Source organism: Camelus bactrianus, chromosome 8 (assembly GCF_048773025.1).
Source record: "Camelus bactrianus isolate YW-2024 breed Bactrian camel chromosome 8, ASM4877302v1, whole genome shotgun sequence".
In the NCBI taxonomy this organism is placed as follows: domain Eukaryota; kingdom Metazoa; phylum Chordata; class Mammalia; order Artiodactyla; family Camelidae; genus Camelus; species Camelus bactrianus.
Window position 1 is genome coordinate 6,596,471 of NC_133546.1, and position 126,614 is coordinate 6,723,084.

A 126,614-nucleotide genomic window follows, 5' to 3' on the forward strand; every position below is an offset into this window, starting at 1 on the left:
GTCCAGAAAGGAACCCCTAGGTTTACGGTCAACTGATTTCAACAAGGATGCCAAGACAATTCAGTGGAGAGCGAACAGTCTTTTTAACAAATGGATGCTGGGGCTGATAAATATCTACGTGCAAAAGGATGAACTTGGCCCCTTATCTGATATGATATACAAACATTAAAAATACATGACAGAGCTAAAACTACAAGACTTGGAGAGAACACAGGTGTAGATCTTCATGACCTTGAGGCAGGTCACGGTTTCTTAGATACGGTATCAACAGCGCATAAACCAGACTTCAAAATTAAACCTTCCACACTTCAAAAGAAACCATTAAGAATGTGCAAAGATAAGCCAAAAAATGGGAGGAAAAACATTTGCGAATCATATATCCAGTGAAGGACCTGTATCCAGAATGTATAAAAACCTCTCACGACTCAGTAAGAAGACAAACAACCCAATTTAAAAATAGGCAAAAGATTCAAACAGGCCATCTCACCAGAAAATGTATGTGAATGGCCAACAAGCACAAGAAATACTTGCCATCCTCAGCAAGATACCCCTTCACATACACTAGAATGGCTTTTACGAAAACAAAAGACAGTATCGTATCAAGTGTCGGCGAGGGCACGGAGAAGCTAAAACCCTCATGTGTTGCTGGCTGGGAACGGAAGACAGTGCAGCCACTTTGGAAACAGTTTGAGAATTTCTTAAAAAACTGAACGTGGATTTACCACGTGAGCCAGCAGTTCCACATCCAAGAGAAAGGAAAATGTACAGGTCCCTACAAAGACTTGTATGTAAACGTTCAGAGCAGGGGCATTCATGATAACCAAAGTGGAACTAGTAGATGAATCAGTGAAACACGCGGCCTAGCCTTACGATGGAGCAGTATTCAGCAATAAGAAAATGAAGCAGGAACACACGCTACAACATGCACAAACCTCAGAATTATCATGCTAAGCAAGGAAGCAGACACAAAAGGCCACATATTGTAAAATTCTGTTTATATTAAAAGTCCACAATAGGCAAATCTATAGAGACTGTAAGTGACGTAGTGACTGCCTGAGGCTGGGGGTAAGGAGGGGGGTGACTGCAAATGGACGGGAGGTTTCTTCTGGGGGTAAGAGAATTGTCTAAGACGGATTATGATGATGGCTGTACAACCATACAACTACACTAAAAATCACTGAACTGTGTGCTTTAAATACTATGTAAATTATACCTCAAAAAGTTGTTTAAAAAGTTGAATTTAAAAAATTTCTAAGTACCTGTACAAATCCTTCTGTGATGCCCTCTTTCTCTGGACATTATTTCCATGCTGAGGGGACCCGCTCCCCTGGAGAGAAGGAGAAAGCAGAGCCTGTCTGGGCAATTACCTGCTCAGGGTCACCTGCTGCGTGTAAGGAGTGAGTCACGTATGCCCTAAAAAGATTTCAGGAAGCTGTAAGGTCGATCTTTTAAAAAATTTAATAGCAAAATAATAATAATAATAAAAGGACACCAGCAATGACATAATTTGGGCTATTTTAGAAAACTCACTGCTGAAACATTGACATTCTGAAAAAGATGCTTTCCTGTCCAGAGATTATTCAGCAGTATTTACACTGACCAGGCACCTACACATCTCGGTTTAAAAATAAATGGAGCCCCAACATGTGCTAACAAGGCTTAACCTTCCACCTGTTATAAGCTTGTGGTTAATACGCACAACTTTCAAGGGGCCTTAGTGTTGTTTCATTTCTGACTTCCACTTTTCAGTGAGGAGATTCTCGACCCTGAAGGCACTCCTAGCCCAGTGCCCATCTTCAGACACGGGACTCACCCCTTCTGCTGAGGACACAGGAGTATCAGATAATGTGCTGGCTCTGAAGCTGATAACCATTAAAAGACAATATAACTGAGCTTTCCTAAAATAAACCATTTATTGAAAAAAGAACCTTTTTCTTAAATTTCATTAATCAGCCTTTTGCATAACAAACCCGCGGCTTGCCAACAACAACAAAAGGTCAGGTTTCACAGTCAGTGCACTCAACAAACAGGGGATTAACAAGGCCCAGGACGCCTGATAACACTACAACTGCTTCTGAACCTAGAAAGGTCAAAAATACTACTCTGATGTCACGATTCTCAGTCCCCCGAGACACGGAGGTGACAGAGGCGACGGTCCGTGTACAGTAGTAATGGCACTTAACACGCAGCTTCTCTACCTCGTGGACACCATCGCTCAGGAGGGTCCGTGCCACAACGAACAAACAGGAGCAGCAGGAGGAGTGACGCTCGTCACCTGTGCAGTCTTCAGTCTTGGAAGGTTAAAAAGGCTTACACCTCTTCCCAGCACAGTCTTCATGTAAATATTACATACAGTAGTGATTAGAGAATTTTCCGAGTACACACACCACTAGGCCACAGACTGATGAGCTTCATTCTTCATCTGTGCAAACCTGCGAGGAAGCAGGAGAGAGCTGAGCTGAGCCCCATTCACGCGGCCTCACAGGTAAGTCACCACCCATGCACCCTGATGCCCCCGCACCGTGCCAGCCAGCGGGGAGGCCGAGTCCAGTGAACGCCAGTGCTGAGCGACTGCTCCAGGGACTGCCTACTGAAAGCGTTCTTAAGAATGTATCTGTACCGTATCAAGTCACTATAAATTGGGCCCTTTACACGTCTTCTTTAGGGCTCCATTCTCATTCCATTTCTCCTCTAAATACTCTCCCCAGCAATGCTTGTGTCTCCCAAGTCTGTATCCCACCCCAATTCTTTCGAGTGCCAGCCCCAAATATTCAAATGCCTGTCTGAAATCCCCAGGCAGATGTTCCAAATACACCTCAAACTTAATCTGCCTAAGAGGAAACCATCATCTCCCTGACCCAACCCTCAACCAGCTGCCTTCGACCTGTCTTGGTGAATGAAATCTGAGAAGCTGGTGATGCCCGGGAGCCGCCCGGACTCCTCCCTGGCGCTCACCTCTCACATCCAGTTACTCACTCATGGCCATCTTAACTCCTACGTTATCCCTGATAACTCATCCCTGACCTCCCACTCCCAACCCATTAGCTGTATCAGCAGCTTCCAACTAGTCTCTTGCCTCCAGGGTGACTGTCCTAAAACACAGTTTAATCATGCGATGCTTACAGTGAAGCTGAAATCCCTTCACGTGGTTCCTGCTTCCTTTCCCAGCCTTACCTGTCGCCATTTGCCACAACCTGTGCTCCGTCAGTACTGACCTGGACACACTTCCTTGACCGCTGTCCCCTCTCAGTGGTGCACCTGTCCATGTCTCTTCCACTCTGACTGCCACATTCCTCTGTGTTTCCTGACATGGCTAAACCCTCCCAAACAGCTCAAGTACCTCATTCTAAAGAAAGGAACAGCTGGGACTACCTGGCTGGATTAAATTCCTCTTCTCAGTGACCCTGTGACACAGGATCATACCATGACCACAGCTCTGCCGCATGCTCGGTCATGACTGACCTGCGGCCGCTCTCGGTAGAGATGAGTCATTACTGACCCTGTCCTCAGGTAGACTGCACACTCTCAAGAGGAAAAACCACATCCTTCATCCAGTCCCATTTAAAATCCCATTTAACAGTCCCCAGTGCACCTCAGACCACTGAAATGGAGCAAGGAGGAGAACCTCAGGAGCATTTTCCAGAAGGAAAAACAGATACAAATTTCCTGGCATAAGACATTTAGTTCCTTCCCATTTCAGATACAGATGTTCTAAGTTTCCAGATTTCCTTAAGTGCCAGATGCAAAATACTCAAACACGGAGAGGACTGTACAGCAGCCTGCCAGACCTTGACGAAGGAGTGGTCCAGGAGCTGGCTGGCCGTCCACCGCCTCCGCGGCTCGCTTTCCAGGCAGTGAGACAGGAAGTCCTTTCCTTCCGGGCTTAATCTCTCAGGGATTGGAGGCTTATGCCCCATCCCCACTTTGTACATGATCTGAAAGTTGTGTTCATATTCATGCCAAGGTCTCTAAAACAGAAAGAAAACCAGGTTTTAATGTTACATGGCCACAGAAAAAGGCAACTGCCCAATGTCTTTGGGCATCTCAATATTAACACACATCGGGGCTGGCAAACTTTTACTTAAAGGGCCAAACGGTCAGTATTTTAGGTTTGCAGGCTGTCCGGTCTCTGTCACGATTCAGTTCCCCCACTGCAGCGTGAAAGCAGCACAGGCCAGACCATGTGCCAATAAAACTTCATTTACAAAACTAGGCGAGGGGCAGAGTCTGCCTGCCCCATTTGAATGTCCTACTAGTCCAGCATTATCTAGATGCCATCATTATGCAAATGAACAAATGAAATACATAAAATAATATTAAAATGTCAATAAAACAAAATTCAACAGTTATCTTTACAGGAAGGTTTAATATGCTGCCTTGTTCAATGATCAGCATCAAATTCCTTTAGTGCAAAGCTGATCACGGGGGCAAGAGCTGGGTCTGTGTGGCGTTCTCCTTTGTGCACCAGCGCTCAGTCATTCGGTACGTCCTCCTCAGTGTGAGAACTGGCTCTGTTCCTGATGTATGGGTTAACTGAGATAGCAAGCACCGCGGGCTCCTTTTCTGTATTCACACTAGCAGAAATAACACCAGCTAACATTCATTCAGCACTTACTCTTTTCAGCAGCTGTAAGGTGTAGCTGGATGGAAATTTAATTTCCTACCAATAATACTTAGGAAGTTTCTAACACCCCTGCTTTTTAAGTAGTGCCATGCTCGCACACGCACTGTGCCTTTATACGTTTGTATAATTGTTCAATAGCAGTGTCTTCATCAGAAGATCCATTTTCAGAATTCTCAGATACTGTGTCACGCACAACAGTTTCACTGCCCTAAAAATCCTTGTGTTCTACCTGTCTGTCCTTCCTCCCACTCCCAGAGCCCCTGGCAACCACTTATCCTTTTCTGCCTTTATTGTTTCGCCTCTTCTGGAATGTCGTGTCCTTGGGAGTCATACGGCACGTGGTGTTTTTAGATTGCCTTCTTTCACTAAGCAGTATGCTCTTAAGGTTCCTCCGTGTGGTTTCATGGCCCAATTTCTTTTTGTTGCTGCATAACATTCCATCATGTGGATTACCACAGTTTATCCATTTACCTCTTGAAAGATATCCTGGTTGCTTCCAACTTGTGGCAATTATGAGTAAAGCTGACATAGGCAGGCACGGCCACTCTGTATGGACGTAAGTTCTCAACTTCATGTTTCTTTCTGTAGCTGCTTCCTTCTCTGTGTTTTAATTAGAGCTTTATGCTTTTATTTTGCCGTTCCCCTGAAGAGTTCTCTAAGTCATACATCTGACAAATATTTGGTTCCTAGTCTGTCGCTTGCCCTAACTTATTGTACCTTTGGCAGGTCATGTTCTCTAATCAGCAGGGAATGTGCCCAGTGTTCATAATGACAGTAACAGCACAACCACCGCCCTGCCGACGTGAAGTCCCTGCTCGGCCTGTCCCCCAGGTGCGGGCCCGGCTTACCTTGCCAGTCACCATCTCTATGATGACACACCCCAGGCTCCAGATGTCGGCTGCGCGCCCGTGGCCTTCTCCTTTGGCACGAGTGATCACTTCTGGGGCCATGTATGCTTTAAAAGTCACCAGCACAGTGGTTAAGAAGGGGTTGTGAGTACAGCGCCGTGCATTAACAGAGCCAAACACCACATTAACACGTCTAATATTCCACAGGGAAGAAACTACTGATGATCTGTCTGGGGGAACCTTCTCTGAATTGCATAATAAAAAATATCAAAACTTGAAAATAAATACTTCAAATCGATTTCTTGAATGGACATTTTAGGAGCCAAATTATTTTCTAAAAGACTATCTGTGCAAAACTTCAGACAAATTGTATGCACAATGAAAATATGAAATTTAACCCATAAAAGAAGATATAAAATTTTATGTCATGTTCCTAAACAGTAAAAACAAATCATCACAATTTAAATATAGTATTGTTTCAACTAGAATAGTTATCAATAAGCCCAATGTGAATAACAGGTTTTTCTGGGAAGAAAAAGAGGCCTTTCCCCCTCATCTAACTTCAGGGAGAAATTTGATCCCGCCACCTGACGGGCACTTTCAGGCACGGGCCCTCCTTCACACGGCTGGAAGCCCTGGCCTGCTCTCCACGTCGGCAGAGCAGAGAGAAGGGAAAGTCTGGGTACCGAGCACACTGGATGAGCCCGGCGCAAAAACAAGTCCAGCCAGACCCACCTGCTGTCCCCAGAGTGCTGTTCACTTCACCAGGCATGGTCTGTGCGTTGTTTTTAAGCTTTACTGAGCATCCGAAATCTCCCAGTTTGATCAGTCCAGATGAGGTAAGGAAGATGTTGGCACCTAACAAGGAACAAGCAGCCTTAGCCTCTGAAACACGATGCAGGCACTTTAAAGTTGCCATGGTAACCTAAACTTTATAAAGGCTTATAAAACTTTCCTTGCAGAGTGTAATCATAGAAAGATTTTAAGCCTTATTCACAAATGTTAATATAAAGCAAAGAAATTTTACTATCAGTGCATACAGCTTTGACAAATAAATTCTGAACTGAAACATGCATAAATTCTAACATTAAAAGCCCAGGGAGATACCTAAAAAGAAACTACAAAAAAATACAGATGCCCATGCCGGCAGCCCCTGAAAACCAGAGCTCTGCATGGTCAGCAGAGCCTGTTCCAGGCAGCAGCAGGCACACGGGAGCGGGGCACGCACTGTGCGCTGCAGAGTCGTGTCTGAGGCCGTCACTAGGTCTACTTCAGACTGTGACCGCGAAGACCGTTCCATGACTGTCTCACACTCAACAAGCAGTGTACATGCCTAATGTGTCCTCCAGCTGGACTCTGGGTTACTGCTCATCCCTCAGGGCGGCTCTGCCTTCTCCCGAAGGCTACAGGACGTTATCCCTCCAACTGAGCCACACAGCTCAGCACTATGTGTCCGACAGTAGCTCCGTCCAAAAGCAGTACAGAGCCAGCCACGTTAGACCACCAGCCATGCGTGAGCTGGAGTCTGCTCACTCTCAGAGCCCGAGTGCCCCCAGTGCAGGTGGTCCCCATGGGGGATGACGTGGTGCTAACTCCGCGGTTCTGGAGCTAGCGCACACACGTACACCCCTAGCCATGCTGAGCTACGCAGACTATCCGAAGCCCGCACGTGGACGGCCTGGACTCAGGGGCTCTCAAGGATTCTCTTTACAGCCACAGCCAATGACGTGAAGGTCCCATTTCAGGAGTCAGAACAACCAGAAATGGGGAATGCCCTGGCCTGACCAAGAGCCAATTTAGCAAATGCCCAGAATAATCCCAGATGCGAACAATGTGGTGGAGTGGCAGGCGGGCAACAAGGCTGGTGTGCGCTGGGATCCAGGGTGAGCTGCGGAGAGAGCAGTTACTCCAACAGCCAGCAAGGCAGGTTCTGGTGCAACCCAGCCCCTGTGAGTGATGCCTGGTCAGGAGTGAGGCTGATTCTGGAGTGAACCTGTTTAGTGTGGCCTCAGATGACGGGACAGGATGGAACCCTTCAGTCTAGGGCCAGCTAGAGACAAAATGAATCTGCTGCTCTAATTATCCCCAACACACCCAAATACAAGGGTCAGGGCATGTGCAGTTAAGGCAAATGTAAGAGGGACAGTTCTGAGGCAGAAGCAGGGCTCTTCCCCTCACAAGAAAGGAAAAGCACTTGTAATCAATCCATGTGACCAGATCTTTAGCAGAACTCTCCACTGAGGGTGGCGTAAATAACCCCTCTCCTTGCCTCCCCAGGCTCAGCTGCGAGTCATGATTTCCGACTCACTGTCACTTATATGCTCACAACGGTCATACGTAAATACACGAAGCTCCTAACACAGAAGAAAGGCCGCTCTGCTCGCAAATGTCTGGTAAATACACAGGGCAGGCCAGACTGGCCTATAAGACAGCAAATACCATTTTGGGGAAACAGACTTGGCTAAACGCCGTGCTGAACAGGAAGAGCCAACTCAGACACTCAGAGACGGAGACGTGCGTTCTGTACAGTTTCTTAATGCTGGGCTCTTCATGGAAGGATACTGGAAGTGGAGAAAGGATGTGTGGGGTGGGAACAAGCATCCTGGGAGCAGGTGCTGCGTGCTGGGCGCCAGACGCCTCTCTGGCAGGGCGGTGAGTGCAGAGTACCTTTAATGTCCCGGTGAACGATGCCGTGCTCATGGAGGACATTGATGGCGATGGCGATCTGCTTAGAGTACAACCTGATGACGTGCTCCTGCAGCCCCAGCCGCGACACCTCTTCCAGGGTCCCCTCGTCACAGTACTCCATGAAGATGTACATTTCTTCCTGCGAGGAACCAGATGCAGCCCTGTGTTACCTGCACCCTAAGTGAAGACGCTGGACCGCTTCACTGGCCACGCCCCAAAAGGACCTTCTCTCTAATGCTATGCTACACTTGTCGTCCTGAATACGGTCCTAAATTTGTCTTAAAACAGTCATTTCTGACTCCTCCATAGCGGTGTCTCTGCCTGCCTCCTCTGTCTGGAATTATACAGCTAGCTGGGATAAGAACAGCTCCAAATCGCAGGTGATAAACGCCTGTAATTCTCTGAAATTAAGTCTGCTATATAATCTCAGACAGGGACCGACAGGGCTGTCCCTATAAATATATTATTAAGTACTGAAACACATCCTTTTCAAATCTGAATTTGTGAAAACATTAAAAATCACCGATGTCCAACTTCCCCTGGAAGCTCGTATTCCACCAAGATGCTCCAACTTACTCTCTTTCCCGCAAAGTGTTTATTTCTAAACACAAGGGGGAAAAGAATTTGAGGTTTTAATTTTCTCTCATTTCACAACAGTTCCTTAAGTACATGTAAAATCAAAAACAGCATTACTTCAGTGTGCTCAACAAAAAATGGAAGAAAAAAGCAACGAGAGGCTGTGGAAGGGGCGTTAGAGAAATCCTCTGCTTGGCAGGATGGGTTTCAGTGCTTTATAATGTCGGGTTAACGACTACAGTCTACAACTTACATTTTAGGAAGAACTCCTCTAGTTTCAGAGAGAAGGCAGAAATGGTGTAACTCATGGAGATTTCCTGATAATTAGGCAAAGTTACTGTGCTCTGAAATGAGAAGACCTGTGATGTAGAACAGGACTCCATCTGTGCCCTTACTGATTCCTCACACCAAACAGTGTGACCAAAGGTGGCTTACTCTATGCAGCTCCACACCAAAATACCGAACCAAATTGGGGTGTTTGATGCCTTCAAATATTTTCAGTTCGTCTGCAGTTTCCTTGATAGTTTTATGGTCATTGGGCTGAAATCGAATCTGTAAAAGGAAAACTGTTGGTTACTGTTGGCACCGCCACAAACTAGAAACACACCGACGCTGAACGCCAGAGCAGGGACGCTGACAATTTCACTGTCCAGACCCACAGGACCGTGGTCAGAGGGTCTGTGACTTTACTTCCAGACTTTCTTTCCCTTGCTGCTCCCAGTGAATTAAACACGCCTGCTCTAGAACATGTGATGTAAGATAACAGCTAATGGGATCATCTTCACAACTACAGACTGAATTAACCGGAAGCTCAAACAGGAAGTCATGACAGGTGTTCAGGCTCCCGGCAAGAGGAAAAGATGAGACACGATCCTGTCCTTACAAAGTTTACAGCCACGCTGGAACGTGGCGATCACAGCAGCGCGGCTGAGTCCACACGGGGAGGGTAAAGAAGCGCAGCAGGGCTTCAGGAGAGGGACGTGGGCCGGGCCTGCAGGGGCCTGCTGCCTGCGCAGCCACCGGGGGGACCGACCAGCCCCCCTAGCCCCGTGGCCCTCGGCTCTGAGCCATGAGGGGTCTCCCGGCACAGCCTTCCCCAGGTTGTCCCTGCCCTTGCCATTCTCCCACCTCCAGCAGTTAAACGCTGCTCGTTTCAGAAGTTCATCACCAGCGTTATCTCCCCATGACAACCAAGTCCCTCCACAAGATGCCCCTGCAGACACCGCCCTGCCAGCTTCCACCAAACTGACTTCTGCTTCCCTCCGTGCAGCGCTGAGCCCCCAGTGTGGTGCCGGAGGGACCTGTGCTCTGGGGGCCTTGACTCTCACACCATCTCAGCGTGCTGGCCAACTGGTCCCTGCAGTGTAGCTGCTACAAGGCAGCCCCAGGCCTGGCCGAGTCAGCACGGAAGCACTGGGGCCAGCTCTACACACTAGGAACCTCATAAACACAGGCTTCAATTCCAAGTGTCTATCACTCAGAGGCTTCAAAAAGGCCCCGGAGGGCAGAGCACTCACCTCCTTCATGGCCATCAGCTCCCCGGTGTCAACGCTGATGCAGGTGTAGACCTTCCCGTACTGCCCTTCCCCTGGGACAGGAAAAGACACGCTGCTCTCAGTCACCGGAGTGAGGCTGTTTTAATGCATTCAAATGTGTAACCATCTCTCCCAGTTCCAGATCTATATTTACACATCTATAATCGTGTTCTCTGTGGTCTGCTATTGCAAGATCTAAACTATTTCTGAACGTTTCTGAGTACCCAGAGCCTTAGGCAATCTTTTCACTAGGTCTTACCTGTAAATTCCAGTGTACAGAGAAGAATGCACTTTGGCAAACCCCAGAAGAGGCGTGAAGGTGAGCACTATGCACCCCAGTGCGCACTTCTGAGCCCCTGTGGCCCTGCGGAGGTCTAAGCCGGGAGGTGGGGGGTGGGCGTGGGCAGAGGGGTGGCTCAGAGAGCCTGGCTATTGTGCAAATGCACTCACTGCTGTACGCCCAGGGCTGTGGGAGTGGACATTCCACCAACCCACCTTTTGGGGCGTTAAACTACGGGGATACATGGCTGAGCAAGACTGATAACAAGAATTACTACAATTTATAAAGTGCTTGATTCCTTTCAGTGTTTTCTGCTCTGACAGCTCCACGAACACTTGTGTGTCCTGAGGCTCACAGAGTCCTGGGTCACAGCTGTGGCTGCTTCTTCAGACCCAAATGCTCAGCAGACAGATGCATTTAAATGGGGAAGACCTGAAATACAGCCGGGCTCCTTTTCTCACAATCTAGTAAAACCTAGTTATTTTACAAGAAGCTATTTCACCTGAAAATTAATTAACTGAGCAGTGTTTCAGAAAAGGCTGCTCTATCATTACTTGTATCCAGTCTCTCTTCAGTAACGGTCTTAAGGGAATAAGATAAAAAGAATACAGACTAGAACAAATGGGTAAAATCTATATAGTTAGTTCTCCACTGGCAGTTTCTTAAGTTATCAAGCAAAACTACTCAATTTAATGAACGACTGGAAACCCCCTTTCAAAAAATCTCACTTCTGTTGCTCTTAGAACACATTTTACAAATGAAACCAAAACCCAGAACCCTCTACAAAAGATAAAAAGGGTGTGCTTTTGTCATGTCTGAAGAGAAAAGGGCCAATCCTGTAAGATTTAACCTAAAGAAGTGTAATTGTTGCTATTTCTAACAGAGCCATCTTTTAATCAAGTTCTGTATTTCCCTTACCAATTTTATTTCCTCTTTGCCACTTAAAGGTCACCTTCCTCAAGCCAACGTGCATGACATTATCGTAGGATTTAGGGGTGTCGCAAACTTGACCAATGATATTCTTTCTCCTCATCTCTCGGTATCTCTTCTCTTCGAACAATCGGACCGACTTCTGGATGGCTTCTATGGGTCCTTGCTTAGAAGCAGTATCTGCAGGGAGAATTGCCAACTCAGTAGTCCCCACAGCTATAATCAGGTCAATTTCGGGCAAATAAAAATAAAAACAGAGCAATAAACATTTGCACTCCATCACAGTGTTACTGACTCAGATATACCACAGGGGAATTAAAGTCCATCAAACTCTAACACCTGCAGAGGACACCACCCAGCATATAGATACACACACACAACACAGAAGCTGGTCAGACAAAACCGATCACTTCCTCCCCCAAGACTCTTGGTTAGACTCTGCAGTAACCACCCTCTGCGTCTAGGTTTCTCCTCTCTCTCCAATCCGCTCTCACTGACCAGAATCACCTTACTAAAATACAAAATCTGACAGTGCTATTCTCCCACATAATTTATGTCATGGTCCATCACAACCCGTTTATCAAAACTCCAAGGCCATTATGCAGGGTCTACGCGGGTTCATTTCTGTAAGCCACACCCCCTTTCTCCACCCACAGGCTCTGGACCAGCCCTACTGAAAAGGCGCTACGGAAAACAGCAACCGAGCCGCACTCCTCGCCCCTGTCCCCACTTTCCCGTCTTCTCACTGCCAGGGCTCTGCAGAAATACTGCTCCTCTTCCAGGAAGCCATCTCTAGGGGAGGCAATTAAGTTTTCCTGTCTCGAGAGCAAAGGCTCTGGAATCAGAATGCCTGGAACAAAGCCCGGGCTTCACCATCTTCTAGGTGTTTGACAATCGGCTAGCTAATTAACTTCCTTTATACACCAAACTCCTAATCTGCAAAATGAAGGTAATAATACCTCGTTTACAGAGATATTGTGAGGACTGAGAGAAATCACACACATAACACTTTTAGCCCAGTGCCCGAACACAGGAATACTTGGTAAGTTTTAGCTATCTTATAATTTTTATTACTCCTTATTTTCCCATCAAGCTATCTCTATTTCTCCAACTTATTTTATCATGATTTACAGTAAGAAATATCTTTCACATATACAGACATCTAAAACAGCAGTTACGAACTTTCTAAGAGCCTGTCTTTTCCGACAAAGAGATCATTTAGGATGGGGTGAGTGAAAGGCTACTTTGAGAAAGAAATTCCCAGAGATGTACAATGGTCCAATTACAGTGTCCAACTACAGTTACTTCTTAAAAACATAGATCCTCGTTTCCTTTACCTCAATACATGCACATCAAGTCTGCTGGGCACTGAGCAAGAGTTCACAGCGGTGAGGCCATGGACTCCACTGTCAAAAAAAAAAAAGGCCTTTCCCAGAAACATTTAACAGTAAAAATTTCTCAAGCTTTCCCAGTCTTTAATATGTCAATGTAAACTGTAACGCTCCCAAGAGTTCCCAAGTTTATTTGACCACAAAGTATTTGTTTTGAAAATTATTACGAAGACCTGGTATCCGTGGGAAGCACTGGTGACGCGAGAGCCGATGGAGAAACCCTGCTCCCCTCACCCAGCCCCGAACCGATGAAATTCCCCACCCCCTCTACCCACACCCAACCTGCCCCTGGACAGCCCAACGCTGCGTCTCAGTTTCTGCCTCCGCTCCTTTGCCAGAGCCCACCTGAGCCCAACATCTCATCGTCTGACAACGCATTACTACAGCAGTGTCCCAGCCCGTCCCCGTGTCCTCCCATTCAGGCAGCAGTTAACCCACCTCAGCCCATTCCCTCTCTCCGCCCTCCGTGAGCACAGGTGGCTTCAAGCTCAAGAGGCGTCGGGGGCTGCCCGCCACCTTCGGGTAAGGCCTTAACCATTCAGCCCATCGCTGACGACAGACCATGGTCAGATCTCCCCTCGCCCTTTCCATTTCGCCTCCACTGACATCCACACTATCTGGTCTGACCCAGCTGCTCTATTCTTTAGTCACTGGGCCTCCAGATGTGTTTCTCATTCTGTACTTTTCCTCCTGGCTTGATGCAGACCTGTCCTTCCTGCAAGGGCCAGTTCAAGCCCCAGCGCCAGCCACCCTCCCCACCCCTCAATCCCTCCTGAAGGCTCTGGGCCCTGGTGGACCACCCCCCTCCTGCTCAGCCACACATATTGGCCAGGGGCGCTGTGTGGAAAAAGCCCCGGACCTGGAGGCAGAAGCAGTGCATTCTGGCCCCAGCTCTCTATTTACTGCCTTGACCAAATTATCTGGCCTGTCAGAAACTGGTATCATTTATAAAAAGAGAACAGAATCTATTCTGCCTGTGGCTCAAAATCGTTGTGACGAAGAATATGTGAAAACATTTTGTGGCTCATCAAGTGCTAGACCAGGGGTTTTTCCTATTTATTCTTTTGATTTGTACTGACTCATCACCTGCTTTGTAAGATAAATGCTTTCTCTCAACTTCTTAACATAAGAAATAAAGGGTTACTCATTTCACAAATATTTACGATATTCCTACCATGTACAAAGAATTATGCTAAGGGCCCACCTAGATGATACATAAAGTTAACACAGCTTAAAGAATACAAAACTGAGCAGGCCATGTTCCTGACCCAAAGGAGTTTGTAATCGTAAGAAACAGGGAAATGTACACAATCACAGCACATAAGAAAGTGATGTCAGACGTATAAAAGAGATCACAAAACGTTCATGCAGAAGGTCTAATAATTCAGAAGCTAAAGCGTATTTTAGCTGAAACCACTCACTTTCTGCTTAAACATTTTAAGTTCAACATTCTTTCTCTTACCCTTAGTCTGGCTGATAAGTGTCCGAAGTTCCCAACTTCTTCGAGTTGACCCACTTGAATCACCTTTTGGATATGCTGGTTCTGCAGAAATATTTTCCATGCAAATTAAGACAACAGAACAAATAGGCTCATTTAATTCAGAGCAAGACTGGAATGGTGAGTAGTGATGATTAGTTACCATCAACCTGTCATTTCTGGTGATTAATTTCCATTTCATGTGAGTGTGAAAAGCTGTCTCTACAATCATTATAGTCAGTTGCACCAAAGAAGGTGTTAATGGAGTTACAGAACTTTAACTGCATAAACTTCCCACAAGGAATAGACAACTGAGGGGAAGCTTGACTCTTTGGAGGCCCCCCTCAAGAGGTCCTGCCCGGGAGCCCAGCAGGGCTACAGCAGGAGCAACTGCTAGACTCCTAGTTCTGCAGTGCAATAAAACTTCAGCATATCATCAACAAACACAGCACCACTTCTGTGTATTTTTAAAGTGAATAAGAGTGCTCTGCAATTAAAATATTAGGGATAATAATTTTTAAAAAGTATTAAGCAAAAAAAGTAGAAAATGCAAATACAGCTAAAAAGGCTTCTATGTTAAAAAGCCAATGTGCTCAGCGTTAAATCTTCTTGCAAAGCTCTGTTGTTTCTCATTCTTCATTTCTGTTAACAGCAGAACTGGCAACAGTAGAAACTGGTGGACCGAGGCAAAAGGTCAGGTCAGCTGGGGATGCAGCTGACAGCCCTACACACTCACCATCTCGCTCCTCAGTGGGGCTTGAGTGACGACTCAGGGACCTGAACTGCAACTCAGCTGCTATGGAAGCCAAGCGATCGTTTTCAGGGACACTGGAACCCCTGTTTCAATATTGTTAAAAATTAAGCTATCAATTCAATGGAACTCAGAATGACAGACCTGTGAGACTCTCCTAGGCAGTGACTCTCAACCGGGGGTGATGCTGCCCGCCAGGAACATCTGGCATCTAGGGGGTAAAGGACAATGCGAAGGACAGCCCCAAACCAAGAATTATTCACCCAGAACAACAGTGCTGCTGCTGAGAAACCTGGCTCTGGAGTTCGGAAGGACAGCAACATTGCTATCCCTCCACAGCCAACACACGAGAACCTGACTGCGTAAGACATTATTTTATGTTAAAAACAGCAACAAAAATTAAAAAAAAAAAAAAAAAAAAAACACAGTATTTACTGAAGTGTCACTAATGTGTAATGAAAGCGCCATAATTTAAGCCCAGGATGGATAAAAACTATGAGCCAACCCTGGTTAATTTTTATTTAAAATGATCATCACACCTATATTTCTGTACTTAATTCTGTTAAAAGTGCTAAAATCATTACATGTTTCAAAAGAGCTCAAATCTCTCAATAAGCAATTGGAAAGGAATACCTAACGATTTCTCAAGCAGTAGCCAAGCAAAGGTGCAAAAGCAGGAGGCGCAACACAGAAGGGACAGAGCGAGTCTGCTGCTTTTGTAGAACAGAGCGAAGTGCTCAGCAATCCAGAAAGAAGCCATCCAGAGTAAATAAAGCCCAGAATTAAATAAGGGGGAGTGTTAAAACTGTAATTCAAATCATCCAAAATAAGTAAGGTGTTAGTTTACTAATAAGTTTACTGCCTATTCTTTAAACAATATAATGAAGTATGGTAGCATTTATGCTCTTTTTTTTATTATACACTGAGTGGGTTTAGGGCAACAAGGTCTACTGGACAGACGTTCACAAATTATGACGTATGCAATGCTTTTCCATTTCCCTAAACTCTCAAATCCAGTATAGTACTTGTCAAGTCTGAAGAGGGGGGCATCTTCTCCTGCCATGTAGTTCATTACGAAGTCTTCGTAGTACCATTTCATGGAAAAAGCACTGATGCTCAAGTGAAGACACACATCCCACTCCTGAGCTGTGCCGAGACCGGGACCATGGAGAAGCCGCTCCACGCCTCTGTTTTCCTGATTTCCCAGAAATGAAATTAGCCAAAAATCCTCAGATTTTTGCCAGGGTTAATAGGCAAGGGAACACACTTACATGAAGTGGTTCGGGTGAATGTTTAACAACTAGCTGCAGGGGGAACGGGGAGGTTGGAGACTTCAACAATTTCTCTGGTGTAACGACTGGTTTGCAAAATTCCTAAAAAATTATCAATCAGCTCTTGCCAACCAATAAGAGCCAGATCCAGCAAGCACAACACGGCAAACATTTTTTCCAAACAAGGTAAGATAACTGAAGCCCAGCCTATTTCCTAAGTCAAACCATATCAAATCAAAATATTTATTGGATTTGTGGGGCAAAAAATTTCACTGGCTGATGTATCTCTAAGACATTCTGGGGCTGTACACACACCCACCAATGCCAGGAAGCGCAGGTACCATTCTGCTTCCTCACAGCACGTTCACAGCCTGGCACGGCGCTGAGACCCCAGCTTTCGGGCACAAGGCGGTGTATCTCAAGGTCCACCCCACAGGTTCCCCGGGAAGGGCCACGGCACGAAATTACAGCGAGCATGTGCCAGGCTGCAGGGCAGCAGCGGGGCTGCTGACCCTCGGTTTTGCACCTCTTCACTGGCTCTGCTGGTCTCCACTGCCACACACCCCTCCATAAAGAAAACTTTATTCTTCTGTAGAAAAAGGCATTCGAGGTGGCACGTTACGATGGTAGTAAAATTTCTAAACCTCAAGGATCATCCTAAAGCATCTATGAAGGACACTTATGAAATTCCACTCACAAAGCGCTGAAAAACTACTTATGCGAAGCCTAGGACAAAATGCGTGTGTGTCACTGCTACACCAGCGCACACTTAGGGTACACACCACTGACTTATAAAAGCCTTAAACCGCAGTTCATGAGATCTCTAGTTCTGGAGAAATCTTGTGAGCGGGGAAGCAGCAGATGTGGGACCAGGCACCACGGTTCTGGTGAAGAGTTCTCCTCAACTACGACTGCATTTTAGGGCACGTGGCTTCCCGTACTGTATTTATCAAAAAGACAGTTTCAACCCCCCAACAGGGACATAAAGCCTATGCGGCAATGTTTGCCGTGAAATGTTCTATACATAAAAAAGAGAGTAAATGGGAATTTGTTCAATGTTAATTGTTAATTTTTTTAGTTGACTGCTTAAGCTGTGAAAGACTGATTTTTTTTAGGTTACAGACATTTGTCATTAAAAATTAGGAATATTAATTATTTAAATGAATGAGAAAAGTGGAAATATCTGTAGAAATTTGAGACTGTTATAACGGAAGGCTAAAAACACTCTAGTCTATTTTAAATTCTAAAGCTATGTGTCATCTTTCTGCCAACATTATTCTAAGATTTTTTCTTAGGAGCAGGATACAGAGCACTGAGTTCCTTCACAATTTCATCTTTTTTGGTCAGTTTTGTTTGACTCTATCACCATCCTTACTGGAAGATGAGAACAGTGACAGAGTCCATCCCACCAGGCACCAGGATGGAATTAAGAGTGACCAATGTCCCTTCTCCATTAAGTATGGGACCTTGACGGCCAAAACAAACAAACAAACAAGTGAAAAAAACCCAACAACTAGAAAGGGCAAACTGCAGCATCCTCATTACTTATAAAGACAGAAGACTTCATGCAAGAGACTTCAATTTTTCTGAAGCTTGCTGAACGCCTGAGCGCTTTCTCCAATAACGGTCTGTTCTTCACATGAGACACAAACCCCATGAACTCCTTTTTCCAGTTATAAACTACTTCTCATCAACAACTGTATAAATTAGGAAGCTTGGTTAGAAAAATGAACCTCTTAAAAAAAACAAATCACCACCTAATGGTATTAACTAGAAGTCATCTTTGAGTAGCTCCTCAGAAGCTCCTCAGCAAAGGCGCTATTTGCCAAAACCCACGTATCCGCGGGCCCACTCCTCTTCGCTGATACTCTGTGTAGTTGTTATTAGCAGAGACGCTGGGCATTTGGGCCCATATTCACTCCAGGGCAATACAAAACTCAGGCAGATTATCTAGCTGCGCTGGTCAGTGCTGGAGCCCCAGGGCCATGACACCCCGCTGGGGGCCTGAGCATCACCCCTGCCACCGGAAGGCTGTCCCGCCATGTCTCGGGACGCGCCCCCAGAGCTGAGGTCACTGCAGAGGGGCACACGGGCGGTGGGAGGGGACATGACACAGATGGAGTGAGACTACCTGGCATCATGGGCACTGCTGATGGGTTTGGGTGGCGCAGAGTCGCTGCCTGAGGGGCCGGGACGCCCAGCGGCGGGGCTGCCGTGGCTCCGCGTGTCCGAAGGCACGCTCCGGGTGCTGGGAGGAGAAGAGAAGCTTCAGGAACACAGGTGAGAAAAGGGGGTGGAGTCTCAGTGGTTTTCAATTAAAAATAAAATAGGGGGAGGAAGTGAAAAAAAAAGTTTAAATATTTTTAAAATATTTTAAAATATAAAATGCAAACTGTCCTTTGAGACTCAGGTCTAGATATGAAAATGAAAAATAACTAATTTCACACTATTTAAAAACTGCTGTCCTTTCCTTGGAAATACTGTTGAATAAATTAACTTTGAAAAACTGAGTATACAGGGGAGAAAGGATGCTTGATACCTCAAGATGCAGAAATGCCACCACATTCAAGGCAAGTATTCTGAATGTACTAGAGTTTCAGAACTCACTTTAGTATTTAAGTTGCTCCGTAGTTATATACACACAAAAAAGTCAAAACTGAAAGGGTCACTCCGGTTTTCCCTCCACTTTTAAACTGGCATTTAGTTTCAAATGTTTCAAATGTTTACTATGCTTTGTGCATAGTATGAATTTGTTTCCCTAAAGTTATTTTTCAAAGAAAGAGAAAGAATTATTCCAAAGCTGGAAAGCATTTAGTAGCTTGAGGTTATAAATAAGCTGAGAGGCTAAGTTATCTTGAAAGGTTCAAGTCTATTTTAAATTTGCGTGTCTTCTTCTTTTGCAACTAAGGCAATGTGGTATATCCTCAAGATAACGAAAAAAAGAGTTTTAAAAAACGTATAAACAAGAACACAGAAAAAAATGCTTAGTTATCAGAGCAAGCATCAGCAGCTCTCAGAGTATTAGCATGCTCATCAGAGAAGAATGCATAAAGCACATGACTAGATAAGCGCCCAATACCTGAATCCCTCTGGCGTGGGGATAATTAGATGGGGGTTAGGAGGGTCGCTGTGGCATCGAGGCACCTTCACAGGACGGGGGCTGTTCCGATGAATGGCTGCCAGGGGAAAGAGCGACAAGTGCAACTTGTTAAAGGGCCAGCAGAAAACTGTCAAACCAGGCAATTCAGTGGAAATGGGAGGTGGCTGACTTTTGCTGGTGATCAAAATAAAACCATTTATCTAAGTAAGAAAATTATATTACATACATAAATATGAGGAAAATATCACTTTCTGAAAGTTAATAAAGTTCTATTACACGTTCAAACTTTTTTCCATTAAAAACATTTTTAAAATCCTGGCGTGAAACATACATAATGTGTATGGAACCGATGATGTGACCTATTTTAGAGACGGATGAAATGTAGCTTACGTGGCATCTCTCTACTACAAAGGAGTTCCTTACGTTGCCTGCACTTTTAAAGAGTCTGGTGACACTTCAACAGGTCCTGAGTTGGGGAGGGGTCACTGTCATTTTCCCGAGTACCTAGAGTTTTATTTGATTCCTTTAAACCAAATGAGGAGGGTGGGCACAGTTTAAATTGGTTTTTTTCAGAACATGTTCTCTTCTCTTTTTAAATATTCTGGTAGAAGGTAAATGTGGATAAAATTTAAAACAAAATTTAAAAACTAGATAAAACCGTTTCTTTTAGCAAAATTTAAGGCACCTTTCCTAGTAATTGCAAAAACGCTGACAATTCTACTTTCCCAATCCCTAGATGTAACCAGTCAGGAACATGGTATTACACTTCGTCTAATTTTCCCTAATACATTTTCCTCTTATTTTTAATTTTGTTTGAAACTCTTCTTAGTTTTTTAAAATGTCTTACTTTCTCTTCATATATTAATAATTTTAGTCTACATATGTTTTATTCCAAATATGTTTTATCCTAAATGGAAATAGTTCTTTCTTCCTCATTTTTGTTTGTTTACCTTTAATAACATTACATAGGAAGACAGAAGTACCAAAAATGAAGAGATCTGAAGGGAAAACTTGCAAAAAAAAAAAAATCAAGTAATTATTAAGAAGAAATTCAGGTAATTTGTGTCTCTGGCTCATTATCTCAACTATTACAATGCTAAACGGAAGAAATCCAACAGCAACAAAGGCAAGAAGAAAAAAATAACAAGTGTTTTGCTGAGAATGGTGATATCTTTAATTCAGCAAACATTCTGAGAACTACTGAATCAAACATTACCACAAACTTTTCCCATGAAGGTATAAAATAAAGACATTCTGTTAAAACACATGCATACAACTTTAACATCCTTCATGCATGAAAAAGAGTGTTTCTTTAAAGAGTACATATATCTAATTGTTGTAAAACTGTGCTACTTCATTAAAAAGAAAATCCAAATGGCCAATAAACATAAAATAGATGCTCAAATTTCACTAGTGGTAAACATTTATTATAGAGATTTTTTTTGTGGCAAAACTAACAAACGTCCATAAGGACATGGTGGAAAGAATTGTACGTCCCTATGGACACAACACAAATGCTGAAGAGAATGAATTGGATGGAACCCTGTTGACATGGAGGGATTTCTATACTTGTCAGATAGGAAAAGCAAGAGGTTAATATCCAGCGTGATCCAGTTTTTATGCAGTAAATGCCAGGAAAACAAACAATGCTATGCTTGTGTGATTTCATGGGCATAAAGAAAGGTATGGTAGAATGCATCTGTGTAACTACACGAGCAAACGGAAAATACAGAAGCTTATATACTAGACTGTTATCATTAGTTACAAGCATAGAGCAGAGGGAGAGAAACAAGCAAGCAGAAGAGTAACACCAATGTTCTCTCACCTTCATTAATTTCCCTCTAAGGAAAGAGCACAAAACTAAATGACGACTCCCGCCACGTGCAGAACACTTCAGGTAATAACAAAGTGTCATCACCTCCTGAAGCCTCATTAGCGTCTGGTGTTAAGCACTAGAAGGGGAGGCTCAGAGATGTTAAATGAGCGGCCCCAAGTCCACCTGGCTCCCAGTCCAGGGCTGTCTCCACCACCCCCGTGGCTGAGAGGACGAAGGGCAGCTCACGCCTGCAGGGAGCGCTGTTGACCGCCTGTGCCCCGCAGGGTGGGGGAGGCAGAGCACAGCGAGTGCCTCGCCGGGTAGCAGGGATCACCCCTGGGCTGCGCAAGTGGGAAGAGGTTTTTCCTTTTGTAATATTTTCCCATGTGTACGTTGTCTACATTTTTTTACATATGTTTCTACACTGTAGTTTTTTCTACAATGAATATGATTTCTTACGTAATAAAATATTTTAAAGTAATTTTTACTGAATTATTGATCATGTACTTTTAGAGAAATATTTTGAGAAGTCAGAAAATCGAAGTACTTATGACAGTATGCTTAATCAAAAGTTTGAAAGAATACAGTATGTTTTACATAGAATGTTCGAGCAGTTTTACAAATGGTAACTTTCATTTCATAGCTGCCTTGTGAGAAAGAGGAATAAACTGAGTGAACTTTAAAGACAAAGAACGAAGCACTAAAACCTGGTCTCCTAAACGCTGAGCAGCTAGCAAGTACCCTTTAAGATACAGCTGCTGCTCACTTTACATTTACCATTTATGAATTATTTTATTTTGTGTAATTGTAATTGTTTAAAATTTCTAAGTTTTCATTTTTGGGTATTTATTACATAAAAATGCAGTTTTGTTTTTGTTTACTATCTCAAGAATGGGGTCAGACAGCCTTTTTCTAATACACATTTTAAATTTCAACATACACTGTAAAACTATGTATTAACTGTAACTTAAAACTGCAATTTAAGTATATTATGGAAGAACTTAACTTTTTTTCATAGTAAAACCAAATAGGAATGGAGGGAAAACCAATCAGAAATATTCTATGTTAGAGAGGAATGGGCACCTGGGAAGCTGCGAGGAAGCTAGCTCGTTCTCCTCCAACAGGTGCGGAAGGGCGGGCAGAACAATCATCCTCACCCACCTCCATCAAGAAAGGCCCTAGCTGCTCACAGACAACTATTTTCTCCAAGTCTTTCCTCCCCAAAAGAAAAGAATTTAAGGAGGAGAACAGAATGGGAATGTTGATGCACCAAAAAAGGAAAAAAAATGTAGTAACACTGTTGGCAAGCACAGAACACCTGGTGTTGGCATTCTAACCTTCCTGCTAATTGAGAACGACTACTGTGGAGTTCTCTATAGATACACACCTCATTCCTAGAACTTTCATTGTCATTTTCCTGAATATTCTTACAGAACCTCTATACCATTTTAAATGACTGCAATTGTAAGACAACGTGCTCACCCAAACCAGCAGGTTCCAGGAGAAACACTTTAACTGCTGTCTCACCAAGGTACAAACCTGTAATAGGGCTGTGTGGCTTTCCTATCACGTGGCCGATGCATTCATTCATCAAGGCTTGCAAACTCTAGAAACCAAAGGAAACGGGACAGGAGGAGAGAAAAATGTACACTCTCTCAATTATATTAGTAGCACCAATTAACCTTTCGGTATATTTAAAAGAAACATGCTATCCTTAAGAAAATGCTTTCAAAGTTACTTTAAAAGAAAACAGGTACAGTGCAGTGTACTGTTCATATGGGTTTACATGCAATGTGTGTATGTAGACGAACTGTAGTAATTTTACCTAATAAAACTGAAAAAGGAAGAAAAAAAAGCTACAGAATGAGAAGACATTGTTCAAACTGCTCTTGATAAGCTTTTTAACGAAGAATAAAACACTTATATTCTCAAAAAAAAGAAAATAGGTATAACATAAATCAAACACAAACTGCACATAACTTAAGATAACAGACACTCCACTTTCATAAGTAAAAGCAAACTGCTATTCAGTTCCCTATCATGCAATGATGTGTATAAGCGAGGAACTTCTACTTCTGTAATCATCTCTACTGTCTGGAGGCTAAAATGAATGAATTCACATTTGAACAGTGTCCTTTTGATCTGACAGAATTGATAATATTTAACCTTTGGCATTATGCTCTCAAATGACACGCACCGAACTGAAACAGCTCTCCCCTGTTCCTCACTAAGCTGCTAAGAAGCAGCAGCACTTTATAAAACACAAAACTGACAAATGTCAACGCAGGCTGCACGACCAACTGCACACTGACTTAGCTGAACAATACTGCTGTAAAGGGAAAAGCGCACTGAATGTCTCACACACTATTAAGAGTGCTTTAACTCCTCAGCCTCATCATCACAATTATGTGAAAATATTTAAGAAGCACTATTAAATTAACAAAAAGATACACAATCAGGAATAAGAGTGATCAATTTACTTGTTTTTTAAGGGAAAAAACTTAATATCCCATACCAGGAAGTCATCTTCTGGTAGAGCTGAAATAAAAGCAGGTTCAATAGCTTGCAGGAAGTCGAAACCTTGAGTTGCCCATCTGTAACAGGGAAAAAGTTCAGTAATCACAAAACAATCCAGCAAATGCCGTGGCAGTTTTAATCTATACGATACTGAAGAACAATCTGACTGGAAAATTACTATCTAGGACAAAGTACATTTCTTTGTCTATACATCCCTCGGGGAGTAAGTTTACAGTGTGTTTTGAGAAAGACAAAAATGGCTTCTTCATCAAGGAACTGGCTACCAATTTGTTTTCCATTTATACTAAATAACAGGTGTAAATTTCATGAAGGAGGAAAGAAGATTAGCAGTCAGGAGGGCCTGTCCAGGGAGAATGTGAACTCCTTAAAGAGTACTCATTTGGGAACAAATTTTTTTTTAAATGTTTTCCAAGAGTCATAGAGAGTTCATGTAAACAGGCTTATTTAAAGAAAAGAGAAAGAAAGAAAAAAACCTGATCACCAAAGAGTTCAAAATGCTCCTTTCTGTGTCATCTGCTCAGAACTTCCACATAAAATGTAAGGACGCAAGACCACCAATCCCACATGAAGGAAACCACCTACGTGCTCGTTACCTGGGTCTTGTGCCTCTACCGCTCTCACACTTAGTTAGGACGTAATTCATCCACTTCCGGGCAAAGCTTATATACTTGTCTCCTATCTTCTGTCTAAACTCGCCAGACATCAAGCGAACCACTTCTTTGTGATACTGTAAGAAGATTTCATGTGCATCAAAATTAAGAAGAAAACAATTATACAAATGCCTAAACGCTGTAATGCCACGTCTGTTTAAAACATCACTTTTCTAAAAACAAAAAGCAAATGCCAGTGACCTTTACATATTCTGAAGAGTATATTCATGCTCAGTTATATTCAGTTTTATTTATATATATATATATATATATATTCAGCTATAGAGAATATGTCTTAAAATGCCATTTCACAAGTGTTTTACTTATAAATTTAAATTAAGAATATGCTTTTAGGACATTAAACATCTCTTAAAGTAGGGTTTTAAATACAAGTGGATAGTTGTAAACACAAAATAAAAACAGGGTAACCATCCGACAGTTTAAAAGTAGAGCAACGTTTCTGATACGCGGCAGCGGAGTGAGATGACGTTCCTAGCTAAGCTGTGATTACAACAACGAGATCGTGACGTCTGCTGCACGAGAATCCTAATACATTTTATAAGTAAATTACAAAGCAACTGCAGAACTGCGCTGTTTTTCCTCTTATTTCGTACCTACCTCGAACCCAAAATTGTAGCCCTGAATCATGGCTTCCCGGTAGTACTGCTGCAGCGTGGCGGACTCGGACTCCTCAGCCTCAGCGTCGAATTCTGAAGTGAACATGTGGGCCACTCGGTCAATGGCAGCGCTGATTCTGTTGCAAAGCTCTAAGGCATCATTCTAAAGAGTCCCAAACCATAATTAATCCAAAACGAAACGAACCGCACAGTACCTACTGCATGCTAGAGGAAGATTTCTTTCATCATCACACAGACATCAACCACTGCAATGTCCTTCAGCCGTATTCATTTTGGTTATTCAAAAGGAATGACCAAAATTAGAAAATATTATAGTATTTTCATCTTTATCTGTATTAGGTATTCTTAAAATCCTACGAAATACAAGAGGGAAACAATCCACTTAAAGAAGAACGCCTAATTACAACGTGGTCTCTGCACAGACGCTTACAGCTTCAACATGTCTCCATGTCCGCTGCCAGCTGTTTTCTGCCCTCGGTGTCTGCACAGCTGTGAATATGGATCCAATCCCTCAGAGTGAACTAACGATGTGTTTCTAATGACCCCACAATGTATCAAGTCATACTCTTCTTCTTGTCCCTGGCTACTCCCTAGCCCAAGGGTCCTCAACTGGGGCCAAGTTTATCACCCCAGGGGACACTTGCAATGTCTGGATATATTTTTTGTTGTCCAAACAAGGGGATGTAGGGGGAGTGTGTGTGTGAAATCTTCTGACATCTTTTGGGTTGAGCCCAGGGATGTTGCCAGACATCTTACAACACACAGGACAGCTCCCCAAAACAAAGAATTACTGATTGACCCAAAATGTCAACAGTATGGAGGCCGAGAAACTCTGCCCTAGTTCAAGTTTTGTTGTCTCTCCTAATCAATACTACAATAGCTCCAAATGGGGTACTCTTTCCACACACCCTTAAACACATTCATGTGTACACACAGTCTCTATCAGGCAATTCCCCTATATATTATTCCAAAATATTCTTCCTGAATCTTCAACATTCACTGAGGCTACAGAATAAAATCCAAGATCTCTCAACAGCCTGATTTTTGCCCACTTGATTTTACCAGCCTTCTCTCCCACTTCTTTCCACTGTATACACCAAGATCCAACACATCAGACCACAGGTTATTCTCATAACCCTGGTCCATGGACACTGAGGCCCAGATGTTTCTCATATTAGTCCCTTCCCAATTTACATCTTTTGAAATGCCTCCATGGTGGCAATTCCTAGATGTTACCAGGAGGATCTAATCTCTCCCTCCTCTGTACTTTACATGAGAGTTCAGGTCCTTAAGGCTGTAAGTTCCTTAAGCTCAAGAATAACCAACATGTTACATAAAATTGTGTCCTCTCCAGAGTACACTGATTCAAACTAAAAGAAAAAACAAAAGTCCCCTGCCCTGGCATTAGAATGGGATGACAATCCATAAGCAAGAACGCTTACAGATAAATAAGACAAATCAGACTGACAGAAGAAAAATGAGTATTTATCAAAATACTTCTAATTTCAAGAAGTCCTGCTTTAAGAAGTCAAGCCTTAATGTGACAGAGAAGACGTAACTGACGACCTGTGGAAAATTGCAGATGGACCAAGACCGATGAATAGAATACAAAATAGAAAGCAGTGAAAACAGGAAATGATGGGAAGAGACGGCGAGGCTCTGGCCCGTCATGAGCTCTGAAGACCTTTCTACAACTGGCTTTCTCTAAAACAATCACTGTGGCTGAATCGTCTGTTAAATAAAAGACTACATAAATCTTCTTTCAAATTACACATTGTAGATTCAAGGTAACTCTAGTAAATACTGGTAACTGCTAAAGGAGGAATAAATTTGGATTAGGAATGAAGAGACCTAAATTCCAATATTAACCAGGCACACGAACATTAAGAAGTCACACAACTGTTCGAATTGTTATCCCGTCCAGTCTAACATTCTACAGTTTCAGGAAAGATCCGGGAGATTTTTAACTTAGACATGGGAAAATGTGTACTGGGAAGAGAGGACAAGTTAAGAAACAAAGTCCCTTGAGTGATATTAAACTATAAGACACGGATTCTCCCCTGGCATCTTCACATCTTTAGCAAATAAGTCAGCTAAGGTAGAGCTGACAGTGAAGTACCTTCAGCTGCTGCAAAGCTTTGGCGATGACCGGCTGACTGGACGTCTGCTCCTGGCGCAGGGTCATGAGACCTTCAATGGACTGCTGGAAAGCTTTTCTCTGAATTATGAGATGTGCAGACTCCATGACAACTAGCAAAAGATTATCCACCTGGGAGGGAAATCAAGCACACGCTTAAACACAGACCCAGTTACTGTCTTCCATCTAGTTCAGCTCCCAGTCCCCAAACACCACCAATCTCAGGGCCACCAGGCCAGCAGCCATCTGATCAGAAAGTAGCTGTCAAGCAAAGCTCCTCCCACAGAGCAACACACTGCAGTGGGCACTGGCGGCTGAGATCTCCAGTGCAATGGTGAGAATCCCATGGGATTATGTGAGCGTCATGTCTCTGAAATATCCTGGAACTCAAGTAACTCAACAGTCCTAGGGCTGTGTGTGTATGTGTGTGTGTCTGTGTGTGTGTGTGCTGAAGCCACAGGTGAAGATGGAAAATGCAGGAATAAGAGTGGGATGAGATGAGAGGCCTTGAATGAGACAGAAATCAAGACTTTATGATTTTTACTGTTTAAGTGATGATCATTGCAGTACTTTGAGTAGACCTGTGATGAGATGTGTGAATTATAAGCATCATTCTTGAAGTATCAAAACAAGCAAACATATAGAATTCGAGGAGGGAAGGCAAGGATTGAAGTAGGGAAACTAAAAGTGGGACCCTGCAACAGTTCAAGAAAGGGCTGACAGGTCTGAGGGAGCGGCTCTGGGGATACAGGGAAAGAGTCATTTATTACAAATGCTTTAGGTTGCTGAGGCCAGTGATTAAGTGGAAGGGTGGGAGGCTGAATTTATATGAACTGTCACATTCTGGTTTAAATAATTGAGTGGACAGAGCACCATTCACCAAGAGAGAGAATCCCAGAGGAAAAGCAGACATGCAGACCTGAGGGGCCAGCCAGCTGGTGTGCTCAGCTCTGGTCAGGCTGTGTGTGAGGGACACGCAGGCACTCACCGTCTGTGCCCCAGAGCTGCACAGAGAACACAGGAGGTGGCCCCTAACAGTTTTAATTAATGAGTTTTATAAATTGTCCTGGGACCCTATTAGGTAGCTGAGATCCTTTACTACAAAAATGAAAGCTAAGTAGCCAGTAAACCAGAGCACTTGGAGAACTGGGATTTCTGGAACTACAAATTAAATGAGTAAGAAAATTCCTTCTAGACTGTGAGTAGTCAGACCTAACTACATACATGCCTGAAGTAAGGAAAGATATAAATAAAATATTTCAAATATCCCAGTATAATTTAACATATTCAAAGAATCTGATGGAATATTTTAGTACAAGTAGTGCTACAAAACTACCTATTAAAACATCAAGGTATACTTCAGGGAAGTGGATACTTGAGACAACAAAACTAATCATTCATAAGCTCCTAAAAATTCACTTTTCCTTAAAGTATTTTAAGTAAGCACTACTGCTTCAAGGTGGGTGGTGGGGGAGAGGCGGGAGAGGACTGGGACTGGGCCACACCTGCATGCTTCTCAAGGTGTCCACAGTCTCCACCTGAGGCACAATTTTGACAGGCTGTGCCTCCCACGTGGCCCAGCTGTCGTCTGAATCCTGAGTGAGATCACTGTGTTTGGTTAGAAGCAGGTAGGCGTCAATCAGTACTTCATCTGAATCTTTTGAGCAGTCCTTTCCAGCAGCTGCATTGAGTAACTGCAAAATAATACTCTTCTCCTCTGCAAGAGTGTCTGGAACAAATACTTGCAAGTTTTCTAAACCAGGAATTTGTACCTGAAAAAGAAACCCAAAATCTCAAATTAAAGAACGTCATATATTATAGAAATGCCATTTAAAAAAACACTAGAGAAAGACAAGCGGGTTTGAAAGGAGATGTGGGAAAGGCACTACCTAGCGCAATGAGGGGCAGGGCAAGCACAGCGGTCCCTGAGCATCCACAGAGAGTCGGCTCCAAGACCCCCTCGGATACCAAAATCTGTGGACACTCACGTCCCGTAGGGAAAATGGCAGAGTATTTGCATATAACCTAGCACATCCTCCCACATACTTTAAATCATCTCTAGATTACCTACAGTATAATGTAAATGCTATGTAAATAGTTACAATGTAAATACTATGTAAATAGTTGCCAAAATGCTGCAAATTCAAGTTTTCCTTTTTGAAACTTTCAGGAATTTTTTTTCCCTAAATATTTTCAATCTGCAGTTAGGTGAATCCATGGATGTTCCATGTCACTGGAGGACAGAGTGGAAGAGAGAACATGTGAATATACTGGTGGAGAGGCTTTGTAAAGTTTCTCCACTTATAGGGCATCCTTCCATTTCTTTATTTTCAACTACTAAGGAAATACTCATCAGGGGAAGAATGTCCCTGAAGCGACCTCAATCAACGTGACTGCAATGTCGTTTTTATGGAAAGGTGCCCCCACAGAGGAACACGCTGCAGTGGCCACTGACGACCAGGGTCTTCAGCACAAGGAGAAGACTCCCATGGGATTGTGCCGGCATCATGTCTTTCCAAACAGAAAATCATCTGACTTAGTAAAAAGGCAAAAAATGTTAATACAGATCCACTATATTCTTGGTGGGGGTATCATAAAAAGTCTTTTAAAGACCATTTTAACAAGGGGTGCATATGTGATTATGTTGTGCAAGTCACACATAAATGTGGGATAAAATTTCCAGTAACATCATCATACACAGATTCTGAAAGTACTAAACTCAAACAACTTAAATGAGAGCAAAGATAGGAACTCAGAAAGTGGTTCCAGTGATGGCCAGGACACTGATATCAAAGATTTATGTACAAAGTTTGAATTGTTTCAGGAAATGTGAGGGTGAAAAACGAAACAATTATTTAAAATCAACATTACTTTATATACATTATTTTAAATATATGTGTAACTAATAAATTAAATAGTATGAGTAAACAGTTGAGGCTTTATCTGTATTCTTAAAACCAGTTAGTAACTCAAGTATGAAAAACTTTGTTTTCCTAATGATTTCATTGGGAAATTATGGGATAGTCTTAAAACTGGGGCCAGCATATGGCCTGCAAAGCCTAAAATACTCACTACCTAGACCTTAAAGAAAAAGTTTGCCTGTTTTAGAGTAAGAAAGACAAAACAATTACCTACCTTCACACACTGTCACCTTACCTTACTTACTTACTTACCTTCACATACTGTTTTGATTTCAGGACTTCCAGAAGGTCTCCAACTGGGGCTGAAAATATGAATTCTGCAGCTATTTCCAGGTCCTAGGATCACAGTTACAAAGAAACTTCTTTAGGGTTAGTATTTTTAAAAATAAGATAAAAGAAAAATAAGAAAAAAATAATAATTAATCAGGATTGTTAACTCACCTTCCTCAGCATTTTAGCAAATCCGAGCGCTTTGGAGGCTCTTTCTCTAGCTTCGTGAAACAGCTCCTTCAGGGCCCGGCTGATCTCTATGACAGACCTCCTGCAGAGGTGGTTGAAATCTAGTTAGAATACGTTACCGTACATCAAGAAATATGTAACAGTAAAGATGAAGCAAATTCCAAATACGTTAATAAAGACTGAAGATTTTAGAAGCAAACAATTACTGAGGATGTATTTGAAATATTCAGATGCTTGCTCCCCACTCTTTCTAGAAAATACTTGTATCTGTTAAATAAGTAGGGCACACTTAATAACCTTCAAATAACAATACACTCAATTTTCTAAAGATTTCATTAGGATAAATCTTGGAGTTTGAAACAATGGTCTTGACTGTCAGCTTATAATGTAACTGAAGAGGAATACATCTAGTAAGTGAGCTGGTGAATATTTAACAACTGGCAGCCCCCACAGTGGTGTTTGCCAATGTGCATGGTGTAAATTCTCCCATCACAGCTGATTTCAATCTCCCAGTGGGACATCACTGAGCTATGACCTGGGGAGAGATGGGCACAGTCACTCGTGGGCTCTCCGGAGCCAGCACAGTCAGCCCCACACATTACTGCACGTGAATCCACTTTTTAGATCCATCCCGGGGGAACAATCAGGGCATGATAAGAGCCATTCTCTGGTTCACCATCTTAATTCTTGAATTCTTGTGTTTATTCTGAATCTACCATGTTAGCATTCAAAACTGCAAGGCCTTCTACAAACTGACTCATTCCATTTCTCAGCTACTCGGTATTTTCCCAGCTAAGAATCTATGTTATGTGATAACATCTTTCTTTAATCCTGACATAAAGACTTCCCAGTGTTCTGAAACCTAAAATGTGTTTTCCATCAGATTTTGGAGGTGAGAGACAACATCTCTAGAGAAGCTGGTTCACCTGAGCACTTGCTAAAGTTGAATCATAGGATATCGCTAAAAACTGGCCACAAAATAGCTGTTAAGACCGATACATACGCCACAAAAACAGCACTTTAGCATGGGTCAACCTAAATTCTAGCTGCACAGAGTCAGAGGAAATGCAATTGATGAACAAGCCATGGTCTCACGTGCTTCAGCTTAAAGTTCAAGAGAAGGGGCAAGCTAAGTATAAAAACAACAAAATGTACCAAATGTCAATCAGATGTATTCATGGACAGCTCAGAGGCTTTAAAGACAGAAACAATTATTTAATTAGACATTCCCGAACACGTGAATGAATTCTACCCTACTCATTTTTAGTCAACTTAAAACTACATCTTTTCTAAGGACGTTATTTTGATAAGGCTAAACAGATTCTATGTTCACCTTCAAAGAAAATTTCACATAAAACCACAACTAAGAGATCATACGAAAAGACAATACAGTAATAAACAAACCCCTTCAGGTCTACTACCCAAATTTTTAAAGTCCAACACAATTTAGTTTCAACAAGGCTCACTTCAGGCTCATTAACAAGAGGAAAGATACACAAAGTAAGAAATGGGAGAGGAGAGAAAATGCAACTTCAACCTTATTTCATCTGAAGCACTGCCATCGTCAGCACTGGTCCAAAACTCTGCACAGCTCTCCTGTAAGCCAAATTCTAGAAAACTTCCTGTAGATTTCAGCAGCATTCCTGCAATGTCACTAAGGGAACAAAAACAACAAAAGTAAACCACAGAAGAAAAACTGTCCTTACTCATCCTAATTCTTGAATGAGAAACCAAAAGATTCAGCTGTTTCAAATAGTTTAAAAATCAGTAACTAAGAATTTCCTTTTTATTTAATATAAAATCATAATAACTGTGAAAAAAGAAATCTTGATTACGGAACCTCTGTTCTACTACCAGTTTTTCATTATAAACCTTAAAATCTTAAATTACTTTCATGTTAGCTATGTAATTACCACACAAATGTTATTTTCATCTTAAATGAATGTTCAAAATGGTATAAAATGGCCTCATACATATCTATGACAAAATATTTTTAAAAGTGTAATAAACTAAGTGATAGTGTAAGAAACAAAATGAATTCCTTAAATGCAATTGTTTTCAAAAAGGTTCCCTCACAATTAGCTTTCATAGTCAATTGACATGAAATAGTCTAATCAGCTGATGCTTCATTAAGTACCCAAATACTAGGGTTAAAATGCAAACCCAAATGTATAAAATAAATCTGAGTGTAGTAAAAATTCAACAGCGGCTCATTGACCTCCACGACGAAAAGGAGTTCTGACCCAGTAAAAGAGAGCAGGGAGAGCTACAACCAACACCAGACGGGGAAGAAGGCAAGCGCGGGGAGCTGTTGGAGGAGCTACCAGACCAGCTGAAGGTGTGTTTTCAAGGGGCCTTGTGGGCAATGCAGGAGTGCGAGAAGCCGAGCAACAGTGGGAGGAGGGGCTCTGACGGAAGCGGGTGGATGGGGGGGAAGGAAAGGCCACAAAGAACACTGACTGTGACCACAGGGCATGAAGCAAAGGCATGTCTGTGAAAAGAAGCTGTCAATCTGAGAAAAGCAGAGGATTTGGGGAGTAAGGCCAGGACAGTGAAGGCCTCGGACGTGCTGCCTGTGTGATTGCCATTTGGTAGGCAAAGAGGGTGGGCCTTAAAAACAACTGAATGGGAAAACGATCTGGTTAGAACCGTGCTTTTAAGAGCAGTAAGTACACAAGGATATCCAGGATGAATTTATTCAACAAGTACTCAGTATCCGTCATGTGGTAACCGCAGTGAACGAAACAGATACAATCAGTCCGGTGGACGGAGAAAACAAAAACAAAAACAAAAAATACATAGCATTTCAGATACTGACAAATGCTATGAAGAGAAATAACACAGGGAAGAAAGCTAAGGCATACCTGCCGGTAGCAACTTCAATTTTAAATATGGAGAAGATAGCATGTGGCCACAGACCTGCAGGAAGTGGGGAACTGAGTCCTGGGAATGACGGGGGAGGAGCCGCCCAGGTGGAGGCGCCGGCAAGCGGGAGGCGCAGGCCCGGCCCACGAGGCCCAGGCAGGAAGCCGCGGAGGCTGCGGGGCGCGCAGGGCAGCCTGGGCAGCCGAGGGCGGGGCTTAATGAGAGGCAGGCTGCACGGGGCCCGCGTGCCGCGGTCCAGGCGCTCCAACGTCTACTTGAGAAAGGAGGAGAGCCACCGGCGTGTCTGGAGCAGAGGGAAAGGGCTGACATACATTTCAACAAGATCACGCTGAGGACACGCTAGACAGGATGAGGGATGAGGGCAGAGGCCACAGCAACACAGTACGGAAACCAGCCTGGGGGACGGAAGCGCGCGTGGTGAGCAGAGGTCAGATTCAGGGTGTGTCTTGAAGGGACAGCCAGACGGAATTGGAGGCAGTGGTGAGACAAAGAAGGGAAGTCGGTGTAATTCTAGGACTGGCGGAGCCCGGGAGAGACAGTGTGTGAAGCGGAGCGCGGCGCTGGCGCGGCGGACGCCCGGACGAGCAGCGGCCGGGCCCGCAGAGGCGCTGCGACAGCCCTGGGGCTTCTCACGATCAGACGATGACGCTGAAGCCCAGAGACAGCACTGTACGGAATCAAGGTAAAGCAGCAGATAAAAATAAAAAGACTGGCAGGAGGGAACAAGGGTGCAGAGAAATTATATATCATGAATTGGAAGTAGAAGCAAACAGTAATCTTTTTAAAAAATTTCTTCAACAAAGCCTGATCGCCTGAGAACACAAAATGCAAACAGAAGAAATTATAGGCAAAGCAGACTATGGAAAATTAGAAGGGGAGAGATGCTGAAAATGGCAGGGACTGCAGTTTCTGCAAGGCGGACTAGGAGAAGCAACGTGAAGAGGAAAACAAGCCAGGTGGGGAATCTCGGCCTGGAGGACCAGGTGAGATCTGAGACAAGACCAAGTTCACAATTCACTCAAAATAAAGGCGGAGGACATAAAAAGACACAAAAAGAACTGGTGGCTGGGGCAGAAAAGTGAACACAGAATTCTGAGATGCTGAGCATGGAATAAAGGCCGGTGGAGTTGAGAATACTGAGTTTCAGGGAAGTAGAGGAGAACTATAAAAGCTTAAGTCCTAAGGCCCGCACACTAAGGGGGCAAGGAGACGGGCTGGGTACAGAAAACCTCAAAGAAAGGAAACGGGAGAAATAAAACAGCTGAAGGGGCATGTGAGAGAAGGAGCAGCAGAGTCCAGAGCCAAGGAGAGGCCTGGTCTGTGTGAGCCAGAGCGGCCCCAGCAAAGACGCTGACCCGCAGCCCGCACTCCACACACGGGCCTGCACCAGGGAACCTGCACTCCCTTCCCAGGACAGACAGACAGGGGGCGCTCCCGGCCCCTGCATGACTTTCCTTGGGTTACATTCCAATTCTTTCACCATATAGACATACCTAGTTCATAAAGAGATTCTATGATTCGTATTACATTCCCAAAACAGTATCAGTGAAAACACGCACTTCGTAGGCTGCAGAAGTGCCCACCAAGACTGACACACAGGTCTGCGGGTCACCCCACTCGCCACAGGCCTGAGTCCGCCCCCTTTTGTACGTAACCAAGAGGGCGCGCTCTCAGGCAGGACTTCTCGACTCCACAGCTGACGCTCTGGGTGGGTGATCTTTGTTGGGGGCCATCCTGGGTGCTGTAATGTGTTCAGCAGCGTCCCTGGCCTCTGCTCAACGGACCCCAGCAGCACCTCCCAGGCAGCACAAGGGAACTGCTTCCAGACACTGCCAAACGTCCCGTGGGCGCATATCACCCGGGGTGAGAACCACTGCTCTAAGGAGACGGGCACATCATGTAACTGTCGTTCTCATGTAACTAAGCATTCAAACACGCAGACCAGAACTTGTGAGCAAACTAGGAGAAAGAGGGGGAAAGGAAGGCAGGCGCGCTCAGGGGCACGACGGTTCCTACCAGAAAAGCTTTCCAGCCTGCGCTTCTCCTCCCCGGATGTAATGCGTTATTTCTTTGGTGAAATTCCACTCTTCTTCTAAGAGATTTTTTAAACTATGGGATGCTTGAGGTAATTGCTGTAGCATTTGGATCCAGCTTCTCATGTAATCAAAATATACCTTAAAACACAAAAACGTAAAAGGAGATATTTGAGAACAGGATTCAGCACGTGACAACTTTCACCTCTGTTAACATGAAAGCTGTGAGCCAGAGGGCAACGGACGAGGGGCCACTGAGGCAGGCAGCTCCCAGAGAAGTGTCTCTCCATCACTGTTAACTGACGTCCAAATAGGATTTTTCCTAAACTGTGTAACTCTCCTCCTCGGCAACTTAACACATATGCACAGCCCCTGCAAGGTACTAAGAGAATAACTACACTGTACAGAAAAGTACAGTAAAGTTAAAAAGACAAAAATCACAGCACATGGAAATTTTCGTTACTAATATATTATGAGCATTATTCTTTGAGAGGTTGGGATCTCTACTTGTGGAATTACTTAGACGTTAATTTCAGACGGTATCTTACGTGTGACGAAGAAGAAACGAGCTCACTTCTTCCCACCATGTCGTCCCAACATCCAGATTCTTGTGATGCAATTTTTCAAGGCTTATGACATATAAATTATGACCAATAATCAAAACGCCCATCCTCCCGAGGCGGGCGCACCACAAGTCCTCTCACAACAGTTTTCCCTGTATTAAGTTCTTATTCTGATGTATCTCATGTTGCTTAGTAGGGTCTGACTATCAAGCAGTTTTTTCCAAGACCGGTTCACAACTGTAATATTATAAAACAAAACTGCGGATTCTTTTACTGAAAAGATAACTTGACTGGGTATAAAGTATCTGAGTTACACATCCTCTGCCTCGGAAGCTGTAAGTAACATAAGACGTTACTCCACTGCCTTCTCACGCCGCGTCGTGTGAGTGTGAAGAGATGCGGCACCAGGCCCACCCCCACTCTCTCCACTCCCTGGGAGGGGCTTCCTTTCTCTGCTCAGATGTTTACAGGACTCTTTCTCTGGTCTTGGATTTCAGTTACTTCACCAGGCTACATCTCAGGTTCACTGAAATGAATGTTTTGAGATACAAAAGTAACTTCCAGTAGGCAAGTATTTGGGTCTTTAGTTCAAGAAAACTGTCTCTGTTGTATCCTTGGATGCTTCTGGTCCTCCTCCTCCCACAGCTGAGTGTGTGGAACCTGCAGGTGGTGGGTCCACCCCCGTCTTACCCAAGGGAACAAGCCTCTGGCACACCAGGCCCGGGCCTCCCCCTCCGTTCTGGGGGTGCTCCTTCGTCTCCTGGGCATCCCTGAAACCTGGCTTCTCCCCGACCACCTCTCAAGGGGCAACGTTCCTACAATAGATCTCAAGGGCTGCAGCAGCAGCACCCTCATGCCCCACTGCTGCTTTCAAGCCCTTGCTCTGACACAGTCTTATTTTAAAACAAAACTGAAGAAACACCATGTCCCTTTAAGACTTGTATCATCAGATACACCATTGACGCCACCCCCTCCACCATCACCTGCTGATTTTCAACCACTCCTCATCAGTCGTCACACTCCAGTATCTGGCTCGGTCCTCTGTCCACCCGAGGCTCAGCACCACGCTGTGTGCCTTCAAGTCACCCAGATGGCCCCCACGCCATTCCAGTTCCGCTCCAGAGGCGTCACCTGTGACCTTGCCACTGCCCTGACTGCTCACGGCCCAACTCAAACACCTGGAGGCTGAACCTCCTCACCTCCTCCAGCTCCCCTGTTCAGCCACCACCTCCACCTTGTCCTCTTCTCTTTACCTGTACCTCCAGTCCCCGGGCTCCTCTTCTTTCTCCAATTCCCTCCTCTCCTTCCTGGCTCACTTCTCTCCTTACGCAGCTCAGAGTCCAGGCGTCCACCCTTCAACAGCACTCCCATCGGTCCCTGCCTCCTGTGTGGCCTCCTTACCCAGCCACCAGCTGCTGTCACAGCCCTGCAGCTAGTACCGGCTCCCCTCCCCGCGCTCCACAAGCGTCCCACGACAGGGAGGAGTCACTGCGCCACGCAGCCCCAACCCCAACCAGCACACAACGCTTCTGGTAACATCTCTGCCTCTACGCAACTCATTTCCCTCTCTCGATAACCACAAGTTAGCAACTTTTCCATTTTCCTCAAACTGCCATAACCCACCCTAACCCCTTCTCAGCAAATGATCTCACCTCTCGTCACAAAAAAAGAGAAGTCATTAGATACAAAAGCTCTCACTTTCCTCAAACAACAAATGCAGACCTACATCCTGTTACCCGCGGTCCACCCCGCTCTGGCAGCAAGGGGGCCGCGCACCCGCCCAGTCCCAGCGCTTGTGCTGAGACCATCACCTCGTGGCGTCCGAGCAACCTGACACTATCAGTTTTCCCTTTCCTCTCATGTACGTCTATGTAACTTGTTTCATCTCTTTCTCTTAACAGAATCAATACTAAAGGCTTTCAATGATCTTGGGCATCTTCAATTTAAAAAGCTCTCATCGGACCCAGAGTCATCACTATTCACTTCACTGCACAAAGGGGAGAGCCAGCAACCACTCTCGATAACCTCCCCCGAATCCAACCCATCCCCGAATCCTGCCAACTTCACTTCCAGTGTTTCTTCTGAATCCTTCCACTTCCTCCTAACTTATGTTACACCAACCCAATCCGAGGACCAGCACGCGCACTGCTAGACCAGACTCTGCTGGCTCCCACGCAGGCTCCGGGGCCCCCAGCCTGCTCTTCCAACTGCAGCCACAATGGCCTCCCATGGCTTTCTTGGGAACCTTCGTTCCAAAGCTGCTTCCCACCACAGAGGCTTTGCACCCGCTACCTTCTCTGTCAGGAAAGACATTCTTTCAATCTCTCCCTCTTTTGTTAATCAGAAAGTAAAAATATTTTAACAAATATCCCCCGGAATGAACAAATGTTAGTATTTGGTCATATTGCCTTTGGATAGCTTTTTAATAAGAAGTAATCCACCACAAAGTTAACTTCTCCTTGGTTTCTTTCTTCATTTCTCTCTTTCCTCCCTCCTCAGAGGCAACAATGATGCATTTAGTATGTTGCCTTCTACTTCATGTTTTTAAAAATAATCTATTATATAAATTATAAAATAGTATTGTCTTGTGTAAGTTTTCAAATTTCTTACATAAATTGGATTGTAGTATACACACAACTTTCAGATAAATTCCAAGTGTCCCTTCCTGAGAGAAGCCTTCCCTGACCGCCACGCGTACTCCAACCTTCCCGTGGGAGTCCACGGAAGACCCGAGCCTCTCCCCTGCTGCACTTTTCACCTTTGTAATGTTATGTCTGTACAATTACTCAATAGCCATTTTCCCCTTCATTCTTAAGCTCCAAGAGGGAGTGTATGCTTATTCCTGAATCTTCAGCACCTGGCATGCCTGCCTGGCACACAGCAGACACCCAATAATATCTCTAGGATGGAAAACTGAATCTTTTCTGCCCCTCTGCCCTTTATTCTTCTGCAGGAACAGGAATTGTATGCATCTGAGCTCCTGGTCGTATGCCTTCTACAATTACCACATCCTGTTCATCATTTTCATATTTTCATTCCTTTTAAATTATTTTTGTGTGGTTTCCTTAAATCCGTCTATCACATGCTCCTCCCTCATATATTTTGTTGTTCTGGTTAATTCTAAGGCCAAGGCCAGGGCCAGGGCAATGAGCTAAGAGAACTCACAGCTTCAATCTGGCTTTGCTGGCTCAAACAAATACTCGCTAGTTGCTTCCTTGGACCCGCATCCACAAGTCCCTCAGTGTTTCCAGCCAGAAGGCTGACGCAGCGCAGGGTGAAGACCCCGCAGCCACAGTCAGGCTGTACCACACCCTGCGGGGCACTGCCTCCCCTCAGCCGTACAGCCTGCCCCTCACTCGGCAGTCTTTCCCTGCTCGCAGGGTGAGCCGCAGACAAGAGAAGTGTCTCCACTTGTGCCCCTCTGTCCTGCAGCGTGTCCTCCACGGGGCACCCCTGCTCCTCTCCTGAGTGTCCACACCCTGGGATGTCATAGCTCTAATTCACCCCTGGAGGGCCCTCCACCTCTCAAGCTGGGAAGGGCGCTGCTGTAAACAGTGTGACTGCCTAGCCAAAGGCCACTCCCTCCTTCTCTCCTAACAAATACACTGACTTTGTTTGGGTCCCCCCAGTTCTCAAAACATGCCCCTGCACTTACCCATCTAGCACATTTTGGGGCACAGTTTTAAAACCACTGATACTTTCTAGTTCTTCACCTGTGAAACGACGGAGATGAACTAAGGGACACTGTGCCCACACAGGTAACTGCCAGCAAAGCCAGAACCCAGTCCCGAGCACGGCCGGCTCTGACCAGCTGAGAATTTGGGGACTTCGCTTAACCTCGGCTTCAGAAATGAAAATGGGTGACCTAGAAGGCACATCTTGCCTGCCTCATTCTCATCCTTCCAGCTTCAGTGATTAACATGATAAAAAGGTGTGGCATGTGCCTTCGTAAAGCCATCTAAGACCCCTGGAAAGCAAAGCACGCTGTCTTTTTAAATTTCTAGTTTACTCATCCACAGAGAGAAAGAAAAATTAATTTTCTTGCTGTTTTTTATCATAACTCTTCAATGATAAAGATTTTTCTGACATAAGGAGCATACATAGTATTTCAAAATACGTTCACATTTTACACATTCTGGACTTTGATGTATTCTCCCAAATAATTGGGAAGTAATTTCAGGCTCAAAATTATTTCTTAAAGTGTGCCACGTATAAGTCCCCTTCCCGGTCACAGTCTTCTTCCCATCCTTCTGCTATAGAGGCCGAGAAGCGGAATCTTTGAATCTCTAGCTTCCATTAGAGCTAAGAGACCACGTGACAGATCTGGTCAGTGAGATGTGGGGGGAATCTGTTGGGTGGGACTTTCAGGGGAGCTTTCGCTGCTTCCCCCGTGCCCTCCTCTTTCCTTCCGGCCTAGAAAGTGAGGTGGTGTCTGGAGGGGCTGCAGTCAACCCCGGCAGGGCACAGCGAGCGTCAGGTGCGGGTGGAAGCACTGACAAAACAACGCTCCTACAGGCTTGCTGTCTTTCGCAAACTGGCCACATTACGTACGATCCGTGTGTACACTCTGGTGAACCTAACACGTACATACTATGGACTAACACTCCACCAGACATTACGGAAGACAAAGGAACTTCCATAAGAGCCCCTGGCCTGTGCCGCTTTCAGCCTAATTAGGGAAACCTGAGAAGAGAGATGTGGTCTATCACTAAGTATTAAATGATGCAGTTATCATTAGAACCACTCTAAGAGTTCAGAGGAGGTATCAAGAAACGCACATTAAAAGTGAAAACTGTCTGGAAAAACTTGAAAGTAAATCTTAAATGGGCAGCTAAGGAGGAAAGGCGACATCTGGAGCCAGAAGGAATAACGAGAGCAAAAGGACAGGTTAAAAAAGCACAGGTAAGCACAATGTGTCTGAAATGACTGGGGAGCTCTTTGCGGGAAGGAATAACAATAAGTCTGCTCCTGCCAAATCACAGTGTTTCCAATTCTCAGATGCGGACCCAGGTTCTGCAGCGTCCTCGAGTCATCTTTACGATTTGGCTTCGTCACGTAAGGAGCTCTTGGATGTCTCCAGGCAGCCAGCTGTCCCATCTCAAGCCTTTGTGCATCTCAGCACGCACCACTCAGGTGGCGGCGTCCACTATGCCCAGCTCTCCCCGGACCGAGTCCTCAGCACTCACTACTGACGCTCAGTGCACGCCCAGCAGGTGTGACAGAAGGGCTGATGACAGATGGCTCAATAAAACAGGACCAGACTAGGATTCTACCTCTAGGCCATTCTGCTATGAGATCCTACTATTAAACAATGAACTAGGTTAAGCTCTGTCAAAAATTCTAACTTAAAAACCACTGAAGATTTTTTAAAATGTGGATTTAGGAGAAACAAAGTTAATCTAAAACAAACATAAAAACATGACCCCCTCCTTCACACAGACAGACACACAGACAGACAGACGTGAGAAGGACACCCCTCCGCACTGTCCTGACCATCAGCATCTTGTGCAGGTCCTCCTCGAAGGCGTCGATGTTGCAGTCGGTCTTCTCCAGGTCGTCCAGGACCTCGTGCAGCATGAACTGGTAGTACTGCTTCATCAGAAGGCCGCCCTTCAGCACCTCCTTGCACTCCCTCACCAGCTGCGGGCAACGGGCACAAGCTCCGTCATTTCACACACTCTGAGCAGATCACTGACCGGTTTTCACACCCCTCCCACTGAAATCCCCAGAACACTCAGGAAAGGGGAACCCTGCCTCTGAAAAACCGAAAATACTTTCCAGATTCTTTATCAGTTCATTTTACATAAATATCTTAGTAATTTCAAGTGAATAACAACAAATAAGTGAAAATGAAAGTATTTAATATTGTAGCCATGAATATACATAGAAAATACCATATAGCTAGAAAGCTGATCTTCTAAAATATATTCTCCTACAAATAAACTTTCAGAGAAAATAAATTCCACAGAAAAAGATCTATTCTACTAGTTTACATTATAAGACAAGGGATATGATAGAGAAATTTCCTTGTGAAACTGGTCATTTTCAACCAAAACACAACAAAGATTCAAATACACTTACACACCACAGAGCATGACAGCCAGAGTATAGTTTACCCACTGTGATTTGTGGCTTTTACCATCAAAAAACTCCAATAATCACAAAAACAAACAAACTTAAGATTAATCTGATGAAATTAAATGGGAATCAAGGAGGGAAAATGCAATAAAACAAAAGGATGAGTAAAAGCTAAACGTGTAGGCCCAGCAGGTTCTGTGAGAGGGAGGGAAGGTGAAATGCCAGGACCTGGAAAGCCTCTCATTAACAACAGACTGGGACAGACACTCTCTACTCCACAGGGACTGTGGTGCAAGATCACAGTTACATTCGTTTTAATACGTATTAATCAAAACACAAAAGGAATCACAGTGCCGCTACTGGGAAAGAAACTGGTACAAACTTCCTAGAATCACAAATACGTGACTCACTAGTTAATTTTTATGTTTTATACTCAAGCAAAAGTCAGAGATGCAGACTAAAACTTAACATGCAAATATATTTATCACGATGTTATTCCAAACAATGGGGGATTAAGTAAGTTATGATACACTTATACAGCAGAGCATTATCGTAGCCATTTGAAGTCTTGTTTTTGAAAAATACTTAAGGTGAAGACTCATATATTCTTTTCTTTCCTTAATTTTTTTAACTTATATGTGTATGAAATATGCACACACAGAAAAGACAAATGGATAGAAATACACCAAAATGTTATAGTGGTTGTCTCTGAATGGCAGAGTAACAGGGTAACTTTCATTTTTGTATATAATTTTCTGTATTTTTCTAACTTTCTAAAATAAACATGAATCACTTTTACAAAAAGAAGTAACATTAAATACCTTTATTTTCACTAATTTATTGTTACTCAGTTGAGGTTACAGAATATTTACATTTTAAAAACAATTACCCACAGTAAGAGAGCACTGGCTAGAGTTAAATCTATTAAAAAGTGCTTTCTTCAAGTCACACAGACACAAATTTCTATGTTAAAGATGTCACTTAGGTGCTAACAACTCAGTCCAAATGCATCAAAGTCAAAATTTCTATTTAATTTTTATTCTAGCAATGCTACATTAATCTAAGTATTGGTTTTTTACTTTTCAGAATGTTTTAACATAAATTACTGTTTAAGCGCCACAATAGCCCCATTAGTACAAAGTAAACTCCACCTTGTCTCACCAGTTTATCATCCCTCCCCCTCAACAACTTGCAATTCAAGGTGGTCATCACTGTCTAAACCAGCAGCTGCTTAAGCAAACAGAATGTCCCAACACCTCCACCCTGCACACTCTAAAGACATTTATCTGATTAAAAAAAGACAAAAGAAGAAATTTAAGGAACTGAAACTCTCTCTTATGATTGAATTTTAAGTCCCCAGTCTTCACAGACGGGTGATAACAGGAGAGTCATATCCGCACCTACTCTCGTGTCCTTTTAGAACAAGGAAGTGGAAGACAGTTAGGCTGAGCCAGTCTTACCTCTGAAGACTGCATGTAAAGAGAACATCTTAAATTACCCGAAGAGGAGCAGCTTAAAACCCGAACATTCACTCGTTTCTCACTATTGGCAACAATTAGGGGGAAACTCCTCTAAAAATAAAAATTATGAGCCTATAGAAACATACAATAATGCTCAATATTTTTATACACTCTTTGAAACAAACCTGCTTAATACTCAAGAGCGATGGTTCTCCAGCAGGTCTCTGTTCCAATCTTAACTTGAGACATTCGTGTATGACGTTCAGAAGGACTCGACAGAGGACTAAGAAGGCAGGTTTGAAGGAGGGTAAATCCATGGACTTTAGTTCATCCCAAGACACAGTGCTGCATTTCTGCTCCGAGGAAGGGGGCGTCCTGGACAACTGCACATAATCTGAACCCCACATGGGATCCGGAAATTCAGAAAACTGTAACAAAAATTCAACAGAGGTTAAAAGAGCAAACAGGAGAACATCCTCAAGTTGTAGTTATAAACTATTATTCTCTATAACTTGCTAACAAACCCATACAAATCATAATTTTACAGTAAAAATTATCGTTAGAATAATTCAACATTTTTGATAGATCCCAAGTTTTAAAAGTACTAGAAAACCATAACAAGAACTAAAATGAAATTATAATATTTTTATCAAAAAATATAAAGAATCAAGCTCATCTTTTTCATCATACATTTATCATACTTAAAATTATCAGAGCACTTAGCTTTAAACTTTTATACAGTATTATCCACAAATATCTCTAGACTGAGAAAACCAGAGAATTATTAAATTTGAGAAAAGAACAAAACCAGGTAGCTATTTGTGTAAACATAAAAATTAGTAGGTTCGACCAATTCTTTTGTCCATTTGTTCTCCTGAGCTATATACCAAATGAGGCTGAAAGAAAAAAATTCACAAAATTAACCTGGCTGGTCTCACTCAAATATCTGTTCTCTGATATTTCCTGGGATTCCGACTGTCCCATATATATATCCCCATCAATTCCTTACATTTTCCCCATAAGACAGAAGCTTGGCACTTTTCCAGTGTTGCACCTCCGGCAACACCACCCTGATCCTGCCTTCCTGTTTTATTGGGAAAACTGAAGCCATCAAAATTTGAAATCTCAGGGGGTGGGGCATAGCTCAGTGGTAAAATGCATGCTTAGCCTGCACAAGGTTCTGGGTTCAATCCCCAGTACCTTCACTAACCAAAGGGGAAAAAAAGTCACTTAAAATTACATCTGCAAAATTTGAAAATCTCAACTTCTCTTCAACTTAAATCACCAATTATAGTTATTCTGCCTCCAAATGTCATTCCTATCTGTGCTCCCTGTCATTTAGCCAATGCTTAACTGGTCTCCCCCACTCACATTCTTTAATGTTCGACACACATTTTTGCATTTAAATTAATTCATACTTCAGTTTCCCACAACAGGCAAGAAATTCTAAAATAGCTGCACAATTTTAAAAACGATTACTTGTGATACATGCAGTCAGGGTTAAGCCATGTCCTGTTTAAAGCTTTAGGCAATATAAGTGCTTGTTTCTTCTGGTCTGGAGAATGACATCAGAGAAAATGTTTATTTAGAGCCTACAAAACGCAGCCAACTTTCCAGGATAAAATTCTAAAGAATTCTTCTGGCACCCACTACAGTCCCAGCCTGCTGACCCATGTGCTACAGGCTCACAGGGGAAGGGACAATCCCTCCCCGTCAACACTGCAATTCGACCCTGCCTGGAGCCCCAGCAGCAGGACCCACACAGCTGCCGAGGAGACCATTCCTGCTGGAGTTGCCTGGTATGTGGATCCCCGTTCAGACAAAGAGGAATAGACATTAAGAAATTCTGAGCACTCAAGAGGAAACAGCAGTGTTAACTAAGGAGACCAAGGTGAAGAATCAGAAAAGCTGATGCTGATTTAATGTAGGACACAGGAGAGAACGATAAAAATACTCTCATGCAAGATCTCATTAAAGTCCGCTGGGAAAAAATAAACAAATCAAGATAGCTGAAATAAACTCCATAAAGGCAGGGAAAATTGAAAGAATGCTGTCAAAATCTGAATAATTTAGAAATTAACTGCAGAAATACCACTAAAACCCAAGGCAAAAGAAAAAGGAATAGAAATTTTGAGTGAAAAGTAAGAGACATGACATTGATACAACATCGTAAACTGACCATATTTCAACAACAAAAAAGAGAGAGAGAGAGACACAGAAATCTGATGGAGGAGCTCCCACATAAGAATAATAGAGGAGTTCCAGAGGGAACAGAAGGAAGGGGCAGAGGAGAGCTTTCTGCGCAGTCAAGATACCACTAACACATGAAGAAGGAAAAATCCTCCCTGAAAAGGGAAGAACTCAAAATCCAGTTCATTTACCCTCTCTACAAAGCTACCTGAGGAAGTACAGCAGTCTAGTGAACTGAAAATTGGATCAGAATAAAGATCTCAAGACTGGAAAAGAAAAACGCCCAAGGAAATGAGAAGCTGTGAATCTGGCAGGACTTACACAGGCAGGTACAACTCCATGATGATAACTTGGTTAAAGACTATAATTCAAGCAAGGACTATTTGAAATTGAACAAAATAGAAAAGCATCTTGTAAGGAAAAAACTCTGGATCTTAAATTCCCAATTACTTTAATAAAACACAGGGCGAGGAGAAAGGGGCAATTAGGTATAAGAATGACATATCTGTATTATTTTATTCCAGTAAGAAATATAGTATTAAATTTGGTATAAAATCCCTGATCAATTATCTCCAGAATATATAAGCAGCTCATATGACTTAATAAGAAAAAAAACAACCCAATCCAAAAATGGGCAGAAAACCTAAACAAGCAATTCTCCAAGGAAGAAATAAAAATGATCAATACGCACATGAAAAAATGCTCAATATCACTAATTATCAGAGAAACGCAAATCAAAACTACGATGAGGTATCACCTCACACCAGTCAGAATGGCCATCATTCAAAAATCCAGATGACAAATGCTGGTGAGGCTGTGAAGAAAAGGGAGCCCTCCTTCACTGCTGGTGGGAATGTAGTTTGGTGCAGCCACTGTGGAGAACAGTATGGAGATTCCTCAAAAGACTAGGAATAGACTTACCATATGACCCAGGAATCCCGCTCCTGGGCATATATCCAGAAGGAACCCTACTTCAAAATGACATCTGCACCCCGATGTTCATAGCAGCACTATTTACAATAGCCAAGACATGGAAATGGCCTAAATGTCCATCAACAGATGACTGGATAAAGAAGATGTGGTATATTTATACAATGGAATACTATTCAACCTTAAAAACCAACAACATAAGGCCATTTGCAGCAACATGGATATTACTGGAGAATGTCATTCTAAGTGAAGTAAGCCAGAAAGAGAAAGAAGAATACCATATGGGATCACTCATATGTGGAATCAAAAAAAAAAAAAAATACAAAACAGAACTCATAGATATAGAATACAAACTTGTGTTGCCAAGGGTGGGGTAGCTCACAGCGAAAAAAATGTGACAATGAATATATGTATGTTCATGTATAACTGAAAAATTGTGCTCTACACAGGAATTTGACACAACATTGTAAAATGACTATAACTCAATAAAAAAAGTGTTAAAAAAAAAATCCCTGATCAATAGAGACAAACTGAGAAGACTCAAAAATGAAGGGACATTAATAAAAATGCAGTGTAATTACAATCACAACGGCATTTTGTGTGGATCAACAAAAGCATTAAATAAAGTTCATGTGGAAGGAAATAATGTAAAAATGAGCCCAGAAGCATCTGAAAAGAAAGAATTGCCCTACATGATGCCAAACCTTACGAATAAACCTACTTTATTTAAAACAGAAAAGCACTGGCACGGTAATAAAGCAACAGACCAGAGAAACAGGTCCAATTATCTATAACTTAGTATATAAAAAAGTAGGCACTTTAAGTAGTTGGAAAATAACAAATAATCCAATGAGTTTCAGGGAATTAAATAAAAAATAATTACTCCCTTATCTTACCCTATACATGTACACATCAACATTATCACAACTGATCATTTTTTAAATTATGTGGCTATTTTAGAAATTTTTGCTGATTATGAGAAACTAACGTAAAGTGGCCCTTAGTGTCCATGGGGGATTGGCTCCAGGATCCCCAGCAGAGACCAAAACCCACAGAAGCTCAAGTCCCTCATATAAAACGTCACAGTGCACTCGGGCCCCTGTGTCTGCGGGCTCTGCATCCACGGATGTCAGTGTGATCTGTGGTTCGCTGAAACCACAGATGAGGAGCCTGTGGATATGGAGGGCTGACTGCATGTATTAATGTAAATACAAATATATATGTTGAAGCTATATATTTGGAAAAAAGAGATTCCAAATGTATTAAAACCTAAACATAGAGCTATATATCAGTGTAAACCATATAAAATTGCCAATTGAGTCAGGCAAAAATGATCAAATAGTGGCAATTTAATACAGGTCAACATAATCAAAAGAATTCTGAAAAGACAGTAGTAGCAGCAGGACTTCAGCTTCCCTTAGTCCCCCATAAAAAAAGAGAACAACTAAGACGACAAAATCAAAACTTCATGAGACACACTTACAGTAAACTAGGTGAAAGGTCCCTTCATGAACTCCAGAACAGAAGATGTGGGGAAGAACAGATGGTCCTCAGACACACGTCATACCCCACACCCACACCCCACACCCAAGCAGTACCCCAGGCCCCTGCCTGCAGCACCTGTGCAGGGGCATCAGAGGGGATTAACAGAGTATCTGATGGGGCTAAAGGGACAAATTCCAAATCACCAATGAATACTCAATAGAGAGCTCACAGCTTCTATTTGAGGACTTCATGACACTGGGAGTGGCTACAGCACAGATTCTGGCATGAAGTCAATGGCGTGAAGTCAAAAAAAGCACACTGTCATCAGGCTTTGCAATCTCAGTGCTTTATGGCAAAAGATAATGGGTAACATACACTAAATTTATTCAGGGAAAGAAAATACAAGCAATATATTCTATGGCCAGCCGAACAGTCTTTCAAGTATAAATGCTGTAAACTGTCAGGAAAATCTAAGAACTCATGAAACAGTTTTCACAAGCCCTTACTAAGGGATCCACTAGGGAACCACCATTACCAACCAAAACGACCCAGAAGACTGATATGAAATCTAAGCGAGCATTAAAACAAAGTCACAAACTATGTACTTAAATCTAAATCTCTGTCTCTCTACCCATCCATCCATCCATCCATCCACCCACACACACCACTGTTGAACTAAGACTGGATCAGATAATAACCGTAAGGGAGAAAGCACTATCAATCATGGCTCTATGATCAACAACGCAGGTACACCATAACTCTCCGAATCCGAGAGGAAGGGGAGGACACATAAAATGTCTTAGCATTTCATTGGAAGTAAAAGAAAATTACTTCAAATGAGAACCTGGGTTTAAAAAAAAAAAAAGGATAATTCCAATACAGCTCACAGCTGGGAACCAACAAATAACAACTAACAAATGGGAAGCGGGGACACTAAGTGTATTATAGAAATATAATTATATAATGATAACCTTAAGCGGTGAAAATAAGCCTGTCATACGTTAAAAGTAAATAAGTAAAGAAAATTGCATACACAAGCTTTGTATTAAAAACATGTTAGAATAAAACAACTTTTAAGGCTTAACTATCCCTATTAGAGAAACCAAGCTTCTTTAAAAATATATTACTCCATCTGAAAAAAAAAAAGAAAAAAGAGGACACTAATGAATTCATCTACAAAACAGAAACGGACTGACAAACATAGTTAAACAATCTTATGGTTACCAGGGAAAGGGGGTGGGAAGGGATAAATTTGGGAGTTTGAGATTTGTAAATGTCAGCCACTATATATAAAAATACATGAAAAAAGAAACAAGTGTCTTCTGTACAGCACAGGGAACGATATTCAAGATCTTGTAATAACCTTTAATGATAAAGAATAGGAAAACAAATATATGTATACATATGCATGACTGGGACACTGTGCTGTATACCAGAAACTGACACACTGTAACTGACTGTATTTCAATTGAAAAAATAATTTAAAAAAGATATTATTCCATAGATTTTTCTCTTTAAAACAAGTATTTTACATAATTTCTGCAAAAATTAAGTTTAAAAAGCAACACCTAAAAATAAAAATCAAATTTAAAAATTCTATGAATGGAGAAACAAAATGTGGTATATCCTTACAATGGACAATTATTGAGCCATAGCAAGGAGGGAAGCACTAATACATACTACAATCAGGATGAATCTTGAAGACATTACACTAAATGAGAGAAGCCAGTCACAAAAGATCACATATTATATGAAATGTCCAGAACAAGCAAATATGAAAAAACAAAAATTAGATAAGCAGGTGCTTAGCGCTGAAGGTGGCCGACAGAGGGACTGTGGAGGTGAGCTAAAGGGTACAGGACCTATTTTAGGGGTGGAAATTTTCTAAAATTTTCTAAAATTAGATAGTGGTAATGGCTGCCCAACTCTGAATATACTATAAAAACTACTGAATTGAACACTTTAAAATCATGAATTTCATGCTATATGAATTATCTCACAAAGCTGTTATTTTTAAACATACAACAACAAAAAAATGAAAGAATCTAATTGTGTGTCTAGTCAGTGGCATAACCACAAGAAGAATTATTCAAGTGTCTTTAAAACACTGTAATTTGATGTTCTATCCCTAAAGGGTTGTACCATCTTAAGGACGGGGAAAAAACCTGAAACTGTTTTTGAGTAATCACACTGTCGGTGGTTTTATTCTGAGATTACTATGTGTGTACTTTGAATACAGTCAGTATCTGATACTCTAATGCTATCATTCCTGGTATCATTGAAAATTTGAGATTTTCAGTGTAAAACAAAGTCAGAAGAGATTAAATAAAAATCTGAAATCCTGAATTTGAATTGTTAGTATCAGTACAAACTTATGCTATACTGTGTGTGTGTTTGTGTTCTTCTGTCTACTGAAGAGAACTAAAGCAAGGACCGACCATTTCAGTTCCAATAGCAAAGCTGGTGCCCAGACTGTGGTCCTGAAATACCACTTCCCAATAAAAGGAATGAAGATTCCTTGAAGATACATCAGATTCCCGATCTGGACTAAATGTACAATACAAGCCTAAAATAGCTTGTTACATCAGATATCAAAGACTATTCACTAGGGTTGTGGAAAAAAGACTTAAGCCAATTGAATACATTATCATTGTCCAAAGATGGGTCAATGTGAACATCAATTACTATGATTACTTCAATGAATTACAATAATGACTTCAATGAATTGAAACATGTAAAATATGTTTCAATTCATGAGCTCAAAGTCATAAAAAATATACTTAAGTTCAAATCCTATTAATAAAAAAACATTAATTGGTCACCAATAAACCAACTCATTATTTTGAAAAATGGTAAATAAAAAGGAAAGAATCAAGTATATTTATCCTGCTATTTCTGTTCAGTTATTCCACTGATAACCAAATAATGGATAAGGAAAGTTTCTCTTTAGAGCAAAATCTAATTAATGAAGCTGCTAACAAAGAAGAAATGAGAGAATCAGACTATCATCACTTTTCAATCCTTAATGAATTAAGAGATTAGGTAATGACTGTTAACCACTACTAACGTCTCAGAGACAGACGCTACATGTGTCCTAATGAAGCAGTGTTAACAAAATCAAATCAACAAATCAATCACGATCCTGAATCTGATCAGAACACTAGATCATACAGTCAATTCAGAGAATACAGAGAAAAAAGAAACACTGTAAAAGATCAATTGGAGGTAAAACCACCAGAATTCAGACTTAGGTAGGCTCTACAGGATAAAGGACACATTTCCTAAAAAAATATATGGCAAATAAAGGGAGGAGGACCTACAGATTAAAAAAGATGAGAAATATAATGAACAATTACCATGTGTCACTGTCTGCAAACTGATTTAAACTGAAAAATATTTTTTAAAGAAAATCATGACAATTATGCACAACAGAAATATTAACATGAGCCTGAAATCTGGTATCAAGGAGTTTCTGCTATTTTTTTAGGTGTGAAAATGGTATTTTGGTACATTTGTGAAACAAGCTCTCATCTTTGAGAGAAATATACTGAAATATTTAAGGATAAAATATGATATCTGAGATTTTCTTCAAAATCATAGAGGAATGTGTCAAATGGTGGTAGGTACTAGCCATGAGCTGATAACCTTGCTGCTGGAATACAGAATCAAGGGGGTTCACAGTATTATTCTGTTTTGCATATGTTTAAAATTTTCCAGAACAAAAATTTTTAACTATGTAAAAACAAAACCAAAAAAAAGGGAGATTTTTTTTTATATTCTTAGAGTACACATAAAATAAGGTGATCATAAAACAGAAGTAGATATGACTACATAAAAAATTTTAAATTCTTTCTAGCGAAAAGCATCATAAATAAGTTAAAAGACAGTTTGGAAGAAAATATTTACAGCCATAATAGAAAAATGAATCATATATAAAACATAAATAGTTTCAACAGATCAATAATAAAAAAAACAAAAAACGAACAAAATAAATAAAAGAAAATTAAAACAAATGTAAGTAGGCAATAAACATGATAACCAAGTTCAATATCACTAAAAATGAGGGAAATGAAAGCTAAAACTAATAGTTTTTATTGATTATGGTTGCAAAAATGAGGAAAAATGGGACTTCTCCTATATTGTTGGAGGAAGTGCTCATAGGTACAGCCTCCTTGGAGAGCAGTTTGGTAGTTTCTAGCAATGATTTAAATGTGCATATCCTATAACCTAGCAATTCCATTTCAATTAACCATTCTTACAAGAACAACAGAATAAGTTCACAAAGGGGTATGTACAAGAATATTTGTTGTTTATAAGTTTCCATTAAGAGTGAAATGATTATAATCATCGGGGAAATGCAAATCAAAACCACAATGACATATCACCTTACATCTGTTAGAATGGTTATTCTCAAAAAAAAAAAAAAAAAAAACACAACCCAAGAAGTAACAAGTGCTAATGAGAACATGGAGAAAAAGGAACCCTACGTACTGCTGGTGGGAATGTAAACTGGTACAGCCACTATGGAAAACAGTGTGGCAGTTCCTCTAAAAATTAAAAATAGAACTATTATATGATCCAACAATCCCACTCTTGGGTATTCATCTGAAGGAAATTAAAGCACTAACTTGAAAAATCATGTGTACCCCCATGTTCACTGCAGCATTATTTAGAAGATCCAAGACATGACAGCAACCTAAGTGCCCAATGATGGATGAACAGGTAAGGAAAATGTGGTATGTACACACATATATACAAGAATATTGTTCAGCCATTAAAAAAAAGAGGGAAATCTTGCTGTTTGTGACAATACAGATGGATGTGAAGGACATTATGCTAAGTGAAATAAGTCATACAGAGAAAGACAAATACTGTATGATCTCGCTTATATATGCCTGAAATCCAAAACAAAAAAAGAACTCATAGCTCATAGATACAGAGAATAGACTGATGGTTGCCTGAGGCAGAGGGTGGAAATTTAAACAAGAGAAAGAGTTAAATAAGTCATGGCACATTCATATAATGGAATACCATGTAGTTTTTACACAGAATTGAGTCAGAGCTACACACACCAATACGGACAGATTAGAAGTAAAGACTATCAGGGGTGGCGGCACCAGTCATGGAAGAAAGGCAGCATTATCATGCGGGTTTTTTTTGGGGGGGAAAACAAATTACCTGCACTACATAACAAAGATATAAGCACAAAAATGCCTAGAAGATACAAACCAAATGATTGCACCGAGAAGGGGTAGAGGGTAAAAAGCAACTCTGTTTCTTTAAAAATACTTCAATAAATAAGTAAGACAAAAGAAAGAAAACTGCTTTGAAAAATGAAGGACTAGATCAGAACAGTCTTTATGTTAGGCTTCAAAAGTTAGCCTCTGTGATTCTCTACTAGGGGTCATATCACCCACGGGGCGTGGCGGGTGCTGTGAGTGAGCGAGCAGGCAGGGAGCCCGGAAGCCTGTGAGAAGGGATGGGCCACGTGGGAAGCTGGAGCGAGCTCGCCTGGTGCTGCCACGTGGGGACAGAACTCCCAGGGTCTCAAGAAAAACAAAAATCCAGATTTTCATGCGAAATCTTCTGTTTTTTTAAGTGCTAGCCACTAAGTCAAAAAACATTTACAGCGCTATGTAGGATGAAACGTAACTTCGGGAGGCAGTATACTATAATGTTGAAGAACATGGCTTTACAGGGAGTTCTGGTTTCGCGTTCTGGCTCTGCCAGTTACTGGATGTGCTACCTTGACCCAGTTACTTGACCGACAATTCTCCAGATATGAGTATTCAAGACCAGCTACCAGTCTTTTTGTTGTCGCTGTCACAGGATCCAGTTCTCCACTGCGAGCTGAGGAGTTCTGCTCTGTCTTTGATCTCTTTCATCTTACATCAGGTTTGATTCAGCTGGCTCGCTGCAGTCAAAAACAATACAACACAACTTCCTATTTTCCCTCATGTAAGTATGCTTCCTTTAAAAAAAAGACCTATAGGCAAATGAGCTTCCCACTCATCCAATTAAAAAGTTCATGTATGTTGGTGGGAACGTAAACTGGTGCAGCCACTATGGAAGACTATATGGAGGTTTCTCAAAATTCTAAAAACAGCTACAATATATATGTAAGCTATATATATATAATAAACATGGATATGTATCTGAAAAAAATGAACACTAATTTGAAAAGATACACGTACCCCAATGTTTATAGTAGCATTATTTACAATTGCCAAGATATGGAAGCAACCTCAGTGCCCATCAACAGACGAAGGAATAAAGAAGAATAGGAATATATATATATATATATATATATATATATATATATATATATATATATATACACACAATGGAATACTAGTCAGCCATAAAAAAGAATGAAACTTTGCCATCTGCAGGAACATGGATGAACTTGGAAAGCATTAGGCTAAATGAAATAAATCAGCCAAAGAAAGACAAATAATGTGTGATATCACTTATGTGTGGAATTTAAAAAACACAACAAACTAGTGAATAGAACAAAAAAGAAGCAGATTCACAGATATAGAGAACAAACTATTGGTTACCAGTGGGGAGAGGGAAAAGGGGGAGGGGCACGATAGGAGAAGGGGATTAAGAGGTATAAACTATTCCGTATAAAATAAGCCACAAGGGTATAGTGCACAACATGGGGCATAAAGGCAAGATTTTATAATAACTATAAATGAAGTAGAACCTTTAAAAATTGTGAATCGCTATATTGCACACTTGTAACAAACAATATTGTACATCAACTATGCGTCAATTAAAAAAAATAACTCCCTCCATATGGCATAAATAAATAAACAAGTTGGGGTGGCTTTTTAAAAAAGTTTTGTGTAACTTTACTAATGAAATCAGACAAGTGATAATTAGAGCAAATCAAAAAATTAATTGTGACAATTGTGTTAATAAACACTGACCTTGAAGGCAGGGATAGGGGAGACTGTAGCCTACTTAGTGTTTCCAGTGGACTGACTCACAACTGCACTGGTGATCATCTGGTTTCATAAAAGGACGTTGGAGATTAAAAATGGCAGTGCTCATGTCCTACCTCGAGAGATTCTGATTTGCCTTGTATCCAAGAAGGGCACAGGTATGTGCATTTTTAAAAGCTCCCTGGGTAATGCTGATGTGCAGCCAGGTTTGGACACCATTCACACAATTTAAAGGCTGGTATCCCCTGAATCCTGGGTTTGAATCCCCCCAACAATCTATAGCTTCTGTAACTTGGGGCAACTGACCTACTCTCCTTACTGGAAAATACAGAAATAGCGACACCACTTCATTTGGTTGTTGCATGTAGCGCGCAGTAATAAGACTCAATAAATGGTAGCCGTTATTATACATATCCTAGTTTCTACATGCTTTGAATATTCTGAATATAAAAGGCAGTCTCTTCAGGGTTTCTTGTGCCTATAGGAAAAAATAGCATGATTATTGTTAGATCCAAAGACAAACAATATTTCATTGGCCACTAACCTTACAATAATTACATGATCATTCCTAATTTAAAAAAAGTTATTAATAAACTAACCAAAAATCTTCCTAGATTTTGGAGTAACACGCATGGTAATATACAAAGTCAAATAGCTAATTTTTTTGTATACTACGTTAAAATGTAATTTTTCATTTTATCTTTTGCATCTTCTGAAAATATATAGATTTCATAAGATAAAGCAAAAAGGAATAAACATAAAATAACCATATCACAATCAATGACTCAAATATTTTATGGGTATTTAACATTGCAAATGCACAAAACCCAAAGAACTATACAACACCAAGAGTGAACTTCACAGTATGCAAATTTTAAAAATGTCAGTTAGGGCACCAGGGAACCCCAGGAGGGAACACAGACTGAGACAAATGAATTAGCTATTTTACAAATGAATCCTATAACCTCACTGAAGAAGGTGGAGGAAAAGGTGCTGTCCTAACTTTGGAAAACTGTTCTGACTCTAAGGTTAAAGACAAAAGGTAATGTACTTAAAATTGAACACTGTACTCTAGTTGGTAAACTTAGTCCTCACAGGGGTACTGGTTAGCAATTCTGAAACTAGTTTACATGTCTACTAGGGCTGCACAAATATATAAATACGCTGCAGTAATGGGAGCCGCATTTCACACTGCAAGAGAAGTAAGTTACAAACAAAGGAGGAGGGCTAGGAGGAAACCAGTGGTGCTGGATTACAGCCAGAGACATCAGTATGTACTCAAGTTTATTTTTAACAGATAGACAAACAGGTAGAAAGAAAGACACAGAAGTATCCATACATGGGTTAGAAGACATACCTAGATTTTCTATCACCGAGAGGACCTAGAGGCAATGACACCCCAATAGTAACAAACGCATCCAGTGCCCACATCTTCATTTCTAAATACCAGTCTCCAATAAAAGGAACCAGAGCTCCTTCAAGAAACAGCTGATTTCAGGACTGGAACAGGGAAAATGCAAGATGATGCCAAAAAGTAAAAAACTCCTGAAAAAGCAAACCAAAAGCAAAACCACACACACAAAACGATGGGGACATGTCAAAAGGATACAGAAGCCACCTGAAAGAGCTCCAGTGACTAAAGCAGGAACAATCTGAGCAACAAAATAAATAACAACAGTATTAGACTATAACCCAAAATTAAAAATAAACATTTATGAGTAATTTACATATGATTTTTATAAGCAGAAAACAATCTGGTTATACCTTGAATAACAATGAGCAACAAATGAACAAATGGCAAAAATATGTGTGGGTGGGGGAGGGGAGGGAGAAAGAGGGAGGTGGGGGAGGGAGATATAAATAGACATTTAATGTGATGCAGTGTGAACAAAGCTTTCAGTGTCGCCTATCTTCTTCCCCATTTATTCATTCAATCACTTCTTTATGTCAGTATGGACACAGACTTCCAACTAATATATGTAGATACTCCCCACCCCTGGAGGTGGAGATTAATTCCCCTCCCCTTGACTGTGGGTTGCTCTTGGTGACTCACTTCCAAAGAACAGAGCACGGAAAGGGAAAACTGGTCACTTGTGGAGGAACCTGGCAGACACCGTACTAACCAGGTGGTGAAGGGTAACATCAGCAGTGACAGTAAAGCCATGAAGGAGCCCCAACCGTGCGCTATTCACACCCAAGCCCATTACTCCAGCCCATCATGAGAAAACATCCGACAAATCCAAAGGCAGGAACACTCCACAAGCTGTCCAGGTCGTGAAAAATACGGAGAAACTAGCACAGATCAGAGACTAGGAAGACATGTAGACTAAATGCAATGGAGTGTCCTTGACTGGATCCTGGAACAGATAAGGGACATTAGTGGAAAAACAAAAACCCAAGTAATATCTATAATTTAATCAACAGTATTTTGTACCAATGTTAGTATATTAATTTTGACAAACGTACCAGAGTTAAGTGAGATTAGAGGATGAAGAGCATATGAAAACTCTGTATAATCTTTGCAAGTTCCCCCAAAATTTAAAATTATTCCAAGATTACAAGTATATTTAAAAAAAAAAAAAGAATGCAATTGCATGGGGGTAGATTTGACACTAAGGATAAATCTTTTATATATGTTTACATGGTCTCTTGTTTTAATTTTTAAGTGAAGTGAACTGTAAATAATATAACAAAACTCACAGCACAGTAACTACTGGGAAGGACACCCAGAAACTGCTAGACTGAGATAACGCCTAATAATTTTTAAGGAAGGTTGGGAGGGCTTACTCTACAAGCAGGTTCTGATGAAGAAGGAGCTGGAATTGGGAGCTAGAAGATCTCTGTCATAAAGGGACACCAGCACATACTATCACGAAACAGCTATCGGATACAGTCGTGCCTAAGACTTGAGATCAGCCACACTTAGATTAGACAAATTGAGATTATAGCAAAGTGGGAGAAATAAGTAGGAACAACGAGATCCTGGGATACTCTAAATATTAAGAAAATAAGAAAATCAGGAACTAAATGAGTAAGCATGAAAAATAACTGCTAGGATCATCTCTGGGTCCAAAAACAAGGAGGAAAAAAAACGTTTTCCCTCACTTTTGACTTTTACATAATGTCCTTGCTTCCACGAATACAGCTTTGGCTGACATTGTTAGCTCAGTTACTAGGATTTTCGTAAGTATTTGATGGCCTGAGACTCTCATTTTAGCAGTTTCTCTAGATAAGTATTTTCGAGATCGAAATAATCATCTTACAAAGTGAACTTGGGAAACTAAACCCATTTGTTAGTCAGAGACTGTGTATGTAATTAGAAAACATGTTCTGAGAAAACGAATTCACAGAAGCTGGGGAGCTACAACGGTATCTAATTTTGAACAAACCATTAAGGCTATTTATGATACTCTTATTATTAAAACAAATTGCAAATAGCTTTTTTAGTATCACTAGTTATAACTTTTTAATTAAAAGATTTTAAAATGTAGTAATAACTTTTTAGAGGAAAACTGTTTTATAAAGCATGCTTACAAGCCAAGGGGAATTAAATATTAGATCATCTTATTTATAAACACAGGTTACAAGTAACCTAATAAGAAGTAAAAATATAAAGTCACAGACAAAAATCAAATATCATATTTCTTTCCTACAAAATCCTTCAACTAAATCCATTGCTATTGTCACATAAGCCATAAAAACTGTGCAAAATAGAAGATATGTATTGGGTACAATCTGCAGTACCAGTTGGTCAAGATGTTTTTAACAATTAAGAATGAAAATTTAATTGTCCTCAAACCTAAAAGGTTATCCGCTGCTTAAAATGTATGCCCTTAAAAATGCATGATTATTTGGCAAAGATCAAAAGGTAAAAATACATTTTAAAAATAAAAATAAAAACTTGTCTAGCCCATAGTGACTTATAGCTAGCTTCAAGGAAAAAAACTGTTGATAAAACTTCTAAGAAAAAAATAGTTTATATTTGACTTCTTTACCATTTTAGTATTTATACAGATATATTTTTAAGCCTTACAACAACCCTGTGAGGTAGGTAGGAAAGTATTATTTATACCTATTTTACAAATGCAAGACATAGAGTCAGAAAGATTAGTCATTTACAAAGTTATGTGGTGAGAAAGAAAGAGCCACATCGAGGAATGAAATCCAGTTATTTGACTTCAAAACAGTGGCTCTTTCCCGGACACATTTAATAAAAAGACTAGAACAAAGCAAATCCAGAAGGGGAGTGCACATATATCCATATATATAAACATACACTTCCCCTTATAGAAATTAGGTTCCTGAAATAGGAATGAAAATAAAGCCTTACTATCCCACTGAGTTAATTACAATTTGGAGGCTTATCTTTCATTAATATGGATTAATCTCCAATACAGAAGAATTTTAGCTCTTGGTTACTCTTTCATTATTTGACAAACACCATTTTACAAACCAAAATTTAAAACAAGAACTATTTCTGCACTTTTTTTTTTGGAAAAGCAATCTCAAATAATTCTAATAAACATCTTTAATTCACATACTTCATAAGCTTTGAATTTATATGCGTTTCTTTTTTTCTATAATAAGGATACATTTCTCATTCAGTTAAATCTCAACTGGTCGAACCTGAAGAACACAACTCTGACAGGATTTCAAAACTGTGAGTTCTACACTGCTAGGTAGTGGGCCCGTACTCAGTCTTCGTTTCACCCCAACACACCTAAGGGGCGCAAAGCGCTCCTGCTAGTGGCAACGACTCACTGCCAAAGGTGGTCCAAGGATGGGAAGGCAATTTGGGGGACGGCGCGTAAAGCAGTTTTAAGAAGCCCCGCCCCTCCGCCCCGTCACCCCCAGCCCTCACCACGAGCCCTTCTCTCCTACGAGAACCAATGAATCAAAGTTGAGACAATAATGCTAGAGCTTTTTCATTGATATTAGCTCAAAAACAGTGCTTTATAATAAAAATTAATCAGTCCTGGCTTGTCCACAGGTGTCCCTGAGGAGAACCACTTCAGCCAAAAGCCTAAACCAAAGTAAGTTACTTATCATCTGAAGCATATGTCAAATCTTTACTATGTATCTGGTTTTGCTCTACTGACTCTGAAACTTGCACTCTAAGAAATTCTTATCATAAAATAGTTATTCATGGACTACAAGGGAAAAAACTCATTTGCCCCAATAAAAAAAGTATATAAAAGATCATTCTCAGAGTCAAAATACTGCTTAAAGAAAATTCATTTTTTGAAATTTCTAATCAAAATAATACTCCAAGTAAACTAACCTCTTACCACTACAAAGTATTGATTCATTCTGTAAACACCTGGCTATATTATGTGAAGGCCTGACCCCTTCTCCTAAGGGATCTGACTAGCAAATTAAAAATAAAAATCTTGCAGATTAAGGTTCTCTTCTGATGTTTCCCATCTTAAAGAATAACTTCTGTTTTATCATCTGACTCCAAACTAAGCCAGACTGTGTAATAAACTGAAATTTTAAAAAATTAAAAGTATATACATACGTATGTGGATAGCTATTAAAATTCAGAATCACAGCCTAGCCCAGGCAATCAGGGATCTCAAAGATCTGGGTGCTTTTGCAACCTGCAAACCCACCACAACAGGAAACTGCTTTTATTCTTTTATTCTCAAGAAAAACATCCGACAATATGCCCCCTTCCAGTTTCACCACCCTTACCGGTAAAGAATTTCTGAGATACCAAGTGATCAAAACCAAATCTGTAATATGGACTATTCTGAAACCACTTCCTCTAGTAGGCATATTCCTCTCATAAAAATCTTCACTTATCAAAATACTCCATTTGATAATAATTAGTACTTCCCGTAAACTTCCACCATCTATGCTAATCACATTGCCCTTACCAGACAGTGTATACTTTCTGTCCTTTGATCATTCTTATGCTTCTCTGTAATTCACTTCTCTTTAAAATCCAGTGACCAAAACTGGATGTGCTACTCAAAAGCAAGCAAGCTACTGAAAAGACTAGAGGAAGAACTATATCCATGACCTTGGATGCCATACTCACTTAAAAATATTTTAGCATCATGTTGACTTTTTTACTGACTCATATTCAGCTTGTGGTCACCCATGATTGTGGCTTTCTTCCCTCTTTATTTATAACTAGACTGTCCTTCTCCATCCTATATTTAAACGGTTGGATTCTCTCCCTCCACCCACTTAATCCACTAAATTTCATAGTTTTCATAGATCCATTTCCCCATTTATCACAATACTTTATAGAAATGTTTAAATCTGCAATTTACAATGACTACCATTTATGCCTTAAAAATATCAAGACTATGAACACAATATTGTGAATCAACTATAACTCAATAAAAAAAAAAGCAAGACTATTGAAGTACATATATAACATAACATACATTGTAATTTACAAGTAACAGTAAACTAAGGACAAGATCAGACTACATGGCCTACCGGAAACCTACCTCCACTGGACGGTCGCTCTTTACCAGTGCTATACGTGCCCTTTGCAAGGAACCATCCATCAGCTTGTGAAGTCTCAAAATTAACTTTCTCAACCCCATCTGCTTCAGTGCTTTGTCTACAAACGGTCTATAAATAGAAGTCAGACAATGTCTACCAAAGCCTCCTTCTGTGCTGCAGTCTGGTGTCCCCCAGCCCAGAGAATCGTCCTCAGATTCAAGCCTCTCGAGCTTCTTAGTTATGCAGTCCTGTGACTGGCTGTTGAAACTGTTGTCAACAGGCTGCCTGGTTTCTGGTCCCCCTGGGTCAGAGCTGTGTTCTTCTTCACTCTCATCTGGACTACTTTCCAACTCTTTCAGTTCTCCTTCTGTGTCATCGCCCTCATCTTCTGGCTCGTTGCCTTTGGATGATCGCGGGGAAGGGATTTCAAACACTGGCCAGCCAATGTCTGATAAATTCTTGATGCCCAGAACAGTACCCATAATCCTTAGTTTCTGATTTAAGTCTTTTGTGATGTTTAACCACAAACAGAGTGCCTGCACCCTGTCCTGGAAGTCTTTTGCAGCATATTTTTCGTAGTCCTTTTGAAGAGCCTGCAATGATGGATAAAGTGCTTCTATGTACTCCAGCAGCTCCATTATCCGTTTTACCTGCTCAAATGACACCCGTTGGCGCTGGAGATGCTCATGGTATGTTGAGTAACCCACAACCTTTGTTCCATGAGGGGCTCTGCACTGCCCTTCTACTGAAGTACCATTAAAACTGGCTCCATTTCTAACAAAGGCAAAGCTCCCATAATTAACTTTGAAAGTAAGGATTTCATTGATAATGTCTGGGATGTCTTGGCGGGCTGTATATAAAAAGAGGTCCTGGTCGTTAATGGTCCGTCCCGCATGCCAGGCTTGTAGCTCTAACCAGATCAGTTCGTTAGATCGGTTAAACCAGAAAGCAGATGTATTTTCCTGTCCTCTTTGCTCCCTGTCCTTCTTCTTTGAGACTGAGGTAAGCTTAAGCAGAAGCCGCAGAGTTTCAAAAAATTTTAAGCGATCTGCTGGACAGTCTGTCCTAGAAGTCTGCCGGGCAGTCCTGGCTATGGGCATGGGCACAGACACTGGAAGCTTAGCGTTGCTGCAGCCCAGACTGAGGTAAGGCTTGTTGAGATCCACGTCTGGAATTGACTTCTTGGGCAAAGACCCAGCCACCGAGTCCAGCATGAAGGAGCACTGCACGTTCTTCTTATGGTCGCGCTCTGTCGTCCTGAGAGCCGCTCGGATCTTCTTCTGCTTGTAGCTGTATTCTTCCACATTCTCCACAGTTTTTCCAGTGTCTTTATGTGGAGGCTGGTTTGGTGCATTCATTTTCTCTATTAAAAAAAATAAACAGAACATTATGTTACTGTAAAATATGAAGCTATTCTCAATACTTTCAGTTAAGACTGATATTCACATGGACTTGTATTGTCAGGCTATTATTAAAGAAAATAATCATATCATATGCTGAAAATTAAAGGAATACACACACAAAAATATCTCTCTAAATTTTTTAAAAGAATTTACCCATTTTACCTGTTATATAATACTTGCTATATTCTCCACTACTAACCTGAAACCAGCTGTTTACCTCTCTACAACAAAGTGCAGTTATCCAGGTAGTCAAATCTTCACAAGTTATCACCTTACTCTTAAGAAGGGAGAATTAGTATGGCAGATCTGACAGAAACCTGATTTAGAAAACACATCTGATTTCTGCCTTTGCCATGAACTAAATGTATCAACTCAGCAAATCACTTAAATTTTCTCAGTCACTTTTCTCATTTATAAAATCAAGTAGATTGAGGAAAGAATCCTTAAGGCACCATAAAATCATTCTCATAAAACACTGAAACAGATGATAAGCAAAAATATTCACCTTAACTTGTTCTATTCCTTAATTTCTTCTTTGCCACAAACAAATGAGCAAAAACATGTTAAATTTAACATTAAGAAAACTGAAGACATATACACCAATTTTGTATAGTTTGCTAGTCTATCATACTGGCACATAAAAATCATTCAAAATTAATACGAAGAAAGTAAACATGACATTTTTCCTTCAAACAACCATAAAAAGTTCTGTTAACTTAATTCCCAAGCTTTGAAATTAACACACACCTGCCTTCCTGGCTGGCATTTCCGACGCTGCTCACAGCCCCTACCTTCCTGACACCCCTGCGTCCTCTGCTGTTCTAGACACAGCAGTCTGGGTTCTCGTCCACTTCCTAAGTCGCTCCTTTTCAAATCCCCCCCCCTACCCCAGGAACTTTGCTCAATCCATAAAAAGTTTATGTTTCTCAAGTTCTACCCTTAGATCTCTTCAGTCTCACTTTCGTCTCCCGGGGTGACCTTCTTCACCACCACTTCCTACACTGATAACGCCCAAACTACAGCACCATCCCAACCTCCTTCTGCACTCAAGGCAGAGTGAATACTTCGTTCAGTGAATCTAGGACTCACGTTTAGATTCTAATACCTCTGAAATTAGAATATGTTTTCTAATCAATGGTTGTTTGATAAGCCACTTTTAGGAAAATATTCACCAACATATTTCATCTACATTTTCCTTTATATATATGCGCAAGAGTAATAAATGGTTTTTAAAAATCTGTATTTAAATATCAAGAAGTGTAAGAGTTCCTTAAATAAATAAAAAGTAAAAATTCTAAGAACACACTGTGTCATCAATTGTAAGCATTTTTTCTTAGTATGTATTATATATGCCTTTAGATTTAATGAAACAGGGTATATTTATATGCTTACAGACTAATATACCCAAAATCAATTCACCAAAGAAAATTTAAATCAATTCACCTCCAAATCAATGGAAATTGATACATCACTAAAACAACATAATTTAAGCTTAAAATATACTTAAGCTCCACTCTTGCTACCATATTAAAAAATATACATATATATTTATCTATCAATAATATATTTGTGATGAAGAAAGGAAAACCTAAAAGTATTTTCTAACAATTGGTGACTAGATAGTCTCTATAAAATCGTAAGGGACCTGTCAGTTAAGGGAGATCTGAGATGCAAGAAGGTGCTGGAAGAAGATACACAGGAATCTTCCCAAGTCCTTTATACTCACTCTGACATGAGTAATAAACCTTTAATAATACTCAAAATCCCATTACTAATAGACAGGTTTGTTTGTTTAGCTTTCTATTAGTACTGAATCCCTTTGCAATTAACAAAAAGTCAAATACAGAGTTTCTGGAAAGGAGAATGGATCAAAAGTATATAGAATGTTTTATACAAACTTTAATTACAGTACTACAAAACTAGTTCATAATAACGTAAGACTAATGGAACATCTGAGCTCCCAAGTGTATAAATAAATTAAATGGTGTGAGTTCGTAGTACTGTTAAAGCAAACCTCCTAAGTAGTTACTTTTTCCTTTGTCCAATCACCAATAATTCCTGCCAAATTAGAAAAACATGAAAGGAAAAGAAACAAAAATGTATACTGAAAAAGAACCAAATGCAAACAAGTTCATTTGTTTAAATAAATGTAAGAAAATCAGCTGAATTCCCCACAATTCACACCTAGAAATGGCTCTTTAGAAAATGTATAAAATGTATTTTTATCAAGTCCTTGCAATTCTTATGTTCTTCCACACACGTATTGCCAAATTCAGAACACCTGCCTTCCTCGATCTCGCAAATGAGAAAGTAGAAACAAATATCTGCTCTTTCCTTTAAATGTGAGATGATTTTTAGAGCAATGATGTACTGGACTATCAAAGAATGTCAGCAATCTGAAGGCACTTAGAGATCTTCTAATTCAAGGTTCTCAAATTTCAGTAAACATTAAGAATCACTCAGGCAGCTACTCACCTGAGTCTGCCCATTCGCCTCTAAACAGCATCCTATCACTTAATAAATCCTCACTTTAAAAAAAAAAATCCACACTTTACTTCTTTGAGGAGAAAAAAAATAAATCACTCAGGTTCTTGCTAAAATGCAGATTCCTGGTCCCAGTCCCGGTCTCTCTGATTCAACCTGGCTAGAATGACACATTTTGGGAAACGTTACTTTATTCAATCCCCTCATTTGCGAGGTAAGGGCTTTACAGAAAGTGTCATACAGCTCACAAGAGCACTGTGATGAAGATTATGACAGAGCACGGACAGTCAGACAGATGGTAAACGGTAGGACAGGGATCTCAACCCGTGTTTGTGCCATCACACCACCTCTACATCTGTCAAAACTGCTCATAGGGCAGTTCTGACTGACCAAGGAAAACTTAAGATACTGAGAGCCACAAAAGACAGATTCCAGTGGGCTAAGTAATCTGTAGACACCATAAATAAGACCAAGTCCTTGACTGGGGGCCTTCAAGAATGGATTCAGCTTAAATAAGGGTAGCAAGGAAGGCAAGAGAATATTTTAAGCCAGAGAATAAAAGTATGAAAAGACACAAAGACATACAAGAAGAAAGTCTGGCTGGAATTAGTGAGTCTGCATGTATATGGGTAGCCTGGGAGTATAAATCAGAACCCTGAAAGTCAGGCTGAGCTTGGACTAAAGCGCTGCAATACAGAGTCCACTCTGGGCCACAATGAACGTTTCTCTAACTGCACAGATTGAATCTGACTTGTGAGTATTTCACAAGCTCAATTTTATAGCAGTTATACTTCTTCAAGGAAAAAAAAAAAACTTGCTAATCTCACTATTTGAGCAAAAAACAACACACATTTACTCACACACCCACACCTTGCAGTATTTGTCAATGACAGAGATTAACGTGTATGTACGTACAAATTCCAGTGTAACTATTTCTATCATCTGGCTACTGCAATATTACATTACTGCTGCAAAATAGAGCTGATAACGATTATAAAGGCAGATTCGCCCTAAAAAGTGCTTTGGTTTGGGTGTCTTGATCCTTATTTAACCTACTGACACTATGAGATGAACTGGATTTACTTCCTTCTGCCACATTAGAAAAAATTAAAACTTAAGGAGCAGATAGTTTGTCTCTTTCTTAAACCGCCTTAAAAAGAAACAGCTACACATGGGTAATTATTGTCCAAACTTACCAAAATTTTAATTGTTGTAATTTAGTAGTTATTTACCATTATCCAAAAATATGATCTTAAATAACCCCACAGCTAAATTCTGTTACTCATCAAAGTTTGAAATCAAGCCTGATCAGTGAGCTTATTCAAGAGCTAAACTCATACATTACATCAGTGAGGATGTCACATAGCTGGTATTTTTTAGGTAATAAAAAGCTAACTCTCTTTACCTAGATATCATAACATCGTTATATATTTATCACAGCTTCTAAAAGCAGAAGTTAATATTTTGAAAGCAAAAATATCTTTAACATTCCCAGGGAAACAAAATCAGGAAAATGGAAAACTCGAATGAAGTAGTTTTAAACACATCTAACTGGCAATTGTTTTAAAGTCCCTCAATACAAAGAAACACAACATCATGGGCGATGGTGACCTCACCTTTGTCCTACATCCCTAGGCTCCTCTGCTCAGTCCTCTCCCAAGCCGACAAACACCGACAATATTGATTTGAACTTCCCTGTCTTGCGCATACTCATATTATGCATGGAGATCACAATGGATGACACAGCAAGCCCTTCTGCAGAACTTCTTGAGTCTACTTGCAGGAAATTCTCTAAAGTCTACTCCCAAAAGTGTGTTTGCTTGGGTCAAGGATATAACTAATCTCAATTTGGCTGTGTTAACAAATCAGTTTCCCACGGGGATTGAGACAACTTACTCTCCCACCAGCCTTGTAGGAAAGCTGCCATCTCCTCATGTCTTTGCTAGTATTCGACACTGCTCACTGGGGGGTAGTAAGTGATGGAAAGAAAACCACAGGCCCTAAATGGGGTCACCTGCATGCTGAAAGCCCACGATGGCAAGCCTAGATTTCATACATTACCTAACTGCAGTTCCAATCTCTCCAAGAGAAGTAATCTTAGTCGAACAGTCTGGAATTTTGTGGTCAATACCAATAAAGTAATCTGTCAAGCAGGCCCTTTCTATGCCCCAGAGGAAGAGGTAATCTGCATGATGCAGTCCCTGCCATCCCCTACTTCATCCTCATAAAAAAGATGCCCTGGCCTAAAAACAGCCCTTCTTTCCTTTGGCTAACAGCTCCCTTCCCCACCTTTCTGCCTGTACAAAGCCCTACCGTTTCTGCACAGCCGCTCAGAGTGCCCTGCTAGCTGCGAGATGAGATGGTTCCTGATACATGAATAAAGCCCATTAAATCTTCAAATGTACTTGGCTGAATTTTGTTTTTTAACATAAGAAATATATTTGGGTTTTGTCTAGGTTCCTGGCACAGAGCTTCTAAAACCCTTGGAATTTCCTGACAGAAGTGTCTTTATTTATTCATAAGGAGCCCTTTTCAATCATACCAAAATTTATGCTAAAGAGGCAACTTAGGGTGGGGCCCCCAGACAGCCTCAGGATGGGCTGGTCAAGGAAAGAGCAAGATTAGAGCAGGAACTCTCAGCCCCACCCACCAACCAGACCTCCCAGGAAGAGGTGGGAGGTTGGGGGCGGGGTCTGCAGATTAATATCCATAAAAAGTCTGGAACAAGGAGATCTGATGAGTTTCTAAGCCAGGGAACACATCAAGGCACTAGGAGGATTGTGTTCTGGAGAGGGTGTGGAAGCTCCATGTCCCACACCTTGCCCTATGCATCTCTTCCTTTGGGCTGTTTCTGAGTCCTTTATCATAAACAGATAAGCATCAGTAAAGTGTGCTCCTGAGTTCTGTGAGCAGCTCTCTCATGGGACCCCTCAATGGATAGCCAGTTGGTCAGAAGGCTACCTGGTACTAAATTTCCAATTATAAAAATGTGTCTATAGCAACAGCAGTTAGTGGCTCTGAGCCTATGAGAATAGGAATATTTAAAGAATCACAGAATCAGTTCAAGAAAATGGCTACCATCACTAAGGAGAAGTGTTAGTGGCTACTCTCGCCTCCTTTCACCACACGGTGCCCTCAGTTACCTGTGTGTGTCCTTACATTCCTTCAGGGATGCTCCTGATGGTACCTCCATTTATGGAGCAGAGAGGCTGGAGGGTGCACAGAGCACGACTGACCAAAACGCCGCAAAGCTTTCCATGCAGGTGGGAGCAATTCTCTCAAGATAACTAAAGAAGCACACCTCCGGGTGCTGATGCCTGTGCAGTCCCCTCCCACCTGAACTCTGCTGGGCCCTGTGCAGCCAGAAGAATGCAGCAGAAGTGATGCTATGTGACTTCCCAAGCTAAGTCATAAGAAGCTTACACATTACACCTCGATCTCTCAAGACACTTGCTCTGAGGGAAGCCAGCTGCCATTTAAGAAGTCAATTACCTAGAGACCGTATGCTGTGAGGCAAGCCAGGACAGCCACGTGGATGTCACCTGGGAAAACGAATGATGCCAGCAGCTCTCAGCCCAGGGGCCAGAGTCAGTGAAGGAGCTGTCTAGGACATCAGAGACCCAGCAGACACCACGCGGAGAAGAACTGAGGGCCCAGCCTATGACAGCACCTCCAGCAGCTGAGCTGCTTCAGCCAGGGCTCCAGACATCAAGGGGCAGAGACGAGCTGTGCCCGGCCTGAACACCTGAGCCCCAGGACCGTGAGCACAATACAATGCGTGTGCCTTCATATCACTTAAGTTTAGGGTGGTTTGTTACAAAGCAATAGATAAGCAGAAAATGCAAATATTATTGGTGACATTAATTAAAAAGATGAGTTCAACTCTGATTGCAGTTGTAAGATGAAGAGTATGATTCAGGGAGCCTCTGCTTGTTGCAGTGAGAAAGAAATAATGCACCAGTCCACATTTCCTTGGAAAACTTTTAACATAAATCTGACCAGTCTAATTCTTAAAAAGCCCTTGAAAATACTGAGAGGTCAATATAGTAGTATGAATCACAAATGTGTCTTAAATACTCGTCTCCCCGATTCAGCCTTCAGGTCACAGCACAAATGTCTCTTGTCCCAGAAGTCTCCCTGGGCCAGGCCCTCTCCACCCTCTCCTGGGGGCGCCCGCAGCAGCCCTCCTCCCTGGCCTCCGTCCCAGCTCTACTGCAAGAGATGGCACTGCCTGAGTATCTGCGTGATTCCCACTGGCGACAGGCTACCCACACCGATCACGTACATGCCTACGGGGCCAGCACAATTCTGAGTCAATGGAAAGAAGGAAGGAGAAGTACAGGAGGAGTGGGAGGGAGGAAAGAAGGGAGTGAGAAAAAAGGGTAGGAGAAAGGAAAGAGAGGTAAAGGGAAACAGAAAGGGAGGAAGGGAGGAAAGAAAGGCTCTGTGAATAAGTAACTATGATGGGAAAACACAGAGTGAGAAAAAGGAAAAGGGCTAGAAAGAGCAACAAGAGACGGATAATCCAGACGGGACCCACCCGGGTTGGAGTCCCACCTCCACAGCTTGGCAGCTATGTGACTTGAGTCTAAGGGTCCTGAACACTAAGTAACATTAAACAATGTGATTATTTAATTCTACTTTAAAATTTAAGGCAAGTAGTGAGAAAGAAATCTTCAGCTTACAGTAGTAAGAATGACAGCTAATACCTACTGAACATGTAACTCTTACAACACTGGAAGGCAGATTAATTTACAGATGAAGAGAATGAGACACAGAGGTGGCATATGCAGAAGGGGGCAGAACCAGGATTAGAATCCAGGCAGCCAAGCCTGAGCTCTGTCCACCACACCACGGAGTCCAGAAGCAGGGAAGTTCTCAAGCGCTGTTGTACCATCACAGCACGAGCGCCCCGCCAGCAGAACGCCAGCCACCACGGGCGCTGCAGGTCCACCTTCTCTCGGTATTCCTGAACGAGAGCGCTGACAAAAACAACTCACCAGACGGCAAGCACATGAAGCCGCTTTCCAATACACCCATGAGCAGGACAGCTAGAAAGAGAAAGCCTAGAAACTCTGTGCCATTTCCTCGATCGTAAATTGGAAAGTAATATACAGAACCTACATCTCATTGGGTTATTGTGATATTAACATATGTATTAATATATCATAATTCATGAAACATTAAGTGAAAAAGGAAGCCAGCTGTAAAATGGTACATATAGGATGATATAGTAGTCGCAACAGAAATACATGAAAGAGGAGACACTACAAGGCACAGACGGTAAAAGCTGCTATTTCTGTATGTTGGGTTCATGGATACTTTCATTTATTTTTGTCAGTATTTTATAAATTCCCTAGAACAAACGTAATCTTTTGCAATAAGAAAAAAATAAATTATTATGAATTTTGGTGTCCTAGGTTTGCTATTAAATAGATAAACAGTAGTCACTAGGACCCCTTCCACAAAAATTCTATAATTTTATGAAATAAACAACTGAAAGAAGTCAAAGAGGAAAGAGACAACTTTCCTTCCTCCTTCCGTCTGCGACACCGCCCAGGACAGTAACAGCTCAAAAAGTATCGAGTGACTGGTTTTCTGACTGATTAGTAAAGACGTACAGTCATCCGAAGTATTGCATTCAGATAAGCTTAATGCCTGCGGCTTGTACTAGGAAGAAGGGCCAAACTGTGCACCAGGAGAATCAGTTCTAAAAATAGTCCTGCCACTATCTCAAGCCTTCCGGCCTTAAGAAGTTGCTTTAAAACTCTGAGCCTCACTTTCTGAATCTATAAAATGGGAGAATTGTGTTCTCAACTCCTGTTCTAAAACAGTGTTAACCAACAAGTGAAGAAAAAACAGATGTCCTACTGGCACCATCTCACTTTACCACCACAGAGCAAGTACGTATCAACTAATACTGATTCAGCAGGAGCTGCTCCACTGACAGCATTTTAGATAAAGAACTTCTACAGGCAGCTGAGAAGTTTCTTTGCGACAATGGATAAATCGGATTGATTTTAAAGATAACATAATTGCAATGGAAAGCTATACCTTCTACAGAGTGGGGAGAGGGGTGGGAGGGGATAAACTGGGAGTTCTAGATTTGCAGATACTAACTGATACACATAAAATAGATAAACAAGTTCATATGTACAGCACAGGAAACTATATTCAATACCTTGTAGTAACTTACAGTGAAAAAGAATATGAAAGCGGTGTGTGTATGTTCACGTATGACTGAGGCATTGTGCTGTAAACCAGAAATTGACACAGCATTGTAAACTGACACTTCAATAAAAAAATATATATTAAAAAAAAAAGAAAAGAAAGCTATTACTTTCCAAAGAGGGTAAAGACAGGCCACAGGTTAACATCCTGCTACAAAGTTTTAAAAGAAAAGAAAAGAAAAAAATCTTCCCTGTGGAAAGAAAGACTCTTCACTACTGAGAAGTTCCTCCTGGGATGAGATCTCACGCAAGCGAGTAAGCACAATGAAGCCCGTTTCTCTCCCCTCCTCCTTCTCGAGGAAGGGCCAAGACAGGGACGCAGGGTGAGCTTGCCGACGTCACCCACGAAGAGATCAACGTGCGGAAAAAATCTGTGGGAAGAGAAACTCGGCCAAAAAGAGAGGAAGAACGTGGGCTAAAGAAAGGGAGAAACGGACCTGAGTTTGTTCTCAGGAGGGAGAGCATGAGATACGGGGCAATTTCTCAGAGGAGTTGAAGAGTGAAACCCCGATCTCGGACGGTATCGAGGAGACGAGGTCTAGGAAGCTATGGGATCAGTTTTAGGACAAGTGGCTTGCTGAAGTTAACAGAGAAATTCTAAGACCCAGGCTCCAGTGCCCTGAGTTCCACGCCAGAAAGCAGCGTACGAGGCAGCAGCAGGCAGCGCGGGTCAGCTCACCTCCCAGGACGCACAGCTGCGGCGAGCCGGGGGGAAGCAAGACGGGAGACAGCGAACACGCTCAGTCTCTCGGGCAGAACACCACCTAGACAGCGGGAGCCTAAACAGAAGGGCAAGTACAACACAGGGTCTGTCCGCGGTGGGAGGAGGGTGCCACCCAGGCTCCGTGCCGGAGAGAAGGGGCCCTGCTCACCGAGGGCAGCGTCCTGGGCAGGAAGGCTGGCCTGCCCCTCCCAAATTGCCCAACACATCATGTCTGCAAGACGGAATCTAGAAATTTCAGCCTAAGAGATTCAAAGAGTGAAGAAGGCCATCCATCCCGCACGCCAGCAGCTCTCCTGGGTGAGAGCGCCGATGCATCCATATTTGGCCTCGTCCACACCCTATAAGGAAGGCCAACGCCTCACACACTGACTTTAACAATTACTCAGGACAAACCTTGTTATCTCTGGAGAATTATTTTCTCCTTTATTAACAATACTGCTAATGGTAATAATCCAAAAAAAATTTTTTTTAATTTTAAAAGCAGCATAAAATCAAGTTTAAAATAAGAGGAAAAACTAACGTTATCCTAGAAAGGATCTATCAATAGTTAACATGTTATATAAAGATTATATACCAAGCGTGCCACACCCTTCACGTATTGCTTTTTAAGTACAAGATTTACCTTTCAAATTAGCCCGGCTGGCTGGCCTCCCTACACTGTTCCTCTGGTGCTTGGTGGACATGCGTTTCATCTGCCGAGGTGTGCTGGGAGGAGAGGTGCCATACAGATTCTCCGTATTTGTTTCATCTGAGAAGTCCTCTGGGTCAGACTCGGAATTCTTACAAGCTGAATCTCCCAGTGTGTACTCTTGCCTATGAGAGACAATAAGCAGAGAAAACATTCAGTAACATATTAAGTGAATTCAAATTTAAACTACTTAAAATTCCTTTTACGAACTCTCCCTAAAATTTTTCTGTGGATATGCATCCTGCTCAGCCTTGTCACCTCCTCTGTCCGTATTTGTGGACACTCACAAAGAGGACCGCTTTCACTCAAAGGGAGGAACGACTGTGCCTTCCTGCTCTCACCACGAGCACCCCAGGGATAGAACTGATGTGCAGTTTCTGCTGTTTACAGAATTCTTTCTAATGTAAATGAAGTCTAAAATTAAAAATTTAAGGATTCAGAAAAAAAGGGCAAAGGACTAGAAGACACAAATCAGACAAAACTAAGCATCACTGTGCACTCTAGTCAGTGACACGTGCAACTGGTGAGTGGGCAAGTCCTGCTCCTATGTCAGAGTCCACTCCTTTCTTGTCATGAGGCACAGACAGGGCAGAAAGTGCGACCTGAGCAGCAAAGCAGAGAGCACTGGTGACAGATGTTGGGCCAAGGTTTCGGTGTTCTCTGAAAGACTGCAGTGCAGCACTCAGGTGGCGTGTGGGGGAGAAGGATGATGGGGAAGAAGAAAAGGGAAAGAGTTTCTCTGCATCTTCAAAATGCAATCCCTCATTAACTTGGCCTCTGGAAACACATTCGGCCAATTCTCTGTCCCTAGGAGACTTCTCAAATAATACCACTATTTCGATAAAGTTCTATTTTTTGCAAAGCTAACAAAATAAAATTTAATTATACACAATGAGAATAAATACAATTCCAAAGGTCTACCCTATTCTGAATATTCTTTATAAAATACACTTCATATGTTATAAATATAACTCCAAACTATATCCAAGATACAACCAATTTTCTCTCTGATGATTTATATATCCTGTTATAAAATCAAAAACTATTTCAAAATCATGAGGGAAAAACTAAAATTATTAGAATTCAAATTTACAGTACTGAAATCTTTAAAGAATCCCTGCAACAGGTCAAAAACTGATTTTTTAACCAGATAAGAGCACTCTAGATATTGTGGTATACGTGCCCCCACACATGTGCACACACAATCAGACATACAGGTGGGATGTTCTGAAAGCTAACTGAAACAAAGTCGCACGACAAATATTATTACTTATAGATTAACTTGGAATTTCCTATATCCATTTCTTCGATACTCACTGCAAAAGAGCTGATTCAGCTGATGAAAGACATGGCTATAAACGACCAGGATGCTAATTTCATTTCCATATGGCTTTGTAGTTCTTAGCACAGGCTTTGGAAGACCATAGGCTTTGCGGCATGAGGGCCTTACGTTCAAATCTTGACTGTGCTGTTTACTAGCTGTGTGGGCCTCAGCCAGAGTATTTAAAATCTCCTCACTGCACATATATAAAATAAGGCTAATAAATATTTAAACTCCATACCTGTAAGGGTTAAATCCAATAACGCATGCTTAACAGGAGTAGGAACGGCCTGAGGACTCACTAAATGATGGACACCACTTGTTACTACAGGCCTCGGACGCGCCGTGCTCACCGAGCACCAGTGACAGAACCTGAGCTCTTCACCTACCTGCTCAACTTTTTTAAAAGAGAAAGTTCTTAGGACGAGAAACTTTTTTTTTAACATTTTTAACATATTCTAAATTCTTTCAAATTCAGTATTATAACTTTTTTCTCCATTAAGTCAGTGGTAAGGAAGGACTTTGTATTCTATTACTTTTGTATCTCCAATAGATTCCAGAAAACTGCTCAAACCATTCAGTGTTTTCCCACAATAATATACTTCATATATTAGAATGGTAATCACCAGAAAACTACAGCACAAACATTTAGTCAGTTAAATAAATCAAGGTCAGACAGCAGGGAATACCATGATAAACCGAAAGACGGGGTTGGGTGTGAAAGAGGAAGTAAGACCTTGTTCCAAACGCTCCCTCCGCATTGAGGAGGAATGTGAACTTGGGAGGCAGAAGACCTAAGGCTGAGTCCCAGCCTTACTGGACGTGTGACTGAGTACATGACTTAATCTTTCTAAAACTAAGAAGAAATAAATCAACTTAGAATTTGTAAGGTCAATATTCTAATATATTTCAGGAAACTGAGATGTGAAGATTCAAAAAACAAAACAAAATGGAAATAAACGGCTATGCAAAAAAAACTAAGGCTCAAACAGGTATAAAAAATGGGATGTTTTACTAGTATCCAGCAGTATTATGTGGATAAATGAATTCATGAAATGCAAAGTGAAAGTGGAGGAGGATTTTTTGAAGAGGAGCTAAAATGTCCAAACTTCGCTACGCCAAGTCAACGATGGCAAGCCCTCTGCCCTGAGGACAGAGTCGTGATCTCAGGACAGGTGAGTTTATGTTTTTTAAATAAATACCCCTGTCATATCTACAAGGTCCTGTGCTTTAGTTGATAAAAAGAACCTAAGAAAGCATGTATTTTAAAAAATGTTAACTTTCATGAAAAATTTAATTTGGGGAAACAGAAAAAGATATTTGTGTTGTATTGTCCTCCGATTGTGGATAAATTATTTCTTTACACATGAAAAATCTCATTTGGCTGCACTCTCCAAACAAAATAGAATAGTAAACCCCCTTAGTAATTCTACAGAAGTTGAGTTATCTCTTGTTTTCAAAGCTCCATCTATTACAAAACAAAAAGTCATCTTAGTCTTTATACCTTTACATGGACACAATAAACAACTTACTGATTTCAAAGTCTTTCCAAATTATTTAATTATTCTAACAGGAAACAAAGAATCACAGGGAAGTGAAAATGAATACTGTCATAAGCAATATATTAGAATGCAGTACAACATAATACATTTCATCCTTCCTTACTCATTATGCATCATAGAAAATGAGGTAGGAAAACATGTGCTGCCAGTCACCATATTTGTAATTCAAAATTAAAATGAATTTCAAAAGAGGCACTACACAAAGGTGAAGCTATTCATTTAATACTTTCTTAAGATTTACTTAACTCAGTCAAGATGGTGTTCACACCTGTAGGAAATGTTACTGGTTTACATTCCATCCAAGTAACTTAGTAACTTAATTACATGTTAGAACAAAGTCCAACATTATTTAAAGGAATTAAAAAAAGAAAAGTCTAGGACTCAATAAATAAAATTCACAATGTCTGCCACCTTATGGAAATTTACTAAATACAACCCTAACCAGGAGAAAAATCAACAGAAACAGACCAGAAATGATTCATGTGGAACTTGTAGAGAAGAAAAATATACGTGAAATGAAAAATACCTTAGAAGGAATTAAAGTCAATTAGATACAACAGAAGAAAAGATCAGTGAACTTGAAAACATATCAATAGAAACTACCCAGTTAATGAGAGAAAAAAATTAAGAGAAAAAGAAAAAGAACAAAGCATCAGTAATCCATGGGACAGTATCAACTAGTGTAGCACACATTTTACTGGAGTCCAAAAAAAGAAAAGGGAGGGACAGAAAAAGATCTTTGAAGAAACAGGCCTGAAAATTTTCCAAATTTGAAGAAAACCAGAAGCTCCAAGATTTAAGGTCAGCAAACTGTAAACAGAAGAACTATGAGAAAACCACCAGTTTCTGATTATGCATATCATAATCAAATTGCTAAAAACCAGTGATAAAGAGAAAAATCTTAAAAGCAGCCAGAGAAAAACAACTTAGTTTGGAAACTTTAGCTAAGAAACAATACATAATGGGGGGAGGGGAGGGAAATCAAGCAAAAGTTTCTTTTTTTCCTTTTAAAAAAAACATGTAGACACAAAATCTAAGAAAATAAATACATTGTAAGTTCAAAAGAACTTGCATCATTTCAATTAACTAACCAAAAGCATCCAAAACCTCATTTTGTATTAGCTCATGTGAGATGAGCTAATGTGGTCAGTTGACTGGTTCAGAATGTTTCCATGGATACCAATTATTTTGGATGAGGAAAGTAGTACAAGGTCTCCATCAGCTGCCCTGAAACATTTGCCTTACTTGTGTTTAAAAACATACAAATGTGAAATGTCTTTCTGGAACTAAACTTCTGACAGGCACATTAAACAATGTTGCATTCTTTTAACATAAAACTCTGCTAAAGTACTATACACTTGACAGTCTGGTCTAAGAAATGCGTGTCTTTAACTCAACCCAAAGGGGTTTCATGCAGTTTTTAAATGAGTATGTGGAAGACAAAAATTCAAGTGACTTGGGATTAAATAGTTCTGCTCTGACATAGTAGGTAAACCACATGGCGCCTGAAATAGCTCATCTATAAAATGATGAAGCTAGATTAGATGAGCTTAAAAACATCTGTGGTTTTGCAAAAGCCCTTTAAAAAAAAAAAACTGACTTCATTAAAAGTTCTTTAGCAAAGTCTTTAGACATAAAGTATTTTATTCCATTATGAGTACAGTTGTCACCTGTTTGAGGTTCTCTCCACCACCTACACTTCCCCATTAATTTATTCTCTATTAAGTAATAATTAAAGGGAGACTTTTGCTATTGGGGGAAACAGAGGAGAAGGGTAGGAAGAGGGGTTGGATTTTCTGTTTCTTTTGTAAAGAACTTGCAGTTTGCTCAGCCTGCAGTATAAATTAAAGGGAGCTAAGCTAAGTTTGAGGTGGCATGGTTGGTTTGTATTGCAAGAGCCAATTAATAGCTGATCTTTATTATCAGCCTGTAGTTGAGCATTTATCAGCTTACCTCCACGTGAGCTGTTATCAAATCTCAAGTTTATCCAACATTCACTATTTAACTTTTGCATTCAGTGTAGGGTCTTTGTAAACCCAGCAAGTCTTCTTTATTTTTCAGTACAGACACTCAGACTTTTTTTTTTAACTAAAATTCACTTTTTTAAACAAAAGTAGATATTTTAAAATAAGATTTTCTGTGGAAATGAACAAGAAACTATCCCCTCAACAAGACTGGAAGCTCCATGAGTGCAGGGACCTCATCTGTCTTCTTTACCACTGTATACAGTGTCTGGTGCAGATTACACACTCAATAACTATCTGGTGAATAAATGGATTTGTGAGGTTAGTAATTTTATCTTTGACATTTTAGACTTAATCATCTAAATTCTATTTAAATACAATCACATTTCATAATTTAAAGAATATAAATTTTTAAAGGATATAAGAATTAAAGATTATTGATTTCTGACAATGTTTAAGTGATATCGTACCCCTAGGTGCCAAGATGCCTATCTACTGACCAAAACAGCAGCAATGGAGTATGGTATAAGGAGTACTAGTTTTGGAAAAAGAATAACATGGGCTGAAACCCCTACATCCCACACTTATTAGTAAGAATCCAAGTTTAATCAAATTATTATGTTTGCTTATGAACACTTTCATTTATTAGAAGACTTCTTATCCAGTATCACTGGGACTTGTGGTCAGTTAACTTTTAAAATATATTAAAAGCATTAAAAATGAAGCATGCAAATAAAAAATTTGAAACATCTTTGGTGACTGTTACTTTGGTGGCCTTCCATGAACCTGGCCTCCCAGTATTCACATCTTTGTATAATCACATCCTCTTAATGTGGGATGACCCTGTGATCTGCTTTAACCAATGGAACAAAAAGTGACTCGGGGCCAGTTCCCGGCCAAAGCCTTAAGAAGGCTACCCTGTATCCAGGGGAAGCTAGCCACCAGGAAAGAAATCCAACTACCCTGAAACTGCCATGGTCTTCAAAGCCTAACTAACTAGCCAGGTGGAAAGGAGTGAAGGAGGACCTAGGTAGGTCAAAGTCTGGTTGAGCTCCACCCCAGTTGAGGGCCAGTGCCAACTTGCTAGCCGGTGAGTAAGGCTATTTTGGACCTTCCAGCTGTCCCTGAGCCCAAGCCAACACCATGAGAAGCAGAAGAACCACTCAACACCATCACAGATAATAAATGGTCTTTATTTTAAGCCATTAAGTTTTGGTATCATTTGTTACATTACAATAGATAATTGACACACATATGAAAGTTAAACATTTTATTTTTACTTTAACCTCTGAATAAGTTTTAATCTGTCAATACTTTGATGAGGCCACCACCTTGTCTTTCAGTGTGTGCAGTCCCTGAAAAAGTCGAGTCAACTTTGTCACATGTACCACAGCCAACGTGCAGCACCTGCCATCTCCACTATTTCTTTAAGATGGAACAAGAATTTAAACACTTCTGCGGAGCAATTTTTCTGGATGTTTATGATTTTTCTCCCTATACTTTAACAATTCTCTCCAATCCCTAATTTGATGGCAATTTTCTTTTTGTGACCTGTCTTGAGACCTTCCAAAGCATTTCAAATTAGTTTACACAGAAACTACAATTCTCTTTTGCATTCATGTTTCATATATTTTGTGTAACAATTCACTAAATTATGCAATTACAATTAAAACATACAACAGACCTAAAAAGATTTAGGGACAAACCAGGAACTCTTGATAAGCATATAGGTCAACTGGGAACAGAAAATCACAGGTATTCTAGAGAGGATCCTATCAGCCCTAAGCATTCATGATGCTGTGAGCACAGACAACATTTTTTATAGAAGAAATGGATAGGTTAAAGTCGGAAAAAGTTAGGTAGGTGAGTGGATAAGACCTGCCTGGCTTAGATCTTCTAGAAGTCTTTTGTTTCATTCATAGATTTATACAAGATATACTTTATCAGTCTTGAAGTAAGCAGAACAAAAGAGAACACAAAGACATAAAACATATATATGAAGAAAAATTACCCCATATGGATAAACTTTACTCATCATTAGAAATAAAAACAATTATAAGTTGTTTAAAAAATATTTTCAGATAAAGGCTTTCAGAAAGTAAACTCATAAAATTATATAAACAAATACAACAAAATGCTTTAAAGACTTCATATCATTATCCTTCACTTCTGGTTAACCAGAAGACTATCCAAAAAGAAGTAGAACAAAAAAAGAGAAAGGTTTCAGAAAGGTTTTAGGCACTTAAATACATGTGAGACATGCTACAGATGAAAGACAAATGGGATTATTTCTGCTATTTCTGCAGTTTCGCTGCAAACAGTTGAGTACTTAAACATAAGAACTTCTGATCATGTTCCCCGCCTCTGGAAGTGGGGAAACAGCTGAGCTAGGGAAGGGACTGCTTGGCTTGAAATCATAAGGACCATTTCCACAAATAAAACCAAGAATGTGATTTTTAAAAAGGGGAACAAAGAAAAGACATTTTCAAGTGTGCTTTCTTATTTCTGCCAGTTCTAACACCTCTAAAAATGTGTGGGTATACCTATATCTTTATCCAAAGTTTTGCAAATCAATACTAGATCGTATGGGTATGGATTAGCAAGCAGACAACCAAAGAGAATAAAAACTCTTCTTGGGTACACCTGGTTGTACGGCAGTAGTGCTGCTGGGGACACTTCTTTCGATACAAGAAGTGAAAATAAGCACCATTCAGTCTCACTGTGGATGCAATTTACAATGAAATGCCAACCAAAAAAGTATTTAAAGAAAAGCAACATAAAAGTGATGATTCATTCAAAGGTTGCTTTAGGCTTAAGTAAAGAGAACTCTGAGACTAAAGCACGGAAATTTGAAAAAATGAAAATCTGTGTCAAATCTGGGAGCAAAAACAAAGGGGCTTACACTATGCCAAGTGCACACAAAACATTTAAGAATTTAAAGAGAAGTAAGACAAATGTTTAAAACTTTAAAGACAGCAAAAAAGAATTATGATCTCTCTCTACCTACTCTTTCTTACAAGTGAGAACATTTCTAAAAATCTCCTTATTCTAATTCAAACTTATATGTGGAAAAAGTATTTTATATCATGAATTACCTTCCATGTCATTCTTAGAAATCAAGTACCTGAAGAGCCACTTTCTGCAGGAAAACAAATGAGCTGTCTGAATCTGAACTGAAGTTATTAAACAGTTAACTATAAATATGCCCTACGACATACAAATACACTCAAAAGATGAACTCCAACTGTTGAGGGAATAAACCAAGGAAGCAGCATATGACACTTTCTCCCAGAGTTTTCAGTGAAGAAAAATGGAAAGAAAAGTAGGGAAAACAGTAAGGACAGTCTGGACATTAAATCTCTCACCTCTGCTTTGACGTTAGCATGCAAAGAGCTCATTTACCTGGAGACCAGATCTTGGTTTCCAACACCATGCTCCAACAAAAGAACCAGAACTTTTTGGAATGGCTGACTCCAGGACTGGGGCAAGGAAGACGTAAAATGACTCTGGGGCATCTTGTAAGTGCAACAAGTGAGGAAATGTATATTAAAAAAAAAACCAAAAAGCCAATGGGAGCATGTTAAAAGGACACAAGAGGAACTGAGAGAGCTGTCACTAGGCAAAGGTAGAACAATCTGAGCAACAAAATAAATGACAAAGTGCTGGATTATAATAATGAATTCATGAGTCCATACTGATATGAATAATTACTATATAAATGAACAGGAGAAAAAACAAATCCATACAGAAAAAATTCAAATATTTATATAGCCAAGTGACCATGGTTAACATCCTCAGTGTTAAGTCATGTTGAGAGCAGGTGCCCTGTTATGGTGAGAAGGGCACTTCACCTCTTTGGTCATCCTCCCAAAACCCATAACTCCAGTCAAACCATGAGAAAAACACCAGCCAAACCCAAATTGAAGAAAAGTGCATAGAACACCCGACTGGCACCACTTAAAGCTGTTAAAGTCATCAAAAAAAAGTCTGAAAAACCGTAACAGCCAAGAGGAAGCTAAGAAGGCATGATGAACAAATATAATGTGCTGTCCTCGATGGGATCTGGGAACAGGGTAAAAAACATTAGGAAACATTAATGAAATTGGAATAAAGTACAGAGCTTAGTTGTGACAAAAGTACACAGTAGCATAAGATTTAACAAGAGGAGAAACTGGGCACAGGATACATGGAAATTCTTTGTGCTTTCTGCAACTATTCTAAAATTAAAAGTTTATTCAGAAATTAATTAAGAATGCTAAATGGACACCTATTCCATGACAATGCTGAAGAAATTTGGTGTTACTATACAGGTACAAAAGACTAAGAGCCAGCACTAAATGAAAATGTAACATTAATTATAAAACTAAAGCCATTCTTTGTCAACATAGCCAATGATTGTGGTTATAAAAGAATTTTTAAATGGCAGGTGAGGAAATCCTACAAATGGTAGGTGAGCGACTTCTAAAACTGGGATATGCATCAGATTTCTATTTATGTTTTTCATGAGCTATATAACTTGTTACACAGTAATAAACAATTTTCATTATAACAGTGTAACTACCACCTTAGGCACTGAGGCACTGAATACTGACCATCTGCCAGGCCCTGTGCTAAACAACCTACATAATCTCATTTAATCCTTGACAGAGCCTATGGCCCCATTTTGGGAAAGGATACTTTGCCCAGATGGCCCATTCTTGTTGATTATGAGAATTCTCATGCTCTCATTAACAGATGCCTATCGCATGCCAGGTACCCAGACACTCTACCAGCGCCATGCCGCTTAGTCTTCCCAACGCTCCTGCAAGAACTATCACAGCCCCTAAATTGCAGAAAAGGAAAAACAGCTGCAAAGGTAACTTGTCTGCTCTGGACAGGAAGTGTCTGGGCAGAACTGGAGTTCTGGACCCTCCCACCCTTAGCCCACGCCTCACTCCTAGGTCACTGTGATGTCTGCCCTCTCCCAAAGGCAGGCACAGAGGACTACTTCCCCCATGGAATGAGGTCCCTACCTGCTGGAGAAAAAGAAGAAGTGTGAGGGACAGTTCAGGGACCAAGTTCCCTGCCCAGCTCTGGGGCTCCCACCTTGGGTGAAGCCTTTTGGCCACTCTAAGTCTACATTTCCTCACCTGTTGCTCTCAGTAAGACACTCGGGCCTGTGGGGGGCACAGAGTGGCTACAACTGGAATGAGGAAAAAAAAAAGTGAGAATTTTGTTTGGCCTACTCATTTCTGCATATCAAACAAAAGGTACAACTCGACTCTCTCTCCTTCAGGGAGCTACCTACCTCCCCTACCAAGCACAGCGATACCCTGTCTTCCCTGCAACACCCGTTTACCACTCCTCTAACAGAGCGCACTCATTAGATCAGGCTGCTGCTTCCAGTTCATGTACATCTGTGTGTGCTGATGTCGGAAAAGAGCATAAAGCTACCCACCAGAGGGACAGAAAAACAGGCTTTTTAAATCAGAGACAAGTTATTTGGAATTAACAACAATTAACTGAGACTGGACTTTTGTGTAAGAGGTGAGACAGAAGATGACATAAAATTTTTAAATGTAAGTTATTTCATTCACCTTTGGTTTTTTGTTTATTTAGTTATTTATTTACAGTTGAAAACACACATTGGCTGTTTCATACTTCACTGTGTGTGCCTTTGTGTCAACTACACACTAGATCATTCAGCCCACAGTGGCCCCATTGGACAAGAGCTGTGCTAGGGGTTGAGGGAAACACATGGCTGAACAAGAGGATCACCACTCCTGCCTCCTGAAGCTTTCAATCTACAGAAAGAACGAGAAATCCAGCACACAAGCACATACACAAGCCTTTAAAGTGTACTTCTTCAGTATGCTGTGAAGGAAGATTACAAAACTGACAGGAACTAGCCTTGGACAATCGGTAGGATGATTACAAAAAAGACACCTTCAAAGAAGGTGCACTGAAATGGAAACTCAAAAGCTCTGAAGGCACAGACCAGAAGGAGGAGGGGGAAAGTGGCTGAGACAGAAGAGCCCACAGCTTATGTGAGAGACGAAAAGGCCACAATGCCCCAGAGCGGGGGGCAGAGAGCAGGAGCACCCACAGGGCAGGCATGGTCTGACGCCACAAGCCCTGCATCCCAGGGCAGAGACAGAGCGGCAAGGGCAGTAAGCAGGGGAGGGGCAGGAGGGCACCTAGCTTTCTCTTCTAAGGATTTCCCACATCACCTTACACGATCAGACAGGCATAAAGATACATACAATTTTGACTTTGTTACACACAAGGCTTCTCAGCTATTCATTCTTAAAGTCAACCTAAAGATCTATTCCGTCTCTACTATTCCAACAAGCAAGAACAATTCACCTGCCAGGAGCCGACAGAGGGGAAAAAAAGAATGGTTCACTTAAGAGGAACAATGCCTCTAGGAATTATGAAATCCTTAAAAATGGCAGGGTAACATCTAAGAAACAGACACTATTCAACATCAAAGATGTAATTAAAGACACACACACAGTCTGTCTCATGAAAAGTATAACTTTTTTCTAATTAAAAGCAATGTAAACTGGGGGAAATTTTAAATAAATCTAAAAAAATTTAGGGGAAAAAGCTCCTATTTTTAATTTTATACTTTTCTTCACTGAGGAGAACATAATTGGTAACTGTGGTTGCATACATAAGGCTAATGTGAAATTTACGGGAAACTTGGGGCCTGAAGTCCTGTGTATTCCAAATATAAATACCACTTACGGTTTCAGAAAATAAATGTCTCACAGTATATAATTAAATGTAACACGCACAAAATATAGGGAATAAAAAAAATGAAGTACAAAACTGTATTACTTTCTATCTCAATCATGGGGATTATGAGGCCCCTAAAACTGAATGTAAATTTTAATCATGTGCATTTTTGGAGTCAAGAGTCCATAGTTTTATCAGATTCTCAAATGTAGTCTTATTCCAAAAAGGTTAAGGCGCACTGCCCTAGACAATATCTACCACATATTTAGCAGGATTATCCTTTCAAAATATCCCATCTTAACATATACTAGACAGACAGTCAAAGGATAAAGGTATTAGATGCATAACTAACTCAAATCAATACTCAAGCTACAAGGATGCTTCCACACTAGGCAAGAAAAATCTCCCTCCTGACCACATACGCCGGCTTTGCACAAAACTGACTTAAATCACATAAATGTCAAGAAGTTAACCAAATAAGACAGCAGTTTTCAATCTTTTGTGACACTCTGTTGTTTTATGTTTGGAATGACACTGTCCTCCATACTCCCTGTAAAAGTGGTTAATTAAAATAAACTAACATTTAATTTAACAACAGTTAATTCAAGGATGAATAGAAAGATCCTTAAATGGGTCATAACCAGGGCTACAACTAAATACAATAAAGGCAAAGCCTTTGCGGGAAAAAAATTTAAGCAAACATGGAACACAATGGTTTGGTGAATGAGAGAAAAAGGAGAATGTTTCATGTAATACAATAATAGAGATGTGAAAAAGAAGAAAAAATATTACAAGAATAAAGTTATTTCTAAGACTGACATACGAGGGTAGAAACCATGGAAGAACAAGAGTTTAAGTAGCGATTTTTCAGCGATGATGGGGCTCACTGAACAGTTTGAATCTACAGGCTTATAGTGTTTATTAAGTGTGAAATATTTACAGCCATTATTTCTTACAATATTTTTTTCAGGTCCCCCCTTGCTCTCCTCTTTCGAGAACTCCAAGTACAGATACGCCGAGTGCCTGATTTTATCCCATGTCACTGATGTTCTGCAAATTTTTTCTCATCTGTATAGTCTCTGTACTGTATTTTGCACAGTTTCTATTGCTATGTCCACAAATTCAAAAAATTTTTCTAGTATCTATTCTGTTGATTATCCCATTTGGTGTATCTGTCATTTCAGATTTCGTATTTTTCATCTTCAGAAGTTCCATTTGGGTTTTTTAAATATCCTTTAATTTTTGCCAATGTTCAAGTTCTCCTTTAAATACTTAAACATAATTCAATAATAAAAAGACAAATAACCCAATTAAAAATGGAGAAAGGATCTGAGTAGACATTTCTCCAAATAAGATATACAAGTATCTAACTGAAAGATGCTCGCCACCAAGAGGAAAATGCAAATCAAAACCACAGGCCAGTACTTTACACCCATTAGGATGGTTAATCAGAAAGTCAGATAATAACAAGCACGTGTAAGGATGTGAAACGATCAGAACTCTCATACACTGCTGGTGGGAATGTCAAGTGGTGCAGTCACGTTGGAAAATATATGATCCAGCATATCAGACTCCTAGGTGCACATGTGAGAAAAATGAAAACACATGTCCACACAAACACTTGCATAAACACCTGAATGTTTATAGCAGCATTACTCATAACAGCCCGAAGGTAGAAACAACCCAATGTCTTATCATGTGAGGAATGGATAAGCAAAATATAGCACCTGCATCTAATGGAGTATTATTCAGTCAAATAAAGGAATGAAGGACTAATACATGGTACAAGGTAGATGAAACTTGTAAACATTATGCTAAGTGAAAGAAGTCAATCATAAAAGACCACATATTATATGATTCAATTTATATTAAATGTTCAGAATAGGCAAATATACAGAGAGAGAAAGTAGATTAATGGTTGCTTTAAGCCTGGGAGGGATGGGGGTTGTGAGGTGGCAAGAGCTAAAGGCTAGAGGGTTTCTTTCTGAGGCGATTAGGATGTTCTAAAATTGACCTGGTGATGACTGCACGAATCTTGAGCACACTACAACAGCTGATCTGGGCACAGTAAATGGGTGAATTGTATGATATATGAATTACATCTCAATAAAGCTACTTTCTTTCCACCCCTACCCATCTTCCTTTTTTTTTTTTTTTTTTTTTTTGAAGCAGTTACCTCAGATATGAACTAGGGACCTCTTGGTTTGCAGAAAGCTATTTTTAAAAAATAAAAAGTAAAGGCAAGCAAGATTCCTCCTCCTGTAGTTCTCTTAGTCTCCAAGTAAATTCCAGTCTCAGTTAGAGGACTTTCTGATAGCCTAGAGATGGAACACTTAATTCAACTATACATACTGTTAAGGTCAGTACAAGCTTTTAGCACCATAATACAAAAAAACAAAGAGCTATCTCATCTGTTCATTTCTTTAAGAAATTGTGAACAGCAACAAATCTGGGAAACTATACGGTACAGATCTCTACATAACCAAATTAACTCATTTTAATCATCTATTATTCAAATTCTAAAAAAATTAATTTGAAAAAGCACTAGCAAACAAGCAGAATTTGAAAGGAAGGCAATCCTATTTCTAAAACAAGGGGAAATAGGGATCTAATGACAGGTTCTACATCAACTCTCCTTCAAACAGCATTTCCAAGAGGGAAGCTCTAGGAGGCAGGGGTACAGCGCAGCGGTAGAGCGCGTGCTTAGCATGTACAAGGTCCTAGGTTCATCCCCAGCGCCTCCATTAAGGGAAAAATTTTTTAAAAAAGGAGAGCTCTTACCAGGTAAGATGTGGTACACACCCAGTGATGGAAAAAGGAGTAGAAATCTTACATAAGGATCCTAAAAGAAAGGACATTCCTCTGTCTTTTATTAGCTCACTAATTCTCAGAAAATGAGAACATATAGAGAATACAAAGGAAGAGGTGCCAATAACCAGTAAAACTGCTAAAAGTCTTATCAGCGATAATTCATTGAATTAACTCTTATTCATTCCATCAACAGATACTCAGCCAGTATCCACTATATGTATGGCTATTAGAAAAAGATTTACAGTGATGTAAAAATACATAAAATCTATATTATAAATTATGATATTTTTCCAGGAAATACCACAGAAAATGGTATTTATGGCATTTTTCCAGAAAATGAGTCTGAAATTATTTTTCCTTTATTTCATGTGTCTGACTTCCTAGATCTAAAGAAATGTAAGAAAATTTAAAAGAAAAGATTTAACTATGTGAACATTTAAAACTTCAATATGTAAAAAGATAATAACTAAGTCATAAAACTGGAGAAAAGACAATGTCCTTAATTTATAAAAGATTCATCAAAATGGCAAGAAAAACCCTAGGATACCAACAGGAAAATAAGCAAAAACTACAAAAGATAATTCACAAAATAAATTCAAATTGCAATAAAACATGAAAATAATTCCACCTGTGCTAGAAACCAGACACTCAAGTTTAAACAAGACAACCCTTTCTGGACTATTAAGCTAGCACAGACTTCTAACACTCAAAGCTAAGAAGCTGGTGAGGTAAGCACTATTTGTGGCCTGAACATCTGTATGATCTTTTCAGAAGAAAATGTTTAGCAATAGATATTGAAACTCTTAAATGTGTTCAAACTCCTTTTAAATTCCACATTCAGGAAAGGATTTTACACGAGCAGAAGAGCGGACAGAGTGGTCTATCAACAGGTTCACTGCAGTGCTGTCCCGAGCAGTGAGACACCGGTGGTAGCTCGAATGGCTTATGGTATAGCTGTAAAATGGAATATGATAGGGACATTTTTGTTTGTTTGTTTGGGGGGAGGTATTAGGTTTTTTTATTTGTTTATTTATTTACTTATTTATTAATGGAGGTAGTGGGGACTGAACCCAGGACTTTGTGCATGCTAAGCACACACTCTACCACTGAGCTATACTCTCCCCCTAATAGGGCCATTTTTAAATGACCTTTTAATATTTTTACTAACATGACTAATGCTCACAATATGTTCAGATAATATATCATGCCCACCTCAGCCTAAAGGTAACTCTTCCCACCCCTGTATAATTTACTTGACAATGAATCATTCTTGTGATATCTCTTATTGCTATAATAAACTATTTTTTAAATCATTCACCACATCCTTCCACATTTATGCCTAAGGAGACAGTATATAAAATAGAGGACCACAGACTCTAAAGGATGAATGAGTCCTACTCCAGGTATTCTGAACTAACACATCACTTAAAGACTGGAAATGCACACTTACTTTACAAGTTCACTGTAATCATTACATAAAACATGTTATACTACTAGAACGATGGCACACAGGGAGATGATAGATGTAAATTTATTACCATTTCTGCACCAGAGCATGAATTATGAAGTTTCCATTTACCTTATCTCTTCTCCTTAACCAGATTATAAACTCCTTAAAGACATGGCATGTCTTATATTATGTCTACATATAATAAAAGTATTATCTGCCTGGGGGGCTGTGAGAATATTTATAAGACAAGTGCCATCTGAAATGACTACAGTAGAAAAAAGAGGAAAGAGCAGTTGATATACAGGAAACTCAATCTACCAGAAGGCAGGAAGCTGAGAAAGAAGATGCTACGTTCAGGAACTGGGAAGATGCTCAATGAGGATGGCGAGTCTAAGAGGCAAGGGTTTCCGCAGGACTATCTGGCCTGGAACTCAAGCTTAAAGGAGTCTCAAATCTAGCTTCTGGTGAGGAGCAAATCTGCATAGGGATGCAATGAAGGGTCTCTTCACAAAGTGACTTTAATTGAAATTCAGGGCCTCCCTAATTCTTTCTCTGAGGATCAGGACATCTTTAACTCAAAAAAGCTCCCTGGACGTAATCAAGGCTCTTAGAGGACCTGGTCATTAAGCAGAGCCCAAGTCTGCTTTACCCACCACTGGAGCCCCGTGACTTTGGTCTAGCACTGCCTGACACGGGGCAGGCCCTTGGGACGTGAGTGAGTCTACAAGGGAAATAAACAAATGGTGCAGGAGGCTTAATGAGGAAGATGGGATGAGGTATTGTGCTCTCACTGCTAGTCAGTACAGCTAAGGCTGAGTTTTTCACTCACACAGTCAGGCTAATGACTCTTCCTTTTCAGTAATTACTCCTCAATACACATGTACTCCTTTTGGTTTTCTGTTAAATAACACCTAGATATTTAAAGAGCCCAATAAAACTCAGGAGGTATCTTTATAAAGTATCATCTCAGTTCTGGGGTTGAAGCTTCATGGCAAACGTTTATGATGTTTCCGGAAGTGTTTTTCCCCAATTTACTTCTAACTTACTACTTTTTCAGATAAGTGAGTGTAATCAAACAATTTCTAAATTATTTATTTTAGTTCAAGACACGATATCCAAAACTGTGTGATGAGGGAGGGAAGAGGACTGAAAACCAATGCAGAGCTGCCACCATTTTCTTCGCCAAGTACAGAGGTTGAAAACACACAAAAACCACTGCCAGTATCATCTACAAAAATATACAATTTAACCCTGGAAAGTTAGTTTAACCCTATAGAAAAAAATCACCATACTGTCATTTTATCAATTTACTGCAGGCTGATAACTTCAGTGCCTGGCTGGAAACCTCTCACTAAAGAAGTCGATTTGATTTATGCTGTCAGAGAAACTTTCCTTAAAAGCATTTTACTTTAAACTCTTCCTAAGACTCTCCTTTCACGAGCCCATCAGGACAATGAGTGTTACTGAGTGTGGAAGCGGGTCTCCTCCTTCTCTGCACCCCGCCTTCTGCTGCTGGCTCTCACCTCGTCCTCTCCTCTCCCCAGCAGTGTTCTCTTCATTCCCCCGTGCTCCCCACCAGCACTTCCAGGATCACACACCGACCAACTCTAAGCAGAGGACCAGAGTGTTCGAGTTTTCATTCTGGTGGCTGCCTTAAGATATTCTAAAGATCATCCGCGCCAAACACCCCGAGGAATAAGAGGCAAAAAAAGTACAACCAAAGGCTACCGGCTCTCAGTCTTCAATAAACCCTAACTCAAAAGTTCCAGAGTGGTGAATTCAAAGTCGCTTAAAATACTTTCTATCAGACACCTCCATGTGACAAGGTAAGTTCTTTTGTAAACTTTCCAAATAATTAAACTGATAGTGTTTGAGTATTTAACAAGGGTTAATGACAGCAAATACATTTGTGACGTATCACAAATCACAAAAGTGATCTAACCCTAGGCTTAACAGGACTGTCCAGCTTATTCGCTCTCCTTAAAATAAGGAGAAGGTGATCACAGTTACTGTAGATAGGCTAAGGAAATTAAATAAAAGCTGTTTTCATTCATTAAAAGTGAATTTTCAAAGGCTGCCTATTTGGGAAAAAAATACATACTGTTTTAAACTAATAAATCTAAAACTTTTAAAGCATATAATAGAGATAATTTCTAATTAAATGATACATATTACTTGAGACTATTCATTATGCAACTACTTTAAGAAATATTTTTAAAATACGTCATAACAAACCAAAAAATATCATAAGGATACCGTCCAATGAGAGTCTAATACAGCCACATATAAATGTAATCATTCAATTTACCAAACATCCTAGGCATCTAATGTGGCAGACCCACTACTAGGCAGTTCAGGGATAAAAAGACATCTAAAATGATATTCACTACCCTCAAGTAGTTCATAGTCAAGAGAAGAAGAAAGATGCATGAACAATTTTTAAAATATAAGTAACTAATTGGCATAAGACAGCATTCAACCTCACAAGTAATCAAAACACTGGCAAAACGTAAAAACTACCATTGTAGTGGCAAGAATAAACTCATATATTCCTCATGAAAACTGGCACAGATTTTCTGATGAGCAATTGGCAATATAAATGAAAGAGTTTTAAAACTATACATACTCCAAAAGATGGAAGCACCCAAGTGTTCACAGATGGAAGAATGGACAAACAAAATGTGATATGTACATACAACGGAATATCATTCAGCCTTAAAAAGGGAATTCTGCCACGTGCTACAGCACATATGAAGCTTGAGGGCATTATGCTAAGTGACAGAAAATGAAAGAAGTCTGTCACAAAAATACTGTATGATTCCACTTACATGAGGTACCTAAAATAGGCAGATTCATAGTGATCAGAAAGCCATTCAAATGGGGGTTATCAGGAGCTGAGGGAGAGAGAAGAGTTGTTACTGAAAGGGGCAGAGTCTCTGTTTTACAAGATAAAGAGTTCTGGAGACTTGCCTCACAGCAGTGTGAATGAATGTACTTAAACACTACAACTGAACACTTAAAAGTGGTAACAACTGTTAATAAAAAAAAAAAAACCTGGGTGAATAAAATATACTGTAATACATTTACACAATAAAATACTTTATGGAATAAGATAAGAATAAAAGAGCCACTATCACCAAAACAACACTGTGAATCTCACAAACATCACACTGCATAAAAGATATAAAACATCCATAAGTGTCAGGGCAGCGAGCAGAGGCGGGTGGTGACCCCTGTGTGGGGGAAAAGGGGTTTCTATGCTGCTGCTCACTCCCTCTTCCTTCACATCGGCGATTGTTACCAGAGTACACTCACTTTTACATAATCAATCATGCAACACATTCCATACAGATATAAATGTCTGTGTTACCTTATACAACAATAAATACCACACAAAAATTTAAAATTAAAAAAAAACCTGAGGGAACCTACCAGGTCCCACCTAATTGAACAACTGGCCTCTCTTTCTCTTTCTTCTTTGTATTATCAAATTCTGTCAAAAGCCTATCCAGTTGCCTCTGTTACATATAGTTCAATATGTAAAATTCTGTACTTTTTTTTTAAGTAATAGATTATAACTAAAATATATGTATGCATACTACTTGATATCACAATTACATTCCCAGGATCTTATTCTAATAAAACATCTTGGATATACCTAAAGACTGAGCTAAAAAGAATGCTCATAATGTTCTTATTTGTAACAGCAAAAGAAATGGAAACACCCTAAAAGTCCAACAAAGGACTGGTTAGATTAATTAAGATCACAGCTTCCTGGAATAGAAACATCAGAACACACTCAATGGGAGTCGGGAGGCAGCTGCTGTACAACAGAGGTGCCCCTGGCAGAGTGAGATTTCGCCAAACACTACGTAATAAAAGTCACTGCAGCCCACTTTCCTTCTCCCCTACCCCACTTCTACCATTCCGTCTCCCTTTCACTCTTTGTGAACTTACCAGGATTCTATGGAGGATGCCAGCAGCTTCCTTCATAAATATACACCACCACATATATCACGTTAGGTTTAAAAACACCAAGACTCAAGGCTTTCCCATATTTCACTGATCTGAAAACGTATCTTTTTTCCCTATGTTAACATCTCTGATATTGCCCTGCTTCCTACAACTGATACAAAAAGCACTGTGTGATAGTTTAATTGCAGCATGCTGTCCTTAGTGATGTGTAAAATTATAGTGCATCTTACAACCAATGGCATCTTATATTTGATGAAATACTCTTTGAAAAAAATCAACTTCAAGAAGTTAAATGAGTGTTAAGACAGCTAGAAATGAAGTCTATTCAAGAGCAAAAGTACCAAAATAAGTATGAACTAAAACAATTTTTTAAAAAAGGAAGAAAATTTTATTTACAGATTTTCAGAGCTTATAGGATTATGTCCAGATATTTACAATTAAATAAACTACCTCAAACTATCTAATACAAATTAAGACACTCAATGTTTATTAAAAAACACAATGAGTTGGGCACTTACACACATCACTTGTGACAACTGTTGAATTTTACCTGAACCCTGAGTCCCAGAAGAGAGCAGTAAGAAATCCCCCCACCCTTTGTGTTCCAAGAAATGGCTAACCTAAAAGGCCACCACGCCCCCGCATATTGTGAGATAACACCTGCCTCCACCTTTGTCCGCATATCCCATGTTTCTCCCTCTTCTGAGACATTCTCCATCAATGAACATACTGCATGAGCCTGAATATTATGTCCTTGATTATTTAAGAGCACAAAAACGTCTCATTTACAAAAGGTTCTTTATAATCATGCTACTTCCTATGTTTACTTTTAAAAATCTTTACTGTCACTTGGTTAAATATATAGCCAAGTATTGTTTCTTAGTAAACGATGATCCTATCTGTGTTCAAATCTCCTGCCAACTTTTAATATTTTGCCTTCCCAAAATCATATCCTAAATGGTATCTCTTACAACTAAACTGTCTTTGAGATTTCCCAGAGGGCCCTTAGAAAATCACAAAGGATTTGTTCTTTCACCTTGTAAAAGAAGAGGTGCTAGAAATAATTAGGTTTATTTGATGTGTTACTATTGATGAATTATCAAATCAGAAGCAATGCTTAGCCTTCCCTCGGTTAAATTTGTATGGGTCAGATATTATAAATATTTCAGAAACGTTTTGCTATGATGGGATTCTAGAGAACTGCCAATGCCCTCACTGTCCATGGCACGCTTATTTATCAGAGTGCCAGAGCTGCTCTGCTGAACAGGAGGCAACTGCACAGAGTTCTCAGGCATAATTCAGTCATGTATTTTATGTGTTCAGTTGCTCACAACTTCTTTAATTTGAATCTAGGATCTTCTAGGCCAGTGGTTCTCAACTGAAACTTCACATCACTTACCTATGAATTTTTATTATTATACACAATAATAGGACCTATTCTAGACACAGAATCCCTTTATTTGATATTCTTGATATATTCTCAGTATATTCTAACTATATATTTGATATATTCTTGGTATATATCAGAACTATTATATATCTGAAGATCTTTTTCTCTATAAAGATTACATGTTTTCCATTTTCATAAATTAGATACAATATCTATTTTCTTGACAACAGAGTTAATCATTATGTTTATAAATATTTTGTCTAAAAATGTTTTGGATTGACTTCTAGACTGTTTTTTATGTCACAGAAACAACCAAGTTTTCTTATCAATTGCCTTAATCTTATAATCAATCTTCAATGGATCTTTCACTTTTGAAAGTTACCAGTCATAAATTAACCAGAGCCACTTTAAGTTTTCCATCACTACAGACAGGCTTTGTTTTTCTCTGCTGCTTCCCTGAAAGCACCTGCCTTCAGCTGTAGGCCAGGTTGCCTGTCTTCGACAAAAATGGGCCATCTCAGGGCCCAGGGAAAAAGACTCTTCCAGGTACTTTCAGATACTGGTTTCTGATGCTATGTTTAAACAACTCTGAAATCATGCCAGTGGACTGAGTTGGGATTTACACAATTCTAGTCAAGAAGATGGATTTCTAAGACTGCTAACCAAACATGGAGTGGAATTAAGACTTACACAGGACTGAAGGAACTGATGAAGGACAACTATGGGTTTTGTTTGGAATACTGCTACTGTGTTATGTTTTATTTCCTGGAAAAAATAAAACTCTTCTATCTTAAGCTATTTAAAAGTCATAATAATTAGACTATTCTCTTGTAAATGAAATTGTCAAGAGCATTTTTTTTTCACACTGGTGTGAATAAAACTTAGTACCTTTCTAGAAAGAAATGCGGCAACATGTCCCAAGAGACTTAAAACTCTGAATATTTTATGGCCTGAACTGAAATAATGTAAAATACTGAAAAACTTACATACAGATTTTTACCAAGTCATTAATTATAAGTGGAAACATATATATTATAAAGTAATTCAAGAACAATTAAATTACAGTGTACTCAGAAAGGAATATTGTTTGTCACTAAATATGTTTACACCATGGGATAATGCTCATGATATGGCAGTTTCTAAAGATAAACTATATTGGGGGGATATGTATATATATATCACACACACACATATACAAAGCCCAAGGAAAGAAACATACCAAAATGTTAATGGTAACTATTTTTAGACTCTAGGATTATGACTGGCTATTTTCTTTTGTATACTTTTCAGGTTTTTCAGATTTTTCCACAATTGACATGTTGCTTTTATAATCAGAGAGATTTCTAACCGATTTAGTTGTATTAACCAAATAAATTTCATTCACTTTTCTAAGGCTGCAACTAGATCAACTTGAAAGGTATTACTCTTAAACATAATGTACAACATTTTAAAAAGTGAACAGTATTAATCTAATTTGTAAAGACATGTCAAGTTAAACTAACAACAAAAAAGAAGTTTCAGAGAAGAACGACTGAGCTATGCCTACTGACCTAAAGGAGTCATTCAGTCTGTAGGGTTACACTTCCGATTCAGTAGCACGATTTGCAACCCTCGAGCCAGAATTCCAAACATGTTCAGGAATAATATACAAAATAAATCACAATTGAAGCAAAAGAGGGAATTTGGAAAAGCCAGGTCCCAAAATCCTCTTTCCTCCTTCTATGAATTGAAGCAAAAGAGGGAATTTGGAAAAGCCAGGTCCCAAAATCCTCTTTCCTCCTTCTATGAATTCAACAGACACAGGAAAAACAAATGTTTCTTGAATTAAGATCACTGCAGCTACTTTAAAATATATCTAGCCTCAAAGCATATTTGATGCTTTCTTACGAAAATTATGATGGACTTCCCCCTTTTCACTTTAAATGAAAAAAGAAAAAGAAAAGAGAAATATAATGATAGCTAATGATTAATGAACACCTCATATAAAAAGCTATTATCCCATTTAATCTTAGTAGCAACCTAGGAAGTAGGTACTATTATTATTTGTTTTTCAAATGAGGAAACTGAATCTGAGAGACGTTAAATAACTTCCCCCAAATCATAGGCTAGTAATCAAAAAGTAAGAGTCAAAGCTTGTCTGTCTAGTACCAAAACCTTTGTGGTCTCACCAATATATTCACTGCCTCCTCCATTCAACAAGTATCTACTGAGAGCCTTCCAATCATTAGACACTGTGCCAGGAACTGGGACCTAAAAGTAAGCCAAACAACCACATCCCTGCCTTCCTGGACTCTGATGTCTACTGAAGGCAAGACACAGTAAACAAACACACAGATCATCACAATGGTGACGTGTGAGTGGATGGTCGAAAACCACAGGGACTAGAAGACTTATAACAGGGGGACTTGATCCAACCCCTGGTGAAGGGGTACAGGTCAAAGGATGGCTGACCCTCAAGTAAACTTAAGAGAAGACCAGGAGCAGGAGGAAGTATTAACAGGATAAAGAAGGAGGGCAAAAGATAGCACCCCAGGTCATCCTTTTCTTAAAAATATACTTCACAGCGGGGAAAACTGCTGCACACACACACACACACACACACACACACAGAGCAGGGGAGAATGGGTCCCTTTTTTTCTTTTCTTAAGGACTGCTCTATTGGAAAAAAATTTTAAATATATGTCAGTGTTTCAGAGAAAAATGAACAAATTATCTAAAGTACTCATATATTCTAATCCCAATTTTACTCTAAAATTAATATTAAATTTTAAACTCATCTTTATAACTCTTGTGTTTAAGGACAGGCAATCAAGAGAACAACCTTGAGAGACAAGGATAAGATGCATTCTCATTCCTGCCTTTGGGAAACACGCTGTTTTTAAGGAAGAAACGTTCAGAGCCTGGTATCGCCTAGCTTCTTCAAGATGCCTCCTCATCACTTCGTGGATACGTAGTACGCTTGTTCTCCTGACTCAGTCTCAAGAGACAAAGTACAATAGCATATTTTTTTAACTTTGGTAGAGCCATGTTTTTCAAAGTGAGGGTCACAACTTACTTGCGGGTAATAAAATCAATTTAATGGGTCACAATGAACAATATTTTGTAATAGAAGAGCACAGAACAAGAATTATCAGAGTGTATCATATATTACAAGGTCAAACACTGCTTCATAAATTTTTATTTCAGTTATACAGGATCCGCATAGTGTTGTAAAATAAACTTGTTACCATGGGTCACAATCACAGCCAGAATTTAAATGTCACCACCACAGGACCGAAATCACAGTCTTACTGCCTACTTGATCTAAAGACTGAGCGCAGAAAAGATTAACTAAAAATCTCTAAAAAGGTTTGAGCACTGGCTCTTTAATCTGTGAACTTGAATAGTTTCACAGGAAAAAAGTTGTGTACGATGAGTTTGGGGGAGATTTCAAGGTTGATGGGGTTTTTTGCATTTTTTTCTCCTGAAGACGAGTCTTTCATCACTGCTCCATCCTGTAAAGCCCCATTCATCCAGAAAACATCCTCCTCCACAGTTGGTTTGAGGGCCTGAGCCGGCGCTGGGCTGGGCAGGGCGGCAGCTGAAGACCCTCACAGGAGCACAGTGTGACCAGAAGGGAAAGGGAGGCAAGAACCTGGAGACCTGGGTCCTTGGCTGTTACCTTGAGGAAGCTGCAGCCTCTGCAGGCTGGTCTTCTCACCTCTAAAATTAAGGGCGTGGCCCAGATGGTCTCCGAGCTCCCTCCAGCTCTAACCTCCTATAAGTCTCTAAGCAAAGGCTGGAAGCTGGACTCAGTGAGTATTAAGAGTCCCACCACCCACAGGACTTGGCATTAGGAAGTGCTTAACTCCTGATGTGCCTAAGAACTAAATACCTAAATATTCAAAACATTAATTCTAAGTGGGGAGGGTATAGCTCAAGCGGTAGAGCACATGCTTAGCATGCATGAGGTCCTGGGTTCAATCCCAGTACCTCCTCTAAAAATAAATAAATAAGCCTGATTACCTCCCCCAACAACAACAACAACAAAAAACACTAACTCTAAAAGTCTTGTGAGAAAACCAAGTTACACCTACACTTTTATGCCTCGCATAAAAAGACTTTAGAATTTTTAATGGTACAATTAAAATAATGCATGTATTAAATCTTCTACCAAAATATTTCCACTGAAAGACTAAAAAGGTTGACAATTTCTATTAATTTTACATCTCTAAACTAGCTGTCCTCTGACAAGCCCTGTTCAGAACACTCTACAGTTCAGCAGTATCCTCAAATAGCCTGCTCACATGCAAAAAAAAGCTCCACTGAAAACATCAAATCTGATCAGCTTTAAAGCTTAGTATCCACTGTTTTCCACAGAAGGCTTATTTCTTCTGAAATTATGCTGAAATGAAATCCACTTATGAAATGCTTTTGATAGAATGCCTAATACATTCTGAATAGCTTTCCCTGCTACTCTATAAACATTTGGCATCCATATGATCCAAATTTTATGATATGAGCCAAGTATCATGACTAATACTTCTACTGATGTCTGCAAAATATGACAAATGAATGTTCTTACAGGTTAAAAACAAATTTTCATTTGCCTATGCCGTTAGTGAATAGACATCTAAAAGCAACTTGCACTCTGTTACACTAGTGTGAGGTCTGTGGGAAATACAAGAACGTACCTACCACACCTACTTTCCAGAGAAATGTTCTTTTTAAAATACAGCGGTTTCAACCATGCCTTTTAAAAAGGGGAAACATCTTAACAAAACAGACATGTTGAGAATACAGTTATACATCTAAATAATAGTTCTAGGAACACCAAGACCACTGCAGGGCAGGGTCTTTGTCACTGCTGATGCTGCCTCTCAACTACAAACTCCGCTATCCAGGATGAACTAAATAATTAAAGAAAACCAACTGGATATAGTCAGCTCAGATAGGTCATATATACTAAAAATAAACTTTAAAACAGAAAATTTAAGTTAATTTAAAATCTGGCAACAACGTTCTCTTTATATAATATATAGAATCATCTATTTCAATTTTACTAACAATTCAAAGTAAAGAGACAAATTTATAAACGTACAAGAATTTGGCCACTCTAGCTTTTTACTGTAAAATAAAAACATGTAACTTTCATTATAAAAAATGGTAGGAAAAAAGCAGTAATATATCCTTTCAGTCTTTTTTTCTAGACACATATACACTGTTTTAATGTGATCACACTAAGTACAAGGATTTTAAGAAGCCCAACTCAGATTACTAATAGTTTAAGCAAAAAGAATTTATTAATTCACATATTGAATCAAGAGAAAAATGGGGGTGAATTTAGCATAAAAGGAAAACTAGCCAAAGACCTCTTTCGGCCTCTCTGCTTTTCTCAGGGGGTCAACGTCACTGTCTGAAACCAAACCACTGCTCTATGAGATGGTGACTATACACTTCAGGGAGCTAGCTCTAGGCTCAGGACTCCACAGTACACATTTCGGTTACCAAAAAGAGCTTTTCTGTCCCCCAGCTCCGACTGAAAAATCCTAGGAGAGAACTCCAATGGCCTGGCTGGCACCAAGTGTCCACCCCTAGAGCCGGAGTGTGTAAGAGGGCCGCTCCAATATGTACCTCGGAGCTAGAGCCGCGAGGGGGTGGCCCTGAGGACAGGGAAGACAGAGGCAGGCCAGCCACAGCTGGGGAGAAACACACACAAGCTGAGCAGCTATCTCAAGTCTCAGCCACCACCTTCTGCAAATGCTGTTTGAGAATCTGGCCTTTTCGCTAAACACGGTGGGACGTACATATACATCAGAAGTACTTAGGAATCTTGTTAAAAGTAGTCAGGTCCCACTTACCTGAGGACTTATTCAGAAGGACTTATATCATGAGCACTTTCCCATGCCACTGAATATTCCTTAAAACATTGTTTTTAAGAGCTGCACAGAATTTTCATGTGGGTCTGAGTTTTTAAAATTTAATTTTATGCCTTAAATCCAGAAAAACCACATACCATTATGATCTTTTTTGAACACAATACTCATAAGAGTCAACAAGCATTTTATGAAAGCACCACCACTGACATCCCTGCCACACCTTTTTCAGAAATGAAGCCAAAGGGTTCCTTGTGGGGAGGGGTGCGGGGGGGGGATTACGGGGAGGGTGGGGACAGTCAGGTGATCCTCTGAGATGCAGCATTAGTGAAAACCTACCACTGATGGTCTTTTTTTAAATAAATGTCTTTTAGGGACAAGGATACAATATACCTCAAAGTAAAGCAGGAAAAGCAAGGCCTGTCATAATCTAATTAAAGTAAGACTGAAGATTAAAAACAAACCCGACCAACTGAGGGAAGTTAGTGACGACAGAAGAAAAAGCAGCCTGTGTGAAGTTTGGGGAAATGAGAACCTGAGAGTGACTCTGTCACAAGTCTCAGCCTAGAGCAGGCGGTACGCCTGGTGGGGATGCCAGCCAACCTGGTCTGTTCACATTAGTCACTAAGATCATTCAACTAACTTCCCTGGAGGATATCACGCTTACCAATCTCTTAATTATACTTCACAGGCAAGAGAATACACGGGCCCACCAGGTACAACGCTGAGGAGGCGCTGGAGCCCAGGACCTGGACCCTGCTTCCCTTATCCCACCCAGGGAATGCCGGCTTGTTAAGACCCACAGCAGTCACTGGCCAAACTCGCTTTTCTGACATCTCTTCCACTTTCCCTTTAAAGAAATTATTTCCAACAGCCTACTGACTGGCAGCAGCAAAGTGTCTTTACAAAGAATACATACCACCTGGTCAAATGAGAAGGCTGAGACAACAGAATGCTATGAGTAAAAACGACAATCATTGAGGAATGAGGAATTATTAAGTAAGAGGAAGTTAGTAGGGCAAATGTATCCACTAAGCAATCAAGACCTTATATCCCCATATTTCAGCAGAGCTCAGAACAAGACCTACAAGACACCAAGAGAACACATGTGAAGGAAGTAGAAGCAACTTCTAACAACATGACAATTAGAGGGAACGGCAAAGCCCTTCCTGCGAGACAAGCTGTCCCCATTTCAGAACATGAAGGGGATTCTGCCATCACTGCAGCCTTTGTGACTGCTGGTGGCCACTGCTTCTCTGTCTAAAGGCACCGCTGCCAACGGTCTCTCCCTTGTAAGGGTCTCAAGCTGCACCCATCACTGAGGCTGCCAGGAGAGCCAGCAGCTGCACCATGAGGTAGATTTTGCTAGGGAGAATACATAGGTGACATTCAATGTCAAGACTGAAACAAGTACACTCCAAGGGGACATTCAAGGTGAGAGAGAGATCAAATAACCTCGGAGGGATAGGATATTCAAGTAATATTTCAGTATGAAACCCATTTTTTCAAATGAATTTATAAGAACCGCATTATACAAAGGAAATAATAAAGTCACTGGTTAAAAATAGTTATTTTTAAGTTCATGTCACATGTACTTTACAAGGTCAATAAATGAGAACAATGAGGCTATTTTTAACATACACATTTTAAATGAAAGCTTACAGTAGACAGGAACAGTCTCATGTCAGCCTCAATATCCAAGATCTGTGTTTTTTTAAGTGCAGATTCAAGATATCACAAAAGTAAATTGCTACAAATTAGTTTTAATTGCTCTCCTTATAATCTCAGGATCCTCCTACAAATGACCCAAAAGCTTGGAAAAAAAAATTACAAGGAATGCTTATTTCTAAGTTTAATCACTAACAATTGCTACTCTTATCATGAATTATTTATCAAAAATAAAGACAAGTATCCATGACTGACTAACAAGCAGTAAAACTCTAAGAGCACTATCACCTCGCAACCTGTTTTGTGTTCCTCGGTCATTGCATAACTCTCACGTCAGCACGCGCTGAGCAGATGTGCTGGGCTGGCACCTGCCGCAGTGGCGCACTGGCCAACATGTGCAGGCCTGCTCTCTACAAAAGATCTGTGCCCTAGAACAGCCTTCCTAATCAATGACACACTGACCTGAAGTACATGAACAAAGATGGCAGACAAAGCTTTATTCTGGTCTGTCCCCCAAACCAGTTAACCCAGTAGCACAAGTCACATCATTGGTCTCTAATGTGTTAAACTGTGGCAACTAGCAAATTTTGAACATGCATGTTGAGCTTCTTTAAAATGGTTAAAAACATAAATAAAAGAAATTCAAATAAGCAATTGCAGAATCCCTGAAGTATCTGTTACTAATGATCTACAGTAAGTTGGTCAGAGGTCAGCTCTGTATGTTGAAGAAGTGGTGGTGACAATGAGGACGTCTAAAAGAGATAACAACAGCTTTATCGGATAGTACTTCACAGATTTGCTATTGTAAAATTAACTGCAATGTTGCTGAGAAAAATATTACTAAGATCTTCTTGTTCCGAACACTGCTGTTCACTTAAAGTTGGATGAAGCCCATTATCCTGATCCATTTCTACTATAACAAAGACAGAAACCTGGCTGAAAAATCAACATTTCTTTTTATCATTGGAGCAAGTCATTTTTACAGCACATTTTTACTTCTCTCTGCTCTCTTTACTTTTACCTAAGAATGTTCACATCCATTTTTTTCCCCAAAGTATAGTTATACAGGATTATAACTTCTGATCTGCCCATCTATATAATGAAATCACATCTCTTCTTCACAGTGGTTAAGGATGGTATGCACAGTCTGACATGAGTGCACCACTGGCTGTGAAATCTTGGACAAAACACTTAACTTTGTCCCTCCGTTTCCTCACCTGAAAAAGAGACACAGTAATTGGACATACCTCCTAAGGTTGTTGGTCAAGATTAAATGGGTTAACAGAAGCAAAGGAAATGGCACATTTTAAGCATTTAGTAAGTGTTCGCCATTATTTTTAAAGAAAAACTTCAAGGAGTCAAAATGCTCGAAGAATGGACCTACTAACAAATTTATATAATAAACTTTGGTAAAAGTTCTAAACATGATAGACGTATTCAAAAAGAACAGAACGAATTCTCAGTACACCATGTACCATTATTTAGAGAAGCTGTTCCTTCAAAGCTCACAAGAGTATCTCAGAAATATCTCAGAATTAAGGAAAACGAAGATCGACTTTATTCTCCGCTTATAAAAACAAAACAGACCTATTTGGACCCACTAGGTCATAACAGGGAAGAACGTGGTTCCTGTATTCAGTTCTAACTACAGCTACAGACTTTGTTTAAAACTTCTTTAAGCAGGAAAAAGAAAGAGGACACTTAACTGCCTTATTCCTGGAACTACAGAGCAAGACAGATGCACGAGGAGATGTGAAAGTATTTTCACTATAGGGGACAGGGGGCAGCAGTTTGCAAGTTCACACTGGGATGCAAAGGACAGGGGATAAGAGGGCATTTGAACGCACAAACATAGGCATATAAGAGGAGAGAAATTTAGTTATGGTTTCATCTCCCAACCAAAAAAAAAGACATAAAAGTTAATCAATAGTCTCTAAGTAACAAAATGCAACAAATGCTTTGGGTACCAAAGTTTCATCTAAAAGTTTTACACAAATCAATCCTTTACTCTGTGTGCACGTGTGAGCAACAATCTGCACAATTACTACTGAAGGCCGGTAAAGGGCCTTCAGAAAGAGAAACCATCCTCCCTCCTGTTTGCAGAGCTTAAGTGCAGTTTCTCCCAGGAGAGACAGCAGGCACTCCCGGGGGCGGGAAGAGGGGGACTAAAAGGAGGACAGGAGGAGAACGAAGGGGAAACAGCTAGTGTGTATCTGCTTCACCAGAGTCTACTCCTTTACTCAAACAGGGACGAAGGAGAGGTAGCATTTTCCCTTAGTAACGATGGGCGCAATTTCAGCGCGGCCCCCGTTCGGAAGCCGCGGCGGAGGAGGGGGTCCCAGTTCCCGCAGGACCCGGGTGCCCCCACCGCTCCCGCCCCGCCGCGTTCCGGGCGCGCAGAGAAGCTGCAGGGAGGGCCAGCAGGCTGCGCGCCCGGACAGGGGTCCCTGGGCAGACCGGGCCGCCGTGCCCTCCATCCACGGCTGCACCCCGCCCCTCCGGCCCTGGAGCCTGGATGCTCCCGCACCTGGCGGGAAACAGAGGCCACCCACGCCCCCTAGGGCCCCCAACCGAGCTCGGGCCGGGGCGAGACCCTCTTTCTGCGCCGGGCCCGCTGCGGCAGCCCCACTCACCTCGCCGCGCGGCAGCGCTCGGGCTCGGACTCGGACTCGGGCTCGGGTTCTGGCAGCGGGGGCGGCGGCGGCTGTGGCGGCGGCTCCTCCATGGCGGCGGCGGGGCTGACGGCGAAGGCGGGCGGGGGGACCAGCTCGGCGGCGGCGGCGGCTTCTCTCATCCGTGCACTGAGCCCCGCATCGCCGCGGCGGGCAGTAAGCTGCAGCCTGGCGCGGGGGACCGGAGCCCCGAAGTGCGGGAGTGACTCGGCTCCGCCTCCGCCTCTGCCTCTAGCCCGCCGCAGGAGCCGCTCGCGCCGCGGCCATCTTGGAAACGGCGACCGGCCAGCGCCGGGCTACGGCGGGCGGCGAGGGACAAGCCTCCGAGGGCGGCGGCGGGCGCGGGAGCGGACGCGCGGGGAGGGCCCGGGATGGGAGGGGTGGAGGCGCCGGCGACCCAGGCGCCGCAGAGGGAGCAAGTCCGGGTAGCGGCGCTCTGCCCCGGGGGCCGGGGCCTCGCCGCCGCCGTGTGGCTTCGCTCGCGGGGAACGTGCGGTGAGCTGTGCGTGTCTGTGCTCCCAGGTGGTCAGCGGTGGGCGTGCACGGAGGACCCCGGGGAGGGCAGCGCGGCCTCGATTAGGCGCCAATTCGTGACTTTTAGGTGCTTTGTGAACTTTAGCAAGAGGATCGTCGCCAAACGTAGATGTCATCCTCAAGAACAGGGATGGATGTAACGCAGCCGCTCACAGCTCACGCGGGCTTGGAGGCTTTGAGAGACCTGTGAGCCCTGGGGGGCTGGGGGTGCACTCTGATGAAAGTGCAATCTTCAACACACACGTAAAACTCAGGTTTTTGAGACTATTTAAACAAAGACTCTGGAACATTAAAGTTACCCTCCTATCAAAAGGGCGGGAAAGAACACTGAGATCTAACCTTGTCACCTCAGTATCACAAGAGAGGGTATTGATCCTCCGGAAACTCGGGCTGGAGTGCTCCTACACTGAAGGAAAAAAGAAGACAGTTCTAAAGATTATTTCAGAGTTACAGAAATACTGTTGAAATTCCACCGCATCGTTAATTCAGAGCATTTAAGGCTTCTCTGTTTTAAGGTGCAAACATTTACAAAATTTCCCATGAGGGTGAAATCCAGAGTTAATTCAAACACGGCATCGTTTAAAGTTAAGTACATTTCTATTCACTCAAATAAGCTAGTTTTCAAAAGCTTATTTGGTTGAGCCTGAATATGTAAAATACACGTTTTGATTATATGTTGGTAAGAAAACTGGCCAAGATGGAAAAACTTAAATGTGATTCTATTTAAAGGCCACTTAGCTATATTGCACTCAAAAGTATATGATATTGTAGATAACATATTTGTGTATTTCACATATATATGTGAAATTAGCTGTATTGCATTCAAAGTATGGTACAGAAATTTCTCTGTAGTTTAAGAATTTTTTCAGTCTGTTTTCTTTATTAAGGTAGTCTGTATTATTTATATGACCTGATAGTGCTGAATTTCCAAATTGAAATTAGTTTTATTTATTCAACAACATTCATTCCACAAGTGAATAAAATAATAAAATTTATTAAATGCATATATGTGCTAGGAACTGAAGTAGATGCTGGAAAAATAGAGGTGAGCAAAACAGACTAAGGCTTTTCCTGGTAGACCTGACATCCTAGTTGAGTGAGGAGAAAAGAGAGAAAACAAGAAAACCAAATAAACAAGCAAATAAGTAACATTTCAGCGGGTGATAACTGCCGTGGAAAAAAGTAAGGGGAAGGACAGTTTGGAGGGGACAATGCTATTTTACACACATTGGTCAGGATAAACTTAAATGATTTACTCATACAGCTATTTCAAAGGAAATCTGTGATAAATTCTTACTTATCGAATTTCAGATTTTCTTTTGAAATAGTGGTATGACCAAATCACTTAACTCTATCCTAACACACCTTTAAGTATTTTAATATTTTGAGTAAGTCATGGTTCACAAATCACTCCTGAAGACAGTCAGCCTGGGGCCTGTCCTCAGGTCTCCCAGTTTATAAATCTGTGACATTTGATTTTTAGACTAGCCTTTGAGAGATGTATGGTTTGTTGTTGTTTTAATTTCTACTTGAGGGTACTGCCTGTTTTAGCAGAACTCAAACAAATTTATACTTAATAATCACATAAGGCATGTAGAAACCTAAGTTAATGAGTACTAAGTGTTCATTTTAAGTGCTGTGAATTTTTTTTCCATTCAAGTTAGTTTTGTGTCCTACTGCAGCCCTTTTTGTTACCTGTGTTCTCCTCCTATTCTGTGCCCCTTTATTCTGACAATTTGGTATTCCAGATTTCAAGATCAGAATTTATTTCCTTCTTACCCACACCAGCCTCACACCTGCCCTTTGCCTGTATTCTCTGACCCCTTCCCCATTCAGAGCTCTAAAGAACCATACTCTAGGCCCCTGACTGATGGGTCCACATTCTGTCAAACTCTCCCTCCCCTCTGGAATCCATTCACCCCTCCCAATTCAGACAACCAGCACACCTCACCTAGATAATCCCAACAGTCTCCCGCTCTCCCTGCCTGTCGGACTGCTCACTCCCCACCCAATCTGTTCTCACACTGTGGCCACAATAATCTTTCTGAATCTCCATCTAAACACGCCACTCTTACCTGCTTCATTTTATTGACACCTCATTGCTGTCACAATAAAGTCCTTACTGGACCTTTCTGAGTTCTTCGAAAGCTCCATGCCTGGTGCTGCTACCCGGGTTGCGCAAAAGGGCTTTCCTCCTTCATCAGACCACCCTTCCCACCTGGCCAGCCCCTTCTAGTCTAAGCTCTACCTGATCCTGAGGAAGCCACCTCTAACCAGCTGAAGTGCTCTCCCAGGGCAGGAATGAGATGTGGGCTCTCTGGCAGGCTAAGCATTGGCATCCATTTGAATGGTAACTTAAAAATATTTGTTCAAAAGGGATAAACTGGTTTTATCTTAATAAAAACTATTCTAGAAACACTAACTCAATGTCACTGTGTGAAGAACGCTCAGCAAAGTCTTCCCCAGCTTTCTGTAATTCTAGTTTTCCTCATTTTCCTTTACGATCTTCTGAGCCAGAATCCTTCTTAGACGATACACTGGAAGTTTTACACATTATATAATCAAACGGACCCCTTTCCTCCAAATAGCACTAAACCATGTATCCTCCTCCTCACACTCAGCAAACACAGACCAGCATCAGGGAGACTTCTTGTTTTCATTTCCACTTGAGGGACCAAACAAATTTACATTTAGCCGATCACGGGAGGCATCATGTGTAGGAACTTAACTCAACTGGTATGAATATTCCTCTAAAATGCATGACTTTTTGCCCCCAGGAGCACCCACACCCAAGCCTCCATAAATATAGCGTGTATCTATATTTATAAATGTACCACTTCTCTGCTGGAGTGTCTGCTCCTTCAGGACAGGCACCTTCTGTCATCCACCACTGACTCCTAACCACCAGGGGAACAGTCCTGGAAGGAGAGGACCAGGGCTTCATCTGGTGCCCCAAACATTAGAGGAATTCAGTAAATACTATTGCTTTCAGGAAGTAGGATTTTTTAAAATATTAATGAAGTACGATTATAATTAGATTTTTGTTTTTAAGTCTATCACTGTTTAGCATGTCTGACCTCATCGCCTCTAATCATGTTCTTAAAAACAATGACGACAAAATCTTCAGAGGGTTGCCTCTCACTCTGTACTCGAGGCTGAATTCACATAGCCCTTGCTGAAGTTCTTTACTTTAAACTGAGTTACAAGCAGAGGATATAGCTCAGTGGTACAGCACAAGCTTGGCATGCCCGAGGTCCTCAGTTCAATCCCTGGCACCTCCGAAAACAATTTCTTTTTAATTTAAAAGTTAAAATGAGTTACAAAAGCCAGAGTTAAGTTCTACTAAAGATCTAATTTAGGATAAGCCACAGAACATTCTCAACTTTGCTTACCACTACCGTCAGGCCCAGTTTTGACACATGCTGCCACTGTTCTGAAGTCAAACCAATAAAGACACGGATATCTATGTGTCTTTGTGTCTATACTTATGTATGTACCAGTGTCCAGAGCATCATTATAGTGCCTTAGCTTCTTATCAAGGTTAGTGTAGCAGCAGAAAGTCCGCTTCATGTGTTCTGTTGCAAAATAATTCAAAAAGAATGTTTGAATGCCAAGCTATGCTGTAAATAGGGTTATGTCTTTGTTTAAGAAAAAACAAAACACCTCTCTAGGTTTTTACATTATTAAGAGCATGGTGATGCACTTTGAGTAAGTTTCTCCCATCCCTGTGGTATTCCACAGCTTTCCATCCAGGTTCCTGTGCCAGTGCTCAAGACGTCACCAGCCCTGCCCGGTCCTCTCCAGTGGCTCCTTGGAGCTGCAGAGGCAGGAAGACAAGGGTACAAACCTCCCGATCTGCTCATGACCAGAGAGGGTTGATTCAGTTCACTGCGGCACACAGAGAAAGGCCAACTCAGTGACAGAGCAGTCAAAACCTCCCTCTAGCAAGTGAAGCCTAACCTGAGCATTTCACACAACGATTTTTTTTTCCAAAATGTTACTATGACATCTAATTTCTACCTATTAGTAAAACACAAAAAACTTGGATACACACCAAAGATAACTAGTTGTCATGCTTTTTAAATAGTCCTTGTAACATTTAAGTTTCCTCTTTCTCTGCTGAATAATGAGAAGCTAGAGCAAATCTCTCTTGTTTTTTTCTCAGGTGATTTGACCGTTTTTCTTAATTCTCCACCAGGACACAAATCATCCCTTATTTCAGACGTGCTTCTCTGTGCAAACGAAGGGTCTAAAGTGAGTCCCCAAGGGTTCTGAATCATTAAACAAAGAACAAAGTTACTCTCTCTATTTTGATGGTTAGAATAGCAGGAATGGAACTAAGAAAGGAAGTGGCCTCCAACGCAGGAAAAGTGGAGACTCCAGAGGGTGGGCGATGCGTTAGCAGAAACCCCCACGGTCGCCCCGCCTCCCCGAGAAGCCAGGCGGTGAACATCAGGAGCGCGCACGCCTCGTCAGCTCTGCTCTGACCCCTCGGTTGGCCTCCCCAGGATCCCGCCAGTGCGAGGAGCGGCTGGCTTTCTTTCCAAGGGGAGGTCTCTGGGGGAGCCCGCTCCTCTCGGGAGCCAGAACCTTCCGTCGTCTCCCCACCGGAACGTCCCCAGGACTTGCCTGCTTCCCATCCTCTCATTTCTTTGTCCAGGTGTGAGTGCGGGAGAACGGAGACACAGCAACCGCAGTTCCTAAATTATTTTCCGGTCCCTTCAAACCAGTAAGCGGATACTTGGCACGCAACACGGAACCAGGCGTGGAGAACCGGGAGGGAGCAGCGCGGAGCCACAGGCTCCTGCTCTCCATTTGCACGTGGCAGTGTCACCCTTTCCAAACGCAGTTCAGGGCTCTTCTGCCCGCTCTGGGAGGACTTCTCTGAGCTCCACCACCCACCTGCCCTAACCTGACAGTGAGGTGCTGCCCGTAAGGCCCCCGTGACAGCTCAGGCAGACCCTTCGGTTAGCGCTATCCACCTACCTGTCTGCATCTTTATATGTGGTTGATGACATGTGTGTTTCTTACCCTGTGACCTTCTCAAGAGCAGGCAATAGTTCTTGGTATCACTGTATCTTCAGCACCGAGAATAACACCCTGCACATAGTACATGCTCAGTAAAATGTCTGTTGAAAAAATGAACTGGATGAATGGATAGATAGATGAAGGAATGGATCTCATTGGGAAAATAAGCCTAAGAGAAAAATTACTGTGGTACAAGTAGATTCTAAGAAGCACCAGAGGGGGAGGGTGTAGCTCAAGTGGTAGAGTGCATGCTTAGCATACACGAGGTTTTGGGGTTCAATCCCCAGTACCTCCTCTAAAAATAAATAAACCTAGTTACCTCCTCCCCCAACAACAACAACCAAGAAAAGAAAAGAAAGGATAAGAAGCCTCAAAAGGCAGATTTGGGGGGTAGAGTGTAGCTCAGAGGTAGCACAAAGTCCTGGGTTCAGTCCCCAGTACCTCCATCAAATAAATAAAGGAAGAAAACCTAATTCCCACCCCCCGCCAAAAAAAAACCCCATATATATATATAGTCCTATATGTCAATTATACCTCAATAAAGCTGGAAGGGAAAAACATTTTTTTAAAAGGCAGATTATTTTTTAAGGGCAACCGACGTTCTAAAGAGAGACAAGGTGGACACAAGTAAGGAAGAAAAACTATATAAAATAGGAATTCAGTTTGATGGGTGAAAGCACTGTTAACTCAGAGCATGTGAGGCTTTGAGTGACAAAAAGTATTAGAAAGAGCAGAAATGACCTGGATTCTTATATCGACAGTGGAGAAGCTTAATGGCTCTTTGGGCTTTTTGTGCCTGTACACATACACCACCAAATAAAGGCTCTTTTTAAAAAAAAGGCTCTTACATTATTCTGGTTGAAGTAAGAGAACAGTAGCCGTGGATGAACATTGAAATGGAGCTTAAAACACAGGTTTTCACTGAGGTATGGTTCTGGTGCACATCAGGAATATTTTGAGCCAATGGACTCATAAAGGCCAGAAATAAGTTCCAAAATGTCAAAGAGCTATCCTTCTGAAGTTTACATTTTCAGAGGAGTTTTGCAGCAACGTGAAATCCTGAGTTGGACACATCCTTGGAAGCCACGTAATCTGTCTTTTCAGAGCAAGATTTTTCTCTTCATCAACCCCAGAAGTGTCCAAGGCTTGAATTTCCCAGTTTCATGAAGCAGTCTATTCTGTAGTTTGACAACTCTTATTCTTAGGAAATCAATGTTTGTAATAATTACAAAACTGCCTCCCTAATATATCTCCCCAGTGTTCTACCTAAGACTACACAAAATGTTTGACATTTGAAAACAGCTATTTTGTAGTTCTCCCCCGAAATGACAACAAAAAAGTCCTTAAAAAAATGTTTTCCAGATTAATCATCCTCTTCCCCTCACTCCCTCCAGACTGGAGTGATACAGGCTAGCGATAATTCCGCTGGAAGGTTTTTCTTACAATGGTTTACTTGATAATTCAGATGTGGTTAATTTTTATTCAACTAATCAGAGAATTTGAAATCATAACTTTAGAACATTTTTACTTCAAATACATTTCAAAATATAATTGGAAGATATTTAAGAAAAGAGGGCTTAATGGTTAATTTTCCTATTTAAACAAGGAACATTGTGTGCACACAGCAACCAGAATCATTTACCAGCATGAAAGCTTTGTTTTTCAGAGCACAGCTTTTCAGGATTTGAGGTGTATATCCATCACCTGCAGATCCTGTTAAACTGAAAATCCCCAAATCAGTGGGCTGAAGGTGGGACCTGAGAATCTGCATTTCTAACAAACTCCCATGTGCTGTTGATGCTGCCTGGGATGGAGCATGCTTTGAACTGCTCTGATATAAAACTCTGCTTGGATAGTTAACAGACTTACTGCTTAAAGGAAATGACCCAGAGAAAAGATGGAGGTGTTTATTTCAAGCAAAGATATCTCAGCCCTACTGGCCAGAGCAATCAGCATGTATGTGGTAATCCTGGTGCTGTGAGTTAACTGTGTCCCTCAAAAAGATTACATTCAAGTTCTAACCCCTGGCACCTGTGACTGACGATGACCTTATTTGGAAATGGGATCTTGGCAGATGCATTTAAGATGAAAATTAAGATGAGGTCCTACCAGAGTAGGATCAGCCCTTAATTCAATGCAGATGGCATCCTAATGAGACGCACAGACTAGACACAAAGACACGCACAGAGGGAAGGCGATGTGAAAGACACAGTGGGGAGGCCACCTGTGACAACAGAGGAAGAGATGGGAGCGATGGGTCTGCAAGCCAGCAGTTGCAGGGAAACACTGCAAGCCAGGAAGAGGCAGGGAAGTATCCTCCCCTGGAGCCTTCAGAGAGTGTGTGGCCTGCAGACACCTCGATTTTGGACTTCCAGCCTCCAGAACTGTGAAAGCAAAATGTCTACTGCTCGAAGTCTCTCCGTTTGTGGTACTTTGTTAGGCACCCTTGGGAAACCAATACTCCTGGATTTCACACAGTGGCTGGGAGGACCCAGAGCCACTCCAGGAAATTGCTGCGGGAGATTCAGGAACCTGTGTGGTCGCCTGAGGAAAAGGGCCTGGAGTGGGCTGGGAGGACGCCAACAGGACAGTAGCCATGAGGCAAAACCTCTAAGTCTACGTGGTGCTTGGGGGAATTCCCAGAAGAAGGCACTTACATTATAGCAGAGAAGTGACATGTAAGATGCCTACGTGAAAAGCCTCTGTTTGCATGAGGTTTTAGCAGGATTGTTAAAAGTGGTTTGGGAAGTAAGATACAGATCAGTGGGTCTCCCCTCTGGCTGCAGGACAGAATTACCTGGGGAGGTTTAAAAAAAAATTAATGCTAGGATTCCGCCCCTTTCCACCTGAGTTTAATTGGTCTGGGATGGGGCCCCAGCACCCACAGGCTGAGAAAATCCCTCAGGTGATTCTAATGTCCAGCTAGAACCATATCTGTTACAGATCCAAACCTTCAACTGCAGGATGAGCTTGGAAAACGTGGTCCAAGAATAAAGCTTCCTCAGCCAGTTCCTCTGGGACCTGCCTTGCAAATCAGCCTCCCTTTCCTAGAAGTAGCTCTTAGGCACTTTAGATTGAGATAAAAGTTGATTTTTCAAAAGTACACATGTTGAGTTTAAGAAGGAACATTGTCAACATGAGAGCATAAAACAAATAATCTCAGATAAGCATGAGAGACCAGCTTTGCCATGACTATAGGCACTGAAGTGTTCAGTGGACAATAACAAGACATCTTAAAAGATGCCTCATTAGCAACAGTAATGATGTCAATAATTACAAATTAACCTCTCCCCTTTATTTTTGAGCACATTCACAACACCCTCATTCCAAGGGAGATTATTATTCACCTACTGTATGCAGGCTGTGTACTGATTATGGAGGAAAAGTTCTGCTCTCCTGGGAGCGTGCAGTCTGGTTGGGAGATAAGATAACATTTAACTAACAACATCAGGCGATAAGTGTCTGCTGTGCCCTCTGCCCATCCTTCTGGACCCAGCCGGTCACCTCCGGTGACAGAGTCCTCAGCCTCGCCAGCACCTCCCTGCCCAGGAGCACCACCTTGACTTCTGAGCTGATGGTCTTCAGCATTTGTCCTCTGATTGCGATCTTTTGTTTGCGGGGCGAAGATCTGCATTTCATCTGCATTCTCCTCAGCAATCAGCACATGGAAAAGACCCAGTAAACTGTAGAGGGCTCAGACTTCAGAAGGCACCACACCTGGGCAACTCTCAGCATCCCGGCACCTCCGAGAGAATGACCAGGAAGTAATCAACATCCGTAACTATGATCAGTTATGAGCTGGAGGCTCCAAAGGCCAGTCGGTTGTCTATTTTCACATCAAGACCGATCATAACCAGGGGGGAGGATATAGCTCAAGTGGCAGAGTGCATGCTTAGCATGCGTGAGGTCCTGGGTTCAATCCCCAGTGCGTTCTCTAAGAATACATAAATAAGTAAACCTAATTACCTCCCTCTACCAAAAAAAAAAAAAAAAAAAAAAAAAAATTAAAGACCAAGCATGACCAGCCTTGTGTGTTCTCAACTAATTTCTGACAAACAAACGAAAAGCACCTCAGTTACCAATCCCAGGGCACCCAGACTACCCCGGGGAACAATGCAGGAAGGGGCCTGAGGGATCTTTAAAATCTGTTTTCTCCATGAAACGATTCAGTTCATATAATCATGATAAGGCCAGAGCCCTCAAGCTTATCTTAAATTGTTATCCGTTCTACACTCCAATATTGACAATGTTCTTTCCTTAACTCAACATATGTGTTTTAAAAATCAACTTTTGTCTGACTCTAAAGTACCTAAGAGCCACTCCTACATTCATGAATCGCAGTGAGTCAGGGTTATGAGGTGTTGGGAGCGGTTCATGACGTCTGCTGCAAATGGATCCTAAATTCTACCACTCTCCCGCACAGGCAGCTATTAAAGCCCACCAATGTCAGAGTGGTAAATGCTTCAGTTCCTCTTAGTTTTTAAATTCTGAGCAATAGTAGCTTTACTGAGATATTTGTAGTGGGATAAGATATTGTAGTTTGTGGGAACAAATCAACCACGGCGACTTCTAAGCTGCAGAATCTTGGCGCTGTGATCAGAAGAACTCAGGTTCTGATTTGCATGCAGGTGTGAGGGGCCCGGTGTCCTCTGGGCTGTAGACCTCGTGACCCAACACAGTGCATTCTTGTGCCTCCATCAGCTGCTGAAAAGTGGCCACGCGGACATGTGAAATGCCTCCTCCTCACTATGGGTGTTTTTATATTAGCTAGGTGCAAGGAGTTTCGAGTTAGAATATAAACACTGCAATTCAGACAGCTTGACATTCAAAACGTGTTCCTACACACAGTCCCACAGTCTTGAGGGAAAGACTTGGATTTGATGTGAGGGGTTTTCTTTGTGGCCCAAATCCACCTATGCAGCCAAGTACCAGTCCCTGAACTTCCATGTCTCATTTCTCAGTGAGTGTTTTGAGAATGACTAAGCTATGAATGAAGTGCCCTGACTTGAGAAAGCTGTTGTCTAAATAAATACCTGGTGCAGATCACTATTTCTAGGGACGGCAACTATGTTGATGATTCTGCTCCACAATCAGCAAACCCAGAACACCCCCAAACCATCACAGGTAGCCAAGAGATCAGCCTACTGAAAGACCAGAAATTTCTTTACCTTCCCCAGCTGGCCGGATCACTGATTGACAGCTCCAACTGTGAAGAAATTCTTTCAGCTCTCAACTGAAATCCACACGTAAGCCCATCATGCAGATGGGGTCCTACTGTGTGCTCGTGCCTGTCCCTGTATTCTCAATCACTACTAACTTCTTCTCTTTGACTCGGGAAAAATAACACCAACTAATATATTCTTTGCTCATTAGACCTATTTTCCAAACCTGTTATCACCTCTGTAACTCTCGAATCAGAATCGTTCCTAAGTTTCCCTTCTCTGCAGGTGGTGAAGCCTTAGAATATTTTCTTGGCCCTTCTTACAATTCACATGCAGAGCTGGACACATCTTTCTATTTTTGACTTGCAGTTACATTTTAAAATCCTAAATTCCAGTTTCTTTCTCCTGGTCTCAGTGGGGTGCAGGAGGTTGGAGATAAGAGATTAGATTCATCTACTCTTTTTTATACTTTTCCTCTTGTAAAAACCATTTGTTCTTTGAAATATTTGTGTTTTTAACAGACTTAGGTTCAAAACAAGTTGATTAAGTTTCTTAAAAATGTAAGAGCATTTCAGAAAAATTAGAGATGCTTTTAACCCACAGGAAACAACAAATTCTTTAGTTACTGTAACTCATGTTAGCTCCAGGCTCCGACCAGAGCACAGCTGAGCCTGGGTGGGAGTGGGGAAGGGGAAAGAGGTGGGGGGTTCCATCAGCAGACTCACTTCTTATGCCAAGTTCTTCCTGCAGACTTCAAACCACAACACACTTTCAGGGACAATCTATTCCCAAATTTTATAGACTTTTAAATGTCCTGCTGTTACTGAGATTCAAAAGAACTATATCTCACAGAGAAGCTGGATGACACAGGGAGAGGAGAGGCTCCATTTAGTTATTTATTTATGCACTGATTTACTGAGCACTATTTGCTGCCCAGCACCTGTCTGCAGCTGTGAATGATACCAGGGAGGAAGGAAAAAAGAGAAGACAGATGTTTTTATATCTTCCACCAGTTACTAAGGGTTCCTGGTGTAATGGAAGAATAATCATACCACTTATGAATTTTTAAATGATTGATACATGAAAAGAAATTAGGACTATGTCTAGGATGTAAGCAAGCATTCAGAAAACAACAACTACTACAGTTTTCATTATATCTCTCCTTCGTTAAGATATTTTTCAAATTTTCAGTAAAATTGTTGGTAAAGATAGTACCTATTTGGTTATCAAAGCCTCTTTTATAAATAATATAATGTATATAATAAATTAATATATAACATTGTTTCATATTTCTATTACTATTTTATTAATACTTATATGTAAGTATTCATTGATAATATATTAACATTACATTTTTATTATACTGTATATTTATAATATATTGTTATAATAGATCTTAATTATATAATGACAGGTTATATCATGTTTTAATTTTTATATTTTATTGCTTCAAATGCCTCAAACTATGGGAAATCTTTGGTAAAAATAAAGACAACAGAATTCTCAAAATAACTTCACACAAAGCATTGCACAACAATATTCAATACACACAAATATATGAATCACTATATTAATATTTTCTATATAAAATATAAATAAGTTCTACTTAGAATAATATTGTCCAGTAGGGATATAAAAGTCACAAATGTGAGCCATACATGGAATTTTTAATTTTCTAGCAGCCACACTAAAAAAGTAAAAAGAAATAGGTGGAATTAATTTTAATAGTCTATCTTACTTAATCCAAATAACCAGAATACCATAATTTCAACAGGTAATCAATATAAAAATTTTTAATGAGATAGTTCACTTTTTCACACTAAGCCTTCAAAATTCAGTTCATTTTACTCTTACTGTAAATTCATCACAATTCAGATGAGCCATGTTTCAAAGTCTTAATAATAGCACATGTGGCTACTGGTTAGCACATTGGACAGAGCAGCTCTTGTTGATTAATTATTCTTTTTATTGCACTGGTTGCCAGGACACCCAAAGCTAAATTGGTGCTCAATTATCAAAATTTTTCTCATCCAGAGTTCCTCTAAAATGTATTTCTTTTTCTTCTAAATGTATTTGAATAGCTTTGTCTTGTATGTCCTTTTAGAGGAGTAATTTAATATTAATAACAACCATAAGGGGAGATGCATCTTATTGTTAATAATAATAATAATAATAACAACAACAACAATAATTTATCAATCACTCACTGTGTGCTAGGCAGAGTACCATATGATTTACGTGTATCACACACCAAGACAATGGGAGAGCTGAGACCAGAGCCAAGATCTGATTCTAAAGCCTTCATTCGCAATGACTTAACCCTTAGGATGCTTACAGCAATGACCAGGGCACTCTGTGCCACTAACCGCACACACACTCCATCTTCTAATCCTCAGAAGAAACTTGTGGGGCAGTTACGTTGTTCCCAATGTATAGGTTAGGACCGAGGCTCAGAGGTCAGGTTCCCTGGTTGAGGTACAGCTAATAAATATCGGAACCAGCATATGAACTCAGGTTCTAAGTCCACTCACTTTCTAGATGCTCTCTGCTTCAGTTATGTAAAACCAACACCAAAGGATCAAATCCCTTTTGGAGATCAGCACATCACAAAGTTATTCATTCAATAGCTGTATCCTGAGCTCCTTTCATGAGCTAGTCATTGCCTCCCTCCCCGACCCCAGTGCCAGGGATTCACAAATGGAAAAGACAAAAATCTCTGACCTTATGGCATTTGTAATGGAAGAAGCGCGAAGTGAAAAAAATGTCACAGTCATTGGAAATTCTCTGCTGGATTTTGCATAGCAAGTGCTAAGCAAATATTTGCAAACAAACACATCTAGTGAAGGCTAAACGAGTAAAATAAATTAGGAAAAATAGTTTCAAGCACTTAGAACTCCACACGGACCCATGAACGTGTCAGCGCTGACTGCCACCCGCCCAGTTCTCCTAAAACGCCCTGAATGCCCTCCACGTTCTCTCCACGTGTTCCCACGAGCTGTCCAAAAGGCAACATGCCCACGAGAGGAGACAGCCCACACTCTGTCTCAGCATAAACTGATACTCAGCGCCATCAGCTAAACTGCTTTGGTAGCTTGTAGGGTTCCCGGGATGAGAACTCACAGCTGCTTTCTTTAAGGTTTGGCAGGGGCATGTAAACGCATTTCACATTTGACACATACGGGCTGTCAGCAAACAAGCCAGCGAAAGGTACCCTGGTTTTGTTTGTTGATGGCATTTTCACTTTCTCCACAACATCTGCACTTGACACAGGCTTCGGGAGCAAATTAACGTACGAGCCCCTTTGCCGTGTAAAACCATCATGCTTTCACCCACACAGCATCTTTTAGCCCAGCTTCCTAACGCTCTTTTCCTGGGACCACACCAGCAGGCAAGTAGAGAAATGATTTACTAAAGGTCATTGATCAGGAATCAGTGGGGTGCACTGCAATGCCCTATTCTCCATTCTGAGATTATTTCTAATTCTATGCATATGACAGCTTTACGCATAACCTTTAAATGACATCTCATTTTTCATGCCATAGTGTCCTGAGGTAACCCTCCAAAGCCAGTGATTTTGAAGGTGTTCCTTCCAAGGAGACTTTGACATGAGTGAGTCACAGTTTTCACTGGACGGTTATGTGTTTCCTCCTCGCCTAACTAGAGACCATTTGCTATTCAGGCCATTTTGGCTGCAAGAAATGGAAGCCTGCTCTAATCAGCTCAGGAACAGTGGGGCTTGTCATAAGGACACAAGAGAAATGGAAACGGAGCCTGACTTAGAAGGCAGGTCTGTAAGCGGGCACATGGCTTCTCTTGGGCTCTGCCATCTCCTGCCCTCCCTTCGTTCCTCCCTCCTGGCCAGCATCCTCTAAGCTGGGATGTGAAGGTCTGCGAGGAATTTCCAGGGTTTTGTTTCCGAATATGAGTCCTAGCAAGGGTCAGTTCACTTTGTAAAAATTAATTGAACTATGCTCTTAGGATCTGTGCAGTGGTATGCATGTATTTTTTTAATCAATAAACAATTTTACAGAAAGAATATTGGATAGCTTCAGTACTGCTGGGCTGGAGAACCAGGCTCGAGCCTCACTGCTGGGAACAAAGTACGCCGCAGAACTGGCTGGCCGGGACACTGCTGACACCTCTCCACTGCCCAGCACACCCGGCAGCTTGCAGGTCCAGTCCACTAGCCCACCACCCCACCACTGCCCCCAACACAGCGCTGTCCCCTGCGAAGCTTCCCCACCACCGTGCCTCCTGACCCTAAGCTGGCGGGGGTGCATCTGATGGGTGCAGCAGAGGACATGGTCATGGGGCTAGTTTCAGAAACTTTCAACTTCTGCAGTGAGAAACCACAGAGAGACTCACAAGGCGGGAAACACTCAGACACTGGGCGGGTAATGAGAGGGTAAATGTCTTCCACCACGTCTGCGTGGGACTCCGTTCTGGGGCAGACAGTGATTCCAATGACTCCAGGAACCCTCTGACCTAGTGCCAGATACGTGGAACGACTTAAAGGATGTTTTGGTCCCAGAGAAGTTCCAGAGACAGGTCACTAGGTAGGGGTTCTGAGTTAGAACGTGGGAGCAGGGGTATCCTGGAATCAGGTTGTAGACAGAGCCAATACTGGCCCGGTTGGAGGGTCTGTTAATAGCCATTTTTTAAAAAAAATTAAGCTTTTGTTTATTTTAGAATAATTTTAAACCTACAGAACAGTTTGAAGACGGTACAGTGAGTTTCTGTACCCCAAACACCCAGTTTTCCTTCTTATTAACATCTTCCCTTGTATACCACATTTGTCCCAAGTAATGAACCAACATTGATGCATTATTATTAACTAAAGCTCCTACTTTATTCAGATTTCCTAATGTCCTTTTTCTGTGCCAGGGTCCCATCCCAGATGCCATATTACATTTAGCCATCGTGTCTCCTTGGGTACTTCTTGGCTGGAATAGTTCCTCATACTTTACTTGTATTTTTGTTTTGTTTTGTTTGTTTTTAAAAAAAATTATTGAAGTATAGTTGGCGTATAATAGTATATGTTTCAGGTGTACAACATAGTGATTCACAATTTTTAGTTCAAAGAATTTTCTAATCTTCCTCTGTTTCTTTGATTCATAGATTAGTTCATGTATGTGACTTAATTTTTAAATATTTTAGAGATTTTCCAAATCAAGATGACTCATTTATTTCTAACTGAATGCTCATGTGGCTCCTAATTTTTAAAGGTTATAAGACATTCCTGGTTTTTGATGGCAGTTTTGAGGAGTAGCAGTCAGGTAGTTTTCAGGAAGTCCAACACCTGGGATTTGTCTGATGTTTCCTTAGAAATCTGAGGGCCAAGGTAATAGGAACTGAAACTGCAGTCAGGAGAATGGATCAGGGGCTCAGCCCCAAAACTGGATGTGCCTGGGAGCTCCCTTCTTCTCTGAACCTCACGCGAGCCCCCAGTGGCTCAGAACTTGACTGAGCCAGGTGGAACAAATACCCTACACTTGGGGTAAACACTTGACTTCCACTCTTTCAGTCCCTAACCCTTAGCCCTTGCAGTTAACTCTGCTGACAAGAGCAGGCATCCCTGGGCACGAGAGGATAAGCGGGAATTCCTGGAGTCTAGTTGGCCGTCTAGACATGAGCGGATTCTGAGGAAAGACTGCAGAGGAGGTTAATGCAGTCTTCTGGCCATTTTCCAGTCCCGAAGTTGTAAAAGCAACACAGCTGAATTTTAAAACAAGAGCTCTCTTTCTTTTACACGCTACCATCTCTGGGGACTAACCTTTGATATTTCAGACTTGGCTGGAAATTAGTTAATTTCGAGGCCTACTCACATTACTTGGAACAGAACTGTGTTTTGGAAATAATGTTTGAAAATACCTTTAGGGTAGCACATGGAATTGTCAGGTTTAAGATGTGTTTATGGTGCATCTCATGAGTGGCAGTTTGACATGAGTCTGCCTTGGCTGGTTTCGAGAGAGGTTTCTCAGGGTTTTCACTCTGGAGAAAGAGACTCCAAGCGTTCACTCATGATTTGAGGGAAGTCAAGAGATGGTGGTCGCTGAATGTGTATTTGGAAACTATTAGATCAGTTAGACGGTACATTTAAGCTTAATCTTTAATATACTTGTGTCCCAATAAAAGTTTGAATCTGGACTGACTGTTAGAACAAGCAGCATCTCTGGTTCCAATTGAGAGTGTAATATACATGTGTGACTGGCTACCACACAGCTGACTGGCGATCATATGCGTGACTGGCCATCACATGCATGACCGGCTATCACACAGGTTTTTAACACAGCACTTATGGGTTGTAAGATGCATTTCTACTTAGCATTTGACATAGGTTTTGAATGCAAATAAGGCACAGTTAATGGGTAATACAGAAGTCAACCGGATGCTCAGAAAACCTTTGAAAATGTCACCACATCTAGTATTCTTGGCAGAAACACTGTAAGAGGTCTAGCCCTTCCAGGTTCCTTAGGGCCACTGTCAACACCTGCCCCGTGGGACAGTGAAGCACCCTCAGGGGGAGGCGGGGTGTGTGGCAAAGAACAAAAGCTTTTTTGTTCAAGAAGTACAAAACTGGTCAAGGCAAATTTTCTGATCTAAAAATAATAGAAGGAGAGGGGCAATTGGGCTACCCAGAGTCTGGCTACCCAGAGTCCCTCTTCTTTCCCGATTCTAAGTCAGCAGAGACTTGAAGACTTTCACACCCAGTGTCAGTGCAGTGACATGGTTTTCCTAGGCTGTCTGCTATCTCAAAACCCAGTGGTTCATCCACACCCAACAGGAAAATGTAGCAGCAGGAAGCACTGAAAAGCTGAAGCGCAGAAATTAGATGTGATTTATGACCTGAGCAAATTATACCATAAAACAGTTATTAATCTTAATAAACTGATGATTGGTCATGGATTTAGGATATGGCTTTTCGAATTGGTTAGCGCCACGATCCTAACTCAGTGGAAACTATGAGCGTACAATCCATTTGGCAAACTGGGCAGCTACGAGCCAAGCCCTGCGCTGGTAGGACAGGCAAGTGGCGTAAGCAGAGAGTATTGAGCAGAGGAGGCTGACGACCCTGCCTTCAAGAACATAAGACTCAAAGTTAATTAAATGGAAAAGAAATCTCAAGACACTTTGGGTATTAATAAGTGACATTCAGAAGTGGCAATGCATCTAGAAAACAGTTACTCAGATGGCAAGGGGATAGAAACTCAGCTATAGAAAAAAAAATGATTGGAAGAAAAAAAAGAGGACTTCTGAAAACCGGAAGGCTGTGAAGGGCACAGTGCACGTGCACATGGGACTAGGCATACGTGGGGGAGTGGAACGTGATTGCTGTTTTCAAATATTTGAAAGCATATGTGGAAAAGCCTTAATCTGTGGAAAAGCCTTAGTCTGTGTTCCTGAGCCCATTGGGAGAATACGCGGCAGGAATCTCCAGCAGGGGAGGGGTATTCCCGAGACCCTGCGTTTGCTTCCCATCTTCTCCAATCCCTGCAGTTAGGCAGGACCGTGTGATCAGCTCCAGCCAATGGGGTCTGGAGGGCAGTGACAGGCATCCCTTCCGGATGAGGCATAGAAGAGACAGGGCTGCTTATCACTGCAGCACAGCCATCACATCCTCACTGATCCAGAAATTATGTGGAAGCAGATTTGAGATTGAATGCAAACTGTAAGAACTGTTAAACAGGTTGTTAGCTAACTATATTGCTTTGTTCTACAAGTGTTCAAGGAGAGGCTGAATTTGGAAAGTAGAGTAGAAGTCACTGACATGGGCGAGTAGATTTGATTACTTCTGGAGGAAAAAAAAAGGCAGGTTAAGGCCTTACCTTTAGCTATGCATAAAAATAAATAACTTTAAAACAGTTAAAACTTAGAAATCTTGAGTTATAAACTATATACATATACAGATGTATATTACTTTCAGATGGCAAAAAATTTTCTAAATTTAATAAAATGTTAAAATTTATAAATCATATAATGCCTTTATAAAACCAAAATGCAAACAACTTCGGAAAATATTTACCCCAATTATGACAAAATATCAATATCCTTACTGCATGAGTGGCTTTACCAAGTGACAAATAAAAATACATGATTCCAACATATTGATAAAAGACATGTACAAAAGCTATATAAAGCCATAAAAAGCTCACGGGAAAAAGTGAACTTCACTGAAAAACCATTTTTACTGTATTGTCAAAAAAATTGAAAAATGACTGATACACAGTGTTGGTGAAACCACAGTAAAACAGCATTCCTCTTTTACGAAGCTGGTAGAAGCAAAAACCGGTACAGTCTTTCCAGATGGACGTTTATAATGCGTATACACTTTTGAGCTTGTAACTCCAGTTCTGGGAGTTTATACTGAAGACTCAAAAGATGTACATCATGATGTATATACAAAGCATTATTTACTGAAAAATTGATATAAACATCCAGCAGTCAGGGAATAGTAAGCAAATTATAGCACATCCATGACATGAAATACTATGGGGTCGGTAAAGCCATGCATGGGAGTTATGATTAACAACATGGAAAATGCTTCATGATGTAATGCCAAGTTAAGAAAGCAGATACTGTCCATACGGATACATACACTTTGTACCTATACACACACACACACACACACATTTGACCTAGAAGTACCACCTGACAGAGGGGATCCCACCTCCTACTTTATTCCCCAGCTTCCTGGACCCCACTCTCCACTCCCCTTCCCCTGGGTCACACCTTCCCAGCCTCCTTAGCTGGTTCCTTGGCGTCCCCCAAACTGGATAATGTTGGAGTCCGAGGGGGTCTCTGACCTCAGATGCTGCCTTGCTTATACCCACTCTCCAGATGATTCTACCCACTTTCATGGGTTTAAATAGCATCTCTGCACTGATGTATCCTGCTTGTTGTCTCCAACCCAGACAGGCCCTGGGCTCTCGCAGACTCACGCCTGTCAACGTGCCTACAGGGCCTCTTCACTTGGGTATCTTATCAACATCACATGCAACCAAACTGAACCCCTGCATCCTTCAAAAAAAAAAAAAAAAGAAAGAAAGAAAGAAAGAAGAAAGAAAAAGAAACAAAAATCAGAGCAGCAAAACCAACAAAATCCTGCTCTAGCTGCAATCTCTCCTTTTGGGGAAACAGCAACCCCATTCTTCCAGCGGTTTGAGCCAAAAGCTTGGAGTTCATTGTTAAGGCGTCTGTTTCCCTCAAACCCCACTTCCAATCTTTCAGCAAAATCTTTCAGTTTTACCTGCAAGATATATCCATCATTGAACCACTCTTCAACACCTCTGCTGCAATGCATCCAGACCCACCTGCCAACACCTCCCAGCTGGAGCTGTTGCAAGATCCACTCCCCCTGGCTCCTCCTCCTCCTTGCTTTCATCTACTCAACACAGCAGCAGCTTGATCACCCGTCTCCTAAAAACGCTCAAGGCTTCCCATTTCACTTGGAGTAAAAATCAAAGTCCTACAATGGCCTAGAAAACCAGCCAGGGCCTGACCTCTGCCCATTCTCTGACCACCTCTCCTACACTCTCGCACCTGCTCACCGAGTTCCAGCCACTCTGGCCTCCTTGTCATGCTTCCAATACCCAAACATGGTCCTGCCCCAGGGCCTTTGCACTTGCCACTCCCTTGTTGCAACTCTCCCCAGATATCTGCAAGGCTTACTTCAATCTCTGCCCAGATATCACCTCAGTGAGGTTTTACCTGATTTCCTGACATCAGATAGCAACATCTGATGCCCCTCGCCCTGTTTCATGTTTCTGTACAGCAAAATTCACTACTTGGCATATTGCACATTTACTTGCCATTGGTTTAGTGTCTTTTTTCCTCCACTGTAATGTATGCTTCATGAGATTAGAGACATAGCTGCATTCCCAGCGCCTGGAACAGTGCCTGGGTGTATGCAGCAGTCAGACACTCATTGCATAAATTTTAAGAGGCTGTAAGTGGTTAAAAAAAAAAAAACCCAAACCCAAACTAAACAAAACAAAAATCTCTGACCTGGAGTTTGGGACACCTTGTAGCCACAGGCAAATCATTTGGAACTTGGTACTGAGAGTGAGGGTAGCTGCCCTACCTATTCCACAGGGCCACTGTGGGGTATCGATAAATATGCAAGATGCCAAGACTTCAAAGGGATGAGGATGGAAATAATAAGTTGATGGAAGGAAGTGTGTGATTTATCCTGGGTGAGGGGAGCCAGCTGGTTTCCATCCTAATGGCATGTGGTTGCATAGCTTTCCTGCCTGCACTGCTCCAGTCTCCAGAGGGGTCCCGACAGGTGGCGGGCCACGGGTTTCCAGCAGGAAGTAGGCTCATTTGGTGGCTTTTTTAGAGGTCTTAGGTCATTGGGACAGCTGAGGCCGCCTCCAGGACGGCTCCAGAGAATGACATAAAGCTCATGCTCATTCCATTTGTGTGGCAGTCGTCAGCGTGGGCAAGGTACTTCACACACGTCATCTCTAGCCCTCACAACGATGGCAGGTGTCGTTACGCACGTGCATCTGAGGCCACATCTGAGGACAAATGCACTGCTCCTTTTCTGCCACCTTCTGTTCCCTCCCTAAGATTAGTCCTCGACATCATGATCCCTTTTGTTATAAACCATGTCCTTGCTCGCTGGATACAAACCACTTTAAAAGTATAGACATTGATAGACTTTGCCCCTACTGTATCAGTTTAAATTATACAGGAAGGGGAGGGAAATAGCTCAGTGGTAGAACGCATGCTTAGCATACATGAGGTTCTGGGTTCAATCCCCAGTACTTCCACTTAAAAAATAATAAAATCATGTAGGAAATAAAAATTTGACTCTATTTAGATTACATATGAAAAGTACCCAATTATTCATTCACTCATTCAGTAAGTATTTAAAGCCCCTACTGTGTGCTGGCGCCATGCCGGGCACTGGGGACACAGCAGCTAACAAAGCAAAAAACACTTCTGCCTTCACTCAGCTACCTTCCACTGATGAAGACGATGCATGATAAAAAAGCAAACATAAGGCATGTTAGAGGGTGGTAAGGGCCCAAACCAGAGCAGGGAGAGAGGAATCACAATAAATGGAACCATGGAAAAAGATGTCAAAGGTTCCTGCCAGCACTGAACACCTGCATCCACAAATGTCTCAAAAGTTTAAGGAATCTGCCTTCAGAGTTTTCTGGACAAAGAAGCCTCTGAGCTTACATTCTTTTCTACGGAGTATAATGATGCTTTGCAAGAAGAGGAAACCATTTACAAGCAGAATCAGTGCAGGGCTTCTCAGGGACAGAGAGATGCAGACGGCAAAAAAGAGTTTGCAG

General features: G+C 41.1%; 1 protein-coding gene across 3 annotated transcripts; it reads right to left on the minus strand.

The window, feature by feature from the left end:
- Positions 1 to 1,894: 1,894 nt before the first annotated feature.
- On the minus strand, positions 1,895 to 104,873 carry MAP3K4 (mitogen-activated protein kinase kinase kinase 4). Of its 3 annotated transcripts, XM_074368040.1 has the most exons (27): positions 104,546 to 104,857; positions 73,131 to 73,321; positions 61,670 to 63,030; positions 43,836 to 44,078; positions 41,606 to 41,752; positions 35,533 to 35,690; positions 32,168 to 32,284; positions 30,613 to 30,712; positions 30,424 to 30,507; positions 28,756 to 29,022; positions 27,233 to 27,382; positions 25,094 to 25,255; positions 24,419 to 24,552; positions 23,803 to 23,881; positions 22,827 to 22,893; positions 19,451 to 19,547; positions 18,503 to 18,619; positions 15,086 to 15,186; positions 14,335 to 14,415; positions 11,470 to 11,661; positions 10,254 to 10,324; positions 9,172 to 9,288; positions 8,140 to 8,299; positions 6,208 to 6,330; positions 5,473 to 5,579; positions 3,789 to 3,968; positions 1,895 to 2,432 (listed from the first exon to the last, which is right to left on the minus strand). In XM_074368040.1, exons 1-27 carry the CDS (start codon positions 104,704 to 104,706, stop codon positions 2,412 to 2,414), a joined length of 4,788 nt encoding a protein of 1,595 aa, XP_074224141.1. In that variant the 5' UTR covers positions 104,707 to 104,857; the 3' UTR covers positions 1,895 to 2,411. The 3 variants fall into 3 exon arrangements, with proteins under 3 accessions (XP_074224141.1, XP_074224140.1, XP_074224142.1); XM_074368039.1 differs by lacking the exon at positions 18,503 to 18,619 and having other exon boundaries at positions 104,546 to 104,871; XM_074368041.1 differs by lacking the exons at positions 1,895 to 2,432; positions 3,789 to 3,968; positions 5,473 to 5,579; positions 6,208 to 6,330 and adding an exon at positions 8,990 to 9,080 and having other exon boundaries at positions 8,162 to 8,299; positions 104,546 to 104,873.
- Positions 104,874 to 126,614: the final 21,741 nt, after the last annotated feature.

What these genes read in the sequence shown, in the direction of transcription:
- MAP3K4 (XM_074368040.1), bottom strand. Translation starts at nt 104,706, where the DNA reads ATGAGAGAAGCCGCCGCCGCCGCCGAGCTGGTCCCCCCGCCCGCCTTC. An exon ending in GCAAAGAGGAAATAAAATTG is followed by an intron (nt 10,325 to 11,469) that starts GTAAGGGAAATA and finishes TTCCTGTCCCAG; the next exon opens with GGGAAGGGCAGTACGGGAAG. An exon ending in TAGAGATGGTGACTGGCAAG is followed by an intron (nt 3,969 to 5,472) that starts GTAAGCCGGGCC and finishes TTTCTGTTTTAG; the next exon opens with AGACCTTGGCATGAATATGA.